This window comes from Lichenostomus cassidix, chromosome 21 (assembly GCF_008360975.1).
Source record: "Lichenostomus cassidix isolate B80296 chromosome 21, HeHo_3.0, whole genome shotgun sequence".
In the NCBI taxonomy this organism is placed as follows: Eukaryota; Metazoa; Chordata; class Aves; order Passeriformes; family Meliphagidae; genus Lichenostomus; species Lichenostomus cassidix.
In genome coordinates, this window is record NC_139501.1 from 1,964,034 (window position 1) to 2,080,145 (window position 116,112).

Consider the following 116,112-nt stretch of genomic DNA (forward strand, 5'->3'; position numbering starts at 1 on the left):
CCCTGGGGATCCTTCCCTGGGACCTGGCTGGGGTTTGGTCGGTGGGTTTGGTCCCTTCTTGAGGTGACTGTCACCCTCCAGGATGGAATTTCCCCTAATTCCTTGGGAATCCTCCCCTGGGACTTGGCTGGGGTTTGGTCCCCTCTTGAGGTGACTGTCACCCTCCAGGATGGAATTTCCCCTCATTCCTTGGGAATCCTTCCCTGAGAATTGGCTGGGGTTTGGTCTGTGGGTTTGGTCCCCTCTTGAGGTGACTGTCACCCTCCAGGATGGAATTTCCCCTAATTCCTTTGGAATCCTTCCCTGGGACTTGGCTGGGGCACTGGCTGTGGGTTTGGTCCTCTCCTGAGGTGACTGTCACCCTCCAGGATGGAATTTCCCCTAATTCCATGTATTGCTTGCCAAAGCAGCTCCACCAGCTGGTCCTGTGCCTGGAGGAGCTCCTGGTGTGCCCAGGCCTTGAGATGGGGCTGTGGGGCTGAGCCTGGAGCATCTGGGACATCCATCCTGCAGGATTTCTTCCAGCCCCACACCTGGGCATGGATTTTGGGGTGGATTCTGGGGTGGATCCATCCTGTAGGATTCCTTCAGCCCCACACCTGGGCATGGATTTTGGGGTGGATCCATCCTGCAGGATCCCTTCAGCCCCACACTTGGGCATGGATTTTGGGGTGGATTCTGGGGTGGATCCATCCTGCAGGATCCCTTCAGCCCCACACCCAGGCATGGATTTTGGGGTGGATCCATCCTGTAGGATCTTTTCCAACCCCACACCTGGGCATGGATTTTGGGGTGGATCCTTCTGCCCAGGCAGTGCCATTGCTGGTTAACAGCATTCCTTCGTGGATTTTTGGCCAGATCTGATCCTATTGAGCTGCTGAGAGCTGAAAAATGCCAAGTGGGAGGGAGGGAGGGAGTGCTGGTGTGATCCTGTGATGGAAAATAGTGTTGTTTCCCAAAAGGAAGCTCCGGGGGATCGGCGTGTCCTGGCACAAGGCACGGGTTTTCTGTCACTGTGACCTTAGCCCAGCCACCCCTGCAGCTGGGGAGGGACAGAGCTGTGCAGGGCTGAGCTGCTGCTGGGAATAACCTCTGGGGAATAATCCCTGTGCCTGTGTGTGGCAACAGGATGGCTGGGGACTGTCACCACCCCTGTGTGACACTGCAGTGCCAGCAGTGCCACCATCTCGTGTGACACAGCAGTGCTGGGGCTGGGGACTGCCACCACCCCCGTGTGACAGAGCTGTGCCAGGGCTGCCACCATCCATCCACGTGTGACACAGCAGTGCCAGGGCTGCCACACAGCCGTGCCAGCAGTGCCACCATCCCTGTGTGACACAGCAGTGCCAGCAGTGCCACCATCCCTGGGTGACACAGCCGTGCCAGCAGTGCCACCATCCCTGTGTGACACAGCAGTGCCAGCAGTGCCACCATCCCTGGGTGACACCTCAGTGCCAGCATTGCCACCATCCCCGTGTGACACCTCAGTGCCAGCATTGCCACCATCCCCGTGTGACACCGCAGTACCAGCATTGCCACCATCCCCCTGTGACACCGCAGTGCCAGCACTGCCACCATCCCGTGTGACACAGCCGTGCCACCATTCCGTGTGACACAGCAGTGCCACCATTCCGTGTGACACAGCCGTGCCACCATCCCGTGTGACACAGCAGTGCCACCATTCCGTGTGACACAGCCGTGCCAGGCCAGGCCGGGCAGCACTCCCGGGCTGTGGATCCACACCCCACTCCCCAGGAGGACAAAACCAGTGACATTTCTCAGCCCGACAAAACCACTTTCGGGGACAAGAGCCGTGAATTGCCCATGTCGCTCGAGGGCTGTGCTCTGTCCCTGCCGTGCTCTGTCCCCTCCGTGCTCTGTCCCCGCCCTGCTCTGTCCCCGCCGTGCTCTGTCCCCTCCGTGCTCTGTCCCTCCCGTGCTCTGTCCCCGCCCTGCTCTGTCCCCGCCGTGCTCTGTCCCCTCCGTGCTCTGTCCCCGCCCTGCTCTGTCCCCGCCGTGCTCTGTCCCTCCCGTGCTGTGTCCCCGCCGTGCTCTGTCCCCGCCGTGCCTCCCATTCCTGCTCCCTGCCAGCTCCTGAGCTCACGGCAAGGCTGGCAGGGCACGGGGACAGCCCTGCTGTGTCACCCCAGCCCGCCCTGGCTGCCCGAGGCTCCCGAAACCTTGAAATCCCTGCCAGCTCTCCAGGGCAGCTCCTCCCTGGCCACCCAGCAGGGCCAGCAGTGCCACAGGGACACGGAGGGGAGGACAAGGGACACTCTGAGCAGCCACTCCAGGAATTCCGCCTTGCTGGGCAGCTGGCCTGATGTTCCTTCCCAAAAAAACACACCTGTGGGTTCCTCTTTCCTCAGCCAGCTGCAAGGAGGAGAACAAAGACCTTTCCTCGGGATATTCCTGAGTTCAGGAAGATGTCTGGGAGTTCCCGGGAGGGACAGCAGTCCTTGGGGAGCATCCCTGTGCCAGCTGAGGAGCTTTTTTGGGAGTTGTCTGCAGCTGCCAGAGCGTTTTCCAGATGTGCTGTGAGCCCTGGGCAGCTGCAGCAGTGTGGGGATGGACAGGAGGGTTAATTCCTCCTGCTCACCCCAAAGTGCTGCTCTGCTCCTGTGAACAAACACTGAATAAACACTGAATAAACACCGAATAAACACTGAATAAACACTGAATATAAACACTGAATAAACACTGAATAAACTCTGAATAAACCCTGAATAAACCCTGAATAAACACCGAATAAACACTGAATAAACCCAGGGGTTGAAATTCCTCTTTTGCCAACACCTCCCGAAGCGCTGCAATGCCAATCACAGTGACAATCACAAGGTGACAATCACACTGTGACTGTTCTGCCCGTCCTGGCAGCTCACGGAGGTGACAATCACAGTGTGACTGCTCTGCCCGTCCTGGCAGCTCACGGAGGTGACAATCACAGTGTGACTGCTCTGCCCGTCCTGGCAGCTCACGGAGGTGACAATCACAGTGTGAAAGGTGACAATCACACTGTGACTGCTCTGCCTGTCCTGGCAGCTCACAAGGTGACAATCACAGTGTGACTGCTCTGCCCAGCCTGGCAGCTCAGAAAGGTGACAATCACACTGTGACTGCTCTGCCCATCCTGGCAGCTCAGGTGACAATCACAGTGTGACTGCTCTGCCTGTCCTGGCAGCTCAGGTGACAATCACAGTGTGACTGCTCTGCCGGTCCTGGCAGCTCAGGTGACAATCACACTGTGACTGCTCTGCCTGTCCTGGCAGCTCACGGAGGTGACAATCACAACTTCCCAGCCCCTGCACCTTCCTTGTCCACCTCACTAAAGGAAGAACCAGCTGGGGAATCACAGAAAGGTTTGGGTTGGAAGGAGATGTGAAAATCAGCTCATTCCAACTCCCCCGAGTGAGAAAATTTTAGCTAACAGGGTGAGAAGTGTCACACCAGTGTGGCTGTGGTGAGATTTTGGGGTTGTCTCATCAGGCCAGCAGTGGGGAACAGGGTTTGTTGAGCCCTGGGAGCTGGGAAAAGACACTTGGAGATTTCTTGGAGCACAAATGCCGCAGCAGCACAATTCCCTCATTCCCACCAGGAAGCAGCAAAGCCCATTTTGTGCTGAGCCGTTCCCCAGCAGCTGGCAGATTCCCACTCACCATGAGAACCTGGAGACCAACAATCCCCTTTTTGTCCCAGGAAAGCCTGGAAGGAGAGAGGAAAGCAACCCATGGATGATGGATTTTCCCCCCCAGATGGAGCATCTCCCCATCAGCCCTGCTGTTCAGCAAAACCCCGTGAACATTCTGGAGAGGAGGAAAATTCCCTCCAAAGCCTAGCCAAGTGTTTCTCTGGCACCAAACCTTTCCATGAGGTCACTGCTGGAGCTCCTCCCGTGTCTGGGTTGTTCACAGCTAGAAATTAAACCCCTTTTTTTTTGTGTTTTCTCACCCCCTCGTGTGTCTTACTCTGCTCCACCATGGGGCAAAAATGTCTTTGCATTCCTGCTGGCAATCCAGGAGGATTTGGGATATTCAGGATCCATGGCAAGGCTCAGACTCTAGAATTGCCACACAGGAAAGTGTTGTCAGCCCTGATTCATGCTCAGCCATAACAAAAGAGGATTCCAGGAATCCCTGCACTAAAACTGTCTGCTTTTTGATCTATAATCCTGGAAAAATGCTGATTTCTGGGTAAGGTCAGAGGTGTGACGTGTGGGGTGAAAACATTGTGGTTTTTGCTGATGAAAGCTGGAGGGTTGGCTGCTCCTCACATCCAGCCGTGGTTGAGTCTGAAGGACCAGGAGAGAAGGGTGAAAAGGGTGAAAAAAACCCCCCAGAATTTCACCACTGCTTTGGAGATTTGCAGGGAATTCCTTACAAATTCCCTTCAGGGAATTCCCTGCAAGGAGATAAGTTGGGAGCCATTCACGATGATGGAAGCAATAAATGGATAGTTGGAGGAATTACATGCAAAAACTCTATTTTTTTTTAAATTTCACAATTCCATTCTGCATCAATTTTCCTTGTTTTCCCCTCTGGCACATCTCCCCATCCCATCCCAGGTGTGACCTCCATCCCTGCCCAACTCACCAAGAGTTTTTCCATCCTGGAGTTGAGGGAAGAGAGAGAAAAAAATTGGAAGAGAGAGAAAAATCAGGAAGAGAACTCTGAGTGTCTTTTGTTGGCAAATCATCCCCACAGCAGCGTCCCTGACAGGTGCCAGGAAGCCAAGCAGAGGCAGAAAAAGCCCCCTGTGTGGGAGAAATCTCCAAAACAGGATCTGCCTGACTTCCTCTGCAGGACAATCGAGGAGACAGCAGGAGGAGGGAGCAGAGCAGCCCAATTTGGGCACAGCATCCCTGCCAGCACCACCAAAAAATTCATTTCCTCCCCGTTTTCCACCCTCTGTCCCATTTGGGTCCAAATATCTGCGGGTTTGGTTGTCCTTTGGAGAGCCAGGAGGGAAAATGAGTATGGAAGTGGTGAGTGTTCCTTCATTCCCTGATCCAGAGTGCAGCTGGGAAGGGGAGGAATGGCTGGAATTGCAGATTTTCAGTAAAAAAAGCAGGATTTGAGTGTAAGCACGCACAGGGGCAGAGCTGCTGGGGGTGCAGCTGCTCCTCTCTTGCTGTTCCCATTCCTCAGAGTTTTCAGTGACATTCCCAGGGAGGTTTTGCTGCATTCCAACTGCAGCAAGTTCCTAGAAATCCCATTTTGGGGTGGTTTTTTGGGACCATTTTCCAGGAATTTCCTGCAGTGGCAGATTCCCAGGGTTGATCTGCTCAGAACCTTCACTGGGGACCTCAACTCCTTCCCTACTCGAGTCATGCTTCTTATTGGATTTCATTTGATTTTGATTTGATTTGATTTGATTTGATTTGATTTGCTGTCCCCATTCCTCAGAGTTGTCAGTGGCATTCCCAGGGAGGTTTTGCTGCATTCCCACTGCAGCAAATTCCCAAAAATCCCATTTTGGGGTGGTTTTTTTGGGACCATTCTGCAGGAATTTGCTGCAGTGGCAGATTCCCATGAGGCTGATCTGCTCAGAACCCTCACTGGGGACCTCAACTCCTTCCCTACTCGAGTCATGCTTCTTACTGGATTTGATTTGATTTAGATTTGATTTTATTTGATTTGCTGTTCCCATTCCTCAGAGTTTTCAGTGGCATTCCCAGGGAGGTTTTGCTGCATTCCCACTGCAGCAAATTCCCAAAAATCCCATTTTGGGGTGGTTTTTTGGGACCATTCTGCAGGAATTTGCTGCAGTGGCAGATTCCCATGAGGCTGATCTGCTCAGAACCTTCACTGGGGACCTCAACTCCTTCCTTACTCGAGTCACACTACTTACTGGATTTGATTTGATTTGATTTCATTTGATTTGATTTGCTCTTCCCATTCCTCAGAGTTTTCAGTGACATTCCCAGGGAGGTTTTGCTGCATTCCCACTGCAGCAAGTTCCTAGAAATCCCATTTTGGGGTGGTTTTTTGGGACCATTTTCCAGGAATTTGCTGCAGTGGCAGATTCCCATGAGGCTGATCTGCTCAGAACCCTCACTGGGCACCTCAACTCCTTCCCTACTCAAGTCACACTACTTACTGGATTTGATTTGATTTAGATTTTATTTGATTCAGATTTGATTGGATTCCCCTTTCCTGTTAGGAAGTGGGGATTGTGAATGAGGTTTGCATTCACATCCCTCCTTTCTCAGCTGAAAAAACCAAACCCATCTTGCAGAGGGAGGGAGGAGAGCAGAGAGGACATTTGTCACCCTCCCTTGTGGAGGAACATTTGTTCTCTGGCTGTTCTTTCACCGCCCAGGAATTGCAGCACTCAGCTCGGGAACAAAAGTCTCTTATCCCCCCGGAGAGATGGGAATTGTTTGGGTGGCTTTGCTCCCATCCAGGCACCTCCTTCCCTGGAATGGCAGCTATTTCCCCAGGCTGCCGTGGGAGGAAAGGATGGATATTCCCAGAGCAGCTCCCAGCAGAGCCCTGAACTTCCCAGGGATCGTTTATCCAGCAGGATTTCTGATCTGCCTCCTCCTGGCTGTAAATAGATTTATCCCCCTTGCTGCTTTGGTGTTTCATTCAGCAAATCCATCCTCAGCATGGCCTTTCCAGTGCTGATTGCAGGTGGATAACACAGGATTGTGTCCCCAAAGGCCACCAAGAGGCTCCTGCTGCTCCTCCAGGGACAGATTTCCTCACGGAAACACTGTGGGATTGGGAGATGGGGTTGGGAATGAGGTAGGGAAAGGGTTGTGTGGTTTATCTGTGACTCTGCTGATGTCCAGGGAGGATTTTCCTGCAGGATTTGCCCTCTGGAGCAGCCTGTTGATCATCCCTGGAGGACAAAATCTGAATCCTTGAGGCACCTGCACCTCCAGAAATGAGGAATTGGTGCCTTGGAGGAGGAGCTGCCTCAGAGCTGGTCCCCCCCTGACCCCAAAGCACCACGGGGGACAATTCCCAAGTGTTCCAGGAGCAGGGAGGGAGCTGCCCGAGCTCAGCAGGAGCTTTTCCCTCCCACTCCCTCCCAGCTGGCGTCACACAAAAAGGGTGATTGTTCCTTGTGCTCCCAGCTTTGTTCTGCTCACATGTTTGTGCTTCTCACCGAGAGAGAGGGAAAAATCCTCAGAGAGCTTTCAGAAAAACCTACCTGAGAGGCAGCTCTGGGATAAACCCTGAACATGGTGCTGATCTGGCAGCCTGGAGCAGAGAAATAAATGGAAATTTCTGTCCCACGTTGGTCCAGTTTGGGATTCTGCTGCAGCCACACCAGTGCTGAAGCTGGTTTGGTTTTAGGATTTGGATTTATCCCGAAGTGAAGCTTCTCTGCTCCCTGGGAAGAGCGAGCAGGCTGCAGAGCTGGGAGTGGAGAGGCTGGAAATGTCACCTGGGTGTTGGGGCTGATGGAAAATCAGCCTCACTCGGAATTCCAGGCTGGGAGCAGCGAGAGGAGCTTGGCCAGCTCTGCTGCAGCTGCACTCCAAGAGGGCCAGGAGCCTCTCCTGGTAGGAACTGACAGCCCCACGCTGCTTCCCTGTCCTGTTGGGGCTGCTGTGGGGCTCAGGGTGGCTCATCCAGAGCTGGTCCCACATCCACCTCACCCAGAGCCTGGTAGAAGTCAGACAATCCTCTAAAAATAGAGCTCACCTCAAATAAAAAACAAATTAAAACATCTAAAATAGGAGCAGCAGCTCTCCAGTGGGGCTGCTGTGTTCCTGACCAGCCAGAGCTCCAGGGAATAATGCCCTACTGACCTCTCCTGAGGCCACCACTGTGTGAAAAATGAGCCAGAGATGGAGGGAACAGAGCTGTCCTCCAAATAAAAGCCTGGAGAGAGTTAACCCAGCCCTCCAAACCCCACCCCAAAAATCCTTCTGCCTTCTTGGCTGCCCTCGTGGTCAGTCCAGCAGTCCCCAAATGGAGTGGGAATCTGAGCAGCAGGAATTGGATGGATTTGGGTGGATTAAACCCCAGTGGGATTTGCTTTGCTGGCTGATTTCCCCCTGGAAGCTCCTGTGCCACCCTGTCAGAGCCCTGAGAGTGGCTCTAGGCAGCAAAACTGCCCCAATCACTGCTGGGATGCAAAGAAATTTGGGGACAGAAGGTGAAGTGAGCAAAACAGACGCCACAGCAGCCTCCTGGGGGTTCCAGAGAATCTGATCTGCTTGGCTCTGCTGGCTCCTCCCTGAGCCTCCCTGCAGGCAAACAAGGCTGGAGTCTCCTCTGCATCCCTGCACGATGCTCCAGACTGTTTTTCTCTCCCCCAGATGGACAAATGTGGGAGACTGCAGCTCTTGAGAAGGGCTGGGAGCTCTCAAGGCTGAGAACTTGCCGTTGGAGGGGAAGCAGCAGCTCCTTACGTCGGTGGAAATTCCTCAGGAAACCAAGTTCTAAGGAGTTTCTCTTCAATTTGGCTTTTCCCGGCCGGCTGGGCTTTCCTAACAGGATGGAGACAGGGCGAAGGAGTCAAGCAATGAGGAAAAGGATCCACTCCAAAGAATAGCCTCTGGCTAAAAATGGACACTCCATGCAGAGCTCTGCTGCTCTGCTCAGAAGTGGGTCCAATTCTCGGAGCTATTTGGGTTCCTGGCAGGAAAAACGAGGCCACAGCCCAGGTCCAGCTGGGAAAAAGGCAGTCAGACCCTGCCTCGTGGAGGAAATGAAGAATGGATTTAAAAGCTTGGAGGATCTCTGCTGGGGATTCTCAGGATAAAGATGAAAGGTTCCCCCTGTTCAGAGCCATGGAAGTTGTGCCCAGCTCAGCCCAGGGAATGATGAACTGCAGGGAAAAGTTGGTTCAGCCAGGCTGGAGGGATCTGTGAGCTCAACCAGCCACTCCTCCCAAGCCCTCTGAAGCTTTCAGCACAAGTCTTGCAGTCTCTGGGAGGAGATGTTGGTCCTCAAGACCCCGTGGGACTCTGCTGGGGACATTCCAGTGTCTGTACCCTCATTCCTGTGCAGCTCCTGGCGCTGTGGGATCAGATTTTCACACAGAACACTCACCCCTGTCCTTGTGGCAGCTCTGTCACTGCAAACAGGGATTGGGGACATGGCTCTGGTGAAGCCCCAGGTGACAGAAGGTCATCTGTGTCCTCCTCCCCTGGTGTTGGTGTTGGGGTTGCACAGGCAGGGAGGGATTTGGGGGAGTTTGGGACATTCCAGGATGGCTGGGAATGGGGACAGACAGGGCTGGGCTGTTCCTGACCTACCTGACAGCAGGAGAAATCCAGGAGGCTCTGAGAGGGAGATGATCCTCACTGTCCTTTGCTGTTTCTCCTGGTTTCCCCTGTGTGGAGAACTCTGTGAGACACCCAAAGGAATTCCAGCAGTTCCAGGCAGGAGCAAGGAGAAAATGAAACCTCTGGGCTTGAGGAACCCCAAATTCAGAGCTCAGAGCTCAGGCTATGCTGCTCCTCACCCCAAGATTTCTGGATTCTTGTGCTGCACGACTTTTTCAGGTGCTTTGGGATGAAGAGATCATCCCTAAGCTAGACCTGACCTCACTGAGGAGTCATCCCCAGGCACTGCTCATCCTCTGAGAAACATAAAACTGCCCAACGCTGCGAGTAAACACTTCTATTTTTGTAGTTTGTCTCCCAAGTCAAACAAAAATAAGAGATGACTCGAGGCTGAGCCCTAGGCTGGTAACTGAGAAGGGGCAAAGGCAGGGCCTGAGGCTGGGCTGGAAGGCAGGCTGGCATTTCTGGGGTCAGGCAGTTGAAATTGGTGCCCTGCAGCCTGTGAGGAGCACGGTGGATGAGTTTTCCTGGTTATTTTTGGGGGAAATGTTGGTATTTGTGTTGCTCTCAGCATCCTCTGCATCACAACTGGGCTGAGCAGAGCTGGGTGATTCCAGCCCAAGGTGAGTCCAGTTGGATTCCTGGCTCCTTGGGTGATTCCCCACCTGAGCTGGAGCTTTTCCAACCTTCCCTGGAGCTGCAGGGGAAGTTTTCACCCTCCTCATCCCCCCAGGGCTGCAGAGCTTTGCTGCTTCCTTTCCAAACGGGGAATTTCCAAACTGCCATATATAGATCCCCTCCAAACAAACCCGCCTATGTGGAGCTGAAAAAAAAAGAGCTGTGTTCCCAAAAGCCTGTTTGTCCCAGCTGCAGGAATTTGTCTCCGAGAAGAGGATGTTGCATCTCTTCAGAAATTGAGGATTGTTTACATCCCCGAAATGTCGCAGCAGCTGCAGGAAAACCTTCCCAGGAGCTGAGGGATCTATAAAATACCTGAGCCACAGTTATGTCACAATTAAAATGGAGTTGTTTGGGGTTTTGGGGGGTTTTTGGGGTTTTTTCTTACAATTACCCATTGTTTCTGAGCCGTTCTGGAGCTTGGCATGGGGAGAAAAGGATCATCCTGAGGGAATTTTGGCCAAATCCAAGGCAGGTGGAGAATGGGAGTTTAGAAGTGATGGGGCTGAGTGATTTACCCCTGATTTAATCTGGAGTAAATCTGGAGTGACACCTCTGGCTGGAGAGCTCAGGATGCAGCCAGGAAAGAATCAGCACAAGCACCAGGCAAACTGCAAACAGGATTTGCCAATTCCTGTAAAATTTTAAAAATAAACCCAAAACCCCTGGAAGGTCTAATTATTTTCCAAACTGCTTTTTCCTGCTTCCACCTATCCCAGCAGGACTTAGAGGGAGAGAAAGGGTGAAAGGTGTGAGGCTGAATGGCATCTACAGGGATAAACTGGCAAAAAAAATTGAATTATTCTGAGCTGAGCGACATTTCCTTGGGAAGTGAGTAATGGAAGGAAATCATCTCCTGATTGAGGGGCTGTGAATGGGGCTGGAGATGGGATGGGGTGGCAAAATGGGATGGGATAATGGGATGGGATAATGGGATGGAATAGGATGAGAGCAAGTGAATGTCTGGGTGAATTTATGAGAAACAAATGGATTTGCAACGGGGCAAAAAAAAATGGGATTAAATGGGATTAAATGGGCTGGAAATGCTCTGCCCAGGGCTCTCAGATGCAAATTCCCAGCCCTTGACCAGGAGAGATGATTTCCTTCCATGTCCTGTGTTGCGGCCCAAGCAGCTGAGATAGAGCTCAGTGCCCTTGAGAATGTGGAGGATTGGGATGAAATGGGAGAAGTGCCAGAAGAAAGTGAAGAAGAAATGGATTATCCCAACAACCTCCCAGAAAAGTATTACAGATAGTATGAGCCGTTATCTCTCCCCAACCACTCGACGCCTGCATATCTCAGTGTTAGACATTGGTAAATTTAGACTGTAAATTACTTGTATTCACTTTTCTATTTGTTCTGAAAACTTGTAAACCCACCCAGTTATGTACCCTTATAACCTGTTGCAGAGCCTTTGTTCTGGGCTCTTCAGATGTCTCTCCAAACTCTCCTATCCCCTATGTAACCCCCAATAAAGCTGAAGAGACCTCATCTCGTCCCCTCGCCTGAGTCGACTTCCAGAAACCCAAATTCATCTCCTGTGTTGCTCAAAACAGCCCTTCTCCCCACTGAAAGAACTTTCCTGTGGCATTTAAAGCACTTCTGGTCATGACTTCAGAAGTAGCCGCCACAGTCCTGCTCCAGAACCCAGCCAGGGTGAGAACAGCAAGGACAGAAACACAGCAGAGAACGAGGGTGGAGCTGGGAAATTCCTGCTCTAAGCAGGGGTTTGGAAATCCTTTTGCCCTCTTGGCTGCCCTCGTGGTCAGTCCAGGAGCCCCTGAATGGAGAGGGAATGTGAGCAGCAGGAATTGATGGATTGGGATGGATTTGGGGTGGATTGGGATGGATTTGGGATGGATTTGGATGGATCAGATCACACTGGGATTTCCTTTACTGGCTGATTTGCCCCTGGAAGCTCCTGTGCCACCTGAGCCTTTGCCACCCCAGGATGGAGGTGCCACCTTGGTGGGATCTCAGTGAGGGAGCAGGGAGATCCCATTCCCTGAAAAACCCGGAATAATGCAAATTCCAGCCTGGGTGGACCTCTGGCTGAGGCTGCAGGGATTGGATTATGGAACAGCCTGGTGCTGTCAGCTCCCTCGGGGTGCAGCTGGCTCCTGGGAGGAGAACACAAAAAAGTGCCTTCAACTCTCTGAATCCACGGTTATTAAAATCAAAATTAATTAAAATCCACATGGTTTTAATTGGATCTTCAGCCTGCTCTGATTTTCCGTTCGCTGGACGAGTTTGGACACAACTTTTTTCCACTCTGTACACTCCTTGGCCCCTAACTCCTGCTGAGTTTTTTTTACAGTTCCCAGGGGGAGAGAAAATTAAATTGGAGGAAATATTGCTCAGCAGTGTCCAAAATCCCAAAAGCTTCTAAACATCCCTTTTTGCTGCTTTCCAGCCTGGCCTGCTGGTCACTCCCCACGTCAAGGAGATGATGATGGATGGATCTCTTCAGAACTGGATGTAATTTTCCAGCTTTTCCCTCTGCTGGTAACACCTTGGACCTGTCCAGAGGCAGCACAGGGAAAAAAAATCCAGTGGAAAGGGAATTGTTGTCACCTCAGCTGGTGAGGGGGAGCTGAATGCAGGTGCAAGGAGAGCAGGAGAGCTCTGGGAATGGGAATTGGGTTTGATTTCTTTATGTTCTGGCAGAAATTCCCTGCACACAGGGGCATGGAGAGGCTGAACTTTGGGATTTTGGGGGTTTTTTCCCTTCCCCTCACCCACTGAGAGGTTTTTCCCAGGTTTATCTTCATCCCGTGAGCCCTTTAGCCTCAGGAGGATCCCAGATCTGAGCCACATTGATCACCACGCTGAGCGACACGATCCGTGGGCTGTTCCCCTGCCAGCTGCAATTCCCAAAATTTCTCCCTTTCCCAGCAGCTCCTCCCCGCAGGCTCTGCGTGTCCCACCGAGCCCAGGGGGACACAGACCCCGAGTGTCCCCAGACCCGAGGGACAGAGCCGCTGGGGAGCACTAGGACCTGTGCAATGCTCCTCCCAGAAGATTAGCCAATATTCCCAGGGCAGGGCAGCTCCCCAGCCTTTCCACTCTTCCTTTCCTTCACAAACGCGTTTTTCCTTCTCCCAGCTCATTCCAGAGCGGAGAACTTCAGATTTCTCGCAGTTTTCTCTCTTTTTTCCCCCCTTCCTAGTGCCTGGCCTGCTGCCAGCACCTCGCAGGGCCAAAGTTTTCTCTCTAGGGATATATTTTTCAAGCCCAGCTGCACGCAGACTGCCTGGCAAGTGAATCCTCGCTCCTGGGGCAAGCTTAACTCGGCCGAGGGAAGGCAGCAGGAGTGCCTGTGTGTGCCTCTCCGCCAGCTATTCCCGTCAAGATGGATTTATGGCTTTAAAAGGAGTCGGGGGGGAGGAAGGAAAATCGCCTCCAGGAGCCAGAGCTGCACCACAGCCCAGCGAAACACGGGGCGAGGAGCTGCCGGAGATCCCAAGGCATGGGATTGGGATCGCGCTGGGAGCTGGGGGATCTGGATTATGACTGATCTGGGGCTTTTCCTCTGCCTTCACAGAGCCCAGCCGGTGGATTTAGGGTGGTTTGCGGCGGACGAGGCTGTGCTATGTTGGCCAAGGCGGTGCTGTCGCTGGGGCTGTGGCTGCGCTTTGCGGCGGGACAGGACACACCTGAGCCAGGTGAGTGCTGCACGGGCAGTTCCTGCGGGTCTTTATACCTCATTTCATCCCTCCTGCTCCTCGCAGCCGCTCCTAAAGCCTTTTCAGGGTCAAAGCTGAGGCTGCAGGGCTGCTGGAGGTGTTTGGTTGTAATTCTGCGTTGCTCTGCCGGCGCAAACAAACAAAAAAACCAAACCGACCTGTTTGAAAATGCCTGTTAGAAAGTAATTTTGTCGAGTTTGTTCCCAGAAGGGAGACGTTTGTTTCAGAAATGGGCAGAGTTGAGAGTAATCCTATGGAAAAGTCCTCTCTCCTCGCTGTGGTCTGGGGAACAGGCAGTGGGAGAAGTCAAACCGGTGATTAACACCGTGTTCTCTGGCTAATCTCTGTAATCCAATCATCACAGCTCCTCTTTAAAATGCTTTTTCTCCTGGCTGCTGCTCATGGAAAGCGATGATGGGTCAGTGCTGCAGAGCTGACAGCGGGGACAGGGACCTGGGGGAGAGATGGATGTCTCATTGCTGGGCAGGGATTTGTCCTGATTGCTGCCGCAGTTCATTTTGTGACAGTTCTGAACACCTGGGAGGTGCAATCCGGTGGGAAAGGAGAGGGAACCTTGTGGACAGGAGTTACCCAGCCTGAGCCAGAGCAGCCCTGGGCTCTGATTGTGCTGCTGCTGGCACACAGAGAGGCTGGGGGTGTCACCCAGGTCCTCACAGGGTGCTCAGTTCTGTCCCTCAGGTCCCTCATGGGGTGCTGGACTCTGTCCCTCAGTGTCCCAAGTGGGTTCTGTCCCTCAGATCTGTCCCAGAGTGCTCAGTTCTGTCCCTCAGCGTCCCTCCCAGGGTGCTGGGCTCTGTCCCTCAGCATCCCAGGCTGGACTCTGTCCCTCAGATCTGTCCCAGAGTGTTTGGTTCTGTCCCTCAGATCTGTCCTAGGATGCTCAATTCTGTCCCTCAGTGTCCCAGGCTGGATTCTGTCCCTCAGATCTGTCCCTGAGTATTTGGTTCTCTCTCTCAGATCCTTCTCAGGGTGCTCGACTCTGTCCCTCAGTGTCCCAGGTGGGTTCTGTCCCTCAGATCTGTCCCCAGGATGCTCAGTTCTGTCCCTCAGATCCCTCCCAGGGTGCTCATTTCTGTCCCTCAATGTCCCAGGCTGGATTCTGTCCCTCAGATCTGTCCCCAGGTGCTCATTTCTGTCCCTCAGTGTCCCAGGCTGGGCAGGAACGGCTCTGTTGCTGCTCCTGGGACTGTCACAGCACTCCAAGCCCCACAGGCAGCTTCCATTCCCATTGTCCTGCTGTCCTGCTGCCCCGATATTCAATTCCTGTGGCATTTCCCAAGCTGCAAACAATGCTCAGCCCCTCGGGATGTGTGGAATGCCAGCCCTGCCATTCCAGAGGGATCCTGCCCTGCTCCAGAGGCACAGGCTGGGCTGGGTGAGGGATGTGCTGCTTCTCAAGCCCCCTGAGAGGAAAGGAACCCTCTGGGCAGGGTTGGGGTCTCATCCTGACACCTCCTGGGGCAGGAGATGCTGTGATGCTGTGCCACCATCACACAGGGACAGGAACCCTCTGGGACATTGGGAATCATGTCCTTAACCCATTTCCTTGGGGTTTGACTGGATGGGGGTGATTTTGGCTTCATCCTCAGCTGCAGTGGGCACAGGGGAGCTGCTGGATTCAGGGAGTCAGGGAATGGTGTTTCCACATGCTCGGGAATGATTGGATTGTTGTGGACAATGGGGATTGGCTTTGTGCACAGCCAAGGCACACCATGACCAATTCAATTCCCTCACTCCCCTCTGTGGATCCACATTCAGATCTCTGCCTCATCAGTGTAAAGTACAACCTTTTGCGAGTTTGGGTTTGGATAAATGGGATTAGATCGTTGTTTCCTGGGCTGGCAGCAGCAGAAAATGATGGGGATGTTGCTGTTGTGAGTGAAAAATAAGGGCAGAGCCCATCCACACACACTTTGTGGTGGATCCTGCACTGATCTCTGAGGCACTGGCATAATTCCATGATCCCAGAACTAAATAAACCAGCAGAGAGAGTGAAACTCGTGGAGAGATCTTGGGAGATGGCAGGCCAAACTCCTGCTGTTGGGGTTTGTTTGAAAAACTATTTCTCAGCCCAAACTCTGTGCCATGGATGATCTGGAACCTGCACAGGTTTTTAACCACTTGAGCACTTTGTGCTTGGAGGATGCCAGCCCTCAGTCCAGCACAGGCTCTGTGGTGAGGTTTGAGGTGCACAACCCCTCCTGGACAGCTTGGGGGGACAATTCCCTGCCCAGCAGAGGTGATGCTTCCCCTCCTGCCTCTCACTGCGATCCAAAGGGGCCACAGGGAAGCACATCCCGAGTTCCTCAGTTCCTCCTTTCTTCCTCTCCCAGCAGATAATTTTTTCCAATTTTTTCCTCGCATGGCCAAGCGGGGAGAGGAGAAGACAACCGTGGGCTGTCAAACATCATTAACCCAGACAGGACGGGATGTTTTTTGGCTGTAACTGTGCCCCACGAGCTCCAAACCCCCGTAAATCAGCCTGGTGGAGCGTGTTCAGCTCCCAGCCGAGAGCGTGGGGAGCTCAGCGAGCGGATGTCTCCTGTCAGCATCACGGGGAAGTCTGGCCAGCTGTTTTCCTCCTGGAGGAGCCAACAGGCAGCGTTGTGTTTCCATAGTGACATTCTGCTCCCAGGTCAGCCCTTTCCAAACACTTGTGATCCCAGTGCACCGACCTGGCGTCACGCAGGGGGTGACAGCAGTGTCCTGTGTCCTTCCCAGCCTCCAGCAGAGCTCTGCAGGTATTCCAAACAGCTCAGGAGGCAGGGAAGCACTCACGGATGTCCCTTCCTTCCAAATCCCCCCCAAAAAAAACGAGAAATCCCCACTTGGCACCTCGCCGAGCAGCCCGAAGTGAGGGAAGTGCCTGAAAGCAGCAGCTGCTTGCGTAACCAGGGATTTGCTGGTGACAAACCTCCCCAGCCCCACCTCTGGCACGGCTGGCATGTTTGTGCTGGATGCAGGACAAGGAGCAGCAGGAAGGATGAGGGAATTGGAAGGCTGGAGCTGCAGGGAGGGACGGAGCAGTGTCCGGTTGCTTTCGAAGCGTTGCCACGCTGCTGGTGGGGGGAGAGCCTTTGTCTGGGTTTTTTTTTTTTTTTTTTTTTAAATTTTATTTTTATGGATTCTTTCTGCTGGATGGGAGGGATTTGTCTCAGTCTTGTGCAGGGCTGAGTGTTCTGGATGGGATGGTGTTTGCATGAAGGGAAAGCCTCCTGCTCCACTCACAGAGGGTCTATAGCCCCAAAATCCGCCCCTGCCCACCGCTGGGCTGAGCTGCTGGTTTTGTTAACCAGCTGGTGTTAACCAAGGCAGAACCCCGTGGTGCCAAACTGCAGCTTTTCCTAATTCACACAGCTTCTCCCAGCGATGTGTGATGGGGAAAAAGGGTGTTTAATTCACACAGCTTCTCCCAGTGATGTGTGATGGGGAAAACCAGCGTTTCAGGGATATTTATGTGATGTTAAGGGCTGTGGATGTGGTGCCCTCAGAGCTGCAGGGCACAGCCAAAGGACACAGCTGTGACTCTCTGTTCTCTCTGGTTTTTCCCACCTCTGCTCACCCTGGGGGTTCCCAGCAGGTAACTCTGACAGCTCTGTGATTTCTGCTCCCCCAGGTGAATCCCCAATTCCCCTCCCAGTGCTGCTGCACATGACTCTGCTGTTTACTCCTCAAGCAACATCCTCTGGTCATTGATCCCTGCCCTGCCAGGCCAGAAGCTCTCCCAAATGTTTGCAGTGACATTTGGGAAGGGAGGGACATTCCCAAACCTGAAGAGCCGAGGGGAGGAACAACCCAGTGCTGCCAAGATCTCTTCCTGTGTCCTGCCAGCCAAATCAGTGGCTTGAACTCCTTCCAGCAGAGGGGAAAACTGTGGTTTGCCTCTCTGTGCAGCCAGCAGCATGGAAAAAAACCCTGCTGGAATGTCACTGGGAGCGCTGGGCTGCAGTGGCAGAGACCTGTGGGTCACAGTTCAGCTCCTCTGTGGGATGTGGTGATTCCTGCCCTTCCCTTTCGCTTTCTGCTGGGCTCTGGAGGCCAGGGGTGTGTCTGTGGCACAGCCTGGGCTCTGCTGGGTCACACGAACTGCCCAGGATCCAGCTGGGCTGCAGGTCTGTCAGCCTGGTCAGAGAATCAGGGAATGGTTTGGGACCTTGAAGATCATCCAGTGTCACTCCTGCCATGGCAGGGACACCTTTCAGTATCCCAGGTTGTTCCCAGCCCTGTCCAGCCTGTCCCTGGACACTGCTAGGGATCCAGGGACAGCCACAGCTTCTCTGGGCACCCTGTGCCAGGGCCTCACTGCCCCCACAGAATTTATCCCAATATCCCATTTAAGCTTCCTCCCCATCAGCTTGAAGCCACCCTCTTACCCTGTCACTCCATAACCTTGTAAATTGTCACCTCCAAGTACCTTTAAACTTCTCCATTTGGGAAGATTCCGTCTGATTTATCCTGTTGTTCCAGGAGATCCATCGTGCCTCTGCTACCCCAGCCAGCACCACTCCTTAAATCCTGATTTATCCTGTTTTTCCAGATCCATTGTGCCTCTGCCATCCCAGCCAGCACCTCTCCCTAAATCCTGATTTATCCTGTTTTTCCAGATCCATTTTGCCTCTGCCATCCCAGCCAGCACCTCTCCTTAAATCCTGATTTATCCTGTTGTTCCAGGAGATCCATTGTGCCTCTGCCATCCCAGCCAGCACCTTTCCCTAAATCCTGATTTATCCTGTTCCAGGAGATCCATTGTGCCTCTGCCACCCCAGCCAGCACCTCTCCCTGAATCCTGTTGTTCCAGGAGATCCATTGTGCCTCTGTCATCCCAGCCAGCAGCTCTCCCTAAATCCTGATTTATCCTGTTCCAGGAGATCCATTGTGCCTCTGCCATCCCAGCCAGCACCTCTCCTTAAATCCTGATTTATCCTGTTTTTCCAGATCCATTTTGCCTCTGCCACCCCAGCCAGCACCTCTCCTCAAATCCTGATTTATCCTGTTTTTCCAGATCCATTTTGCCTCTGCCATCCCAGCCAGCACCTCTCCTTAAATCCTGATTTTTCCTGTTGTTCCAGATCCATTGTGCCTCTGCCACCCCAGCCAGCACCTCTCCCCAAATCCTGGGATTTGGCACAAGATAACCAAGCAGCTTCCCGTGCAGGTTTTGGGTTCACCATTCCCTTCACTCTCCCCTCTCTCTCTCTCCCCCACCAGCTCCTCAACCATCCATTTCCAACACGGAGGGTGACCTCCTCCTCCTGCTGGACAGCTCCGCCAGCGTCTCCCGCTATGAGTTCTCCAGGGTCAAGGACTTCATGTGGGACCTTCTGCACCCCTTCACCTTCGGCCCCAGGGACGTCCAGACCAGCCTCATCCACATCAGCACCACGCCCACCATGGAGTTCCCGTTTGACCAGTACCTGAGCAGTGCCACCCTGAGGAAAGCCATCCGGGACACGCGGCAGCTCATGGGTGACACCAACACCGGCAAGGCGCTGTCCTTCGCCAAGGAAAAGCTCTTCAGCGGGGAGGCTGGCGCCCGGCCCGACGTCCCCAAGGTGCTGGTGTGGGTGACAGATGGCTTCTCCACGGATGACATCTCGGAGCCCATGAGGCTGCTGAAGGACATGGGGGTGACGGTGTTCATCGTCAGCACCAGCCGCGGAAACCTGATGGAGCTGTCGGCGGCTGCCAGCCAGCCCACCGACAGACACCTGCACTTTGTGGACGTGGATGACCTGCCCATCATCACCAGGGAGCTCAGGGATGCCATCCTAGGTAGGATGGGCTGGGGGGCACGGGGAGATTGCAGGGGGGATGAGGATGGGGTTGTGTTTGGCTCGGTGGGGTTGGGGAAAGGGAGAATTCCCCAAATCGCATGGTGATCCTGACCCCAAAGTGCTGCCCTGGCAGACTGAGGGGTTTTGTACACAGATCACCCCAAGTCCTGACCCCAAAGTGCTGTCCTGGCACACTGAGGGGTTTTGTACACAGATCACCCCAAATCCTGACCCCAAAGTGCTGCCCTGGCACACTGGGGGGGTTTGTCCACAAATCACCCCAAATCCCATGGTGATCCCAACCCCAAAGTCCTGCCCTGGCAAACTGAGGGGTTTTGTCCACAGGTCTAAGTATAAACCAAGGCTTCTAGGAGGTCTGGGATAAATATATTCATCTTGGAATCTATGACTGAGTGGGAGAAATTGCCTTCTGCAGAGCTGAACTTGTGTTTGTGAGGAATTCAGCGGGGAACGAGGAACTCGAGCAGCAAAACATCTGAATTCCTTCAAACCCCACAAGTCTTTGACATGAGTCATGCAGGTCAGGCATCTGCACAGCCCAGGCAGAGCAGGAAAACACCTCCACCTGCAAGGCTGTTAACCAAAGGCTTCCCAAACAGGCAGGGATTTCACCTCAGCAACTGTGGACACAAAATGTTTGAGCCCCTTGAGTTGATTTTCAAATTCAGGGTGATTTTTTTTTTTTGGTTTTGAGTGCTGCCTGGCTCTGTGCCAGCTGGTGGAGGTGGAGGAACACAAACGTGCTGAACACACAGCGCACAGCCAAGATGGGATGTGTGTGCCTGGCAAGGAGTAATCCTCTCAGCTCCCTCCAGCTCTTGCCTAGGATAAATCAGACTCCCCAAACCCACCACCAAGGGCTGAGATCTCCAACTCCTGCAGCTTTCCTCTCCCAAAAATATAATTAAGGAACGGTGCTTAATGCTGTCAGCATTGAGACTATAGGAAAGGAATGTTTTTGTTCCAGAAATCCCTGTTGTAACGTGTTCCACCATCCATAGCCTGCCTTGGCCAGCACAGCCCTTGGAAGAACAGCCCAGCCCTGACTCGCTGGGCTCAGCAGGCCAAGAGCTTCCCCTCTGCTCCTCGCAGGGTTGTGATGGTTGCTGGGAGAGGGAAAAGGCAGCAAATTGGGTTTTTCAGCACTTCAGGGTTTAAGAGCATCCAGGAAAGGCTCTGAGGAGGTGCAAAGCCACAGGACAGGCTTGGGAAACAAGGGCTTGCCTTGTCCCTGGAGTTTGCCTCTCAGATGGCCCTGGATTGGTTTGGAATGCTGAGGGAGTTACTGTGACTTCACAGACTTTCTGCAGATTTTCTGGAGGTTCTCTCTCCATTGGAAACCCTGATTTCATTCCCTATTTTCCTTTCGCTGTGTGAGGTGGTTTGGAGTTGGCTCCACTGTCCCAGTAACCCTTTCCACAGAATCCTCTGTGTGTAGCAATTCCTGCCTGTCCCCAATCCCAGTCATTTAACAAATCACTCCCAGGGACTGTGTTCTCCCTCAAAAATCCACTTCTCCCCCCTGTGAGAATTGGGCAGCACCACCAGTCCTCCTCCATCCCAGCCACCCCACAGCCCCCCAGATATTTTGTTTCAGTGGTTATTTCGTTTTTAGTGCACCCTGAATCTAGATTATATAAAATAATACCCCAAAAAAAGGAGAAATCTCCTGCAGCACAAGATTGTCCTGAAGATCACAAGATCTGCAAAGGTCACAATACTCTGCTGTGCCTGAGGGAAGCATTCTGTGCATCCAGCAGGTCTGGAAGCTGCTGGGCTGGGATTTTAATGGAAGGTGAGATTCCCACAGGAATCCAGGGTTGGTGCTTTAAGCAAAGTGCCAGACATTGGTGACATCACCTGATCTGACCTGAATAAAGCCACATCAACCCACTGCTCCCTGCAGCCCTCCATCAGCACCCCTCCTGGGACAGCAGGGACTGCCAGGATCCTCGGCAGGCAGGAAATTAGGCATTTCCAACTCTGGAGTGGCCCAGACTGGTTTAATTATCACTGCTATCTTATCTGCATCTCCTGCTACCTCTAAAAAACAGAGGAGGCTTTTGTGGAGATACAAACAAGCTTTGTCAGGAGCTGCTCTCCTCCTTCCATCACCTCCTTTCCAGGAATGAGGTGTTTCATGCCTGCTCCACAGATATTCCAGCCCAGGGCTTCCTGCCAAGCTGCTGCTGCTGCCTCAGGTGGGCTGAGAAACCTCTGTGGGACAGTTGAGTCTCCACAGAGAGAGATTCCTGAGATGTGGTGGAGCTGGGAAAGTTCTAGTGCTGTTGTGGCATGGAGGAGAGCAGGACAGGACTGTGGAGGGATGGCTGTGCCCATTTCCTCTTTTTCCTTGGGATGTGGAGGGGAGAAGGACAGGACTGTGGAGGGATGGCTGTGCTCATTCCCTATTTTTCCTTGGGATGTGGAGGGGAGAAGGACAGGACTGTGGAGGGATGGATGGATGGATGGATGGATGGATGGATGGATGGATGGCTGTGCTCATTCCCTGTTTTCCCTTGGGACATGGAGAGGAACAGGACAGGGACTGTGGATGGCTGGCTGTGCTCATTCCCTGTTTTTCCTTGGGAAGTGGAAGGGAGCAGGACAGGACTGTGGAGGGAGGGAGGGAGTGATGGATGGATGGATGGATGGATGGCTGGCTGGCTGGCTGTGCTCATTCCCTGTTTTTCCTTGGGATGTGGAGGGGAGAAGGACAGGGACTGTGGATGGCTGGATGGCTGGATGATGGATGGATGGATGGACGGCTGTGCCCATTCCCTCTTTTCCTTGGGACATGGAGAGGAGCAGGACAGGAGCTACGGAGGGATGACTGTGCTCATTCCTTTTCCTTGGGACATGGAGGGAGCAGGAGAGGCACTGTGGATGGCTGGCTGTGCCCATTCCCTATTTTCCCTTAGGATGTGGAAGGGAGCAGGACAGGAGCTACGGATGGCTGGCTATTCTCATTCCCTGTTTTCCCTTGGGACATGGAGGGGAGCAGAACAGGGACTGTGGATGGCTGGCTGTGCCCATTCCCTATTTTCCTTGGGATGTGGAAGGGAGCAGGAGAGGCACTGTGAATGGCTGGCTGTGCTCATTCCCTGTTTTCCCTTGGCACATGTAGGGAGCAGGACAGGACTGTGGAGGGATGGCTGGCTGTGCACATTCCCTCTTTTCCTTAGGATGTGGAGAGGAGCAGGACAGGAGCTATGGAGGGCTGGCTGTGCTCATTCCCTGTTTTCCCTTAGGATGTGGAAGGGAGCAGAACAGGGACTGTGGAGGGAGGGCTGGCTGTGCCCATCCCCTCTTTTCCTTGGCACAGGGAAGAAGCCTGCAGAACACCCTCCCAGCCAGCCTGGCTAGGGCACAGCTGGCTCCTGGCAGGGATCTCCTCCCTTCCCAGAGGGAAGGGAAAGCCTCAGGTTGTGGAGAAGCTCAGGCTCCTTCTGTTGCACCTCAGTGTACCCAAGATGTGACATTTGGTGCTCTCCTCCTGGAGAAGGACACCCCAACCTTGTGAAACCAAGGCATTCCTCCGAGGTGACATCAGCTCCTGTGCCTGCAGCCACTTGCTCTGCACTGAGCCCAGTTGAGGCTACTGACTCCTTGCAGCCTTTGGCACAACCTGCTGGGCCAAGTTCTGCAGGAGCCTGCGTGCCCAGCAGGCCCTGAGCAGCACCACTTCCCACAGAGCTCAGGGATTTCTGATCCCAAATGAGGTCCTGGGGAGCTCCTGCTGCAGGGAGGCTTTGGGGTTGGAGTGTTCTGATGTTCTCACAGCAGAGAACATCACTGAATCCCAGCAGGTGAGCAGAGGGAGTGATGTTGTTGCCTTTTGGTTGGATTTAGGATTATGAGGCAGGCACGGTTAAAGGGGTAAAAGGGTTTTATTTTGGTATTTTAATAGGATTTTAGGTGCACAGCTTTTTAAAGGTGGAACATGCCAAGATGTACATTTCATATAATGTATTCTCCAATTACACCTTCAGCTGATGATGTCAACCACCCCAAGCTTGCTCCCCCCAGTTCACTGTTGTTTGCATATTTTGGGGCTCTGAGGCAGCAAAGTGTCCTTGGATTTTCCACCTGAGAGCAATATTTAGTCTAAAATCCCGAGAACAGAGGTTTTTAGCATTTTCTATGCAGCCTAGAACTACACACCAAAGCTACAGCCACGTGAAAAACAGAAACTAAAAATCCTTAAGGCACCAGTGGCTGCAAAACTGTGTCTGGAGTCACTGAGAGGCAGGAGGTGGAGGGAAAGTGTGTCACCAGCTGTCCCTGAGTGTCACCAGGCAGGCACTGGCTGTGTCCAGGACAGGATATGAACTGGCTGCTCCCCTCTGGGAACAAGGAGGGGCTGGGAAGCACACTGTGGACATCTATTTTCTGGGGTTTATTACCCTCTTGATCTGCTGAAGGCATGCAGGGCCTGGCAGCGAGGGGCAGAGCTGTTTGCTGTGGGCTTCCTGCCCCCTGCCCTTTGCTCTGCCCCCTTTATTCACAACATCCCTCCCTCCAGGCTCACTCATTTCCATTCCCCGAGCTTTTGGCAGGATTTTTGGCAGGGCTGAGGCTTTTCCTGTGCTCCCTGTTCCTCTATGGCTTTCGTGGGGCTCACAGAGGGGTGCAGTGCCCCAGGACTGCTGATCTGCCTCCCTCCTCTGCGAGTGGGTGGAGAGCTGCTGGCTGGGATGGGATGGGAGCAGGCAGGGCACGGAGCAGGGAAATGTTCCTGCCTGCCTGGAAGAGCCAGGGAACAGCTCAGAGGAAAAACTGAGGCTGTTTTATTTGGTACAGGGAAGTTGGCAGGGCCTCGGAGCAGCTCGGAGGAGGAGAGCTGATGCTGTCCTGGTTAAAGGACACGTCTGGGAGGGCAAAGCAATCCCAAATGGCAGGTTTGGGAGGGATTTTGTGCCTCCCTTTACATCTGTTCAATGGGGAGGCAGTGAGAATTGCCTAGAGTGCTCTGTGATTATCTGGAAGGTTCCATCATAAGGATTTAGGAGCACTTCAAGGTTTGGGGTGCTCTTTAAAATCCTTTAATAAACAGAAAAGCATCTTTAAGTCCTCTGATGTCACTTCCCCAGGGCTGGAAACAAAGCCCTGTGTGTTTCTGGAAGACCAAAGACCAGTGGAATTCTGCCCACAATGGGCTTGGAGGGTCACACATGTTGGCAGGGTCAAGTGGCAGAGGGAGGATGCTGGGGGAGCTGCCCAGCATCACAAGAGGTGATTTGTGCCTGACATTTGGGGTTTGGGACCCAAAGGTAGCACAGGCCTTGAAGAGAAGCCTCTGTGCAGGGCAGGGAGAGGTGAGGTGGCACAAGAGGGCTCTGAGTGCTGAATGTCACCGAACAACAGAGCTCTGTGAAACCCTGCAGGCAGGGAGTGACCTCAGCTGGGATGGGTCCAGCTGGCTCAGCAGGGCTGGGCAGTGCTGCCCTTTCTTTCTGGCCACTGGGCACCAGCAGAGGGCGGGGAGAAATGGAGTTCTTCACATTCTGGGCTGCTTCTCATAGGGGAATTGAGGTGATTTCCACACCTTAAAACCTGTTCAGTTTGCAGATGGTAAGACAGTTTCCTGTGATTGTCATCACAGTAGGTTTGAGATATAAATACTTCAGGACAGAACATCATATAATAGTGATTCAGTATATATGATTCATATATACAGAATCATACAGAATATTCAGATTCTGATAATACTGATTCAGGTGTCAGTGGTGCTTCCAGCTGCATCTCCCGTGCAGGAGGGCTGGGACTGCAGGTGTTCCAGGTTCTGGCTGTTGATGTCAGCAGTGATTTCTGGCTGCTGTTCCTCCTCCAGATGTCATCCAAGCCAACCGGCTCCATGCCACCGATGTCACCTCCAGCAGCTTCCGCCTGGTGTGGCCCCAGCTCCTGTCCCAGGAAACTGGCTACTACACCCTGCAATATGCCCCAGCGGCTGAGCTGGCAAGGAAGAGGACACAGCAGGTGTCTGGGGCTCAAACCAGCCTCGTGCTGAGTGACCTCGCCCCAGAAACCACGTATGAGGTGGCTCTGATCCCCGAATCCAACGTGCACTACTTCCCTGCCCAGACTGCAAGGGTCACCACGCTGGCAGGTAAAGTGGGCATGGCTGGGGCATGGTCCCTCACTCTGGGGACAAGGAGGTGACCCCTGTCCTGCCTGGAGGTGCAGGTAGAGGAGGCTGGGATGAGCTAAGGGAGGGAAGGAGTTTGAGAGGGAAGGAGTGGGAAGCACTCAGAGCAGGAAGCAGCCTCTCTGTGCAGGAAATAACTCAGATTTATGCTGGATAGCAGCCTGCAAAAGGGTGGCAAACTCAACACCTGGGCAGGGGTGGCAAAATCAAGGTGGATTTGTGCACAATATTAATTTTCTGCATGCAAGGACAGTTCTGGCTGAGCTGTTCTATCCATTTCTTTGGGCCAAGCTGGGCTGTGCTGCCTCAGATGAGCATCAACAGCCACTTGCTGGGCTGATTTTAATTCCACATCCTTCAAGCCCAATGCGATGCAGGTAAATAACATTCATCCCATCCTCACTCCCATCTTTTTCCATCGCTTCCAGAGGAAATCAGCCCAGTCCAGGTTCTCATCTCAGAGTCTGGGCCACACAGCTTCCAGGTGAGCTGGGCTCCTCTGCTGGACAGCGTGCTCAGCTACCAGATCCTGTATGGACCTCTGCCAGGGAACTCGGTGGAGGTGCTGCAGGTGGATGGGAGCACCAACAGCACCCTGGTGGAGCACCTGGCACCCAACAGCACCTACCTGGTGACAGTGACTGCGACCTATAGGTCGGGCAAGGAGAGGTCGCTGTCGGCCAAAGCCTGCACGCAGCAAGGTGAGCAGGGAGTTGGCAGCACAGAGTCCCCTGGATGTCCCCAGAGGGTCACCTGCCTCAGTGAATTCGGTCACTGGGGTGGGATGCAGGGGGAAAGCTGCACAAGCAGCTCTGGATGGGCATTAGCAGCAGATTTTAAGGGCTGAAAAGGAATCAGACACACCCAGTGACAGCTGGTAATGGGGTATGGCCGAGCTGCTGGTGCTGTCACAACAAAAACGGACCTGGAGATCCATGAATCTCCCTGAAGAAGGGAAAAACCTGCCTTTCCCTCCTGTCTGCTCCTCGGTGTGGTTTGGCATCAGAGGGCAGAAGTTCAATGAGCAGAATGAAGATATTGCAGGAGGCAAAGCCTGGCTCTTACCAGGACTGAAAAAAGAGGAGCTCAGGGATGACAGAGCTGAGGTGTGGGAGGTGACAGCCAGTGCATAATAGCACGAAAAAAAAACATTTTATGCTGGTACCAGGGCAAAGGGAAAGACCAATTATGCTGAGCTGCTGGTGCAGTCACAACCAGAATGGACCTGGAGATCCACGAATCTCCCTAAAGAATGGAAAAACCTGCTTTTCCCTCTGTCTGCTCTGTGTGTGCTCCTCGGTGTGATTTGGCATCAGAGGGTAGAAGTTTAGTGAGCAGAATGAAGAAGTACCTGTGAAGATATTGCAGGAGGCAAAGCCTGGCTCTTCTCAGGACTGAAAAAAGAGGAGCTCAGGGATGACAGAGCTCAGGTGTGGGAGGTGACAGCCAGTGCATAACAGCATGGGAAAAAAACCATTTTACGCTGGTACCAGGGCAAAGTGAAAGACCAATTAGGCTGAGCTCCTTCAGTGGGGAGATGCAGACTGATTTTATCTCCCCACCAAAGAGCAGGCTGGCTGAACAGGGAGGAGCAGAGAGCAGGGAGAGCAGGGATCACCCCGCAGCAGTGTCCCGCAGTCACCCAGCCCTTCTCTCCCCAGAGAGCTCCCAAGTGCGACACCTCCGCTTTGAGGACGTGGGACCCAACAGCCTGAAAGCCTCCTGGGACTCAGCCGACGGGGCAGTCCTGGGCTACCGGGTGCGGTGCCGGCGGCAGAGCGGCCACTCCTCGGTGCTCAGCGTGTCGCCGGAGGTGCACAGCGTGCTGCTGACGGATCTGCCCGCGGGCACCGCCGGCAAGGTGTGTGTGCAGCCCGTGTACGAGGAGCAGCCCGGCAGGAGGCTCTGCCGCACCGTGCGCCGGCAGCCAGGTGAGCTGGGGGAGAGGGATGCTCAGCCAGGTGAGCTGGGGGTGAGAAATCCTCAGCCAGGTGAGCTGGGGGGGAGAAATCCTCAGCCAGGTGAGCTGGGGGTGAGAAATCCTCAGCCAGGTGAGCTGAGAGTGAGAAATCCTCAGCCAGGTGAGCTGGGGGTGAAGGGATGCTCAGCCAGGTGAACTGGGGGAGAGGAACCCTCAGCCAGGTGAGCTGGGGGCAAAAAATCCTCAACCAGGTGAGCTGGGAGTGAAGGGATGCTCAGCCAGGTGAGCTGGGGGTGAGAAATCCTCAGCCAGGTGAGCTGGGGATGAGGAATGCTCAGCCAGGTGAGCTGGGGGTGAAGCATCCTCAGCCAGGTGAGCTGGGGGTGAGAAATCCTCAGCCAGGTGAGCTGGGGGTGAGAAATCCTCAGCCAGGTGAGCTGGGGGCGAAAAATCCTCAACCAGGTGAGCTGGGGGTAAAGCATCCTCAACCAGGTGAGCAGGGGGCGAGAAATCCTTAACCAGGTGAGCTGGGGGGTGAAGGGATGCTCAGCCAGGTGAGCTGGGAGTGAGGAATCCTCAGCCAGGTGTCCTGAGAAACCCCAAGCCCCGCCAGGGCTGGGATATTCTGTGCTCATCACCTTGTCTTGCTTCGCCACGGCTTCAAATTTTACCCCCATCCCTCAAAAAATATATTGGAAATAGAAAGATATTGCTCTTGGTAAAGTCTCCGTTCCTGTAAGAATTGCTGTACAAGGAGACAAAGAGGGAAAGTCCCTGAAGTGTTAAATATTTACAGAATATTAAATATTCTGTATTTAATATTTAGTGGTAAGTGGCAGAAGTGGTAAATATTTGTGAACGACGCGCTCCTTCCCCCATTTTTAGGAGTAAGACTCCTCCTAGTGGAGTTTATTGCAGGCAGGAGGAAAAGTGCCCAGTGGAGACAGTCCTGGAGCCAATTTGGGATAGCAGGGGTGGGAATACTGCTAAAAGCTGTTTAAAAATCACCTGAACCCTTGGCTACCCTTCACTTCCCAACGTGGCAGGGAGCAGGTAATAATTAAATCCACTAATTAAGGCACAACACATCTGCTTTCTTCTTTCTGCTGCCCAGAAACCACTTTCTGTCAGGGACCATAAAGGGATTCCTGACAGGATGGAGTAAAAGCTAAACACAATTGTGTGGTTTTTGGGGTTTTTTTGCCCAGCAAGGGGCTGGAGTGAGAGTCAAAATGACCACAGGGTGAGATCTCTGACTCAGACGTGGGGAATGGGTGGAGAAATTGTATTTCTTTGTATTTACTTCTTTGTATTTATTTCTTTGTATTTATTTGTATTTATTACTTTGTATTTCTCTGTATTTGTTTGTATTATTTCTTTGTATTTGTTTGTATTATTTCTCTGTATTTCTCTGTATTTCTCTGTATTTCTCTGTATTTCTCTGTATTTCTCTGTATTTCTTTGTATTTCTTTGTATTATTTCTTTGTATTTCTTTGTATTATTTCTTTGTATTTCTTTGTATTATTTCTTTGTATTATTTCTTTTTGTATTTCTCTGTATTTCTCTGTATATTTCTCTGTGTATTTCTCTGTATCTCTCTGTATTTCTCTGTATTATTCCTATGTATTTCTCTGTATATTTCTCTGTATATTTCTCTGTATATTTCTCTGTATTTCTTTGTATTTATTTCTTTGTATTTATTTCTTTGTATTTATTTCTTTGTATTTATTTCTTTGTATTTATTTCTTTGTATTTCTTTGTGTATTTCTTCGTATTTTTTTGTATTTATTTCTTTGTATTTTTTTGCATTTCTTTGTATTTATTATTTGACATTGTATTTATCCCTCGTGTTCTTCCAGCTACAGAAGCCCAAGGATACAGGAACAGAGAGCGTGACAGAGTGGAGTGAGCTGATTCCCAGCAGAGCAAGGGATCTTGCCTGGACAAGGACTTGGACAAAAATCAGGAATCAGGGGAGGAAAACACCTCACCTCCCAGCCTGGGCTGTCCCTTGAGGTGTCCTGCTTGTCCAGCCCAAAGCCTGTCCTCAGCCAAACCTCCCAAAGCTGAAAGGTTTGGCTTGGCTGGCTGGAAAAACCAATCTGACTAATAGATCCCAAATCTGTCCCCATTTTTCCATAAATACTCCTGACAAATGACGAGCAGAAGGCAAAGGGGTGAATCCTCACTGCTGCTTGCTTGCTGCCTGTTCTCTATTTATTAAAGGTCGATGCAGTTTTATTTTTTGCAGCTTCTGAGGATATTCAGGACTGCTCACTGGCCTGGCTTTTCATCCAGGGCGCTCAGAGAAAGGTTCCAAACCCATTCCTGCTGCCAAAATCCATTGAACTTGCAGGCTGAGGGAGCAGGAAAATCAAAATCCTGCAGGATTTTGAGCCCCAGCAGGTCCCTGCAGGGCTCTCGGCACTCAGCTGAGCTCAAGGAGCAGCAGAGAGTCCAGAAAAGCCACAGAAAACCACCTGAAGCACTTATTTTTTGTCTCTCATTCAAAAACACCAGTGTGGTCCTGCCTGGATCATCACCACTGGGTTGCTCTGGCATTCCTGCAACCCCTTTGCACCAAATGGCAGTCCTGCTGTCTTTCGTGGAGATTAATTAGCCTGTTCTGTGGCTAATTACAGGCAGTAAGTCTCCAGCTCTATCATTCCTCTGCACTCTGAACACTTCCAGCTCATCTCTGGTGTTTTGTCTTGGGTTTCCACCCCGTGCTAAGCTTAAAAATCAGATTATTTTAAGAGAAAAGAGTAAATCTGGTTCTTTCCCCTTGGCCCCAGGCTTGAGCTTGCTGTCACTCTGGAAAAGGGGAGCTGGAAAAACAGAAAGGCAAATTAATTATAAATACCTAGTGACCAAGCAAATGGATCGAAAGGTTTGTAAATACACATTTCTTAGGGTTGTAAAGAAATGTATATATTTCTCTGCTAAACCCCAGCATCAGTGGGAACACCCTCCCTCAGCAACACCTGCTCTGTTTTAAATTTGTCATTTATTTTTCCTACGTGTGGAACTTGTTTTTGAGGCTTGTTTGTTGGGGAGCATCACAAACCTTCCTTAAAACAGCTCCTTCTGGAGCTGAGAGGAACTTTTCCTCCCTGATTTTGCCTGCTGAGTGCCAAATAATCCTCCATCTCCACGTTGATGGAGCATTTTTTCCCTCAGGCTGCCTTGTCCAGGAGGAAGGGATGGAAGGGAGGGGAGTCATTCATTAACTCTGTAAAGAGATTTCCCCTGATTTCGTGTCCTCCTTGGGAATGTGCCTTTGTGACTGATTAATCTCGGTGGGGAAAGGGATGATAAAGCCCCTGGGAGCTCCAAGATGATTTTGTTTGTTCTTGCTGTAGGACAGGAATTCAATTTGCACAACTCCCTGCCTGGTTTATTAATATATTAATGTGTCACCCCAGTTGTAACACACCCTTTTGAAGGCAATTAAATAGAAATACAAGAGCTGCTGAATGGTTTCCTTTGTGCTTGATGGTGATAATGTCCTGTCTGTGAATTGTGGGGTTTTGTTCCAAGGGTTGAAAAGCTGCTGTTGACAGAATCACAGATGTTGGGGAAAAGCTTCTGAGATCACCACGTGAAATCATAATTTGGAATGACTGGTCATTCAAAGTCTGGTTGACACAAAGCTTTCCCTCCATCCCTCAAAAAATGGGTTGGAAATATATAAATGGGAAAATATGCATAGTGGTAAAGCCTCAGTTCCAGTAAGACTTGTGGTAGAAGGAGACAAAAAGTCCCTGAAATGTTGGCAGAACTGGTAAATATTTGTGAACAACTCGCTGAGGCACAGGGTGGGATTTTTGGGGTGTCCTGGGCAGGGTCAGGAGCTGGACTCTGATCCTTGTGGGTCATTCCAGCTCAGGAAATGCCTTCATTCCATTAATTCTGTGGGAAGAAACATGGAAATTTAAAGGAAATGAGACCCCAGAAGGTATCTCCAGCCTGCTGCTGAGGGCTGGGCATGCTCCAGGTGTATTCTACATTTTACACCATTTCAGGCTGCAGAATTCCAGTGTTTCTGACTTCCCTAGCACTTCCCTTCCCTAAAGCCTTCCTGTCATCTTTCCCATTCCCAGCAGTTGGATAAGGAGCTGTTTTCTGAGGGAAATCCCATTCTTTATCCCAGATAACCACTGAGATGGGTTTCCCTGTGTTCTCCTTCACTTCAGTGTCATCTTTCCCTTTCCAAACAGTTGGATTTGGACCTGATTTCCAGAGAAATCCCTTTCTTTATCCCAGATCACCACACAGATGGGTTTCTCTTCACTCCCTTCCTCTAAAGGCTTTTATTTTTCCCACTCCAAGCAGTTGGACAAAGAGCTGCTCCCCATGGGAAATCCTCGATTTTATGGCAGATAAACACAGCGGTGGGTTTCTCCGCGCTCCTTTCCCTTCTCTTCGCCTCATTCCCATCCTCTCTCCCATTCCAAGGCGTTGATTCCCGAGGGAAATCAGGGATAACCCCAAGGGAAATCAATCCGGGATAACCCCGAGGGAAATCCGGGATAACCCCAAGGGAAATCAATCAGGGATAACCCCAAAGGAAATCGGGGATAACCCCGAGGGAAATCAATCAGGGATAACCCCAAGGGAAATCCGGGATAACCCCAAGGGAAATCCGGGATAACCCCGAGGGAAATCCGGGATAACCCCAAAGGAAATCAGGGATAACCCCAAGGGAAATCAATCAGGGATAACCCCAAAGGAAATCAATCCGGGATAACCCCAAGGGAAATCAATCCGGGATAACCCCAAGGGAAATCAGGGATAACCCCAAGGGAAATCAGGGATAATCCCAAGGGAAATCAATCAGGGATAACCCAAGGGAAATCAATCAGGGATAACTCCAAGGGAAATCAAAAATAACACAAGGCCGCGTCCCGCCTGCGGCCCTTAGCAACGCCGCGCTCTCCCGTTGCTATGCGGAAGCGCCGTTTGTCCTTCCCGGCGCTCCGTCCCCAGCCCGGCGGCCCCGCCCCTCCAGCCGCGCTCAGCCAATCAAACCCCACACGCCGCGCCTCCCCGCCAATCAGAGCGCCGCTCCGCGCTCCACCCCCTCCACGCGGGCCAATGGGGAGCCGCCCCGCCTTGTGGCGCATGCGCGCAGCCGCGGCGCGACCCCGCGTGCAGCCGGCGCCGCCGCCCTCATGTCGTGGCTGTTCGGGCTGAACCGCGGCGCGGCCCCGGGCGGCGGCGGCGATGCTGCAGCCGGGACGGGCTCCGGGGCGGGCGGCGGGGCAGGGCTCACCCTGCCGCCCGCCCCCGGCGGTGGAGGCGCCGCCGGGGATCGCCAGGCGCCCAAGGACAAATGGAGCAACTTCGACCCCACGGGCCTGGAGCGCGCGGCCAAGGCGGCGCGGGAGCTGGACGCGTCCCGTGCGTGAGGGGACGGGCGGAGGGCGGGAGAGCTGCGCGGGGTGGGGTGGGTGAGGAGGGGCGGCGGGGATGGAGCGGGCTGTGCCCCGCGAGGTGGGACACGAGGAACGGGCAGGAATTGGTGGTTAAATTCCTCCTGGGCGTGAGGAGAGATTTCTTTCATATGCGGTGAGCGAGCGCTGGAACTAAGACCGGAGAGGGTGTGGAGAGTCCCTCAGTGAGGATATTCCAGCGCTGTCCGGATGTCACCGAATCTGCGGGAAAAACCACAAAAACCCTCCAACAACATTTTAATGTTAGAGAGTCAAGGCATTGCTTTATTATCAGGATGTTGTTCTGGCCAGGATGTACCACAGAAATCATCTCATCCACACACAGCCCGGGTGTGCAGAGAGAATCATTCCATGATACCCAGCTTTTACTCGATTTTTCAGATATTTTATGCAGTAAAAATACATAGGAAAGCATTGGGTCAGTGTTCATTGGTCTAAAGTTGAGCAAACCCCCAGTATTCAGTTTCCCATTGGATCCAAATCTCTTCGCCTCTGATGCTAGTTAGATTCCTCATTCTTCAGTTTTTCTCATCAGTCCTTTTTCTGGGCCAGGATGTCTTTAGCTCTGCTGGAGGTGGTCTGGGGTAGATGTTTGTGATATCCATCATGTCCTGTTGGTAACCACAAGGTCCTGGTGAATGTTCTGTTAATAGTCTTTATCTTTCTGGTTATCTTGGGGGTCACTCCCAGTCTGTTGGTATGCTGAGTTCACCAGACCTCATCTGGTAGAACAATGCCCTGGAAGAAACCTAAAATTCCTTTTCTCAGGGTAAAGACAACAAAACCTTTGACTAAAGTTATACGAAATTTTTAACCTGATTTGTTTTCCAACACAAACACAATCCTGTGCTCTGGGATGAGCCTGCTGGAGGAGATGAGCCACTGTGGGCTCTTCCAGCCTGATCCATCCTGAGATACCTCGTGTCCTGTGGGGTCCCACTGACCAGGGCAGCTTTGGGCTGGTGTTGCCCCTTGCCTTGGCCACTGACCTCTGAGTGCTTCCTGCAGGGCTTGGGAAGGGACAGTGAGACACCAGAGCATCTTCCATCTTCATAAAATCACTCCCAGAATGGCTTGGGTTAGAAGGGAGCTAATCCAGTTCCATCTCTGCCATGGCAGGGACACTTTCCACCATCCCAGGTTGCTCCAAACCCCGTTCAGCCTTGGTTGGACCTTCTGCAGAGGCTAAACCTCTCCAGCCTGGCCTTGGTTGGATATTCTGCAGAGGCTAAACCTCTCCAGCCTGGCCTTGGTTGGACCTTCTGCAGAGGGTAAACCTCTCCAGCCTGGCCTTGGTTGGACCTTTTCCACAGGGTAAACCTCTCCAGCCTGGCCTTGGTTGGACCTTCTGCAGAGGGTAAACCTCTCCAGCCTGGTCTTGGTTGGACATTCTGCACAGGGTAAATCTTCCCAGCCTGGCCTTGGTTGGATATTCTGCAGAGGGTTAACCTCTCCAGCCTGGCCTTGGTTGGACTTTCTGCACAGTTTAAACCTCTCCAGCCTGGCCTTGGTTGGACCTTCTGCAGAGGGTAAATCTCTCCAGCCTGGCCTTGGTTGGACATTCTCCACAAGGTAAACCTCTCCCCAGGTGTGCTGAGAAGTTTCATGACCATTAATACCAGGGAGGGTTAAATGTGCTGTTGCAGAGCTGTGCTCCAGGCAGGCAGAGCTGGAGCCAAGTGGATTGAATAATCTGAGCATTCTCTTTCCTGAGAAAAGACCTCTCACTGTCCCCAATCTCTTCCCCTGTCCAGGCCATGCAAAAGATGCTCTGAGCCTTGCCCAGATGCAGGAGCAGACCTTGCAGCTGGAGCAGCAAACCAAACTGAAGGTATGCTGGAATTCCTCCTGTGGGAACTCCTCAGGCAGCTGGTGGGTTTGGAGGGACAGAAGTTGAAACCTCTGCAGAGGATGAGAAGTTTTTCTGGTTGCTGTTCAGCTTCAGCCAATAGTAATGATTTGCCTTTAAAAAAAAGTAATTCTGGAAGGTGAAATATGAGTTAATTTGGCCTATTCTGACACATATTTTTTTGTTTTGGTTAAAACTCGCTTGTCCTGAGTGGTTTTGTAACTCCTGGAATATCACTGCTGGTTTTGGGGAATGACAAGGGTTTTCTGCAGGGATCTGTGAGTTAGTTGGGTGAAGGACAGATTCCTGTCTCTTATAAAGGACTTCAGGGATTGTTTGGGTGTTGATTGGTTTGTTAGATGTTTGGTTTTTCAATTGTGTTTCATCCTGAAATGGCTAATTATGATATTTCTTAGAATCATATTTTATGATCATCTTTTAGCTGTACCACTCTGATTACATCCTAAATCCTAGAGTGATTTCTAGGAATATAATTTCTCTAGAAGATGATCAATTAGATTAATTACTGATAATTAAATTCTCTCTTTCCTTCACCAGGAGTACGAAGCTGCCATAGAACAACTGAAGAATGAGCAGATAAGAGTACAAGCAGAAGAGAGAAGGAAAACACTCAATGAAGAAACAAAACAGCATCAAGCAGTAAGGGAATGAGGGGGAAGCCAAGTGAGGGGAGACCTTGTTTTTCTGTTCCCTTATGGAAAAGGCAATGATGAATTAATTATCCAATTTTTGGGGCAAGGGGGTTTTGGGCAGCCAGAGATGTGGGGTTGTTCACAGGCTGAGCCCTTGTTCTGTCCTGGATTTGTAATGTTGAACTGGATTTGTAGTTCCAGCTCTGTCCTCTTGACCTTTTGCTCCCAAATTCTTGAACATCCAAAGAGCTGGTGGTAGCAGTTTTCCTCATGGTGTGCTTTTTGGGATTTTCCTGAAGGATCTTTCAGGGAAGTGTTGAGGAATAGTGGCTTAGCAAGTGTGTCTGTTAGCCTGGACAGTGAAATGGCTCTGCAGTTATTTGGATTTCAGTTTTAAGTAGCTTGAAACCCTATTTCTTCTGAGTTGGGAAAAAATAAGAGGAGAATTGCAAATCTGAGGGTCTGTTGTGAGCAGTGCTGGTGCTTCCTGGTTTGTTTTAGCATGAGTTACTGATGTGGCAATAATCCTGAAACAGCAAAAATAAAGTCTGTTTTTATGTTAACAGCTCAAATATAGTGATTTCTTACTGTGAGAGCACAGGAGATGAGGGAATTGATTAATTCTAATGGATTATCCAGCTTGGGAAGTTTTCTAGAACTGTTTATTTGGCACATGGTGCTTTTACCCTGCCAGAGTTTGGACTTTGAGCAGGGCTGGCCCAGGAAGCAGCTGCACACTCAGGGATTGGCTCTTCACCTCTTACAGCTCACAGGGCATCATTTGAAATTTGAAATCATTTGAGCAAACTCAATCCTGGTTTATTCCATGATGTTTTACACTTGCTGTGGAGGAAACTCCCAAGCTGTCCTGCTGTCCCTGTATTTGGAATAGAGAATGATGTCACCCTTGGTGGATATGGATCCTCAGCCCACTTCCAGTTCAGTGTGGATGATTTGGGTTTATTTCCCACTTACAGTGGGAAATTGGTGAGAGGAATTAATGAGGAGCAAGTAAATCTTTATCAAAACCAGAGTCCATCAGCATATCCTGACAGTTCTATTGCTTGCAGTCACCACTCCAGACAGTGTGGCTTAGAACATGAAAACCTTGTTTTTCCCAGTGAACTCTCCTTTTCTGGGCCAAAAACCACTTGCTATTTGTTTCAAAATCTATGATCCCTTCAAATGAAGTCAGACTATAAAGATCTCTCAGCACAGAGGACTTTTTGGTGCTCACTGAGGATACTTTGCCCTGTTCATATTCAATCACAGCATTATTTTTTACTTACATGGGATTTCTCGTTCTATTTTATTCTTTTCCCTCCCTGCACAATCCAAACCTGATTTCTTTCAGGACCAGGTTGTTTTTTAACTGCCTAACCTGTGCATTCTGAATTCTTTTCTCTTTTTTGAAGAGAGCCCAGTACCAGGTTGTTTTTTAACTGCCTAACCTGTGCATTCTGATTTCTTTTCTCTTTTTTGAAGAGAGCCCAGTACCAGGTTGTTTTTTAACTGCCTAACCTGTGCATTCTGATTTCTTTTCTCTTTTTTGAAGAGAGCCCAGTACCAGGTTGTTTTTTAACTGCCTAACCTGTGCATTCTGATTTCTTTTCTCTTTTTTGAAGAGAGCCCAGTACCAGGTTGTTTTTTAACTGCCTAACCTGTGCATTCTGAATTCTTTTCTCTCTTTTGAAGAGAGCCCAGTACCAGGACAAACTGGCCCGGCAGCGCTACGACGAGCAGATGCGACAGCAGGTAGGATGGATCCCTGCTCTGCTCCAGCTGGGAATGGGCTGGGAGCCTTCAAAAATCAAAGAGGTGCTCTGGAGCTGTGCCCTGTGCTGCTGGCCAGGTGGCTGATGCTGGGCACAGTCGCTTTCATCTGTGTTCTCTGCTCAGCATCAGCAGTGCTGGCTTGGCACATCAAGGGCTGGGCATTAGGACAAAGCAGCAGCATGGAGTTAGGAGGATAAATCTGAGAGATGGGGGAGAAAAATGCATTTCAACCTGAGCAGCAGATTCTTGGAAATGTTTGTAGCACTTGAGATTACATTTGGCGGACTTCTCACGACATCACCACATCTTCTGCTGTCTTCTCTCCACGTAGCAACTTGCTAATGAGGAAAACCTGAGGAAGCAGGAGGAATCTGTGCAGAAGCAGGAGGCCATGAGGCGTGGTGAGTGGGTTTTGTTCAGCTGCTGAGGGTGTGAGGGCATGTGGAGTCCTTGTGCTGATCTCTATGTCCATACTGTGTTCAGTGGCACACTGGCAAGAACAGGTAAATCCCAGTAGTGCTAAAACTACACATCCCTTCCAAGGTTAGTTTTAGAAGGAGCTGCATTCCTAAACATCTGCCCTCTGAGTCCTGGATTTCCCAATGGACTGGCAGCATTGCCTGATAGAGCAACTGAAATTCTGATTTTACACTGGAAGAATCTGAAATAGAACTAGTTTTGAGGAGGAAAGAGAAACTAAACAGCTTCTGGGAGGAATGGTTGAATCTGTGTCACTTCATCTCCATTCAGTTTTCTGTAGAAAATAAAAACAAAGTTGTAGTGTGGAACTTGCTTAGTTTTTTTTATTTTGTTGTTAGGAATTGCCAGAATTCCCGTGTTTACAGAACTCCAGTGGGGCACAAGTCTCAGAAATGTTTAGGCAATTTATATATGACTGAGTGGGATGGGAAGGCAGGTTTGCTCTGAGCACAGATGTGGACAGTTGTGCTGTCCTCTGCTGGCTGCCAGCCAGTGAGGGAAGTGTAGCCTGCATGGAACAGCCCAGTGGTGAAACCCTGCAGGATTGGGTTATTTTACCCCTGTAGGATTGGGTTATTTTACCCCTGTAGGATTGGGTTGTTTTACTCCTGTAGGATTGGGTTGTTTCACTCCTGTAGGACTGGGTTGTTTTACTCCTGTAGGATTGGGTTGTTTCACTCCTGTAGGATTGGGTTGTTTTACTCCTGTAGGATTGGGTTGTTTTACTCCTGTAGGATTGGGCTGTTTCACTCCTGTAGGACTGGGTTGTTTTACTCCTGTAGGATTGGGTTATTTTACTCCTGTAGTATCCACCTACCCATAGGTACCAAGACATCAATGTCAAGGTCACTTGTCCAGCATTCAGGCATCAAGATGGTCCAGTCAGGATTCCTGAAGATAGAGATGATGATGCTGGCTATGAAATCCTCATCCCATCTCTGGGTTGTTTCTTGATTTCTCAATAATTCTCCTTTCACACAATCCTGTGTGTCTGAAATAACAGAACTTCCAAAATCCCATTGGCACCTGTCGCTGTTGAGCCGCTAGCAGAGAAGAAAAACCGGGATTCTCAGCGTAGCATAGAAAGAGAGCTTTATTATTTTGAATCCAATCTATATAGGCTTTTCAGAGGTCACCCAGATTGGTCAGTCAGAAACCTCCCCCTAGGCCTGATTGGCCAGGCCTGAACTTGTCCAAATCTCCAGACACTGTTCTAACAACATCCAAACTTTATCTTTGTTTATAAAACACAGAAGAAGTTCTCGTGGGAAAGACCTGTGCTAGCCACAGGTACCAACACCTCCATTTGCTTCTCCACCTTACAAATGACGCACAGCAACTCCCCCAGGCTTCTCCTGCTCACCCAAAATTCTGACCTCTCTCCTGTGTTTCTTTTTGCCCAAGCCACCGTGGAGAGGGAGATGGAGCTGCGGCACAAGAACGAGATGCTGCGGGTGGAGGCGGAGGCGCGCGCCCGCGCCAAGGCCGAGCGGGAGAACGCCGACATCATCCGCGAGCAGATCCGCCTCAAGGCCGCCGAGCACCGCCAGACCGTCCTCGAGTCCCTCAAGTAGGTGCAGGGCAGGGCCTGCTGCTTCTCCAGGGCTGTCCCACCGTGGGGCAGAGCCTGGGGTTTGTTCCTCTGGGGGATGTTGGTGTTTTGAATGCTCTTGTGCTCAGAGCAATGGGGATGACATGAGGAAGAACTCTCTCACTTGTCTCGTGATGTTGTCATCTGAATGGCAACCAGAGATTTACAGTGATGCAATTTTTCTAAGCTCTCTCCTCTAATATTGAGATTCAGTAACTCTGAAAACACTCAGTTCTTTCAGTTTCTCTCAATTCTTTCTGTTTCCCTCAGTTTTTTCCATTTCCCTCAGTTCTTTCACTTTCTCTCAATTCTTTCCGTTTCCCTCAGTTCTTTCCATTTCCCTCAGTTCTTTTCAGTTTCTCTCAGTTCTTTTCAGTTTCTCTCAATTCTTTCAGATTCCCTCAGTTCTTTCCATTTCCCTCAGTTCTTTCAATTTCTCTCAATTCTTTCTGTTTCCCTCAGTTCTTTCCATTTCCCTCACTAATTTCTGTTTCCCTCGGTTCATTCCAAACTCACACCCCAAAGGTGTAAAGCAGTCTCTCTCCAAAAGGGTGACTGTTTAGATTTGGAATTGGTTCATTAGAGATCCTTTGAGATTTCAAACAAAAACTTCAGAATTAAGTACCTACAGTTCAGCATAAATAATGTATTAAAGAAATAAATTGATACCATCTTAAGGCCAAGTGTTCTTCTGGACTTAATCCCAGCTCAGGTGTAGGCAGGAGATGATTATTATAAATGTATTTTTCATGCTTGTTCATGTTTCAGTTCTGTGATGAGCCCTTAGTTAGCTTTGACCAGTAATAAAGTCATCAATCTGAAAGTCTTTTTTTTTAAAGTTTGTCAATTCAGTCCTTGAAATCTGCTTTTTTCCTCCTTGCCTTGCTTTCCACAGGACAGCTGGGATGCTCTTTGGGGAAGGATTCCGTGCTTTTGTGACAGACTGGGATAAAGTCACAGCCACGGTAAGGTTGGGACATCTGTCACTAACTTCCAGAAAAGCCTCTCTCTAAATGTGTGTTAAACTCCTGATTATGTCACAGCTTTGTATCTAATTTTGATGTAGCCTAGAGAGCACTTAGAGAACTGTTATGTGTGCTAAATAAATTGATTAAAAGCCAGACCAACACCTTTTCACAGGACAAAAGAGCATGGCAGTGGTTTCTTGGGGACATAAAGTTGTTCCTCAGTGTACTTCTTATAACAAAACTGCAGTGAAAATATATTTTTGGTTGCATGGCTGGTTGAAATAGAAATTCTGTTTTAAATCAGTCACCGCCATCTGCTCCACCCTCTAATTTTATACACACAGGCTGATATAAAACATCCTTTGCCTGAGAGCAGTGGGGAGAACAAAAAAAGCTTTGAGTGGATCCTTTTGTCATCTGTACCTGGGGTGTCTGCAGCATTCAGAGCCTTTTGTAGATCAGTGCTGGGTGCTTTTAGCTGTGTATTCACTTGACCCAGATACCAATTTCCTGCATTATGGTCATTTTTTTGCTCCTGACACGCTCTTGTCCTGTGAATTTGGGACATTTAGCTCAAAAAAAAAAAAAAAAAAAAAGGTGTATTTTTGGAAAGGGGATAGCACAGCTGGAACTCATAATTTCTGTTGCTTTGAAAAATTACTATAAGGTAAGAAACCAGTCATTTATTTTAGGGTTCCTCTAAATGAGGCCTGAATTTTCACCTCTTCCTGCCTTATTCTAAGGGCTGCTCTTTCCCTACTTCTTCCCATCCAAGCAGAACCCCAAAAGTTCTGCTTCAAGTTTTTTGGGTTTGTTGTGTTTTTGGTGGAATTCACTTTGTTTATTGATCAGAGACCCATTCCTTTGCTAGCTATTTTATGATAAAAAATATGGCACTGTAATCAGACTGAGTTGGCAGTTGGGTTCTGGTTTGATACAGAGCTGCCAGTTTTAAACTCCTTGTGATGTGAACATCAATGAAATCTAAAATTATGAGATACTTACATCACATCCCTCCAGGCAGAGGTAACTTTGTTTAGCACTTGGATGCTCTCAGAGACCATGAGCTCACAGCACTGTTTTTAGAGGGAGGCAACTAAAAAGGTGAAATCTGCTCTGTGTTCTATATCTGAGCTGAACTGGCTGTGGAGATCCCTCACTCCTTGCACCCTGGAACTCACAGTTCTGAACCCTCCACGTTTCCACCCAGGGCAGAAGTGATGTCACACATTTCAGCAGAGTGAAGGCGAGCAGATGGTGCCTCATGGTTTATTGAGCAGTGCCATCCTCGTTGTCCTTCAGGCTTCTGACCTTGCTCTGCACTTGCAGGAGAACTCAGCTTCTTTTAAAAGCAGTTGCTGCAGTTTGCTCTTTTCTCTGATATAAATTATTGGCATCAGCTTTAAGCTGACTCCGAGGTCTGGAGTCTTTCTGCTTCACTGGCAAATCAATGGGAATGTCTCATCTGGTGGGGTTTTGGACAGAACAGCCCAATGCAGGGATGGTAATTCCCATGATGGTTTTGGCTTTGTCTCTCCTCTGGAATACCTGATTCCCCGTTGTGCTGGGGCTGGCATGGCTGTCACCTTGAGCAGATGTTCCCTGGCTGCTCCTGCTTGTTCCCCACTGTGCACTGTGGTGGTGGCAGCCACAATTCAGATTTTTCATCTCGAATTCAGCAGCATTTTCTGGTGTGGTGAGGGCTATTCTGGCACACAGCACCTGGCTGATGTGGCTGGTTTATCTTCATCACTCCATTTAGCTGAAAATCTGGAAAGCCCCACACATTTTGGGCAGGATGTACTTTTGGATTCAGAACTAAATGCTTCACTTGTGCTTCCTCTGCCTTTTGGCTGTGCAAGAGCAGTCAGTGATCAGGGAGTGAGAGACCTTGACTGTCTGAGCAGGGATAAAACACCTTACCAAAAATAAACCCCTCCTGGTCAGCATTTGTCCTGAATCTTAATTCCCCACCACAGGGCATGCTGCACACAGCAGCACTGCCTTGCCAAGTGTTTTTCCTCATCTCTCCCCCTTTCCTTTGCAGGTGGCAGGCCTGACCCTGCTGGCAGTTGGGGTTTATTCTGCCAAAAATGCCACAGCAGTAGCAGGGAGATACATTGAGGCACGGCTGGGCAAACCCTCCCTGGTGAGGGAAACCTCCAGGATCACCGTGCTGGAGGCTCTCAAACATCCCATCAAGGTAAAGCTCAGCTTTCTTTGTGTGTTACACTCAGCCAGGAGCATGGAAAACTCAGGCTGGGGCTGTCAGTGGGTCTGCATAAAGATAATATTAGAGATGGCTTGGATGGGCTGAGCTCATTCTGGAAGATCTTTTAATCCAAGTGAGTTGTCAAAACGTGGTTATTTTCTGCCTGTGAGTAACTGAATTTGTCCTCTCAAGGTTGGCAAACGTCTCACCAGCAAGGCTCAGGATGCCCTTGAAGGAGTCGTTCTCAGTGTGAGTACTCTGTTTTCCTGCCTTGCTCTGTGAAGGATGACTTTAGAATCTAAATAAGAGCTGGCTGTTTTTCCTTAAACTCACTTCTAAAGCTGGAATTCCTGCAGTTTTGGAGACATAGCACCCTTGGGACACAGAGACCATCAATAAGCTCCTGTGTTCAGTGTGCCATGCATTAATCAGCCTGTTAACCTTTTTTTCCTCTGTGAAAAGCAGTTGGAAGTCTTAGTTCAGTCCTTGCTCTGGTGCAGTTTCTCTCTGTAGTCACCATGGTAAGGTTTAGTGAACCTAGACCTGCTTCAAGGCCAAAAAATCTAAATATTGTGTGCATTTTCCCACCTTGTGGTTGGTTCTTGACTTCCTAATTAGTGCTGCTTCTGCACATTTAAATTTGATTCCTGGATATCAGGCAAATTTAAGAGCTACTTGAAGCTGCTGAGAGAAAATGCTCCTGCAGGAATATCTCTCTCCCAGTCTCCCCAAATTCAGTAAAAACATAAATACAAACTTATGACTTGTGAAGGAATTAGCACTGCAAAGAGTTGCTTACATTTTGCCATATCCCTCCCAGGGCATCCAATAGCAAGTGAATATTTAGGTGTTATCTGTTCCCATAGTAGTCACTGCCCTGCTTCCTGCACTGCTGCTTTTTCTTATGAAAGAATTGTAGCCAAGTGGACAGAAAATGGAGTAAATCCTCACATAGGACAGGAAATAACCCTGGTGTGGAGTCATGAGCAGCTGAAGTTAAGACTTTAAAGCTTGAGCCTGGAGTGCTGCCTCCTTCCTGCAGGTACTGATCTGGGAACCTGGTAGGTGCAGCTCTCTTGGCATTTTCTGTTCCTTAAATTGAATTATTTTTTTTTTCTTTCAGCCCCAGTTGGAAGCACGTGTGAGAGACATTGCCATAGCGACGAGGAACACAAAAAAGAACAAAAGCCTCTACAGGAATATCCTGATGTATGGTCCTCCTGGCACTGGGAAAACCCTCTTTGCCAAGGTAAAATCCTGCCAAGATTCTGCTGACCTGCATGTTGCAAAGTGTTCTGAAAATTCCAGGGCCTGAGGAGCCTCCCTGGTCTGAAGTGTTGCATAAATGTTGTGTAATTGTTGGGAAGGGAGCAAAGGGCAGGCAGAAGAGCCTTTCCCTCTGGAAAAGGCCCTTGGCAGCTGGGATTTGTGGGAATCACAACAGCAGCCACTTCCAAAAAAAAGATTTTTTTAAGAATTTTTTTTTTCCTATCCACCTCTGTTGATTTTCTGCTCTCTAAATAGATCTTTCCTGCTGTTGCTCACAGTCCCAGAGCAGAGACAGGCATGGCTTCACGTGCAGATGCACTGCCAGGATGATTTTTGCATGGATTTGAGTCAAAATTTGATTTTTTTCCTTGCTCTCCAGTGCTTGTCCACAAGATTTGAGGTTTCATCAGCTTTTTAACAGTGGCGGAATTGACACAGTGATGCAAGTTGGATTTTTTTTTTCCCTCCATCAGTACTTTAAACCCCTATCCCAGTAGTTTTCTGGGAGGATGACACCTAAAGATTTCTATGGCACCTGCTGGATTTTTAAAGCCACATAGTTTGGATTTCTAAAGCCAACAGAGATAGACAGAAATAAAAAAAAAAAAAACAAACAATACACAAATTAAAACACACTAAATGAGTAAAGAAGATAAAGAAGACCATCCTTCCCCTCTGCAAATAACCACACTCACACCACTAAACTCCTTTCATTCCCTCTTCATTTCCCATGGCCTTGCAGTGAAGAAAAAAAGTGTTTAATTTGCTGTTTCTTTATTTCCTTGCAGAAATTAGCTGTGCACTCAGGCATGGATTATGCCATCATGACAGGAGGGGACGTTGCCCCCATGGGCAGGGAAGGAGTCACAGCCATGCACAAGCTCTTTGACTGGGCCAACACCAGCAGGAGAGGGTAAGCTGAGCTTCCTTGAGTCCTAAATTTGGGTTCTTACTCCAAAAAAAAACCTCATCAAAACAATAATTCAGCCCCACAGTCGCTGTTATTGAGTGAGGTAACACTGAGCCAGCAGCATGTCCTGAGGTGTTCCTAGAATGGGTGAATCCTTGCTAATCAGTCTTATTTTAAAATGATTTTATTTGTTTTAAAATATATATTTATTTTTATCTTTATTTTAAAATATTTTAAAATTTTAAAAATATTACTATATTAAGATATTATTATATTAGTAATATTTTAAAAGCCGGTTTGCTTTTTACATCAACTTTTCCAGATCAGTCATAACTTGATTTTCTGATCTCACCAAGCAGGAGGAGAATTCCTACCCACTTGAAAGTTGGGGACACATTTCCTTTAGGGTGATTAATGTTCTGACAGTAATTAGATTTAGCATAAATCAGGTGTTTACACTCTGATATTATGTTCCCTGTTGCTCAGATTTTAAACACCACAACAGTGTTTGGATCCAGCTTCTTGTTTGAGTCCCAAGCAGAAAGTGAATAAAATAAAATAAAATAAAAGAAGATAAGGAGGAGACAGATCCTCAATGCATTGCCATCAGGTGTAAAAATCACAAACTGTTGTGCTTTTTTTAGTCACCTTTAAAAGCAACTTTTTACCTGCAGAGAAGCCTCATGCTGAGGCTGAATCTTGGCTCCCTGATTTTGTAGGAATAGATAGTTAATTTTCTCATCCCAAAATAAATAGATTTTCACAGGGCAGAGGTAGCTGAGGAGCTGCTTGTCCAGCCAGGATGTTAAAATTCAATATTGAACTTCCAGTGGGTGTCACTTTGGGTTTGATCTCAGCTCTGGAAATGTGGCTCCCCAGTGATTTATGTGTTCTCTGATTGCTTGAGATGGACATTATCTTGCAGTGTCTCTTTTAATCCTTGCTTCATTCATCACCTCCATGTTTCTATTTCCCCTTACAAAGAAAAAAAACCCAAAAAAAAGCAGAGAAATGTCCTAAGGATTTAAATGTTTTAAGCTTCTGTCCTGAGGAGCTACAGGAGGGAAGGTGTTAGAATTTAAGTGAGCTCAGAATTTAAGAGAGAAGTTGGAAGAGATGTGAGGATACTCAGCTGGATGCTCCCGTTAAAAAATTCCTTCACAGCACTGCCTGGCTCTGAATTTCTCTCCCCTGATGAAAATTTCTGTGCATTTGAGCTTCATACACTTCCTGATCAAAGCTTACACGTGTCCATATACAGCAATATTCTCACCTCCAGTAGCACTGAAGTATTTAAACAGATTTAATTCTGAATATCCACCAGTGTTAGCTGTTAGTGTTGTATTGGCTGAAAGCTGTGATAACAGCCACTTCTCTGCAGAGAATATTTGAGGGAAGCTGGGGGTGAGTGGAAGATGTTAATAGGCCTGAAATCCCCTGGAAGAAAAGCTGAGTTTGAAGCTGGGCAAGGAGGTAATACAAGCTGTGACAGCTTTATGAGCAGCCTGGTTGTGTTATTGATAAACATCTTTACAGGCTGAGTCTCTTGGGAAGAGCACTGCCCTTGGGTTAGGAGTGAATTTATTTTGGTGAATAATTCATGGACTTTATTAATTCACTTCTCCACAGGTAGTAAAACCATTACATTAGTGCTGCTGTGGTTTGGAAAAAGGAAAACCTCACGAAACAAGAAAGCAGGCTTGAGGAGAGGATTCTGGTTTGAGCTTTTCAGTGTGGCATAAGGAAGAAAAATGGCAGAGGGGTGTCATTGTCACCACCATTTCTTGTGTGCTTGGGTACCTGTGTTGTGCCCTTGCACACGTTTCTTTAAAGAGGAGAGAATCCTAAAATAAGCACTAAAAGCTAAAATAAGCACTAAAAGCTAAAATAAACCCTAAAAGCTAAAATAAGCACTCTCAGCCTTTAGCAGGTCTAAATTCCAAGCATCTACTGCAGCTTGGCAATAACATCCCAGCACTGCCAGCCACAAACTACCACAAAAACTCCCACCCAGATTTAAAAATCCAGAGGAATTCAAGGTCCTTAGCCCCAGACTTGCTTCACTCTGCTTCTGAACAGCAGGAAACAGAACTCCAAGATGCCTGGGGGCAGATTTGTGAATCCATTTGTGACCTGAGGTGTCTGAACTGAATCCATTTCTGAGCTGCTGGGCTGGGCCAGGTGAATACCACAGCTTACATTGAGAAATGCTGCCTGGGGAAACAACTTGTGCAATGTTTTGGGTGCTGCCAGCTGGGGGTGGTGGGGCAGAAGGAGCCTGGAGCCAGCTGAGCCTCACTTACCTGTGTCCTGTTACTGGGTAGTGCTTTCCTTTTGCAGCCTCCTGCTGTTTGTGGACGAAGCTGATGCCTTCCTGAGGAAAAGGGCAACAGTAAGTGCTTGCTGGGGGTTTCTCCTGCTGCAGCTGCCAGCCTGCAGCCTTCTCCACTGATTATCTGCCTTCTCCACTGATTATCTGCCTTCTCCACTCTGATTATCTGACTTCTCCACTCTGATTATCTGCCTTCAGTGGGCAGAGGATGAAAGCTGGCAGTGCCTCGCTGCTCACCTGATGCTGAGAGAAGAAATCTGTTTTGTTTGTTTGAAGAAATCTGAAAATTTTGGAATGGAAGGAGCATCTCGAGGCTGAGAGTTCCTCCCTGTAAAAGATGGGTGGCACAGTCTTGTTGAGGGGTTTGTAGCTAAAAATTAGGAAGGAAAGAGATATCTTAACAACAAGAGAAGGTTGGTCACACTGGTACCTTTCAGGGTTTGGGGTTTCTCCCCATAGATATTTATCTTGGAAAGTTTTCAGAACAAAAATCCTTTTTGCTACATCAGCAAAGTTACAGCAGCATCTTCCCCCCTACAAATAATCCATGTTTCCAAAATCACATTGTACAGTCTGGACCTTCCACTTGAGCCCCAGTGTGTATCTAAAAACCTCTCCAGAAGTGATGAGTGAGGGAATCCTTTGCTCTGGTTTATTTTCCTGTCAGTACCACACTGGACTTGCCACCTAAACCAGTGTTCAGCAGGGAAAACCACCTAGGCCAGTGGGTTTGAAATCAAGAAAATCACTGGATGAGTGGATAAATCTGTAATCTCTCTCCTGGAAGTTTTACTTCCTAACCTTTTCTGTGGGTATATAAATTGATGCATTTTTCCCCAAGTTGTTACAGTGCTTTGGATTCTGCTGTAATGCAAGTTCTTGACAATAATTAAGCTCTTTTTGTCCATAATGCTGTTTAAAACTGCCCTGTCTGCAGCCCCCAGCAGCTGATCCTCCTTTGGGTTTCATCTTTGCAGGAGAAAATCAGTGAAGATCTCAGAGCAACTTTAAATGCATTTCTGCACAGAACAGGGCAGCACAGCAACAAGTGAGTATCCAGTCCCAGCAATATTTCCCTGGATTGAGGAAAGTCTGTAAAGCATCTCTGGTGTATAAATGGAAATTGGAATTGATCTGTTCTGCTGAGGGATTGAAAGAAATCTGCAGAAAATATCCTCTTTCCAGTTTATGAGCTGAATGTAGTTTGTCCTTTAACTTTTCCTGGCACTTGGAAATCAGAACAGTAGGAAAATTATTTCCTGAAACTGGGATGGTATTTGGACATCTTGATGTGTATATTTTTATTTTCTGTCTTGGTAAGTTCCTGTTTATACAAAATCCATGAAAATTATTGCCACAGAGGAGAGCTCAGAGTTCATCTGTTCCCTGGGAAAACACTTCAGTGGTGTTTAGTGGAGCTGCTGCTCCTCTCCAGTGACCTCTTCCCACCTTGTGCTTGTGTGGGAAGGAGCTTTGGGGCAGATGAGTTTCCATCTGACTCCACGTGGGATCCCAGAGCTGTGTGGGAATGTCACTGTCCCCCCAGCCCTGCTGGCTTTGTCATTGTCACATTGGTGGGGACTCCCTGCACAGCACTGCTTAGCTTAGCCAGAGCCATTTCCTGGCTATCATAACAGAGAGGTGACCTTTTCCTCCACCTTTCTCAAACAATATTTGATTTTTTGGTGTGAACTTTACTCAGTTGTTAAACTTCTCCTTTCACAATTGAGCCAACAAGGAAAAGTTGTCTCAATGTGGGAAGGTGAGGTTTTTTAATGATGAACTCCCCTTAGTGAGGTTGGAATGAAAGACTTGTTAGAGTCACCTCATGACATTGAAATAAATATTCTGGAAGGTCTTCAGGACAAAATCAGGGAATTCTCTGTCCTTGGGGAATCTTGAACTTGTTAGAACCAATGCAGCTCTAACTGCATTTAGAGCTGAAACTGAATTTTTCATAACTGAAATTTGTGTGTAGCTTCTCTGTCACAGGGAGGTGCCTGGGAAAATGTGCTTTTCCAAAATAAATAAATTGCTAGAAAGCAAGGTGTTGAGCCTGCAAGAGCCTTGGTTTTCCCTTTGAGAGGCGAGCAAATCTCTTCTGAAATTATCATATGGAGTTGCTCTATAAAGCTGAATTGAGTATTATTATTATTTTTTTTTAAATGATGTTTACAAGAATAACCACAATAAATATTTGTACTGCAAATCAGGGACAGGCAGGGGGTTGGTTCTTCCTTTCCCCTGATGTTAAATGGCCTCAGCAGAGCTCTGGGGTGATTTTGGGGTGTTTGGGATGCTCTTGCCTCCCCTCAGGACAGCTGAGCTCTCGTTTGGAATGAGCTCTGATTGAATTCAGCCCTGATTTCCACCGTGAGCCATTCGAGGACACTGAACATGCCCTGGTGATTCATGCACTGCTTTTTACTTCTGAGCAGCCTTACTGCTGCTCTGGGCAAGGAGGAGTTGTGCATCCATGAGTGGGATTTGCTGGAATCAGCCTAATGGGGCATGTAAATGGGGCTGCTTTGGTGAGACCCCGAGGAGAGCTGTTCCTTCAGCAGGGAATTGTCACCAGCACAGCCCAGGATTGGGAATTGCTGCTTGAAACATCCCAAAATCATCTTGTAGGATGGCTGCCTGGCTGAATATCAGGCAATCTTTAATCCAGGCTGTGTTTCTGCAGGGCTTTGGGGGAAGTTTTCCTTGTTGGTAGAAAAGCCACACTCTTGGCTTGGCAGAGTTCTCTCCAGAAATGACAGCAGAAGAGCACAGCCCCTTGTAGCCAATGATTCAAACAGACAGCAAGGACATCAATATTCCAATAGCTGTGCTTAAAAGCCCATTTCAAATTATTAGGCACTATTAAACTGGTAACATCAATTAAAGCATTAAAGTGTTGGCACGGGGAGGAAGCAGCATTACAAAGCAATAAAGAAAAAATGGGTTTCCAGCTCCAAAATGCAGCAAGACCTGGGAGAAACACATCTGTATCATTGATCTGCACCCATCAGAGTGTTCTAAACAACCCAGCACCCATTTTAGTGTGGTGCTTGAGATGCTGTCAAAGCTGTTCCTGAGGAATTCAGGATTATTTTTCCGGCGATGAAACATCTTTGATCCCAACCACAGACGTTCAGACGACTTCATCGATTTTTATCTTTACATCCTTTTTCCAGCCTTTCCTCTCTTTTTTTTTTTCTTCCCTAATTCCAGGTTTATGCTTGTTTTAGCAAGCAACCAGCCCGAGCAGTTTGACTGGGCCATCAACGACAGGATAGATGAGATGGTGAACTTCGACCTGCCGGGGCTGGAGGAGCGCGAGAGACTCGTCAGGATGTACTTCGACCGTCACGTCCTCAAGCCAGCCACGGAGGGCAAACAGTGAGTGTTCCTCACAGCCCTCCCACCCTGGGGAATTCCCTTCCTCCTGCTGCTTTTCCTCACCCCCTTTTCTGTGCGTTCTGTCTGTAAAGCCAGCCTGAACAAGCAGCACAAAAGTTGGAGAGACGCTTCTCGCCGTCTCGCTGCCATCCCAGGATTTTGTGCTGTGCTTTGTTGTGCCATTAAAATTTAGGAGGCAGTGATGCAAGCAGGGAACTGTGGGAACTCCTGGTGTGGCTCCATGTCAACCAAAAGGTCGTTGTGCTTTTCAGGAGGTTGAAGTTGGCCCAGTTTGATTATGGCAAGAAGTGCTCAGAGATTGCCAGGCTGACCGAGGGCATGTCTGGCAGGGAGATCTCCCAGCTGGCTGTGGCATGGCAGGTGAGTGGAGCTTTATCTCCCTTCCTTTGCCCTTTCTGCAAGGTTTGGGGGGTTGATTTTGGAGTCTCAGATCATCTCTCCCTGTGAAAGTTTTATATATCTATGGGGTAATACCAGAATGCTCCTGGCTCTGGGGTGAGGTTGGGTTATCAGCATAATTCTTCATCCCATAAATAGGAAATTTAAGTAAATCAGGTGAGTTTGGAGTGAATTTGGGCAACCCATGCTGGCCACATTCATGGTCCAGCTCAAAAAGCAGAAGTGGCTGATGTTTTTTCCCTCATTAGGGCACTAAACCATCCCCATTCCCTCCTTTGTCCTAAACACATTTTCAGTGCAACTTGAGTTTTTGAAGAAACAAAACTAACTGAAAATGGAGCTGGAAACAAATAGGTATTTCTATTAGAAACAGGTATTTCTTCCATGCACAGAAATAAGAAATGCAGCCACTTGGAGTGCAATTATTCCCATGCTTAGCAAGCTTTAGTGGAGTTTTTTTTTTTGTTTTTTTAAAATCAGGTTTTCACCTTGTTTTGTCACAGCTGCCAGTTTCTTACTGGGTTGTGTATTTTTCATAAAGCAACCTAGAAAAGATCAATTGAAGGAATGTGCTCCAATTTGTGTGTCATGTAACTTACTCATGTCAGCCTCCTTTCAGGGGTTGTAAAAACAAAGTGGCTTTTTGTTTAGTTTTTAAATTTTTTCGTTTCGTTTAGCAGCTCACAAACATCTTACAAAGTTTGTGCACTTCCTTCCTCCTACCACTGATTTCCCACCTTTTAAGGGACAGAAATATTTATCCTTCCCAATCTAAATCCATTTTAACTGCAGTAGTCATGAGCTGAGGTCCAATTTTGTTAGTTTTTATTTTTCTCCTTTGGGAGCACACAGCTGCTTAATCTCCCTATATAATTTCTGTGCTATCAAATCATATTTCAAAATGGGTGCTGTCACCTGCCCCACCTCTGTGAAAAGGCTTTGCTGCCAACTATTTCCTGGAATAAAAAAAAAATGGTGATAAATGATCCTTTGCTTTTTGATCACCCCTTATCACCAAGGTTGTCATTACTCCCCTGGAACGACCTCAGCTTTTATCATTTCTCCTCCAAGTGATGCTGAAGGAAGGGAAACCTTGGGGTGACTAATTCCCTGACAGCTTTTTAAAATCTACCTCTTTTCTTTTTAAAATCTGCACTGGTAACAAGGTTTGATGGGAAATTGCAGCAGGAAGTTTTGCTCCTCTCTGCTCTCACCAAACACCCAAAAGGCTTTAAAAAAACTCCCTCCAGGCAGGAATTTTTCCCTTTCCACCCCACATCTCCTGGCTGCTGTTGGTATTTCAAGCCCTGATGCCCTGTAGGTGATTTTTTGGCTGCTCCAGTGCTCTGTCAGGGTGAAAGCTGCAGCTAGCAAGCCTTTGTGGCAGAGTTCTCCTGCCTCAATTCCTGCTTTCCTGCTCTCCTTGCCGTGGTGCTGTGCTCTGAACTGGGTCAGGGAGCTGAGCAGAGTTAAAAATAGCCTGGCAAGGCGAGTTAACTGCATAGCTACAGTGTGCAGGGGAGCTAGGGGCTGGGGGAACCAGGAGCTGATTCCAAAAAAATCCCCATCAGGCTTCCCTCAGCTGGATTTTTCATATCTTGTATCAATATATTATTATCGGTCTTTTAATTCCCTTCGAATTCAAGATTCTGCCTTGCCCCTGCTGTGGGGAATAATCTGATCACAGAATATCCTGATTTGGATGATGCTTGTAGGTTTTTCCCAAGTCCAGCTGTGGGTCCTGCAGGGTTCAAACCCCATAACCCCACCCTGGTGTGAAATTTCCAAAATTTTCCTTTTGGAAAAGTCGAGCTTGAATCCTGTCCACAGGGAGGTGGTTTTGCCTGATGGAGTTTGGAGACTCTGAGATCCTCAGCAGGATCATCTTTCCTTCCCAGAGATGGTTTGGGAAAAGGGGAAATTCTGAAGCTTTAGCATCCCAGAGATGGTTTGAGAAAAGGGGAAATTCCTTTAGCATCCCAGAGATGGTTTGAGAAAAGGGGAAATTCCTTTAGCATCCCAGAGATGGTTTGAGAAAAGGGAAAATTCCTTTAGCATCCCAGAGATGGTTTGGGAAAAGGGGAAATTCCTTTAGCATCCCAGAAATGGTTTGGGAAAAGCTGAAATTCTGAAGCTTTAACATCAGAGATGGTTTAGGAAAAGGGGAAATTCTGAATTTAGGAGGTGAAACCATCCCAACCATCATCTCTCCCAGGACTAACCCAGGACAGCAGCAGTTGTCACTCTGCCCTGTGCCCTTGCAGTCACTTCCCATGAGGATGTTTTTGGATTCTTCTGCCAATATTACCTTTTAAGAAAACCATCTCAGTTCAATAGCTGCAGCTTCCAGAGGCTTCATTCCACCATGGCTTGGGATGGATTGGCTTCCATCAATTGTCATTTATATGAAGTTCTAACCCACTGTTGTCTCAGTCTGCCTCAGTCTGTCCTGAATTTACCAACAGAAAAAAAAAAATTCAGGTGCAGAAAAGCAAAGAGTTTAACCTCCAGCTCTGGGAAAAATATTGCTGTCTGGCACAGCTAATGGTGTTGGTGCTAGAAATCCATTTTAATCTCTCCTGCAGAACACTGAGCATTCCCTTTTGTCCTTGTGCTTTTCCATTCCCCCCCTTTAGGGCTCTAGCTTGGACCCAGATGCATTTTCACCTTAAAAATTCCCCTCAGCTCTGGTTTGTAGCCGTGCTCAGGCTTCCCAGCCCTGTGCTGAAACCCGCTGATGTGCTTGAGATGAAATGTCAAAACCAAAAAGCAACCTTTCGCTCCTCCAAGCTGTAATCTTGGAAAATTGTTTTGGCAGCGCTTCAGGAGAATTCCCAGGAGTTTTATGTCCCAGTGTGAGCTCCCTGTCATTTCCTTGCCTTTTATGCCACTGACATAAATGCCTTTTTTTATTTTTTTTGCTCCCTGAACCTTGTTTATGTTTTAAAAATAGCAGTTGGATTTTTGTGGTTTGGTTTTTTTTTTTTTAAATCAAGCTATTTTCATTATAAATGGGATTCAGAGGCTACAGATGAGTCTGGCCAGGTGAAAATAAACCACGAGTTGGCTGAGATAAGAAACATGAGCTCATCCAGGCTGGACTTGTCATCTGTTCCATCCCTACCAACCACTTCATTTCCAGCTCATTTCCTAATTAGATTTGAGGGATGAAACACGAATTGCTGCACTGGAGAAAATGGGTTAAAAATTTGCCCAGGCAGGAGGCAGAGGTATGAATACAAATGAAGCTTGGTACCATTTTAGTGTGTGTGCAAGCTACTCCCAGAAGGGGCAGCTGCTTCTCCCATTTGCTTTCTTGACAGCAAGGGCCTAAGGCTTTCTAAAAATAGAAAGTCATTGAGAAAATCAACAGAGCGTGAACTGCACAGCTTTGCAGGAGGTTCCACACCGGCCTGGATGGGCTGTGCGCTGGCAGGGAGGAGGGGAGGCTAAGCATCCTTCCTCTCCGAGCTCTGGAAGCACAAAAATGTTGTTTTTTTCTCCATTTTAAAACACCCCACGGGGGCTGCATTGAGAGCCATGCGAAAAAATGATAAATAAGTAAATGTAAAGGGGGTGAGTCAGGACAGGTGTGAACAAAACCTTTCCTCTGTGCCCCTTTTGCAGAGAATCCAGGTGGGGTTGGGCACAAAAATGCATCCCAAGGAAGGATTTTCTCTGTTTTAAAACACCCCAGGGGGGCTGCATTGAGAGCCATGCGAAAAAATTATAAATAAATAAATGTAAAGGGGGTGAGTCAGGACAGTTGTGAACAAAACCTTTCCTCTGTGCCCCTTTTGCTGAGAGGCCAGGTTGGGAGAGGTGCTGTTTAAATATTTGGCAGGGTGGGGAAGCTCTGCTTTCCTCCTAAAATTTGGGGAAGTGGCAGCCTGAGGATCTGCTCAGGCAGGGAGTGCAGAGCTCAGGAGCAGAATTCTCTATTTCCAGACCTCCTCCTCTGCACTCCCTCCCCGAGGCCACTGTTTACTCCTAGTTTGGAGCATCAGCCTGACTTGTCAGTGCTGCCTGGAGAAAAGGATTGCAAAGGGTTTGCACAGGGGAAAAGATCTGCTGCTGCTTGCAGGAAAAACCAGCACCTGCCAGCTCTGGGAGGTGTGCAGGGATCATCTTTGGTGATCCAAAAAGGGCTGGAAAGGTTAGAGGAGCCTGAAAACCAACCTGGGTAACCTTTTGCTGATTTCTGGAAATCATTCTTCATTCCTGGAAATAATTATTCCTCCTGCAGTGAGGTGGCACTGATCTAATAGGGCAGATAACCTACAGCACTGTGGTGATTTCAGCTCATCCTGGGCTTTGTCTTCTGCCCCACTGGGACACCACTGGGGTGGCAGAGGGTCACTCTTGAGTTTGTTTCTGTGCTGCTCTTGCTGTCAGACTCCCTCCTTGTTCGAGCTGATGTTTTTTACTATTAATAATGGATGGAGCCCTGGGTGTGATGCTTCAGAATGGCACTGCAGCCTGCCCTGGGAGCCAGAGTGAATGTCCCTGGCTGGGCTAGGAGACAGCAGGGCTGGCATGTGACAGTCCAGGGTGGCTCTGTGGATGTGGGCAGAGACCTGGGGCTCTCTGGGACAGGCAGGGTGGCAGGGTAGCTGTGGCATGTGACAGTCCAGGGTGGCTCTGTGGATGTGGGCAGAGATCTGGGGCTCTCTGGGACTGGCAGGGTGGCTGTGGGGAGCTGCAGGGTTCCCACCCCTCATCCCATATCCTGGGGAACGAGGCAGGGAGAGGCACAGAGCCTCCCAGGAGCACTGGCAGAGGGAGGAACCAGATTTAGCAATCTGCAGCCTGGGGGCTGCTCTGTTACCGTGGAGATGGGTGCAGCTGACAGCACAAGCATCCTTCCCTTGCTCACAGGGACCGGCTGTGCTGGCATCTGCAGGGTGGCCGTGGAGTGCCAGCTGTCCTGCGTGTCCCCTGCACAAGGGACAGTCCCTCTGCCGCGTGGCTCACTGTCCTGTGCCCCTGTGGGCTGTTTGGCAGGGATGACAGGAGTTCCAGCTTTCTCCAAGGAGCTGTGGCACGTTTGTGCTGCTGGAGAGGTGGGTTGGGGTGTGAGTGGAGGGGGAGAGCAGGGAAGGTCCTGTGGGCACTGGAGTGCAGGGTGGGAACTGCCACAGCTTGATGCAGGGGATCTTCCTGAGGGAATGTGTGAGGAAAACAGGATCAGAGCACATTAAACATCATTTCAGAGGCCCCACTTTGCCCATATCCCCCCAGCGCTGACGTTCGTTCTGCTGTGAAAGTGTTTAAATCATTCCCTGTTGCCTCGGATGGAGTCATTCCATCTCCATCCTGCACCCACCTCTCTTCACCTTATTGGCTTCACACGTTCAGCTCTTCTAGAGCAGAGAGGAGAGATTCAAACGAGCTGAGTGTGGCTTCATCCTGACCATATTTGCTCTTCTGGAAGCAAAGATTTTGTCTCCTAAGAAATCCAGAGCCGGGCGGGCAAAGCTTGGCGATCTCTCTGAGCGTCGTGGGGGAAATCCCACAAGAGAGGGAGCACTGTGAGACCTTCCCAGCTGGCAGGAGGTGCCAGCCCTGAGCCCTGTGTGTGTCCTTGTCCCCTCAGGCTGCAGCCTACGCCTCGGAGGACGGCGTGCTGACCGAGGCCATGCTCGATGCCCGCGTGGCTGACGCCGTGCAGCAGCACCGCCAGAAGATGGAGTGGCTGAAAACAGAAGGTGCTGAAGCAAACAGAGGGACTGACAGGAACCCCCTGCTGCCTTTCCCCAAAGGGACACCGGTGTGACATGCCTGCAGGCTTCACGTGAGGACGAGGGCCTGGGAGGGTGTTCTGGATTTGGTGGAAGCAGATGTGGAGTGTGTGACCCTCGGGGCAGGGAGGGTGTGCTGCCTCGGGTCTCATGTTTTTAAAGAATGGTTTAAATAAGGCAGAAGCAACTGAATTAAAGGATCCTTTGCTGAAACACCACTGGCTGTGTTGGTCTCTGTGGCTCTCCTGATAGCCACAAGGCTATCTCAAGTTGGAGAGGCACAAACCCCAAATTTTCTGAGCCATTTCACGTTTCTGCAGTGTCCCAGCAACAAAGGCCTGCAGGAACCCAGGGCTTGTCCTAGCCTGACACTCCCTTACATTTATATTTGTGCTCCAGCAGAGGCATTTCTCACCTTTTTTCCCCAAATCCTGCCCATGACATCCCTCCTTGCTCACATCTCTGAATGGCATCACTCTTCAGTTGCCCCTCACAGGCTTAGATTTTTATAAAGTGGGTTTGGTGTGATTTACTGCTTGACTTGGAGTCAACAGAGGCCATCTCAGAGCAGCCCCACCTATTTTTCCCCCAAGCAAACCACTTTTCTCCTTGAGGAGATGCCTTTGGGGCACACAGCCCCAGCATGGTGTGTAGAGAGAGGTGAGTGGGGTTGGTTTGCTCCCACTGCTGCCATCAGGCTGCTCTGGCAGCGCAGATTTTCTGCTGCATTTCTGGAGCAGCTGAGCAAATGTGCCATTGTCAAGCCCTGAGCACGAGCCTGCCCTGATGACATTTGTTCTTCTTCTGTGAGTATGAGAGACAAGTTAGAAAATCTGATTTTTTTTTTTTTTTGTGTGTGTGTTTGAACTGGATTTGAACTCTGTGCTCTGCTCTGAGGCCTCTCCTGTAGCTCCACAGCACACACTGGCCTGACCTAAATCTGTGCCCTTGAGTAGCTTGCTGAGCTGTTCTCCTCACACTGGAAGTGACACCAGCCTGGCTTGGTCCATTCCAAGGCTGGCTGAGCTCTGAGATGTTCCTGACAGGAGCAGAACTCTGTCCTCAGACAGAACCTTGAGGGGACCAGGCAGGGGACAGTTCCTGCAAACCTCCCCTGCCTGGGGCTGCATCATCTCCCTGATATTTTCCTTTTTCAGGACATGAAGAAGCATTTTAGAAACCTCTCCTCTGCTGGGGTTCCCACTTGTGTGTCCCTCTGACCCTCACCTGGTGCTTGGCCTCGGTGACACTTTATTTCCACAGGAAGTAAATTGTCACACTTTATTTCCACAGGAAATAAATTCCCACACTTCCCCCTCCACACCAGTGAGCTCTGGGCTGTTGGGCAGATGTTGGGCAGTTGGTTCTGTTGCTCCCAAATCTCCTAATCCTGCTTTCCAAAGCCATTCATTGTCCTTCTCCCTGTCCTGTCCCTTCTGGCCACCAGTGAGGTGATTCTGTGCCCTGCTGCCTGCTGGCCACCTTGGCTTTGCTGTCACTGCTGCTGCTCCTGTGGGATGTGGCAGGAGAAGGAAGGGAAGGAAAGGGAAAGGAAAAAGGGAAAGGGAAAGGAAAGGGGAAAGGAAAAGAAAAAGGGAAAGGAAAAAGGGAAGGGAAGGGAAGGGAAGGGAAGGGAAGGGAAGGGAAGGGAAGGGAAGGGAAGGGAAGGGAAGGGAAGGGAAGGTAAGGGAAGGGAAGGAAAGGAAAGGAAAGGAAAGGAAAGGAAAGGAAAGGAAAGGAAAGGAAAGGAAAGGAAAGGAAAGGAAAGGAAAGGAAAGGAAAGGAAAGGAAAGGAAAGGAAAGGAAAGGAAAGGAAAGGAAAGGAAAGGAAAGGAAAGGAAAGGAAAGGAAAGGAAAGGAAAGGAAAGGAAAGGAGGAAAGAAAGGAAAAGGGAAAGGAAAGGAAAGGAAAAAGGGAAAGAAAGGAAAAGGGAAAGGAGAAAGGAAAGGAGAAAGGAAAGGGAAAGGAAAAGTGTAATCCCTAATTCCTGCCCCATCCAAGATTTAAACCCAGGATCTGTCCCTGCATTGCTGTCAGGGTGACTGATGTCCCTGTGGAGGTGACACCCAGCTATTCAACACTCCAGGCACGCCCTGAGGATGGCAACCCCAGGCTGAGGTTATCTCCTCTGCTGACACTGAGTTATGAGCCAACAGCACTTTATTAAAATGGTATTTTGCTCTGGAGAGCAAACCCCAGAGCAGATGGATCCGTGGGCAATCCATCACTCCCCTCCTGGCTGCTGCCACTGAAATGTGCTCCTGGTGCCTCAGCCCTGCAGCACCAGACAGATTTACAGCCTGGCCAGCTCTGGCTACTCCCAGCTGCCATCCATGGCAGGATTTCTTTTGGAAGGGGAGATTCCTGGAGGAGATCCCTGCTGTGGAGGCACAGGGATGTGAGCATCGCTCTCTCCCCTCCCAGGAAATCTCCCCTGTCCACCTGGGTTTGTGTTTGGAGTGGAGAAGAAACACTCAGGATCTTTAAAAACCCTTTGCCTTGGGTGCTGGGGTTGATTTTTCTGCTCTGCTTTGGCTGCACCAAGCCTGGGCCATGCCCAGATGTGCCCAGATGTGCCCAGAGTGGTGGAACAAGTCCTGCATGAACACCTCAGTGCAGGACTGGAGTCCCAGGCAGGGCCAGACCTGCTCTGAGTGTTCTGAGCCAGCCAGGAGCAGCCTGGAGGATGCTGAAGATCTGGTTCAGGCAGCTTTCAGTCCTGCTGGGATGGGAAATGATCCCACTTGTCCTTCTCTGTGCCACAGGCCTGAGATTCCTCTGCTTTTCCTGCTTTTCCTGCCTTTCCTGCCCTTGCAGGCAATGGGAGAGAGAGACTCCTCTCTGGAGGGAGTTTGCACTCAGAATTTAACAGAATTTTGACTTTGCACCCAGAATTTAACAGAATTTTGGCTTTGCACCCAGAATTTAACAGAATTCTGAGTTTGCACCCAGAATTTATCAGAATTCTGACTTTGCACCCAGAATTTAACAGAATTTTGAGTTAGCACCCAGAATTTAACAGAATTTTGAGTTTGCACCCAGAATTTAACAGAATTCTGAATTTGCACCCCAAATTTAACAGAATTTTGACTTTGCACCCAGAATTTAACAGAATTTTGAATTTTTGCACCCAGAATTTAACAGAATTTTGAGTTAGCACCCAGAATTTAACAGAATTCTGGGTTTGGGCCCAGAATTTAACAGAATTTTGAGTTTGCACCCAGAATTTAACAGAATTCTGAGTTTGCACCCAGAATTTAACAGAATTTGGAGTTTGGGCCCAGAATTTAACAGAATTTTGAGTTTGCACCCAGAATTTAACAGAATTCTGAGTTTGCACCCAGAATTTAACAGAATTTGGAGTTTGCACCCAGAATTTAACAGAATTCCAAGTTTGCACCCAGAATTTAACAGAATTTTGACTTTGCACCCCGAATTCAACAGTGAAATCTTTCCTCTTCCTTTAAAATCAGGTTCAGACCTCAGAGCTTCCCTGTTATCCCAGCGAGCCAAGCAGGTGGAAATCTGGGACAGAGTGATGTCACCTAACCTGGGGGGAATCACACAGCTTTCCTCCATCCATCAGGACAGCTCTGCCCACACCTTCCCAGCCCTGTTTGTACCTCCTGTCACCCTCCCTGCCCAAACCTGGTGACCTGCTGTGCCCCAGCCCTGCCCCGGGGGTGGCACTGAGTCCAAAGGGTTGGGGAAAAAAAAACCACTCAGATGCAAAACATGCAAAAAACTATTTTACTGACAAACAGCAAAGGACGGGCTTTAGTTCCAGGAGCTGAACTGGTTCTCTATTATACAAACATCTGATTGAAAGGGAAGGAATGGCTGAAATACACTCGACTCGTTGACCCAAATAAAATCACAGTGTGCTTTTTTTGCTATTGCCTCCCCCACCCCGAGCTCTCTGCACCTTCAGCTGCTCCCCTCAGCACAGGTTGTCACCCTTCCAGCCACTTGTCACCCTGGGTGACATCTGCCTGGGCAAGTGTGGTGAGTAAAAAAATTAGCCATTATTGCTTTTCAACCACGGTAGAGATGATTCTGTGATTAGACTCGGAGCAGAGTTTAATCTCTTTCTCTCTCCCTCTGGTCTGTGCTGTGCCTCTCCCTGCCTGCTGCATGCCAAACCGGTTTGGGTGCAGGAAAAAAAAAAGGAAAGGAGGATTAACAAAGGGGGAAAACAGCGCTCTGAGCTCTGTCCTGGTGTTTCACAAGTGGGAAAAACTCCCAAAAATCAGCTCAGGGCTCCCCTGTGCCTCGGTGTGAGATGAGGACTGAGCCACCCTGCTGGGAATCCCCAGAGGGGACAAAACCCCTTTGGGAAAGAAAGGAGTGCAGGTGGCACAGGAGGGACATGCAGGGGACACGTGGTGACACACAGGGACACTCAGGATCCCCACAGCCCAGACCCACACCTTCCCTCTGCTCTGCCCCACCTGCAGGGAGCCCACCTGGCTCTTTGAGTTTGAGTTCTTTATTTTCTTCAGGAATTTTATTTGCTGCTTCATGGCCTCCTGGACACCCCAGGGAGCTGGGCTGAGGGAATTCCCATCATCACTCCACCCTGGGGAGTCCTGTTTGCCTGCCCAACAGAAATTCCCTGCTCCCCATCCCACTGCTGCTCACTGGAACCCAAATCTGTCCCACCAGGCTGGAAAATAATGGATCCAAATGGTTCTATTTGCACCACATGCTCTAATTATGGAAGAATTTCTGCTCTCTCACATCCAGAGCTGCTCTGGGAGGTTCTCATGGCTGATTTTACCTTCCAAGCCCCCTGAATGCAGAAATTTCATCACCTCGGTGGTGATCCAACCTCTCCACCCTGCCAGGCTGTTCAGCAGGGCTGGGAGGTGAGATCTGAGGTCAGCCTGAGCTCTCTGTGCCTCTCAGCTCCTCCAGCCTCTCCCTCCACCCCAGCTGAGCATCAACCTCCCTCTGCACCACCAGCATGACCAGCAGAACCCCCCTGGTCCATTCTGTGCCTCTGGCCATCACTGCACACCCCTAAAAATCCCATTTCTTTGCACCATCCCTGCAGGGATTTCTGTGCCCTGGTCCTTTCCCAGGATGAACAATCCCAGCTCTCCCAGTTCCCCCACAGCAGAGATGTTCCAGTGACAGCTTTTCGTCAGGAATTCCCTTCTCCCAGCTGGAAATGCAACCAGAAAATGAGGTAGAATAGCAGGGAGAGTAACCAAACCCACCGTGCTGGGAGCAGCCAGGGCAGCATTCCAGGCTCTCTCCTGGTGTTTGGATTTTTATGGAGATTTTTTGTGAGATGGGAGAGCTGAGGTGTCCCTGGCTGAGCAGGGAGAGGACACAGCCATGGATGGATGGATGGAATCACAACAGACTCCTTCCCAAACTTCCCAAATCTCTCCCAAACTTCCCAAATCTCTCCTGGTATTTGAATTTTTATGGGGATTTTTGTCCCTGGCTGGGCAGGGAGGGGACACATCCATGGATGGATGGATGGAATCACAGCAGAGTCCTTCCCAAACTTCCCAAATTTCCCAAATCTCTCTTGGTGTTTGGATTTTTATGGAGATTTTTGTGAGACAGGCCAGCTGAGCAGGGAGGGGACACAGCCATGGATGGATGGATGGATGGAATCACAGCAGACTCCTTCCCAAACTTCCCAAATCTCTCCTGGTATTTGAAATTTTATGGGAATTTTGATGAGTTGGGCCAGCTGAGGTGTGCCTAGCTGAGCAGGGAGAGGACACAGCCATGGATGGATGGATGGAATCACAGCAGACTCCTTCCCAAACTTCCCAAACCTCTCCCAGACTTCCCAAATCTCTCCCAAACTTCCCAGATCTCTCCTGGTATTTGAATTTTTATGGAGATTTTTGTGAGACAGGCCAGCTGAGCAGGGAGGGGACACATCCATGGATGGATGGATGGAATCATGGCAGACTCCTTCTCAAACTCCCCAAATCTCTCCCAAACTTCCCAAATCTCTCCTGGTATTTGAAATTTTATGGGGATTTTTGTCCCTGGCTGAGCAGGGAGGGGACACAGCCATGGATGGATGGATGGAATCACGGCAGACTCCTTCCCAAACTTCCCAAATCTCTCCTGGTATTTGAATTTTTATGGAGATTTTTGTGAGATGGGCCAGCTGAGGTGTCCCTGGCTGAGCAGGGAGAGGACACATCCACGGATGGATGGATGGAATCACAGCAGACTCCTTCCCAAACTCCCCAAATCTCTCCCAAACTTCCCAAATCTCTCCTGGTATTTGAAATTTTATGGGAATTTTTATGAGATGGGCCAGCTGAGGTGTCCCTGGCTGAGCAGGGGGAGGACACATCCATGGATGGATGGATGGAATCACAGCAGACTCCTTCCAAAACTTCCCAAATCTCTCCCAAATTTCCCAAATCTCTCCTGGTATTTGAATTTTTATGGGGATTTTTGTCCCTGGCTGAGCAGGGGGAGGACACATCCATGGATGGATGGATGGAATCACAGCAGACTCCTCCCCAAACTGCTCCTCAAAAAGGACCTTTCTTGCTGTTTAATGTTTCTGTTGACCAGGTTTTATTCAGAGCCAGAGCTGCGGATGGGATTTGGGTTTCTGGAGGAGCTGCTGGGTGATGCAATGGATTTCTCAAGCCCTGCTGTTCCACACCTCTCCTCCCCGAGCAGGCAGCCAGGTCGGGGCTCCTGACACCAAAAACCCCAGGAGAACACTCCCAGCACCAACCCCAGCTCTGCAGAAGAGGCACACGGAGCTTCAAGCTGCCTCTGCCCTAAAAATATCCCCCAAAATCCCCCTGCAGCCTCCCCCAGAGCATCTGGCAGGCGAGTGCTGAGGCAGATCCCACACCTCCCACTCCCCTGTCCTGCACTTCCCACTCCTCCCATCCCTGTTTTCCCTTCCCCAGGCTCTGACCAGCTCCCTGCCCTCGCTGTGGCCACTCCCTGCTGCCAAATTCCCTCCCAAACCTCCCAAATTTCCTCTTGGCCTGGGCTTGTTGCTGGTTTGGGTGTTGCTGTTGTTGTTGTTTCCATCTGGGGTTGGGGTTTTTATTTTGATTTTTGTTGGATTTGTTATTTTTTTGTGTGTGTGTGGAGAGGGGATGAGAGAACAACAAACAAGTCAAGGCTGGGAGGAGAAAACATTCCCCAGGAGGAGAGAGAAACCAAACCAACCCACGGGAGGGACAGCAGAGCAGGGACAGCGGAGCTGGCAGGGACAGCAGGGACATTGGGACATGGGGACAGGGACACCTGGGCTGGCAGGGACAGCAGGGACACTGGGACATGGGGACATGGGGACAGGGACACCTGAGCTGGTGGTGACAGCAGGGACATTGGGACATGGGGACAAGGGAACATGGAGCCAGACAGAGCTGGGGAGGCTCAGCCCAGGGCAGGATGGGCTCAGGAGGTGGGACAGGGACAGGGACAGGGACAGGGACAGGGACAGGGACAGGGACAGGGACAGGGACAGGGAGAGGGGCAGGGACAGGGACAGGAGGGGTGGTGGCAGCAGGGGAGAAGGGGATGTTGGGTGATGGTGGCTCTGCAACACCCCAAAACCAGCTGCAAGACCCCAAAACCAGCTGAAATATCCCAAAACCAACTGAAATATCCCAAAACCAGCTGCAACACCCCAAAACCACCTGCAATACCTTAAAAACAGCTGAAATACCCTGAAACCAGCTGAAATATCCCAAAAACAGCTGAAATACCCTAAAACAGGCTGAAATATCCCAAAAACAGCTGCAAAACCAGCTGCAACACCCCAAAACCAGCTGCACTACACCAAAACCAGCTGAAATACCCCCAAACCAGCTGCAAAACCATCTGAAACACCCCAAAACCAGCTGAAACACCCCAAAACCAGCTGAAACACCCCAAAACCATCTGAAACACCCCAAAACCAGCCGAAATTTCATCAGGATTAAAGACCAGTGGATTGCTCCCAGGCTGTTCAGGACCCTCAGACTGCACTGGCAGGATTTTGGGGTGCAGGCTGAGGCTGTTCAGGACCTTTCTGGCTGCACTCTGAGGATTTTGGGGTGTTTGAATCAGGATTTGGGGCTCACCCTGCAAAACCAGGGGCAGATAGGATGAGGCTGTTCAGGACCTTTCTGGCTGCACAGTCAGGATTTTGGGGTGTTTGGATCAGGATGAGGCTGTTCAGAACCCTCAGGCTGCACTCTAAGGATTTTGGGGTGTTTGGTGAGGCTGTTCAGGACCCCTCTGTCTGCATTCTCAGGATTTTGGGGTGTTTGATGTGCAGGAGTGAGGTTTTTCAGAACCCCTTGAGCTGAAGTGTCAAGATTTTGGGGTGTTTGGATCAGGACGATGAGGCTGTTCAGGACCTTTCTGGCTGCATTCTCCGGATTTTGGGGTGTTTGATGTGCAGGAGTCAGAATTTTGGAGTTTTTGATGTGCAGGATGAGGCTGTTCAGGACCCCTCAGGCTGCATTCTTGGGGTTTTGGGGTGTTTGGTGAGGCTGTTCAGGACCCCTCTGACTGCATTCTCAGAATTTTGGGGTGTTTGATGTGCAGGGTGACACTTTTCAGGATCTCTCAGGCTGCACAGTCAGAGTTTTGGGGTGTTTAGATGTGCAAGAGTGAGGTTTTTCAGAACCCCTCGAGCTGAACTGTCAAGATTTTAGGGTGTTTGGATCAGGATGAGGCTGTTCAGGACCTTTCTGGCTGCATTCTCAGGATTTTGGGGTGTTAGATGTGCAAGAGTCAGAGTTTTGGGGTGTTTGGACCAGGATGAGGCTGTTCAGAACCCCTCTGACTCAGGATTTTGGGGTGTTTGATGTGCAGGAGTCAGAATTTTGGAGCTTTTGATGTGCAGGATGAGGCTGTTCAGGACCCTCAGACTTCACAGTCAGGATTTTGGGGTGTTTGATGTGCAGGATGAGGCTGTTCTGACTGCACAGTCAGGATTTTGGGGTGTTTGGATCAGGATGAGGCTGTTCAGAACCCCTCAGGCTGCACTCTAAGGATTTTGGGGTGTTTGCTGTGCAGGATGAGGCTGTTCTGACTGCATAGTGAGGATTTTGGGGTGTTTGATGTGCAGGAGTCAGAGTTTTGGGGTGTTTGGATCAGGATGAGGCTGTTCTGACTGCACAGTCAGAGTTTTGGGGAGTTTGATGTGCAGGATGAGGCTATTCAAGACCCTTCAGGCTGCACAGTCAGGATTTTGGGGTGTTTGGTGAGGCTGTTCAGGACCTTTCTGGCTGCATTCTCAGAATTTTGGGGTGTTTGATGTGCAGGATGAGGCTGTTAAGGACCCCTCAGGCTGCATTCTTGGGGTTTTGGGGTGTTTGATGAGGCTGTTCAGGACCCTCAGACTTCACAGTCAGGATTTTGGGGTGTTTGGATCAGGATGAGGCTGTTCTGACTGCATAGTGAGGATTTTGGGGTGTTTGATGTGCAGGAGTCAGCGTTTTGGGGTGTTTGATGTGCAGGATGAGGCTGTTCTGACTGCACAGTCAGGATTTTGGGGTGTTTGGATCAGGATGAGGCTGTTCAAGACCCTTCAGGCTGCACTCTGAGGATTTTGGGGTGTTTGGCTCAGGATCTGAGGCTCACCCTACAAATCCAGGGGCACAGCAGCTCCTTTCCTGCCAGCTGGGGCTGTTTGTCATCAGTCAGATGTCACACAACTCTGTGTCCCACAGTGAGGGGACACCAGCCCTGCCACCTGCCAGGTGCCACCTGAGCCCTCCCAGCCCCATTCCCCCAAAATCTGGGTTGCTTTAAGGCAGCTTTCAGTGGGCAGCAACACAAAAACCAAATCCATTCCCCATTCCCAGCTCTTCCTTCCCCCACAGGATGGGAAATAAAGCAAAAAATCAGGGAAAAAATCAGGGAAAAAATCAGGATTTCGATGGTTTCCCAGTCCCCAGGCAAACCTGTGACCATTCTAGGGACAGAGCAGAGCAAACCAACTCCTGCTTGAGCTCCTGGATGAGACACTCTGCATCCTCTTCTTCTTGTCCCACCTCCATCCCAGCAGGAAAAAAAAGGGGGAATTTGAAAGTATAATGCAAATCTCTTTTTTTCTCTCTTTCTCTCTTTTTTTTTTTGCTTTTTTGGTCAGTTTTCTCCCTTTTCTTGGGTTTTTTTTTTTACATATATACACAAATCCAACCACAAAACGTGGACCACAGTGCAACGTCTTGGCCGAGGAGCATCCAGCACTGGCTTAAATTGTGCAGCTTCTCTCCAACCCCAGGGGATAAACCAACAAATCCATAAAATCCTCTCCTCTGCCAGCTTCGGGAGGAGCAAACAGAGGAATTTTTTTTTTTTTTCCCCCCTCTCGAGGAGGAAGAGCCCCAAAAAAAGGTCCGGTTGGGTCCCTGGAGGGGAGGTGTCGCTCAGAGGTGCCGTGGGCTGGGGTGGCCGTTGTGGTAGAGCTTCTGTTTGATGTGCACCATGTTGCCGGTGGCTTCCTCGTACTGCCGGTGGTGACGTTTCCGCAGCTCCTTCAAGTTACAAAATTTCGGGAGCCAAGACCAGGAGTTGTCTGCGAGGAAGGGAGGAGAAGGGGAGAGGTGAGTCCCCTGGTTTTAATCCATTTTTAATCCATTTTTTACCCATTTTAACCTATTTTTTACCCATTTTTAATACATTCTTTACCCATTTTTTACCTTTATTTAACCTATTTTTACCCAATTTTTACCTATTTTTTACCAATTTTTTACCTATTTTTACCTATTTTTTACCCATTTTTCACCCATTTTTAATTCATTTTTACCCATTTTTACCCTTTTTTACCCATTTTTACCTATTTTTTACCTATTTTAACCCTTTTTTTACCTATTTTTACCCATTTTTAATTCATTTTTACCCATTTTTAACCAATTTTTTACCCATTTTTACCCATTTTTAACCCATTTTTAACCCATTTTTAACCCATTTTTATCCATTTTTACCAATTTTTTACCTATTTTTTGTCCATTTTTTACCTATTTTTACCCATTTTTTACCCATTTTTAATTCATTTTTACCCATTTTTTACCCATTTTTAACCCATATTTTAACCCATTTTTACCTATTTTTTACCCATTTTTAACTCATTTTTTTACCCATTTTTAATTCATTTTTTACCCATTTTTTACCCATTTTTACCCTTTTTTACTTATTTTTACCCTTTTTTTACCCATTTTTAATTCCTTTTTTACCCATTTTTAATCCATTTTTTACCCATTCTTTACCCATTTTTAACTCATTTTTTTACCCATTTTTTACCCATTTTTTACCCATTTTTACCTATTTTTTTACCCATTTCTACCCATTTTTAACCCATTTTTTACCCATTAATTCATCCCTCAGCCCGGAAATCTTTCCCTGCAGCAACATATCAACTGCCAACCATTTCCCTGAACATTTTCCATTTTTTCCACCCCAAGGTGATGTCTGAGCTCCTCTGGAATATTTTCTATTTTTTATAAAAAATCTCTTCCATCACCAGGAAGGAGTTCCAGGTCGTTGGAACCAACCCTGAGTTGTGACATTGAGTCACTGCTGAGTGACTCTTCCAGCACAAAATTTGGATTTTTTCAGCCCCTGTCTCCCTTTTCTTACCCCAGAAGGGGAAATTACTCAAATTTTAGATTTGTTCCACAAAAAACCAAATTTTTCCCTGCTTGTTGCCCTTCAAATCTCTCGTTTGCGTCGTTGGTTTGAATAAAAAAATATCTTTTTTGATATTTCATTGATATTTCATTGATGTCTTTTTTGATATTTCATTGGCCAAGCTCTTCTTAAAATAAGTAAATTTTATACCTGAAATAGGCAAAACTATTTAAGGTGTTTATTAAATATTATTATTAAAATAATATTTATTAAGTAAATACCTTAAATAGACATTTATTATCTAAAATAAATTATATGTATTTATTATATTATATTATATTATATTATATTATATTAATTTATAATATATATTATATTATAATATTATTATATTATTATTTATTTTATATTATATTATATTATATTATATTATATTATGTTATGTTATATTATTTATTTATATTACATATTATATATTTATTATAATATATATTATATCATATATTTTATGATATAATATTATATATATATTTCATATAAGGTATTTATTATATAAAATAAATTATATATATTTATTATATTATATTATATATTTATAATATTGTAGATTATATTATATTATTATATTATTATTTATATATTATATATTTATAATATTATAGATTATATATTTATTATAATATTTTTATAATATATATTCTATATTTATTATATATTTATTATATAAAATAAATACCTTAAAATGGGCAAACATGAGGAGTAAAAAAAGAAATGAACCAAAAGAGATCAATTAGCCAAAATCCTAAATTAATTACTAAAAACAAAAGGGTGTGAATTACTAAAATTCACAAGTGATAATTCCACTCCTTGCCCAGCTCTGGAGAATTATCTCCCCCCAAAATCTGCTGGAAATCAGGAGCCCCAAAATTGGCTGAAATCTCCCTGGAAAATTTGGATAATTTCAGCCTCGGGAGAGTCCTGACTCAGAAACTGCTGCTGGGGACTGGAGAAGAATAATGGGAAATTAATAAAAGAGTAATGGGAAATTAATAAAAAAATAATGGGAAATTAATTAATAAAAGAATAATGGGAAATTAATTAAAAAAATGGGAAATTAATAAAAGAATAATGGGAAATTAATAAAAAAATAATGGGAAATTAATAAAAGAATAATGGAATAAGAAAAGAATAATGGGAAATTAATAAAAGAATAATGGGAAATTAATAAAAGAATAATGGGAAATTAATAAAAAATAATGGGAAATTAATAAAAGAATAATGGGAAATAATTAATAAAAGAATAATGGGAAATAATTAATAAAAGAATAATGGGAAATAATTAATAAAAGAATAATGGGAAATTAATAAAAGAATAATGGGAAATTAATAAAAGAATAATGGAAAATTAATTAATAAAAATAATGGGAAATTAATAAAAGAATAATGGGAAATTAATAAAAGAATAATGGGAAATTAATAAAATAATAATGGGAAATTAATAAAAGAATAATGGGAAAAATTAATTAAAAATAATGGGAAAATTAATAAAAGAATAATGGGAAATTAATAAAAGAATAATGGGAAATTAATAAAAGAATAATGGGAAATTAGTAAAAGAATAATGGGAAATTAATAAAAGAATAATGGGAAATTAATAAAAAATAATGGGAAATTAATAAAAGAATAATGGGAAATTAATAAAAGAATAATGGGAAATAATTAATAAAAGAATAATGGGAAATTAATAAAAGAATAATGGGAAATTAATAAAAGAATAATGGGAAATTAATTAATAAAAGAATAATGGGAAATTAATAAAAGAATAATGGGAAATAATTAATAAAAGAATAATGGGAAATTAATATCATTTTTTTTATCGGAGTTTTTTACAAAGTCCACTTCCCTAATTGGGATTTTTTCTGAGATAAATCTTTTTCCTGCTTTTTTCTCCTTTTGCTCTGAGTTGTGGATTTAACAGGAGATTGTAGGGAATTTGAGGGAATTTCAAGTCATTCCCTAATTTAATATTTTTTCTATCATTTTTTTTTTTCCTCCTCCAAATATTCAAATCCACAGGAAGTCTGTGCTGAGGGAGGAAAATGAGGCAGAAAATGGGGCAGAAAGGAACAATTTGGTCCTTCTCAGGGTGGGAATTTGGGATTTTAATTTCCCCCAAGCTTGGCAGTTCTGCCCAACCCTTTTCCCCGTGGGGCTGAACGAAACTTCTCCACATCTGGCCAGCTGTGAGGCTGGGGAACCTCAGCTGGCACCGGTGATGTCTGTCATTGTCACCGCAGTGTCACAGGGTTACACAGCCAGGCTGCTCTGCATCTGCCCGCTAAGAAAAAATCCTGATTTTTCTGGGAAATCCAGATTTTTCTGGGAAATCCAGATTTTTCTGGGGAATTCTGGTCTTGCCTGAAGAGAAAAAATTCAGATTTTTCTGGGAAATCCAGATTTTTCTGGGGAGTTCTGGTCCTGCCTGGAGAAAAAAAAATCCAGATTTTTCCAGGAAATCCAGATTTTTCTGGGAAATCCAGATTTTTCTGGGAAATTCTGGTCTGGCCTGAAGAAAAAATCCAGATTTTTCCAGGAAATCCAGATTTTTCTGAGGAATTCTGGTCCTGCCTGAAGAGAAAAAATCCAGATTTTTCTTGGAAATCCAGATTTTTCTGGGAAATCCAGATTTTTCTGGGGAAATTCAGATTTTTCTGGGGAATTCTGGTCCTGCCTGAAGAAAAAAATCCAGATTTTTCTGGGAAATCCAGATTTTTCTGGGAAATCCAGAATTTTCTGGGGAATCCTGGTCTGGCTTGGAGAAAAAAAATCCAGATTTTTCTGGGAAATCCAGATTTTCCTGGGGAATTCTGGTCCTGCCTGAAGAGAAAAAATTCAGATTTTTCTGGGAAATCCAGATTTTTTCTGGGAAATCCAGATTTTTCTGGGGAATCCAGATCTTTCTGGGGAATTCTGGTCCTTTTTGGAGAAAAAATCCAGATTTTTCCAGGAAATCCAGATTTTTCTGGGGAATTCTGGTCCAGCCTGAAGAGAAAAAATCCAGATTTTTCTGGGAAATTCAGATTTTTCTGGGAAATCCAGATTTTTCTGGGGAATTCTGGTCCTGCCTGCAGAGAAAAAAAATCCAGATTTTTCTGGGAAATCCAGATTTTTCTGAGGAATTCTGGTCCTGCCTGAAGAGAAAAAATTCAGATTTTTATGGGGAATTCAGATTTTTATGGGAAATTCTGGTCCGGTCTGAAGAAAAAAATCCAGATTTTTCTGGGAAATTCAGATTTTTCTGGGAAATCCAGATTTTTCTGGGAAATCCAGATTTTTCTGGGGAATTCTGGTCCAGCCTGAAGACATTCTGCCCACAGAATTCCCACACCAATGGGATATTTTCCACTTGGAGAAATCTCTTCCATCAGGAAGGAGCTCCAGGTTATTCTTCAATCACAGAATCGTGGAATATCCTGAGTTAGGAACAACCCACGAGGATCACAGAGCCCAACTCCTGGGATAAAGAGAATTAGGATATTCCTGGCCAAATTCAGTTATTCCTGAGTCACAGAGTCATGGAATATCCTGAGCTGGGACTGATCTATGAGGGTCATCGAGTTCAACTCTTAGGATGAAGAAAATTAGGATTTTCCTGGCTAGATTCTGTTGGTTTTGCATCACAGGATCACAGAATATCCTGAGCTGGGAGTGACCCACGAGGATCACAGAGTCCAACTCTTAGGGTAAAGAAAATTAGGATATTCCTGGCCAGATTCTGTTATTCTTGAATCACAGAATATCCTAAACTGGGAATGACCCACGAGGATCACTGAGTCCAACTCTTAGGATAAAGAAAATTAGGATATTTCTGGCTAGCTTGTTATTGTTGAATCACAGAATATCCTGAGCTGGGAGTGACCCACGAGGATCACTGAGTCCAACTTTTAGGGTAAAGAAAATCAGGATATTTCTGGCCAGATTTTGTTGTTTTTGCACACTTCAGTCACCCACACTGAACTGGGAGTCACCCTCAGGATCACTGAGTGCAACTCTTGGGATAAAGAGAATTAGGATATTCCTGGCTAGAGTCTGTTATTCTTGAATCACAGAATATCCTAAGCCAGGAGTGATTTATGAGGATCACCAAGTCCAACTTTTAGGATAAGGAGAGCTGGGATAACCCTGGCCAGATTCTGTTGGTTTTTTCATCACAGAATCACAGAATATCCTGAGCTGGGAACAGCCCATGAGGGTCACTGAGTCCAACTCCTGTGATAAAGAGAGCTGGGATATCCCTGGTCAGATTTTGTTATTCCTGAATCACAGAATCACAGAATATCCTGGGCCAGGAGTGACCTATGAGAATCACCAAGCCTAAATCTTAGGATAAAGAGAGCTGGGATATTCCTGGCTAGATTCTGTTGTTCTTGAATCACAGAATATCCTAAGCCAGGAGTGACCTATGAGGATCACCAAGTCCAACTTTTAGGAAAAGGAGAGCTGGGATAACCCTGGCCAGATTCTGTTGGTTTTTTCATCACAGAATCATGGAATATCCTGAGCTGGGAGTGACCCACGAGGATCAGAGTCCAACTTTTAGGATAAAGAGAGCTGGCATATTCCTGGTCAGATTCTCTTATTCCTGATTCACAGAATCACAGAATATCCTGGGCCAGGAATGACCCAAAATGATCACAGAGTCCAGCTCCTGAGATGAAGAGAGCTGGGATATTCCTGGTCAAATTCTGTTTTTCTTAAATCACAGAATATTCTGAGCTGGGAGTGACCCATGAGGATCACCAAGCCCAACTCTTAGGATAAAGAGAGCTGGGATATCCCTGACCAGATTTTGTTCTTGAATCAGAGAATTACAGAATATCCTGAGCCAAGAGTGACCCATGATGATCACAGAGTCCAACTCCTGGGATAAAGAGAGCTGGGATATCCCTGACCAGATTTTGTTATTCCTGATTCAGAGAATCACAGAATATCCTAAGCCAGGAGTGACCCACAAGGATCACAGAGTCCAACTTTTAGGATAAAGAGAGCTAGGATAACCCTGGCCAGATTCTGTTATTCTTGAATCACAGAATATCCTGAGCCAGGAGTGACCCACGATAATCACCAAGTCCAACTCTTAAGCTAAAGAGAACTAGGATATTCCTGGTCAAATTCTGTTATTCTTAAATCACAGAATCACAGAACATCCTGAACTGGGAGTGACCCATGATGATCACCAAGCCCAGCTCTTTAAGATAAAGAGAGCTGGGATATTCCTGGCCAGACTTTGTTATTCCTGATTCAGAGAATCACAGAATATCCTGAGCCAGGAGTGACCCACGAGGATCACAGAGTCCAACTCCTTAGATAAAGAGAGCTGGGATATCCCTGGTCAAATTCTGTAATTCTTAAATCACAGAATCACAGAACATCCTGAGCCAGCAGTTACCTATGAGGATCACCAAGCCCAGCTCTTTAAGATAAAGAGAACTAGGATATTCCTGGTCAAATTCTGTTATTCTTACATCACAGAATCACAGAATATCCTGGGCCAGGAGTGACCCACAATAATCACCAAGTCCAACTCCTGGGATAAAGAGAGCTGGGATATCCCTGGCTAGATTTTGTCATTCTTGCATCACAAAATCACAGAATATCCTGAGCCAGGAGTGACCCACCAAGCCTAACTCTTAGGATAAGGAGAACTAGGATATCCCTGACCAGAATTATGCCAAATCCCCATGGAACAAAGCCCCAGGCTGACCTTTCCCAGCTCCCAGTGATGCCTGATGGGTTTTTTGCCCTTTTCCATTATACTTTTATACTCTTTTTATATCCTTTTTACCCTTTCCCATTCCTGTACTTTCACTCCCTGTATCTTAGCCCCACATTTTTATAAACCTTGTACTCCAGCCTTGCTCAGAATTCTTTGGAGAGGACAAAACAATCTCCACAATCTCAAGAACATGAGGCACCAACCTTGAACAGATTCTCATCACTGGGACATGTTTTTGTAAACAAAAAGTTGTAACCTTTTTGGGGAGAGATAATTAGAATAAGGGAAAAATGACTTCATTTGTTAAGCTTCTTATTGGGGAATTTTACATAAGTATGCTAATTGGTGAGGTCCATAAATTAATTAAATTATTATTCATTATTAATTTATTCATTTAAATTAATTAAATTAATAAAACAAGTGATCTCATCGCTCTCCTTTCATCGTGGCGCACCTGAGATCCTATCAAACCAAACCAATACCCTTTTCCTATACTGCCTATCTGCATCTCAAAATTTTTTTTTTTACCAGCATTTTAGGCATCACCAGGGCTGGAGGGGAGAGCAGGAGGAGGAACAACACTCACCATACCGTCGGCTGGTCCTCCAAGCCCGCACGGCGTAGTGCAGAACTCCATCCATCCACACCAGGAACCAGCTTATACAAAAGCCCAGCAAAAGTCCCAGCATCAGATCAATCTCCTGCTTGGTTACATTGTCAGTCACAAAGTAGTTCTCCGAGGAGTCCACCACCGACTGGTCCCCGTCGTAAGGGATGACATAGTGGACGTGATGCCTGGGGCAGGGGACAGAAATGTGGGGGGAAAAAAATCAGTGGGGAGGTGATGCCTTGAGGGGTTGAACTCAAACAGGCTGGGGAAAAATTAAGAGATTTAAAAATAAAATAAAATAAATAAATTAAAAGCTGTTAAATTTATTGAAGGGACTGCATTTAGGGCAGACAGAGCCCAGCCAGAGCTACACCCAAAATGGTCAGCAGGTCATGGGTTTTTCATACTTTATCAGTTTTTATGAGGTCACAGGTTTTTCATACTTTATGAGTTTTTTATAAGGTCACAGGTTTTTTTATACTTTATAAGTTTTTTATAAGTTCACAGGTTTTTCATATTTTATAAGTTCTGCCCATTTCCATATTGAGGTTTAATCCTCCAATTACACCTTCAGTCAATTACTCCAGGTTTGCTCCCCCAATTAATTCACTGTTGTTTACATATCTCAGGGCCTGAGACAGTGAGGTGTCCTTGAGTTTTGGGCTTGGAGAGGAATTGTTTTGTCAAAAAACGAGAGAAATTAGCTTAGCACTCTATATGGAGCCCAGAGTTACACAGTAGAGAATCACAGGATTACAAATACATGGAAAATACAGAAGCCAAAATCCTAAAGCATCAGAGGAGCAGATCATGTTGTCCACCCTCCCAGGATGGCCAGAGCTACTCCAACACCTTTCCTCCCTCTTCCCACCTCCATCCCTGGGAGCTGCAGAGCTGCAGGGCTGTCCTGGCTTTCTGTGCTGCACAAAAAGGAGGAAAGCACAAAAATCCTGGAGCTGCTGTCACATCCCTGCCACAGCTCATCATCAGAAGACAAGACTGAGGACAGCACGAGGTCACCCCGAGGTGCAGAGGGGACAGGCTGGGGGCAGAAGCCACCAGAGCCATGCTGCTGTGTGGCCCTGGAAGTGCCACCACTGCCATCCCCCTGGAGGAGGGACAACCGTCCTGTCCCTGCCCTGTGGATGTCCCCAAGTGCTGCTCCATGTCCCTCTCCCTCAGGGAAATGAGGCTGCTGTCCCTCCCGCAGCAGAATTTACAGATTTTTGCGTGTTTAATGGATGAAAACCTGCCTGGGTTGCTCCTCCAGCACCACAGCGAGGAATTCCTGCTGCAGCTCTCAGGATTTTCCTCTCCCCCCCTGGGAAAGTCCCACCAGCTCCAAAACCACCTCAGCTTCTCCTGCTCCCTGACCAGGGCGATTTGGGGTTTTTCTCCAGCAACTCCTGCCTGGAGCAAACAGCAAAAATCCCTCCCAGCATGGGAAAAGCTGGGAAAACTCCTGCAGGGGGGAAGGAGCAGCTCTGTCAGCTCCAAAACTTCCCAAAACTCCCACTTTTGGAGATGCTGTGCCAGGAGGGGGATTGGGCTCGTTTGTGCTGTGAGGTGATGGAGAGCAAGCTTGGGATGGAGCTGAAAAACTTTGGGCAAAGCAGGGAAATGGCAGGGCTGGAGTGAGGGAGGTGTGGAGCTGGAAAAACCAGGCTGGGGGGGATGAGCAGGGAAAGGGTTTGGGGGCTCTGTGGGGTGGGAGGAGCTGGGAATGGGGGATAAAAGGGGCACAGATCTTCTCTGGAGGCTCTGAACCTCCTTAGAACAGCTCTGCACCTTCCTAGGAGCAGGAATGGGGATAAAAGGGTCACAGCCGCTCTCCAGAACCTCTGAACTCCCTTGGAACAGCTTTGTACCTTCCCAGGAGAAGGAATGGGGAATAAACGGGGCACAGCTCCCCTCCAGAGCAGCTCTGAACCTTCCTGGGAGAAGAAATGGGGGATAAAAGGGTCACAACTCCTTTCTGGAGCTTCAGAACCTCCTTGGAACAGCTCTGCACCTTCCCAGGAGCAGGAATGGGGATAAAAGGGGCACAGCTCCCCTCCAGAGCAGCTCTGAACCTTCCCAGGAGAAGAAATGGGGGATAAAAGAGGCACAACTTCTTTCTGGAGCCTCTGAACCTGCTTGGAACAGCTCTACACCTTCCAAAGAGCAGGAATGGGGGATAAAAGGGGCACAGCTCCTCTTCAGAACCTCTGAACCTGCTTGGAACAGCTCTGCACCTTCCTAGGAGCAGGAATGGGGATAAATGCGGCACAACTCCTTCCCGGAGCCTCTGCAGCTGCTCTGAACAGCTCTGCACCTTCCCAAGAGCAGGAATGGGGATAAAAGGGTCACAACTCCCCTCCAGAGCCTCTGAACCTTCCCAAGAGCAGAAATGGGGAAAACAGGGGCACAGCTCCTCTCTGGAGCTTCCGAACCTGCTTGGGACAGCCCTGCACCTTCCAAAGAGCAGGAATGGGGCATAAATGGGTCACAACTCCTTCTGACCAGCTCTGCACCTCCCCAGGAGCCCCAGGCTGCCCAGCCTCACCCAGAGTGGACAGCGGCGGTGCTGTCCCTGCCCCAGGAGTGACCACAGAGCCACCCAGGCGATGCACAGCCCCACACACCCTCCAGCACCACCATCCTGGCACTGGCTGCTCTCCAGTGCTCCCAGTCCGGGGGGCAGGGGGTGTCCCAGCGCTGCCCAGTGTCCCCAGCACGCTGTCCTGTCCCTCCCCCAGGCACAGCCCAGCTCCCACTCGGCGAGGAGAGGAGGCAAGGCATGAATATTCATGAGGTGCAGGTTGCTGGATAATCACGCCTGAGAAACGTCCAAATATTTACACAAACAAACCTCCACTCAAAGGAACCTTCTGAAAACAGCCCTAATCTCAGCCAGGGCTTAATGGGGACACCTGCACGGCAGGCAGCGCTCGGGGTGAGCTGGGGTGGGGCTGGGAAAGGTTTTGGGGTGGGCAGAGCTCTCCAGCCCCTCCGGACCCCAATGGCACCCTGCAGGAGGGACAGGACTGGGAAGGGATGGGAGATGGCAGCTCTGGTGGCTCAGGGCAGCTCTGATCCCGAATGGTCGTGCTGGAGGGTTTGGGAGCAGAGAATTGCCTCTGGGAAAGTCCAGGGGGTGAGGATGTGCGAGGGAGAGCAGCCCAAAAGGGGATGGGAGAGTGCTGTGAGTGCAGAGCTGCCAGTGCTCATCATTCCCAAATCCCTGCACACACATCCCAAATTCCATCATTCCCAAATCCCTGTGCACACATCTCCAATATTCCACACTTCCCAAATCCCTGCACACAGACCTTCCATATTCCATGTATCCCAAATCCCTGCACACACACCTTCCATGTTCATCTTTCCCAAATCCTTGAACACACATCTTCCATATTTCATCATTCCCAAATCCCTACACACAGACCTTCCATGTTCCATATATCCCATATCCCTGCATACACACCTCCCATGTTCATCATTCCCAAATCCCTGCACACACATATCCCATATTCCATGTATCCCAAATCCCTACACACAGACCTTCCATATTCCATATATCCCAAATCCCTGCGCACACATCTCCCATGTTCATCATTCCCAAATCTCTGCACACACATCTCCCATATTCCATCATTCCCAAATCCCTGCACACACATCTCCCATATTCCATCATTCCCAAATCCCTGCACGCACATATTCCACACTTCCCAAATCCCTGCACACAGACCTTCCATATTCCATATATCCCAAATCCCTGCACACACACCTTCCATGTTCATCATTCCCAAATCCTTGAACACACATCTTCCATATTCTATCATTCCCAAATCCCTGCACACACTTCCCATATTCCATCATTCCCAAATCCCTGTGCACACATATTCCACACTTCCCTAATCCCTGCACACACATCTCCCATGTTCATCTTTCCCAAATCCTTGTGCACACATCTCCCATATTCCATACATCCCAAATCTCTGCACACACATCTCCCATATTCCATCATTCCCAAATCCCTGCACACACACCTTCCATGTTCATCTTTCCCAAATCCTTGAACACACATCTCCCATATTCTATCATTCCCAAATCCCTGCACACACACCTCTCATATTCCATACATCCCAAATCCCTGCACACATCTCCCATATTCCATCATTCCCAAATCCCTGTGCACACATATTCCACACTTCCCAAATCTCTGCACACAAATCTCCCATATATCCCAAATTCCTGCACACACACCTCCCATGTTCGTCTTTCCCAAATCCCTGAACACACATCCCATATTCCATCATTCCCAAATCCCTGCACACATATTCCACACTTCCCAAATCCCTGCACACATATTCCACACTTCCCAAATCCCTGCACACACCCCTCCCACATTCCATGCATCCCAAATCCCTGCACACACACCTCCATGACACAGGGACACCTGGCAGGTCCCCAACTCCCTCCCTCTTGCCCTGGCAGCACAGCCACAGCCCAAAGATCCCCAAAGCCCTCCCAAAACCTGGGCTCCTTGGAGAGATCCAGAATGGAATTTCCTTGGCAGGGCTGTGCTGTGTGTCCTCTGCATGGCTGTGTGTCACCTGTGCAGTGTCACCTGTGCAGTGTCACCTGTGCAGTGTCACCTGTGCAGTGTCACCTGTGCAGTGTCACCTGAACCCCCCAGGGCAGAGCAGCACAAATCCAACACAGAGTGAAACCTTTGACCAGTCTGGGTGAGGAAACTCAATTAGCCAAGTACCAGAAATCAAAGTTTGGATCCCAGGAGCAAATTCCCTCAAAAGAAAAGCCTCCTGACACTAAAGCTCCCCAGGAAAGCACCTGAGGCTCTGCAGCCTTCCAGATTTTGGGAACTTTGAGTCACCAGAACAATCCCACACAGAGCAAATCCCAGAGCTGCATTTCCACTCTGTGGAGTTTTCTGGAAGGAGTTTAGCAGATTCCAGAGAAGATGATTTTTTCCTGCTGTTGCAACAGTTGGGAGAGCTGGGCTGCAGGGAATTTCATCCTCTCCTTGCCTTAACAGGACTGAAATGTGAGCAGGGACAGAACCCCACGAGTTTCTGTTTCTGCTGAAGCCCCCTGGGGATGTTCCAGGAGGAAATCAGACCTTGCCACATCAGCACAGCGAGTTATTCATAGTGACAAAGGAGCAGGGTCCCCACCAGCTCCCTGGGGATTTGGGAACTGGAACGTGCCCTGGGTGGCTCTGGGGACCAAACCCAGCGAGGGAATGTGTCACCTCTGAGCTGAGCAGGGTGTGGGGACAGGAAAGCCCTGGCAGCTCCTGCAGGGCACTGCCAGGGAGGGCAGGCAGGGCTGGGCAGCAGTTTGGGGCTCATCAGGACATAACCCTGTGGGCAGGGCTCATTGCACCAACCAAAGCCCTTTGGGGAAGAGAAAAAATCCTCCTTCAGAGACCAAAAATCTCCTTCAGAGACCAAAAACCTCCTTCAGAGACCAAAAATCTCCTTCAGAGACCAAAAATCTCCTTCAGAAACAAAAAACCTCATTCTGAGGCCAAAAATCTCCTTCAGAAACCAAAACCCTCCTTCAGAGACCAAAAATCTCCTTCAGAGACCAAAAACTTCCTTCAGAGACCAAAAACCTTCTTCAGAGACAAACCTCCTTCAGCCTGGCATCACCTCAGCCCCTGGCCAGAGTGGGTGTGACACAACTCTCTGGGGTCTCTGTGACACTTGTGTCACACGAGGTCCTCAACAGCTAAACCATGTCCTGTGTTTGTTTATTTACAAAAAAAGGATGTACCAAATAACCTGAGGGTTAATTCCTGGGCAGCTCCAGCTGGTGGCAGGTTAACCCTGTGCCACCTCCCCTCCCGTGCCCATCCAGCTGTGCCCATCCAGCTGTGCCCATCCAGCTGTGCCACCCTCGCAGACCATCCTGAGCTCTCCCCACCCTGGCAGCGCTGGAGCTTCCGCAGGAAGCAAGGATGGGGACAGAAACGCCACCACAGCTCAGGCCACAAACTCCTGGCAGCAGGAGGGACTGGCGAGAGGCTGATCTGCTGTCACCCGGCTCAGGTGACAAAGCGACGCTGCCCGACGAAGGGAGCGCGGGGTGTGTCTGTGTGTGTCTGTGCCCGAGCTGTGACATCCCTGTCCCCATCCCCAGCCTGTGACAAAGGGGAAAACCTCCTCTCCTGCTCCGAGCGGCTCCGCCGGGCTGCCCCCAGCGCTATTGTCCCTTGCGGTGACCTTGTGTGAGCGCCGGCGGCTGCTGCAGCCACAGCCCGGCTCGGAGCCTCGGGAAACCCACGGGGGTGGCTGGAAAGGGGCAGAGCTCAGAGCTGCCTGCGCTTCCCACAGCGCCCGGTGCCCTGGGAATGGGGACGGGATGGGGACGGGATGGGGATGGGATGGGTACAGGGATGGGGACAGGATGGGGACAGGATGGGGATGGGATGGGGACAGGATGGGGACAGGGATGGGGATGGGGACAGGATGGGGGCGGGATGGGGATGGATGGGGACAGGATGGGGACAGGATGGGGACAGGATGGGGACAGGATGGGGACAGGATGGGGTTGGGGACAGGATGGGGACAGGATGGGGACAGGATGGGGACAGGATGGGGACAGGGATGGGGACGAGATGGGGAGAGGGATGGTGACAGGATGGGGATGGGATGGGGATTGGGATGGGGACAGGATGGGGACAGGATGGGGACGAGATGGGGACAGGATGGGGACAGGGATGGGGACAGGGATGGGGACAGGATGGGGACAGGGATGGGGGCGGGATAGGGACGGGGATGGGGACAGGGATGGCTCAGCCCGGCTGTGACAGTGTCACACACACGTCACATCTCCCGGCCTCACGCTGCAGCTGCCACATCCCGGCTGGACCAAACCCTTCCCCAGCCGCAGCAGGATTTGGGGAAACAGAGGCTGATCCGTTTGGGGAAACAGACCCTCCCTGTCCTGCAGCCCGGCCTGACCTTGCAGCCCTTTTCCGGCACCCCGAGCATGGCAGAGCCCTTCCCAGCTGCACGCCAGGGTGGTGGCACCGCGACACAGGTGACAACATCATCTCCCTGGTGCCCATCCGGGTGGGAACATCCCCTGCCAGGAGCCCGGGAAGTCCTGCTGCTCCCCGAACCAGGCAAAGAGAGCTCTCAGCACATCCTCGGAGGGGCTGGGGATGGAGAGCTTTGATCACCTTCCCGGAGTGGCTGAGAAAGGAGGAAACAGAGGGGAAATGTCCCTCGTGTCCCTCCTGCCAGCAGTGCCACCCTCCCCAGCGATCCCAGCACACATCCCAGTGCAGGATCTGCTTGCTCAGGACAGCTCCAGCCCTTCTCCCCGCCTGGATCAGCCCCTGGAGCATCCCTCGGGCAGGAGGAGCCGCCCGGGGCTGGCTGAGCCCCCAGCCCTGCCGCAGGCTGCCGCTGCTCCCAGCCCTTCCCACAGACCATTCCTGCGAGGGAAAAGCTCAGCCAAGGTCACTGCGAAGGTCAGTGGCGAGGAGGATCCACGCCTGAGCTCCGGAGGTCCCTGCGCTGCCCAGACGGGAGCTCGTGAGCCCCCCGGGCTGTTCTGGCGGCTCCTTGCCCCGCTCAGGTGTCATCTGTCCCCTCCGGCTCACCCTGCCGCCTGCACGGACGCCCTTTGGTGTTTTTCCTTTGCATGACATCACCCAGCTCCTGATCCGCCGCCAGCTCTGCTTCCAGAGAGGACCCTTTGCTGGCTGGGAGGGAGAAATTCGGACCAGGGCAGCGCTGCACCCTGCAGTCCCGCACTGTCCCCTCCCTGGGGACACCCTGGGGACAGCCACGTTCCCAGGGAGGCTGCCTGAGCTCAGGCACGGCGATTTGGACAGGCTGGTTGCCTCCACATGCTGAGGGTGGAGAGTGCCAAGCTCCCCCAGGGATCTGCTCCAGCAGCCACATTCCTGCTCAACAGGAGCCAAGGCGTGGCTGTCACCCCTCGCTGTCACCCCTCGGCTGTCACCCCTCGGCTGTCACCTCTCCCTGCAGCAGCCCGGAGGCAGATGTGAGGAGAGGAGCTGTCCCTGTCACAGCCAGCCCCACAGCAGGCTCAGCTCCAGGTGGCAGGGCCAGCTCTGTCTCTGCTGACGTTCTCACTCCATCCCCACTTCCCAACGGTGGCAGGAGAGTTTTCCCAGCTGTGGATTCATCCCAAGGCCCGGGGGTGCTGGCAGCTCTGCCCTCCTCGGCTCTGTTGGTGACAGCTGAGTGGAAAAGCCCAGCCCAGCCCCAGGGTGACACCTCACCTGCCCAGGGGAGGACATCAGCCACCCCTCAGAGGCCAGGGGACACTCGGTGACAAAGGCACTGCCAGCCCAGGGTCACTCAGACTGGGAACAGCAGCTCAGTGGCACTCAGAGGATGCAAATGTGGAGCAGCAGGAGCAGCTCCAGGCAGCCCCAGGTCCCTCTTGGAGGAAACTGGGAAAACACTCTGGGAAAACACTCTGGGAAAAACCCCCAAGGGCTCCAGCCCTGCACAACACAGGTGGCACCAGCTCCCTCCTGGTCCTCCCAGTCACAGCTCCCAGCTGATGTCACAGACTCAAAAACACCTCCCAGCCCTTCTTGTCTCAGCAAATTGCTCCCTTGCTCCTGGCGTGAAGTGACAAACTGCAGCCCTGGTGGCCCTGGTGCCACAGGGAAGGGTGAGGTGGGGATCAGCCTCCAGCAGCACCTGGAGGTGGGGCTGGTGTTCTTCCCCAGGGTCTGGACTGTCCCCAGTCACTGCAAACACACTGAATGCTTAGAAACACGACCAAAAATTAAAAAAAAAAAAAATATATATATATATATATATATATACAGAACTGCTTGAACTTGTCCTGGGACCTTCTGGGTCAGTGTCCCATGGAGGGGAGGACAGGCAGAAAGGCACATCCCTGACACAGGGACAGAGCCAGCCACTCCTCCGAGGGTCTGAAGAGCTCTTTGAGGTGGCAGCTGGAGCAGCCAGCCCTGCTGGCCATGCCCCTGGGTGGCTCCAGTGACCCCAGAGTCCCCAGAACGTGGCCAGAGCTTGGGGCACCTCTGGCTGTGGCTCCTGCTGCTGCCTGCCAGCCTCCCCCAGGACCAACCCGGGGTGCCAGCCACCCCTGGATGGAGCAGAAATGGGACAGGAGCAAGGGACTCCTCAGGTGGGGCTGGAAACACAGCCAGACCTCACCCCAGGGCCAGGGCAGGCTGGGGATGCACTGAGGACAGCCTGGCAGAGCTCAGAGCCCCACGGCCACCAGCACACCTGGGCTGTGACACAGAGCCAGCCCTCCCTGCCCACAGCCACCACCCTGGGGACAGTCCCAGCCCCTCCGAGGGACACGAGCTCAGGGCACATTGCAGCTCCTCCCGGGGAGCACATCCTGCTGTGCCCAAAGCTGGAGAATTCCCGGGGAGGAGACCCACTCTGCCGGCCTGAGGAAGGAGAATCCAGGCTGGCAGAGTGGGAAGGAAAACATTTCTGAATGAATTATTGGGTCTGACTGACATTGCGACCGCGGCTGGGGCAGGAGGGAAATCATTAATTGCAGCAGCTCAGCCCACTGCACATCAATCTTCATTCATTCCAATCCCTCCTTCCTTCCCATTTCTGCAACATTTACTTTTTCTCCCCATTCCTCCCCGCAACACCCTGAACTGCAGCCAGCTCCCTCCTCCAAGGACTCCCTTTGCTTCTTGGCAAATTAAGTTCTTCATCAAGCCCTGCTAGCAGTGCTGACAAGAAGCTCCAGGCCACAGCCCTGCCTGCTCAGAGCTCTTGGACAGCCAGCAGAGAGGACAAAGGCATCCTTTAAATGCCTTTAAAGCGTTTTTAAAAATGCCCCAAGCTGGTGCTGGGGCAGCAGGGCAGAGCTCAGAGCTCAGAGCTCAGCACAGGAGGATTCAGCAGGAAGTTCCTCCATCGAGGCAGGAGAATTTTGGAGCCAAACTCAGGAGCAGAGGCTCGAGTGCTGCTTCTGCTGGCAAGAGCCATTGCTTCCACATACCTGAGGCAAGAGATAAACTTTGCTTTTTTGCCTCCTCTCCCAGCCAGGCTGGGTTTGGAAGCTGGTTTGTGCACTTTCGAAGAAATGACCCAGAGATGTCTGCAGAGAGTGCCATGGCTGATTTATCTGCCTCAGCAGCATCTCTGCACACACAGAGAGAGCAGAGAGGGGTGGCACTGCCACCTTCTCAGCCCCGGGCAGGAGGGACACTCTGCCAAGCCACCAGCGAGACCTGACCCTCCTCAACCACTCCAAACACCAAAGTCCATTACCAGCAGCTCGTTTTCACCACCACTGTGACGAGAAAAAAGAGAAACTGCTGGAAGAAGCAAAGGAAAACTCCTAAACTAGTGCAAAACATCAGAAGGGCTGAAAAAAAATTTGCTAAGGAAATGCAAATCCTTGCCAAAACCAAGTTGAAGGCGCTGTGGGTGTTTTTTACCCACAGTCTCTCGAATTGACCTCAGCAGGGAGCTGCCCGAGGTGCTGAGGCTGCTGCCACATCCCCGGGCCTGGAGGTGTCCTGGTCCCTTCCCTGCCGCTCTGTCACACGAGGCTGAGGAGGAGCCGAGGGGAGGAAGGCCCTGCTCACCTTCGGGGCGGCAGGCAGGGTGGCAGGAAGGGCAAAGCAGCTTCTCTTCACCAGGCGAAGCACATCGCAGCTCCAGGGCCACCGGGGGGACGTGCCGCCCGGGTGACAGGATGCAGCTGGCTCCAGAGGAGCTCCAGGAGGAGTGGAGCTCACATCTGAGCGCTGGATGTGACAAGGGAGGGCTCTCCCAGCGTGTCCTTTGGCTGGCACAGCCTCACGCTGCTCGCCTCCCCCACAGGCAAGAAAGTCTCCCGCAGGCAGTGAGTAACCAGGCACAGGAGGGATGAGGATCACCAGCAGCAGTCCCACTGAGAAAGGGGGAAATTCACCTCCCCAGAGCTCAGCTCCAGGCCTGAGCAGAGATTCCAGAGCAGCAGCTTCAAGCTGAGCACTTCGGGGATTACACCCAAGAGCGATGTTGTTTGGGAGGATGGAGAGTTCCCAAGAGCCGTGGGGAGAGGCAGGGATTTGTCCAGTCATAAACTTGTGCACAGCAAAGGCAGCTCTCCCGGCCCAGCAGCCATCCCAGCGCTCCTGGCTCACCCAAAAACACAGCCCAGCCTCCTCCATCTGTGTCCAGCAGCATCACAACTCCCAGCGGGGGAAAAGCCACGGAAAATTCAAATCTGATCAAAGGTTGCACAGCCTCAAAGTGACTCTGTCCTAGGCGGCCACATCCCGGCCTGGACGTGGTTCCTCTCATTCCTCCAAACCCCATTCCATTTCTAAACCACACAACCACCGACTGCAACACCCAGACCACGAACGGGCTGGGAAAACATCACCGCCCAGCCCAACAACAAAGGCATTTCGAAACGACAACCGTTCCAATCCAAGTTGCTCACTTTCGCAGGGCTCCGGAATGCCTCTGCACAAACACGCACACAAAGGAAAAATGGACTTCCAAACCCACGGAAAACTCTTCTTCCGGGAAAAAAAAAAAAACCAGCACCCCCCACCCCCCCACCCCGGCTCCTCTTCATGCAGGAGGGAAGGTGAGACACAGCCAGAATGCAAAAATGGTAGCCCAGCCAGCTCTGCCTGTCGCTGGCCACCAGCTCCCCGGGGAGGCAAGGTGGGAAGGGGCTGGGGGAGGGAAGATGCTCTGCGGGGAACTCACCTTCCACAGTTGCAGTGACAAACTCGGTCTTCCCCTCTCAGATGCGGTAGGATGTAATTGTGAAATCTGTCCAACAACGCATTCATGTCCATCAAGCAAGCTATTGCCTGTAAGAGCCCACAACCAAGGCATCTGGTCAACTCTGGATGATGGAATAAAACATTGACTCTAGTTTGATTGCCAGAGACTGAAGCAGTCATCAAGAAAAGAATCTCGGGTGGTCGGTGGGGCACACGGGCATGCAGACACACACACAGAGGTGCTCAGGCGGAGGGACGGTGCGGGGGGAAGGTGGCGGGTGTGTGTGCGGGGAGGGGGGGGGTGACGATGGAGGGGAGGGAGAGAAGCAAAAATCTCTTACCATAACGATAGAGGCGCCCAGGATCATGAAAATCATGGTGTTTGCATTCATGGACATCAATAGGCAATGGGCAGCGGTCGGGTCCCGGCGCCCCCAGCCCGCGGAGGGCGAGCGGCGGCCGCGCTATTCCGCAGAGCCGAGCGCGGGGCGCATCGCGCTCGCTGCCCGCACGCTGCGGTGCGGCGGGGGGCGGCGGGGCGGCGGGGCGCCCCCCGCGCACACACACGCACTCCCCCGTGCCGGGGATGCCGCGGGCTCCCGAGCCCCCTGCCCGCTTTATTTTTTTATTTTTCTAGGACGAAGGTGACAGGTAAAAAAAAAAAAAAAAAATTAATTAAAAAAAATTTAAAAATTGAAAATGAAAAAAAAAATTAAAATGGAAAGATATTGTAAAAAATGGTAATTCCACCTCCGCCGCTGGCCCCGGGCTCCCCCCGGCCGCGGTGGCGGAGGGTGCGCGGCTCCGGGAGCGGGCACCCGCCGCTACAAGCACAGCCTTCATGCAGCAACTGGGAAGCGAGGCAGCCAAACCCGGGCTGGGGGGGGAGGCTGGGGGAGGAGGAGGCAGGCTGCAAAAAAATCACCCACGCCGGGGGAGCCTCATCGCATCCTCTCCCCCGACCCTCCCCAAAATCATCCCCGCTGCCGAGCGCTGAAAATAAAAATCGCCAAAAAAAAAAAAATTTAAAAAAAAATATTACCCCAGCCCCCAAATCACCGCGCCCACCTTCACCCCCCCCAAAAATCAGCCCCACAAACCCTCCCGGCTCGGGGCTGCGGTGTCCCCGCCGCTCGCTCGGCTCGGCAGCCCCCAGCCCAGCCCCTCCCGGGCGCGGGTGGCTCCGCGCCGCCGGCCGGCCCCGCTCGGGGGAGGGATGCGGGATGCAGGGGAGGGATGCGGGATGCAGCGGGGGGGAAGATGCGCCCAGGCAGCGCCGGCCGCCCCCTCCCCACCCCGGGCATTTACCTACGTGGGGAGGCGCTGCTCCGGGAGCGGCTCATGGCGAGCGGCGGCGGCGGCAGCTCTGCGGGCCGGCCCTGCGGGGCTCCCCCCGCCCCGCAGCCGCACGCGGAGCCCCGGCAGAGGCGCTTGGCCGCGTTTCGAGTGCCACACGCCATCCTCACCCCGCCCTTCCTCCGCCCGGGGTCGGCCCCGGCCCCTCTGGCCGCCCGCGGGTTTGGCCCCGCCGGGACCCCTGACCTCGCTCGGGCCGGGCTGCGGGCAGTGCCGGGGTGCGGGCAGTGCGGGGTGCGGGCAGTCAGGGGTGCGGGCAGTCAGGGGGTGCGGGCAGTGCCGGGGTGCGGGCAGTGCGGGGTGCGGGCAGTGCCGGGGTGCGGGCAGTCAGGGGGTGCGGGCAGTCAGGGGTGCGGGCAGTGCGGGCAGTCAGGGGGTGCGGGCAGTGCGGGGTGCGGGCAGTGCCGGGGTGCGGGCAGTGCGGGGTGCGGGCAGTACTGGGGTGCGGGCAGTGCCGGGGTGCGGGCAGTGCGGGGTGCGGGCAGTGCTAGGGGTGTGGGCAGTCAGGGGTGCGGACAGTACTGGGTGTGGGCAGTGCCGAGGTGCGGGCATTCCGGGGGTGCGGGCAGTGCCGGGGTGCAGACATTGTCGGGGGTGCGGGCAGTGCTGGACTGTGGGCAGTCCGGGGTGTGGGCAGTGCGGGCAGTACCGGGGTGAGAATCCCTCACTCCAAACCCTCGGCACAGTCTCCCTTCTCTCTGCTCCGCTCCATCCCTGCCCCGCACCCCGCGGCACCCAAAGGACACCCCAGGGAGGCAGCAGGTGCCTGGCTCTCCTCGGAGCATGGAGCAAATCCCACCTCTCCTGCAAACCCTCCCTGCTCTTGGCCCCCGGGAGAAGCTGGGATGGTGCAGAAGAACTTCGTCCCATCGACCAAACCCTCAGGTGAAGGACAGCACTGTGCTTCAGGATCTCCACGGCTTTGTCTCACCGTGCTGTTGGTCACTCCAACAAGAGCCACGTTTCGGAGCTTCTGGGAAAATGAAAAGAAGTGCCCAGCCAGGAATTTTTGATTTGTTTGGTTGTTGTTGCTTTTCCAGTGAGCCAGTGGAGGAACGAAGCAATTCCAGCCACCACGTGGGAAATGCATGGCAGCTTTGCTTGATGTCCTGCAGTGCCTTCAGCTCGCAGCCCTCAGCCTTCCTCGCGGCGAGCTTCTCCTCGCTAGAACCAAAGTCTTTCATTTTTCATCCTTCTCAGGGTCACCAAAGCAGAGTTTGCCGGTGTTGGGTTTTGCATTTTTGCATATTTGTTTTCCTTCAGCTCCTCAGGCCACAATCAGCCTCCTTATGTAATGACTTGTGTTATATAAACTCCATTCTTCAAGGAACAGTCATTAACCTACTACTGGGTATTGAAAATACCAAAATACTGTCACACAATTAAAATCACTAAATGGTGTCCTCAAAGTAGAGCACAGATTGCGTTGCAGATTTTTTTTTAATTTTTTTTTTTTTTTTTTTAATTAAACCACACACATGAAACATTTGACAAGCCAGGCTCTTCATGCAAAAGAGCAGCAAGAATGGGAAGGCACCTCTTGCTGCATCCTGCCCAACCCTCTGCCCTGAGCTGCTTCCACTTCTTATCGAGCCCAGAAGTGGATTTTGCCATCGATATGCAGAGCTCGGAGAGGATGCAGCTGCTTACTCTGCCGGCTGTGGAAAACAAAAGCGTTTCTAAAGCCACAGGCAAATAAAATCACAGCAGGGAACAGTCTGAAGAAACTCTCGGGGAGTTTTGTGGGACTGAAGTTTCTCCTGTTCCCCAGTCAATGTTCTTGAGCAATCCCAGCAGATTGCATTGTCTGCATTCCTCAACAGGAACACAACCTCAGGAATAAGACACCAGCAGTACAGAGGGAGAAAATCACCAGAATCCTTAGCTTTTATGTACATAAACCCCTTGGAAAGATGTGCTGATGTTGTTGAGAGAAAGAAGGATGTTCAGGATGTTCTGAAGGTCTCCAGAACCACAAGCAAAGACACAAACCCAAGGGACACTCAGGTGACAGAGACTCCAAAGGAGGAGTGCTCAGGGCTGTGCTAATAGTTGGGATTTGCAGAGGGATGGAAACCCCAAAAAACCCTTGGCAAAATCTGCCCCCAACAGGAGCAGCATCGACATCCCAGAGCAAGAGAGCAGAACTTCACACTTCCATAGATGCCATTCTTTAATCTATCCAGCTTTCCACAGAAAGTCAAAAAAGCCAGAGAAGTGCTGACAAAACCCAATCGCTGTGTTTGGAGAAGAATCTGCATTTTAAAGCCACCTCTGCCCGCCCTATGGAAGTTGGGGGAATAGCCCAGATAGCTGGGAATTCTCCCCGAGAGCAGAAATTCTCATTATTCAGTCTGTGTTCACAGGGTGGGAAGCCTTCCCTGCTTCTCTCCACTAAAGAGGGAGAAAGCAACTCCAGACTTTGAAAAGAAATCTTTCAGCACTGATTCTCATCAATCTGATCCATCAGTCTCCAGGGCGGGGAAGAGCACACAAACATTTATATCCCACCCTGCTCTTGAAGGAAAAAACACATTCTTTGTCCCATTTAACTTTAAAGTTTCTCTTGAAATTTCTTTTGACACAGAAGGTTTTTTTATCCCTAAACATCTATATTTTTGTATGTGTAAATGTGTGTATCTCAAAGACAAGAACCCCATAAATTTCCTGTATAAGCTGAGCTTCAGGGGGGATTTCAATGCTAATGAAGCATATGGAGGAAAAGTATTTCTATAAATCATAAATTTTTCAGTGACCTTCCAGTTAAATGAAGAGTGACGTGACAAGAGTTTTAATTAACCCATGAAAAGAACTGCTGTAAATCTCCATACACACAAAACACAAGTTAAAACATCCTGCGTGGGTTTTTTTCTGCAAAAAAAATGAAATGACAACCAAAAACTCTGGATAGGATGAATGAAGTTGAAAGCAGAAAACATTTCCGAACAAGTTTCACCTTGCCACAGAAAAACTTCGGTGCTGGGGAAGGAAAACTCTGCTCCAAGCACTCAGCACTGTTTGGAATATCTTTCTAAAGGGATCAACTCCAGAACCATCTCCTTCCTTTGGCTGTAAATATCCCCATGGAAACAAGAGATGCTATCAGACAGACAAATGAGGAGGAGCAGAAATCCTTCAAACACAGAGGGAATAAAACAGGACAGGACAAAGTGACTGGAAATCAAACACTGCAAACCTCATCACAACTGCTGCTCCAGCTCCTCATCCCGTTTGTTCTGATCGTCATCCTCCGCAGAATTTCTGCTTTAAGTGCTTTTAACAGACCAAAAAAACCCCCCAGCACAGGTGATTCCAGGTTATTAAACATTCCCAGGACCCAAGGCTGATGCACTGACCCATTTGGCCACTGTCCAGCACAGGGATTGAGCTGGCAGAGGGCTAAGCTTCACCACTAGCACAGCCAACCCCCAGATCCCAGGGGTGGAGAGGTGTAAGGTTTCTTGGAGGGCTTGACTCAGACCTCAGCATCTGCAGCTGCCAAAAAAAATGCATTTTCCAACGTGGCTTTGCAGTTTCCAGGTGTGGAACACGAAATGATGCTCTTTAATGTGGTTTTTTTTTGTGTTCCCTGACAGAGGTCGAGCAGCATCACCACCAACTGCACAGAGGGGGAACATTGGATTGAATATCCTGGCAGCAAATTCCTGCACGTGCAAAACAATTAAAGTTAGGGAAAATTAGGTAGTTCCTGTCAGTTGCCAGAGGCCAGGGACAGAATGAGAGAAGCCAGAAGCACCAACACTTCCAACAGGATGTTTACAAAGCTGTCCTCAGGTATCCCAGCTGTAAAGAGCCTGCTTTGCTCCAAATCGTTCACAGGTGCTTTTTAAAAAAACAACTTTTAAGGTTTTTGTTTTTCCCTTGCCTGAAAGCAACACCACTTTAGCAGTCACACTCTGAACGGGGAATGATTTGGTTTGTTTTCCCTTTGATCAGTTTGAGCAGACAGAACTCAGAGCTTTTGCTCTGTTTGTACACAAATCCCCATTCTCTGGGGTTTGAGTTGTGTTTATTTTCACTGTAAGAGAGGAAAATGCTTCCATTCAAAAGTACTTTGGTTAAAAAAAGCCTAAATTTGAATTATTTCTGTTGACAGTGGAGTTTGCCCCCATTTTCCTGTAAAAGACACATCCAGTGGGGCTTGACTGCTGCAGTTACAGCCTGGCAGTCTCATTCACCTCACACAAATATTCCATGGTTTACCTCAAAAAGAACAGCCACACTTCCTCAGCTTCTATTTTGAAAACAGACAGACTCACAGGTTTCTTTATTTTTATTGGATGCTTCCAACTTTATAGCTAATAATATACAGATATTCAATTTTTTCATCGTTCCATTCACATCCTCACAGAGTTCAGCCATTCTGTCACATTAAAATTTAAAAAAAAAAAAAAAAAGCACAACTGAAATAAAATAAATTCAAAAGCTGGAAAAAATACATTATAAACTTATATTTAAGAAACATTCTCTTTATAATTAAAGACCTACTTGCAATAATTAAAGTAGGATTTAAAGAAAAACTTGATTTTTTAAATTTTTAAATAGGTGGCCTTTGTGTATACTTTTTAATCATTTCATATGTACAAGCCCAACCAGTATCTCTGCCTACCTGTGACAGAATACCTGAAAAAAAAAAAAAGACACTGAAAAGGAGTTTTTAAACAAACAAACAAAAAAAAGATCAATATTCATTTTCCAGGAAAATACAGTATAATCAGAACTTTAAACACATGCTTCCCTCATCTGTATTAAGGCCTAAGAGACAGATGTGCTTTAATAAAAGCAGACAGTATGAAGAAAAGTCCTTCCACTTTTCTCTTCAAATTCCTGTAACAGCTCATCTATTTCGTTTTCCATGTCTTCTGTGTGTTGTATCTGGAAGAGGAAAAGAGACTGAGCAACCAGGCAGAAAACTGAAATAATCCCAGGATTTTTGGGTTACTGGGAAATCTAACTCAGCAGGCCAAGGGGATTTTATTGCACTTTGTACCCAATTTTGTACCTTTGTATTGCACTGCTGTCTCCAAGTACTTTATTGCATTTCACTGAGATTCCCAGAGGTCCCAAAAGCACAGATTTGGCACAAAAAGCACAAAAGATATTCTGCTTTCTGTGGATCTGCAGATCCCAACCCACCCAAGTGGCACTTGAGGAGTTTTGTTGAGGAGGAACCATCCCTCCTCCCTGCCCAGACAACAAATCGAGCTCCAGAATAGCTGCAGCCACACGGAACAGATGGCTGGAATTTCAACTCCTTGAACCCTCTTTAGGTTCCTTGGATCTGGAAAGGACTTCAGACCAGAATAGATCCCACAGGAGGAGTTCACCATCCCACAGTCAAAGCAGCCTGGGAGGGTGAACTCCTCAGCCTGGGCACTGGGAAAGGACACAACTCCTTCCTCTGCTCTCATCACGTCGAGTTTTAATTTTAGTTTTTAGTTTAGTACAACAAAATACACCTGTTCAGGATGGTTTTTAGGGATAGGAGGATTCAGAATGCCACTCTCATGTTTAAATCCCACCTAATTACAGCTGCTTTAGAAGGAGTTCACTCTGGAAACCACGAGTTCAGTTAAATCCATCCATTTGCCCAACAGCACCGAAAATAACCAGAATGTGGAAATGTCCATCCTGACATGGATTTTACTGAAGAACTGCAACGTTCAGGATCTTTCTGGAGCACTAAGCAAAGCCCTGAGGATTGCTCTACTTACACACTGGCAGAGCTCACAGATGAGGAAAGCACCCAGCGTTGCCTCCTCGTGGTTATCCTGGATGTCCACGTTGATCACATGCACTGGCTGACATGTCTCCTGCTCTCTGGAATTTAAATCTATTTAAAACAAAACAAAACACAACAGCAAAACTTGGGGTGGAATGATGTCATATTTTACACAAAGTAGAAACAAGGTTTTTAAAAATACAGAGATGTTGTCACATTCATCTTTTCCAAACTGGTTTTTAGAATTTTTTTTTAATGTTGTCTTAAACAATAATCCCTTTTATTTCAAAAACAAGAGGTGGATTTTGGAAGCAAAATAACTCTGACTTGTGAAAGGGTTATGGCAGTTTATTTGCCCTGCTCAGGAGAAGTTACTGCTTCTCTTAACTCTGACCATCTTTAAAGATTAAGAGTCTCAAAAGTCAAGAAGGATTTTGCGCTTGGGAGGATTTTAGTTGCTAATTTTTTTTGAAAAAGCACTGTACACCCAACAGGCTGAACTGCAAGATGAACTCCTACAAACTAAACACTGATAGCCACATTAGAAAATTCTATTTTAACATGTTCCACTCACTAACAAGGGTGAAAAGGGGGGGAAAAAATACTTTTTCCTACAAGTGCAGCCATGCATTAGTGTTGTGCCTCCCTAGCATATCCTTCCTTTTACACCCAGTTTTTAACCTGAAAATTGCTCTCTCCGACTTCCACTCTGCACCTTCATCTTGGCAAAGCTGTTTAAAAATATCAGCTTTCACATCCAGAGGTGGAAATTATCAAGCAGTTGCTCTTCACCTCCTTCCCCTCTAAAAAGCAGAGTTTTCAGCTGTTTTCCAGCTGAACCTGCTGGAGATGCCCTCAAGGAGCAGAGCAGCTGCTCTCAGAAGTCACCAACACATTTCTAACCTCCACCTGAGCACTGAGATCACTGGCAAACCCCAAATTTTCCTGCTGTTGTGGCATGACCACCGCAGAGGCCAAGGAACAACTTCTAAATTCTAGGGATGACACCAATTCAGCTGGTTGGTCTTTCAGTGAGGAGGAAACTCCTTCAGCCTCCCACAAACATGTGCCCAGAGATTGCAGAGACACAAAGCTCTGAGCTCATGAATGAACTGAGTTCCTGCTAAAACCCCCTGGTTTTGAGGGAGTTCACACCAACCCTCTGTGCTGGGTTCATGTGGAAGTGGATCCTTAGCTGAGATCCTTCTGGAACATCCCTGACTCATTTCAGGCAGAGCTGCAGCACTTTTGCAGTGTTAACCACCCTCAGGAAGTTTCTCCACCTGCACAGGAGGTATTGAATGGGATAAACTGCTTGGGAAGCCACAGGAAACCTTCTGAAGAGAAGGGAGAGGAGCTGCATAAGGAACACAGTCTTGTTTTCCCATCAGCTCACCCCAAGTTGTCCAGCTTTTGAGATCCATGAGTATTTCCAACCCAAACATGGAATTTCTACAGATTTCCTTGTGTCAGCCCTTGCTATGCACACACTCTCTGTGGGGCTGCCAGCACCTTTTAGGGACAAGTGCTCAGCCATCCCTTCTCTGGGGTATAAATCTGCAAAAATGACTGCAAACTCTTCTCCTCACAGGTGTTCCAGTAGTTGGAGGAGGCAGAGATGATTCCAGGTTGGTGAAGGACTTCAGGGAGGAGGGAAAAAAAAAAAGCACTCAAAATTAACTTGGTTGATCAGTTCAAGCTCCTTACCTTCTACTACTTGATCATAGACTCTTTCTTCACACGTTAGGATCAAATCAAAAACATCTTTGCAGTTCTGGAATCTTTCTGGCCGTGGCTTGATTCTCTTATTTCTGTCCAACATGTGTAAAATTCCGTTCTGTGTGTATCTGAAGTCGCTTGAGTTAAGTATCTTTACTTGGAGAGAAGTCATGGTTTTGAGCAAATGACCAAAGTTAAATAATAACTGCATCTTTCAAATGTAAAACAAAATCCTGTTGGCAAATTTAAAGATCAGTGAGCACTAAAGGTGGCAGTGTGAGCTCCTTCTCAGAGCCCTGGCACTGCCACCACAGCTTTAAAAAGCCCCCAGAAGATCAACTTTCCTCGGGCAACTATTTTTGTGCCCCTAAATGCTCAGAACCCCCAGGCTGAGCTGTTTTCTGTGAGCAGGATGTCCTACATTCCCTTCAGCCCCTCATCTTCAAAGGCAACTCTGTGCTTTTTCAGGTGCCACCAAGTCCTGCCTGCAACGTGGGTTTATGCAACTGAACCTCCAGAGGAAGGCAAAGAAACCCCAGCAGCACATCCCATAAAAATATCCCGAGATGCACAAATGGGAATGGAGAAAAACACTGACTTTCTGCCTGTCAGAGCTTCAGCACGGTGTGAAAGGAATCTGTGATGCTGCTGGGGAGCTATATTTATGAAGTGCTGTAACCTTGAGGCTTTGATTTTACATCCTGGAGTTTTTTTTTCCAGGCAGGATTCTCTAATCCCACTGTTTTCCCAGCTTTCTGGGATGGGCAGTTTTATTAGGAGCTCTCCAGGCTTGACTGTCACATCAACCTGCTGGCTTGAGTGAAACCAAACTCCATCTGAAGGTAAAGTTTTAGGGATAAATTAGGAATAGCAGGAAAGGTTTGAATTGGGAAAGCCTCAAAGTGGATGCATCTCTTCCTTACTTTAACACAGCTGTATTTTTAGCCACCTAAATATATATTTTTTACAATAGAACAGCAAGGATAAAAGCCTGTAATTTCCTGAGATAACAGAATTCTGAGAAAAAGGAATTCCCATCATTTGCAGCAGTATCTAAGAGGTCATCTGGGCTTATTTCCTTGCTGAGAAGGCGACATACAGATATTTCTTTTCAGAAAACAGACCTAATATTTTTGTAACTAAACACCAACAACTTCCTGCCTACCTTTTTGCAGGAGCTCAAGGTCCACCTCAAGGTGCTCCTGTTCAAGCAAAAAGCCTCCAAAGCTTTTAAATCTTTCAAGTGGTTAAGTTATATTAAAAATTAAGCCCAGCTTTCTACCTACAAGTCTACTTCACATTGAAAATATTTTCGGTTCTGTGTGTCTGCATCACTGCACTTCAACTATTGTAATTTCAATTTTGCACCACAAACTGAGTGATAGGTTGTTTATCACAATTAAATGTTGTCAATTAGCCAACTGACTTCTATCTTCTTTTCTCCGTGTCACTCCCAAGCTTTTTTCACTCTTCCTTCCCTACAGGTTTCTCCTTATATTATTAAAGAATTGTCCTTTACAGCCCAGAGCTCTCACCAGCACCCCTGTAAACTCTGCTTGGGTTTGTCATGCTTGGGGAAAAAAAAAAAAAAGAAAAAAAGAAAATTGGATAGAGCCATCTCAGACCTCTGGTTATTTGCAGAGCAGGGAAATGACAGCATTTTTAAAATACCATTTCCAAAATATCTGCCATTTCCCAAATGTGCCAACATCTGCCTGTGCTGCTTTGCTCAGTTGGAAGGGGAGCCCTTCCTGGGCACTGCACTCCTCACTTCTACATCATGCAGTTCAAGAGGGAAAAAAAAAAAAAATAAAATAAATCCACAACATCCCACACGCTTTTTTTGGGTTCTCTTTTTTCCCTTTCTAGGATAAAATGTTGCTGGCATCTGTCCCCTCGCTTTCCTGCCTGAGCCTGGAGACAGAATTACGCAGATTCCCAAACCCACACAAGCTTTCTGCTTCCCAGCCCAGCTCTCTGCTGCCAACTTACAGCTATTTTTTTTTTTTTAATTTCCAAGGGTCCGTCTGCCTATAAAAGGAGACTGAGAGAAGGAGTTCAGATTCATGGTGCTTTCCTATTTGGTTGCCTGAAATCTTTTTTTTCACCTGGAAAAAGCCAGTGGGGGATGAGCTCTGCAAAAATTGCTTCCAAGGCATAATAACAACCCAGCTCCTTGCTCTTGGGGAGCTCAGGTGAATGCAGATACTACCACTTATTCATGGTTTCCACCACCCTGGCAGGTGTTGAATCATTTCAAGCAGGTTTTGCTTTCCTTTCCAACACGTTTCAACTCCATGCTCCCTGTCCTGTGCATCCCTGCTGTGTTTTCAGGACAAATTTTTCCCTGATTTTCTGTGCTGTCACCCTTTCACAGCTCTGCCATGCTCAGCAGGACACCAGGATATTTCTCTTCCCCTACTGCAAACTCTTGGCAGAGTAAATCCATCACGTTTTTAGATTAAATCCAATCCAGATTTCACCTTTATTGGAATTACTAATGCTAATTTAATGCTGAACAGATCCACAGCGCGATGAAATTTAGGCATGAAGGCTCAGCAATGGAAAGGCTTGATATAAAAAGGAGATGTTGCAATGCAAAAGCTGAATTTTTCCAACGCAAAAGCTGAATTTTTCCAACAGGCACAGCACTGTTGCTCAATCTCATGGAGAATTTCTAGTACAGACTGTGCATTCTCTCCTTTTAGCTAAGGATATCCCATACTAGTGATGAAGATTGATTTTAGAAAAAGAAGAGTTATGTGTTTAGCTAAACCCCTAAAGCTTCCACAGCTTTTGCTACCCAAATTTAAAATTCCTGTCACAGACACCAGAAATGCCTTTTGCCATCTAGTTGATGGGTCTCTGCTCCAGACATCTGGGTAACCATCCCTCCCAACATCCCTCAGCCCTCCAACCACTCTGTCAGTAATTTGTCACTGAAAGGACCCAAAAAACACAAGCCAAGACAGTCAAGTCTCTATCCTGCCTGATAAAAGCAAAATGATCTTACTGATTCGAGTATTCAGGAAGTTTCATTTTAACTCCCATGTGAAGTTGAAGCTCTCAAGTGATTTGAGCTGGAAGTGCTGGGGTATAGAAATTCATTATATAAATTTAAAATTCCTATCCCTGGAAGTGTCCAAGGCCAGGCTGGATGGAGCTCTGAGCAACCTGGTCTAGCACAAGGTGTTCTGCCCATGAAGGGAGATGGAATGAGATGAGATTTAAGGGCCCTTCCAGCCCAGGCCATTCTCAAAAATATACAAGAGGCCAAATTATTAAACCTAACTGAGCAAACATTTGCTAAAATGTACACATCCTTCTTAGGAAAAAAAAAATCTTTAAAGTAGTAGCTGGCACCCAAAGCTTTTACATCTTCAAATAAATCTGATTATTCCCTTTGGTGCAGCTGACACCATCCTCAAATACTGCATTTCTTCTCTGGGAGAACCAGGAGCAGAGCAGAACGCTTCTCACCCGAGCATGAATGGCAGCTGCAGGTCTCTTTTCCATATCATCCTAATTTATTTATTAGTATCTGCATTTGAAACAGAACACATCGTGTTCAACCTGCCTGGCAGTTTGTCTAGGAATTGGACGTTTCCTAAAATGAAGTGTGTGAGGAGGGGTGAGGCTGCTCGAGCTTCCACCTTCAGAATTAGTGGAATTCCCTTCCTTTTACAGGGAGTGAAAGACTGGAAGTGGCTCAGGCACCACAAATTCTACTTTCCAAGCACAGTGGTTATGGCTGCAGTCACTGCTGTCACTCCACACCCACAGAACACAATGCTTTTTCTTCCTTTGGAACTGAAACTGTGCAGTTTGGGACAAACAAAAGATTGTTCACAAGTCTTTTGTTGCTTTTAACTTAATCAAGGCTTAACGCTGAACCATTCTGTGGTTCTGTTGGATTCAAACGGAAACAGAGCAGGGTTAGATGAGATAGGAGGAAAAAATTCCTCCCTGGGAGGGTGGGGAGGCCCTGGCACAGAGTGCCCAGAGAAGCTGTGGATGCCTGGAAGTGTCCAAAACCAGGCTGGATGGGATTTGGAGCAACCTGGGACAGTGGAAGGTGTCCCTGCCCACGGCAGGGGTGGCACTGGATGGGCTTTAAGGTCCCTTCCAACCCAACCAGTCTGGGATTCTAAAATATGCCACCCAAAATTATCAGGAAGATGCTAAGCTGGGCTCCATGGCATTTCTGCAACATTTGTGCCCGTGTGAATGACCTGCAAAAACCTGGTTTTTCCTAGTGAACAAGCACCCAGCACTTGTAAGCCACGAGCTGCATGGATAAATCCAACTGAGCACATTCATGGGAAATAGTGCAAATAAAAATAAACCCATACCAGCCCTGCTCACTGCCTGAAGCCTGGCTGAGCCCCAAAGCCGAGGGGTTTGAGGGCAGGAAACACCTTGAGTTCAGCCCTGAGCTCAAGTTCCAAGAATTCGCTAATGTTGAGTAGCTGAAACTGTATTTGGGGTGAAACCGGACAGATCCAAGCTGTCAGAGAGGGATGAATGACAAAGTCCAGTGCCACAGAGGTGGAGAAGGGATGTCACACAAGCTGAAGGGACCTCCAGGAAGCCAAGATGACCTGAAGATGGGTCATGTCTGACTGTGCCATCACACAGCTGATTCTGCACTTCATCCTAGCATGAACTTCAAGAGGATCTTGGTTTGGATTGCTGGAATGTCCAGACTTTGATCACTGGGCAGAAAGTGACAGGGAGATGTCACTTCTGAAGAGCAGCAGCAAGAGGGCTCTGGAGAGTTCCATGTGGCTTCAGGAGGCTCTCCTCAGCTTTGGGAAGCAGTGCAAGATTCCAAAGATGAGCAGCAAATGTAGGACTGGGTGGGGGGGAAGTGCTTTTGGAGGAAGCTCTGAGCTCTGTGGGAAAGGATGAATCAGTTCTTTCCCAGCTCAGGGAAACAGGGAACATTCCCAACAGCCATTCCCAAACTCCACTGCTCTCCCTGCCTTGTGCTGGGAAACTCAGAATTCAGCTGGAAAAGGTACCTCAGACAAAGCAAAGCCTTGCAAACCCTAAATCAATTAAACCATTTCATTTAGGACATTTGGGAAACCTGAGAATATAATCCTAGAGACAGCAGGGCCACTTTGCACCAGGAGCCTGCAGAGAAAGCACCACGCTGGGTGAGGTCTGCAGGAAACATTCCTGCCTTTGTAATTAATGCCAGTTTAAGGAATTACAGTTGCTACCATGAAAATGGGAATTGGTTTGGAATAAAGAAAAAAGCATAAGCATCCCTGAGGCTGCCAAGTTTTGTGTTAATGGGAGGTAACTTCAAGGAAAGAAGCATGGACTCTCACTTCACTGCCTTCCTTCAAACTGGGATGGAACTGCCAAACTAAGTAATAAATGAAATCACTCTGACTTTGAGTGGATTTTACAAGAGTCAGACAGGATCCTTCAGTCAAGAATTCCTCAGAGCATCTCTTTGGGACTCACCTTGGGTAAGGAAAGAAACCTTTCAGACTCCCCAGAAGGGACAGGATGGCAGAGGATGTTTTATGTTGTTGAAAAGCATTTGCTGTTAGATTGGAGTCTGTAATTTCTACCATGTCCCAAAGCTCAAACACAGGGGAAATGGCATTTAAATAATATATATCCAGCTTATATATTTTTAACAATTCGATGTATTTCCTTTTTAGTGTGAATGAAGGCAAGATTAAAGGCAGTGTGATCTGAAGGCAGACTAAGAAGTACTGAAAAATTGCTGCCTTTGAAAGGCCTGAGATTTTGTGAAGCGTTTTGGTCTTAGGATCCTTCACGGAGAAAAAGGGATTGCAATTCAGCCTATGGCTGGAAGTTATGTTGATTTGCAGAAATGTGCCTCTTAGAAGTCTTCAAATGCAGTTTAAACACTTCTTTCCATCCTCAATCCCTTTCCTCTATCCCTAGGAGCACTGAAGTGCTTTGAAAGACACGGCAAGAAAGAAAATGAGACTTGCACTGCACTGCTTTTGGAAGAAGTTTTGCCACTGACACAAAGGCCATGATTTCAACTGCTTTTAGCTCTTGCAAGGTTAGGCTTCAAAAAAATGGAGAATACCCAAACTCAACTAAAAAAAACCATAAAACCCCCCCTAAACATATCTAAATTAAACATTCCAAAGTGGCTTGCAGAGACACAGCTCTCCTGCTGAACACTGGAATGACAGCTCAGGAGAGAAGCTGACAACAGCTAACCAGTTCAAAATCCATGAAGAAAACCAGATGAAAATGTAAGATAAATACATGCATGAAGAGCTTACCTGAGGTAGAATTTAAGTCAGTTACTCCTCAAGACTGAGCTACCTGGAAATGTCATATGGGCATCCAACTTCAGGATGGAGTTCACAGAGTTTTTAAAACTACATCCCATCACCAAGATTATCACTACCTTTGTTTTGGTTTTTTTTGGACAGAAAAGAATCAGTGTCTTCAAAGGAGATGCACCGAGTCAGTTTTTCTTCTTCATTTCTGGAATTTTCCTTCTAACTGAAGCAGCTTTAGGAATTTCTTGAGGATATGTTTTCCACCCTCCCCTCGATTTTATAACCTCATGTAACTAAGGAGCTAAAACTGGAATCCTATCTAACGTTAGGGAGGTCAAATAAAAAGAGGTAAAAAATGTCAGGAAGAGAGCAGGAAACCAAGCTTGCAGGGGAGGTGCAGGCTGGCTAGAAATCCTAATTAAAAATACCCCCCTTATCTGTGAAAATCATCTTTTTAATGTGAGGGTCAAAGACACATCAGTATTGAGGAAAGGAAATAATCAGCCATGGAGTTACTCACACTGGTAAGAACCCAGGAGCAATTCCTGCAGATTTTTGGCCAAATTTCCATTTGAACAGCTCCTATCCCTGGGCATAACAGCAACTGCTGATGCAGATTTAAACTGTATTTAAATTTAAACTGTTAAGCAAGTTTCACCCTTGACTAGTTTTTGCCTTGAAGAAGTCAAGGCTCACCAGCAGTTCTGCTCTATTTTTGTTTCAGCTTTAAAGTCTCCACCACAGAATTAGAATTAAATCCTCAAACCCCTTCACAGAGTTGTAAGGGGCAAGTAAGTAACCACAAGGACAAGTAATCCAAATATTGGACAGGTGGGTTACAGATGCAAATATAAGGTGGTGGATTTGTACTACAGACCATGGCTGTGTCCTCCTCAAATCAGTAGAATTCTTTACTGTTGTCCTAGAAATAACCGAGGAATGTTTTAAAAAACATTCAGAGCAGTGTTAAACGGTTCTGGGGCAGTCCTGGGGCTCAGGGAATTTAAATGCTACATTCTAAAAATACAATGGGAGATGCTGATACTTATTTTAAACTCTTAAGTTTTAACTGCCACATTTAAAGCTTTGAAGTACTTCCATTTTAGATTTACTGTAACCACCTACTCAACCAGATCTGTATTCCTGGCTCCATTAATTCCCTATTCCTGGGCTTCTGAAATTCAACATATGCCTTCAAGGTATGAGAGCCTGTGCTCTAAATTTCACTAATTAACTGCAAGGAAGGTGCTTTTAGTCTCTGCAGAGTGGGTTTTTAATAGTTGTCCCCCCCTTTTCACAAGTGAACAGGAGAGGTTCAGTGCAGCTGTTCTAGCAGAGGTTTAACCAGTTTTGCTCTGAGTGAGGTCCAACAGTGCAGCAGCAGCTCATGTTTGAGATCACTGCTTTCTGAGCCTGGGTCATTTATCTGGGCAGAGGATTGTTTCCTTACAGCCACAATTTCTCTGGGTAGTTGGTGTCCAGAGGGGCTGCAAGGAGAGCACTCAGACCTCAGGAGTCTCCTCGCTGGAATATGGGAATGAGCAGGGTGTTGGCAGCAAGACTCAAAAATTTCAGAGCACGTGGAAAGGCTACAGGTGATGGAAGCAAGGCTGGGAAACAGAACAAGCAGCTCAATCATATGGAACCACATCTCCTGCTGTTCCCCCATCCCAACCCCACTCCAAGCCCGTGAGGACAGCAGGCCCTCCCACCCCACAGGTAATTCCATCCCCTCTCTGCAGCATTGCTCACCCAACAGAACTCAGAGCCCCTGGGACACAAATAAAACCCCCAAACTATTCCACAACTCGCTGATGAGAGCAGCTCTGGCTTTGGTTAAAGGCTTTACCCTCAAAACCCACTTCTGGAAATGGAGTTGCTTTCTGTGCTGAGAGTCTTCAGTCTGAAAACCTTGAATTATCTGAGAATCAAAAAAGCAAAGTCACAGAGGCACTTGCTGTCGCCCTATTTCCCTTGCAGTGGCTGCTGTTTAAACCTCCTTTATCTTGAGAAAAGGTTTAACTGTAACACTGCAAATACATTTGGGGAACACAGCAAAGCATGGAGCAGAATCACAATGGTGACTCCAAAACATGCTGAGTGGGGGAGAACAGGTTGGCTTGCTGTTGTTTTGGGGTTTTTTTAAGTGCTGCCATATTCAGCACAGCAGTAATGAAGAATTCAAAAAGGAAATTGCAAGTCGTTCGTGCTTATTAAAATTAATTCTCAGTTCGAGGAATTTTCTTTTAAGCAGTTCTTTTAATCAGGATATGGATATGGCATACCTCATTAAGATGGGTTTGCAAGATTTTCCTTTTCTCTTTTGGCAGAGGGATAAAAAAAAAACCTCAAATAAACCAGCACATCACATGTGATGCATTAAGACTATATCCTACATTTTGATCTTTTTTTAAAAAAGGATCTTTGTTTGAAAAAAACCATCTAGAATGAGTGCCCCAATTTTTGTTTGTGGGCTTTCTTTAAAAAAATTAAATATAGATATTTTAAAATAATGCAGTTTTGATATTAGTCATGGTTTTAGTAGTGTGCCTACCCCTGATCACCTTTGCTCTCCAGGATTACATGTTACTGGGCTCTCCTCTGTCCATTCCTTATAACAGACTACAGGGTTATTTTCTCCTCGGTGCACAGAGCAAATCACATATCACAAAATCCTCAGTGAGAAGGGTGAGCTCTTTAATGAAAGGCATCCTCTCTCCCAGAGAAAGTATTCTGTAAGCCTTACCTGGCAGTTTGTCTGAGCTAAATACAACATTAATGTCGAGGTGGTCGCTCTTCCCAAATCCATAACCAGGACAGTCTTTGCACTGAGAAGGATCCACAGTGCAGGGGAGGCAATGGACAATCTGTGAGGCTATTGATGTGCTTTCACTCAAGAGCTAAACATGGTAACAAACTACAAAAGAGCATTTGGGATGTGTGCATTGCAACTGGGTAACAATTTACAAGGGAGAATTAGAGGCCCCATTGTTAAAAAAACCTCCTAGAAACTTAAAATCGTTTAAAGTTCGCCAGCCAAGCAACTCTAAATTCTTAATGCCAAATAATGAATTACACCTTTCAAGGATGAACCACAGTGGATTTTTTAAAGAGGCCATGCCACAGGGATACAGTTCTTTGTCTTTCCTAAGCAGATCATTGTACATCTGATCATATGTTGTTTTGAAGTCATAAACATTTGGCTTGTCCGGGGCTGGTCCTGGCAGTTTCACGTGAGTTCCTGTGCCAAAGGAGCGGACGCTGAATCCTCGTTTGCTGAAAGACACAAGGGAAGGGGGGAGAAGAAAATCAGACCAGATTGACTTTAAAAATTAAAGTGCTGAAGGACACAGTGAATTTTAAAAACACCTCTAAGCCAGCAGCCAAATCACAGTTGGGCAAACAAATTGCCAAGAGTACCCAATGTGTATTTTCCTCGCAGTTATAATACAAATTCACACCATTCCTAAAGAAGCACCTCTATTTGACAGGAATTTTCTTACAATTATGGTACACAGCTATTTGGAAATGCCTTTTGTGGTTTCCTTTTGTGCTTTCAGACACCCTGGCTTTGCAAAAAGCATGTGTTGTGTATTCACTCACGGGCAACACAGTGGAGGCAGAGATGTTTTTCTCTTGAAACAAATAAATAACAGTTCTGACTGATCAGTACTTAAGTGTCCCCCTAAGGTTGTTGGCCTAACTGCATTATTCTTCTCCCTCTGTTGCCCAAAGTGCCTCTGGTGTGATTTAATTAGCCCAGGACAAACATTTGTGTGCCTGCCACTGAAATCCATCCAGTGCAATTACCTTCACACAACAGGGGCAGATGTTCTGCTGGCTGCTCTCTAAAGCTCTTGGCAAAACCAGGGATTACTTCATTCCATTCTTATGAACAGCTACTTGTTTCATAGTAATCATTAACAAAAATAAATAAATAAAGAGGAGGCAGGAACCTGCTTGTCTTTAGGAATAATGCCAAAATGTTCTTGTTGGTTAACTGCAATACATGTACTGAACCTCACTGGATCCTTCAGTAATATTACAAAACATGGCAATCTCTTGAATAATGGGACAAAAAAGAGATTTTCTGGTGGTCTAATGGACAAAGTTACACAGTAACATTTGGGTTCACAATGACAATCTGACTTGAAACAGCTCAAGACCGCAACTCCATCTATTTTTTAAGGACTCACACTTTCAGCTTCAATGATTTTGGAGAGAATGAATGAAGTAAACAAGGCTAAAACAAAAAGCAAGCAAACAACCCAATGCCTGTGCCCCCCACCCCCCGAAATAACCCCAAATTTGTAGTGCTTTTCTCTGAGGTGAGTGAGCAGAACTGGGAGCCAGTGCAAGAGTCACCCCCAGACTCCCTGGCCTCTGTAATAGAAGGAATATTCTAAAACAAGGAAATTCAGCAGAAGACACCAACTCCAACTGTCTGTTTGCCTTCACAGGGTGTCTTCAAAGTGATCCCAAACGCTTCTGGGCAGAGACTGTGATCACCTTCTGCCCCAAACTCAAACACTGCTCTGCAACTATCAACACTTCTTTCCTTCAGTTCCTCCTACTGGAACACAACCCCTCCTTTTTTCTTTTCTTGCTTCCCCACACTTTTTTCCTCCAGCAACTATTTATAGGTCCCTATTTCTGTAAACAGACAGGATACACGATGATTTTGTGCTCCTTTCTGCAGGATTCATGGCTGAAAATGGATACAAGTGGAAAAAAGTGCAATTCTTTGCCCCTCCCAGTCCTCCATCACATGGAACTGGTGCAGTTATGAGTCACACTGTTGGTTTATTTTCCCTGCAATACTTGCAGACCCAAGTTTTTATTCTGCTGCTTCTACTGGACATGAAGAGAGACATGATGTGTGCAGAAGAAATTGCAGTGATGAAAAATTAATGTTTCAATTGCATCTTTTCTTCTGTGGTTTCTTACTAACTTTTGCTTTTTTTCCTTTAATATTATTCTTTGAAACAGGTCTGTTTGTATCACACACACACATTAAAACCACCGCCTCCGATGACTGGAGATGTCCCTGAAGTTTGCATGATCTCATATAAAATCAATCTGAAATCTTTTAACATCCAACACATCAAAAATCTGTGCCTCCAAGGCCCATGACCCATTCAAAATTACTACCTTGAATAGCTGGAATATGAGCTCCTCAGATGGAATTTCATACTTTGTATTTTTTCCAAGTGGTAGTGTCAATTTTTACACTATTTATGCCCCAGGTATAATGAAAAACTATTAGTATATTAATATTCTAAATATTCTAAATATCATAAAAACATTTCAACACATTTCCTGGGCACAGGAGAGGGAAAAATGCCTGCAAAGAGCCATTAGTCAGGAGTCTCCTTTTATTGAACAGCTGGACACAAGCAGTGTAGTGAATCATCAGGTGTCTGTGGGAATGTGGAACATTTTTTAAAATGAACATTTCCTACAAGACAATGGATATCTAGGATTTGGTTTTGGTCTAGTAAAACTATCCATAAAATGGAAAATAATGAGCTTTGTCATGAACAATAAAGGGTAAGACAGACTAATAGACCATCCTAGCACTGATTTCTGAAAATGCAGAGCTTAAACTTCAACAGAATAATAATAATTCAGGAATTTGTGTCAATTAATTAAAGATGATGTACATAAACCCCCAAAACATTAAGGACAAAGTGAGTCACCACACAGATCTCATTCCCAGCAGCTTTGCTCACCTCTCAGTCCAAAGCTCACTACGAGCATTTCCTTCCAAAGTATCTCAGAGCTCACTGCAAAATCCACTTTTTAAAGCAGAAACCAACCTGGACTGCACTAACACACCACACACTGCTACACCTTGGTTTCAGGCACTGGGAGGAGAAATAATATTAATCTGTGCACCTTGAGATGTGAAATTTTCTCCACACTTTTATTCTGCTGGTATTTTGGGATCTCACACATTCTTACGAAATTAATGTGTTTTTTCTGTTTATTGTACACTCCTAACAGCACAGCCCCTCTTCTCAATGGCAGCAGGAAATATTAGTAAATATTAAAACAAATGCAGTAAATCCTGCAGTGCTACTGCAGCTGAGAGTGGTGAAGATGTTCAGGGAAAAAATCATCGATTTTAACGCTTCCCCTTCCATGGGAGGTAGCAGGAAAATAACCAGGAACCCTTGCAGGCTACTTAGAAAATATCTTCTGCCTCTCAATCAATACAAAAAAAAGAAGTCCACACTGTTGAACAGCAGGACAAAAGCACTGTTAACTAATTCTGAATATTAACAACTTGTTGTAATTTGCATTGTCACTACTCAGCCATCAAATGAAAGTGTGCTTTAATATAAAAATGTGAAAATATCTCCTTCCTGGGGGTTTATTAATTTAGGATTTCTGAAATTAAGCAACACAAATGTCAATATCTCATTGCATTTTGGTGCTGACAGATGAAGCCAGGAGAGAAGCTGTGAGTAACAACTTATGGAAACAGCACTGGTGCAATTTAAGTTCTCTTACACCTCAGTGTTGAACTACAAGTCTTAACATCAATATGAAATTCAAGTCTCACCTGCTGGGGTTGCAATATTTGAATTCCTCTGCTGCCACTAAGATCTCATGTTCATGCCCCTAATTTCCTAACAGTTAGCTTTCTAAAACAAGGAATATGTGGCTGAAGTGTGAATCAGCATTCTACAAGTTTTTCATTTCCAGTAGAGACACAGAGACCTTGAACTCAGTAACTTCCTTTTGAGGGCGCTACCAAGTAAATACACAGAAATGGGAATGTGGAAGTTGCTGCACAAAATGTAAGAGATTTATCCTTCTGCTTCCTCCTCTGTTTGAGGGAGAACCACAGCCTAAGTCTGCATACTCTTGGCAAAATAATAAAATTAAAAATTATAAAACCACCTATAGAACATGCTGGTTTTGGCTGGTTTAGAGTTAATTTCTGTCCCAGCAGCTGGTGTGAGGCCGTGCTGTGGATCTGTTGGTAACACAGGGATGTTTTTGTTAATGCTGAGCAGAGCTCACACAGCACCAAGGCTCCTCACCACACCCCAGCCCAGCCGAGCAGAGCCTGCACGTCACATCTGGAACAGCAAACAAGGCAGGCTGAGTCAGAGCTGACCCAGGGGTGGGTGACACACAGCCAGTCTGACAGCTTCTAAGGAGGGATCGTGTCTTTCTGCACTGCTCTTCCTGTTCCCCCTGTGCTTCCTGGGCTCAACACACCCCTGTGGTGATGGCTCTGATTCTATCAAACAGACCTGGTATCAGTCTGACTTCTGCTGGGAAATGAGAACAAAGCGTTTCAGACTTGGTTAATTACAAAATACACAAGCACACAGTGAATGCTGGATTCCAGGCTTTGTTTTCCAACAGCACACAGAATTTGTGGCTTTTAGAGTCTTGACATTTGCTAACAAAATACCTTAAAGTTTCATAACTCCTCAGTTTCTTCCTAACTCTTCTTCCTCTTCTAATCATGTGTTCTTTCCAGCTGCAGTGCAACACAGAGCAAGACTCTGCCCTGGGTAAGGCAGGCTGGCTTGGAGCCAACAGACATTTTCCTGAAGTTCACTGGCAAATGGCAATAATTCTTTAGAGCAGCACCAGCAATTTATCTCTGTTTTGCCATTTATGTTACTGCTGCCATAATTATAAAGGATGTTAATAAAATTAAACGTTTTCCAAAAACAGTGTTGTTACTTTTAAATTAAAATCTCAAGGGAAACTTTAAAAAAACACCCCCAAACATCTTCCTGCCACATTTACCAAACATCAGTCACACCGGAAGTGATTTATTTCTGCAAAAACACAGGGGAAGGAAAAGGCCGGATATTAGAAGTAAATTTAACTTTATCCTTAACATTCAGGTTTTAATTAAAACTCAGTTTCAGCATTATTAGAGGAGAAACAATATCGTGTTTTCACAGAACTGCCACAGGTAACATCCGAAGCCAAGTGTGAGCGTGAGGTGCATGAAATGCTGTCACTGTAAGATGGCTGCCAGACCAGATATTTCTCTTATTTATTCCTTCCAAAGCTTTTATTTTTATTTACACGTAGCACACACCTTACACACAACTGTTTTGCTCGCTGTGCCATCGATGTGTGTTTCTAATGTGAGTGTTTCTTCGGGTAACTTTAATAAAATAAACCCAACCACCTTTATCGTGTTCCTGCAGTGCAAAGGGGAGATTTAGGGATATGATTTCAGGCAGATCAGGTCTCTCCTGTCCGTCAGTCTGTCCCCAGTCTCCCATCTCACCTTTCCAGCCAAACTGAGAACACTTAAGAGTGCTAAACAGATTAACACTTATAATCTCAAAGACGTTGAACATTCTGAACCGAATGTTCTGGTTCTCCTGCCAGAGGGAAAGGCTCGTTCAGGGGACAGAGTGGCTCCAATTTTCACAGAATTACAGGATGTTTAGGGGTTCGGAGGACCTTAAAACCCAACCCATGGTCAGGGACACCTTCCCCTATCTCAGATTGCTCATCCAGCCTGGTTTTGGACATTTCCAGGGATGGGACAGCCACAACCTCCCTTTGCCAGCGTCTCACCACCCTTTTTACCACTCTAAAAAAAATTTCTTCCTAACATCTAACCTAAATTTCCCCTCTTTCCCTCTACACCCATTACTCCTTGTCCTATCAACCTGAGAAAGAGTCCCTCTGCGGCTTCCCTGGGGGGCCCCTTCTGATGCAATTTAAAAAAAAAATTTTAAAAAAGGGGTGGGGGGAAGGAAACAAGGGAATATTTGAGTTTCCACACGCCAAGCCACGGGCCGTGCTCTGGGGAACTGCCCAGCCCGTGATCTCAGCTCCGGGCCGCAGGTCCCTCAGGGAGGCCCGAGACCCCCGACCGCGGCCTGAAAACGGGCTGAAGCGGGGCAAAGCGGGGTGAAAGGGGATACAAACGGGGTATAAGCGAAGGGAAAGGGGGTACAAGCGGGGGAAAAGCGGGGTGGAAGCGGGATGAAGGCGGCGGTGCTGCCCCACAACCGCGGGCCTGCCGGGCCGGCTACGGGCCCCGAAGGCGGCCCAGCCAGCGGAGCGCCGCCTGCACCGGGGAGAACCGGACATCAGCGGTTACCTGAGGATGTTGTGCGCCTCCATGCTGCGGTTCTGGTTGCTGGAGCACACCACGGCCACGCGGAGCGGCGCGGACGGCATGGCGGGCACGGCGCTGGGGCTGCCCGCGCCTCCCGGCCGCCGCTCCACAAAATGGCGGCGCGGCGCGGCGGGCGGGGACGGGACGTGTCAGCAGGGCTGAGCCGCGGCCAACCGCGGCACGGCATGGCGGGGAGGCGGAGCGGCCGCGGGGCCGTGAGGGGAGTGCCGCGAGAAGGGAGCGGCGGGTGCTGGGCGAGGGCGGGCCGCCCGTTAAACCACCCATTAAACCACCCATTAAGCCACCCATTAAACCAATGCATTTAAATGGGTCGCCGCTTAGCGGCCGCGGCGCCGTGAGGGCAGTGCCGGGAGAAGGGACCGCCGGGTGGGCCACCCATTCAACCACCCATTAAACCACCCTTTAAACCACCTTTTAAACCAATGCATTTAAATGGGTCGCCACTTAGCGGCCTCGGCCCGTGAGGGGAGTGCCGGGAGAAGGGACCGCCGGGTGTTTGGACCCATTAAACCACCACATTTAAGCGGGATTTGGGAAAGATCAAGCGCAGCGTGGAGGGAGGGGGTTGTGCCGCCTCACCTCGAGTTTTGGAGCAGATTTGGGCAATAAATGATGTTAAAAACACTTTTAATTTGAGGTATTGAGTGTTGAGGTGTTGGCGTTCAAAGGAGGGTGGTGAAGGGTGTGGAGGGGAAGCTTTCTGAGGGCGTGAGGGCTTGTTGAGCCTGGAGGAGACTGAGGGGAGACATTGCGATGTACAACCTGATCGTGAGGGGAAGAGGAGGGACAGGGCCCAGGGAACGGCTGGAGCTGTGTCAGGGCAGGTTTAGGTTGGATTTTAGGGAAAGATTCTTCCCCCAGAGGGTGGTGGAGCACTGCCCAGGCTCCCCAGGGAATGGTGACATTCCCAAACCTGCCAGAGCTCCAGGAGCGTTTGGACAATGCTCTGAGGGATGCACAGGGTGGGATGGTTGGGTGTCTGTGCAGGGCCAGGGCTTGGACTGGATGATCCTGTTGGAAAACAGATCAGGTTAAAAACTTTGTATAACTTTAGTCAAAGGTTTTATTTGTCTTTACCGTGAGAAAAGGAATTTTAGGTTTCTTTCAGGGCATTGTTCTGCCAGATGAGGTCTGGTGAACTCAGCATACCAACAGACTGGGAGTGACCCCGAAGATAACCAGAAAGATAAAGACTATTAACAGAACATTCACCAGGACCTTGTGGTTACCAACAGGACATGATGGATATCACAAACATCTACCCCAGACCACCTCCAGCAGAGCTAAAGACATCCTGGCCCAGAAAAAGGTCTGATGAGAAAAACTGAAGAATGAAGAATCTAATTAGCATCAGAGGCGAAGAGATTTGGATCCAATGGGAAACTGAATACTGGGGGTTTGCTCAACTTTAGACCAATGAACACTGAGCCAATGCTTTCCTATGTATTTTTACTGTATAAAATATCTTAAAAACGGAGTAAAAGCTGGGTATCATGGAATGCTTCTCTCTGCACAGCTGGGCTATGTGTGGATGAGATGATTTCTGTGGTACATCCTGGCCAGATAATAAAGTAACGCCTTGACTCTCTAACATTAAAATGTTATTAGAGGGTTTTTGTATTTTTTTCCCCGCAGATTTGATGACAATCCCTTCCAGCTTAGGATATTCTATGGTTTTAATGCTTCATTCACCTCATGCAGGGAAGGGAACAGAGCTGGGGAAGGGTTTGTAGCACCAGGAGAGGCTGAGGGAGCTGGGAAAGGAGCTCAGCCTGGAGAAAAGGGGATCAGGGGCACCTTGTGGCTCTGCACGACTCCTGACAGGAGGGACAGCCGGGGGGAATCAGGATTTTCCCCAGGGAACAGGGACACGACAAGGGGAAATGACCTCCATGACACCGGGGAAGGTTCAGGTTGAGCATTAGGAAGATTTCACCCCATAAAGAGTGATGAGATCTCAAGTGTTTCTAACACAAAACATCCATTCAGCCAATCCCGGCATCTCACTACCTCCTCGGGCTGTGGCATTAAAACCACCACTCGTCAGAAAAGCAGGTTTTTGGGACAATTCTCCCTCTCTTTCGCACTAGATGGCAGCCGAGCACCGGACTGGGAGACGGGAAGATCCCAAGGGGAAGCATTTGGATGCAGGATTGAGTCATCCCAAGGAAGAAAATTGGGCTCGACACCCTGGATAATCCCACCGCCCTGGCTGCGCCCAGAGCGATCTGCAGCGAACAGAATACTGCCAGATGGTTGCTGTTGGGATTAATCACGGAATTCTGCCTTTCAGGAGTAAACGCTCTCGCTTTTACTGAAAACTGCACAAATGAGAGTGGCCAAAGCTAGGAGGTTATTTATGTAGCCACCGACTGGTTTCAGAATTGTTTTCTTGCACACAGGTCAAAATGACCACTGACTCTTTTCTCAATCCCATTTTTCTCTGAGGTTTTTGTAATCTTTTCCCTCTTCCCTCTCATAATGCTTTTCACACTTTGGTTCACTTGCACTATTTCAATGGCAGAAGCAGGTAATGAAGCAAGAGAAATACAGTAGATAAACCAAAATCTATTCCCCAGCCCATCTGAACATCACTAGCAAGGCAGGACTCTCTCTCCTCAGTCCTTCCTAAAGATGTTTTCTGCCCTCCCATTGATATTTTTTTCCCTTTATGCTTTCTGAGGATTTTTTCTCCCCATTATCACCACAGCACTTCCAGCAGTCGTTTCCTGACATTTGGCATCTGCTCCCACAACTGCTGCTTTCCTCCATGTAAAACCTCTCCCTTTCTCTTGGATTTTCCATTTAAAAAAACTTTTCTCACTATCCCCTCGACTTCCACAAAGAAATCTTTGCGCCCTTTCCTCAGGCAGCCCTTTTGTCACCCAGCATTTCCCACCTTAATGTCCCCTCAGTGCTTCCTCAGCCCTTCCTACAAAAACCTCTTCCCTTGGTTCTCCTTTCCCATTCCTAACCTTGTAATCTTCTTAATTCTTATCCTGCAAAGGCTCCCTGCAGATCACCTGGTGCTTTTGGTAAGTGAATTATCAGAGATGCAGTGACCAGTTCTGTAATGAAACAGTGAATTATCAGAGATGCAGTGACCAGTTCTGTCACGAAACATCAGTCTCAGGGTGGTTTTGCTCAGGCTAAAGCTGCCCAAACCCCCATCCAGGCATCACTGCTGTATTTCTGAAGCTTTTACCAGGAATGTGACCCTGTTACCTTGTCCCTCCCTTCAGCCCACCTTTTGGAACATGCTGGTGAAATACAGCAGCAGTTTGCAGCCTTGTGAGACTGAAATCCAGGTCTCCATGGAAGCAAAACACCAGCTTTTCTCCTGCACCTCCAAATAAAGCCAGGCAGCCTTTCCACAAAAAAAAAAAAAAATCAAATATCGTAATGCAATTAAGAGAGATTCTTTGCCTGAGGCACAGACTGTTTCTTCCAGAAGTCTCAGAACTGGGGTCAAGCTGGGCTTTGAGCTGCTCACATTGAAGCAGTTGTTTTCCTCACACTGAGCACGAGGCAAGGAAAAAGCAGCTTGAAAATGAGCATTTCATTCTCCATTTTAACTCCTGGATGTGGCCTGATATTTGTCCTGGAAATGACTGGATAAATGCAGGATAATAAAACACCTCAGAAGGCACCACATGGATTTTTAATAGCAGGTACTTGTAGAGTAACATGCAGAATGTGTAGCTGCCTTAAGAACTATTTCTGCTTTTCCCCAAAGCAGCTCCTTGGCAGCTATAAATCAGCATTCTGCCACTTCTTTATTGCTGCCTGGACAGGCCAGGATGGATTATCACTCCACAAGCCACTCTGCATGTTTTGGGAATTGCTGCAAAGACTGGATAAAGCTTTAGCTGTGCATTCTCACTGAGGCTTTTGGGAGCTGAATGAGTATCAAGCCTGTGTGCTTTGTAATTTTCCCTGTTACTGTCAGAAAGAAATGTCTGCACTCATGGTGGAGGAAATTTCTATACTCATGATAGAAGGAAAAACCCCAGTTATCAATGGGTCAGCAGATGTTTTGCATAATGTCACATAAAATGAAATAGGGAATACTCTGATTTACTTTTCCACATACTGTGTTCAATTAAAGCCTAACCATTGAAAATGAATGAGAAACTGTGATATTGTTTCCCACACCCCATTTATAATTCATGGAAAGGGGGAAAATATGAAAATAATCCTTTAGAGAACTACAGATTTTCTTCTATCAGGATTTACATTCTTATTTAACATATTTTTCTCTTCTCTACCCTCTGCCCAGGATGCTGTTGCAATGCAATCCCCAGAGACTGATGAACAAAAACGTGAAATGACTGCAAAAACACCTCTTTAGTGTCCTCCAGGTGCTGTTTTAGCAGGTCACTGTACCCATCAATACTCCTAGAGGTGTCTTATTGAAGACAGTCACATTCAAAACTGTAAATTAAATTTCCATTTCATCAGACCTACATCAGTGTTACCACCTAAATTACCCAGCTAGCCATAGTCTAAACCCCTAGTAAATAAAAAGCGAGTGTTCAGAGAATAAATATCTTATTTTCCCATTAATGTTGTCATAATTTTAAAGCAGACAATGGAATATTATCACGACCAGTTTGGGCAGACTCCCTTTGAGTCCAGCAAGATCTTGAACCTTTAAATATTTATCAAGTTTTCATTTCTTTTCCTTATTCTCTTAATTTATTAAGTTCAACGCCGAGGTGGTACAAGGCTCGTTGTTTATACACAAGTTGGTTTTCACATCTGGCAGTTCGTGACAAGATGAGGAACAAAACAGTGACATTGGCTGACAGAAGCTGACAGAGATGTACAAAATCAGTGGCACCCCTATGGTCCTACTTGCTACAGCAAAGGCTGACTTGAAACCTTTAAAACTTATCTCAATGTCCTCAAAAATTGCCTTTTCTTCCAGCAGTCGATCTCCTTGGGGATAAAATCCCCACAATGATGGCATCAATGAGTGGCTTAAATCAAGAACACAGGCAAGGTAATAAACACAGAACACTTAAATCGAGTCAGCTGCGTGTGAGAATGGCAACACAGCAGGAATAACAAACAAATAAAAGGTATTTCTGCCTGATGAAATGCAGACTTTCGGTTTCTCAGCCACTCCCACGCTGCTGAAGGGATTATGATCGCTGCAAATACTGTGGATTATTAAGGATTCCATTACTATATTTCCTATATTTCCTATATTTCCATTTCCTATATTTACCCTCTACCACCAAGTTTATACTTCACAAACTACTCTCACAAGGAAAAGCAAACAGGTCGTTCACCGGTGCTAAACATTTACACAAACAGATCACAGGTGAACCTCGTGTTTTAACAGCAACATCCCTTTACAGCAGAGCCGTTCCCCGACTTTTTTTTTTTTTTTGCTTTAGGTGCACAGTTTCTAAGTGATAATAAATTAATTTTGTGTTACAGCAGTCAACTACACACAAACAACACTCACTAAAATCTACCTCGCTAAATACCTCTCCCAAGGTAACTACTTTGTGTACATATTAAATTTCAAGTAATGCTCAGCCCGAGTTAGTTTGTTCGTTTGTTTTTTTTAAAGAAAACGAACAATCAGACAAACCAACAACCACCAATTCCAG

The 116,112-nt window shown here is 48.2% G+C and overlaps 4 protein-coding genes and 3 long non-coding RNA genes across 12 annotated transcripts; 3 read left to right on the top strand and 4 right to left on the bottom strand.

The window, feature by feature from the left end:
• Nucleotides 1-13,105: 13,105 nt before the first annotated feature.
• Nucleotides 13,106-30,972, top strand: VWA1 (von Willebrand factor A domain containing 1). 3 transcript variants are annotated; one of them, XM_085079779.1, is made up of 7 exons: nucleotides 13,106-13,181; nucleotides 13,470-13,590; nucleotides 18,841-19,404; nucleotides 25,261-25,539; nucleotides 26,007-26,279; nucleotides 27,240-27,509; nucleotides 29,360-30,972. In XM_085079779.1, the coding sequence occupies exons 2-7, from the start codon at nucleotides 13,518-13,520 to the stop codon at nucleotides 29,407-29,409; spliced, it is 1,509 nt and encodes a 502-aa protein (XP_084935905.1). In that variant the 5' UTR covers nucleotides 13,106-13,181; nucleotides 13,470-13,517; the 3' UTR covers nucleotides 29,410-30,972. The 3 variants fall into 3 exon arrangements, with proteins under 3 accessions (XP_084935905.1, XP_084935904.1, XP_084935903.1); XM_085079778.1 differs by having other exon boundaries at nucleotides 13,114-13,244; XM_085079777.1 differs by lacking the exon at nucleotides 13,106-13,181 and adding an exon at nucleotides 13,311-13,392.
• Nucleotides 30,973-32,634: 1,662 nt separating this feature from the next.
• On the top strand, nucleotides 32,635-56,759 carry LOC146428232 (ATPase family AAA domain-containing protein 3A-like). The gene is made up of 16 exons (XM_085079801.1): nucleotides 32,635-32,903; nucleotides 34,711-34,787; nucleotides 35,364-35,465; nucleotides 37,154-37,213; nucleotides 37,566-37,635; nucleotides 39,119-39,284; nucleotides 40,201-40,270; nucleotides 42,321-42,476; nucleotides 42,678-42,734; nucleotides 43,609-43,734; nucleotides 44,543-44,667; nucleotides 47,005-47,056; nucleotides 47,974-48,044; nucleotides 50,213-50,380; nucleotides 50,653-50,761; nucleotides 56,397-56,759. Exons 1-16 carry the CDS (start codon nucleotides 32,675-32,677, stop codon nucleotides 56,574-56,576), a joined length of 1,818 nt encoding a protein of 605 aa, XP_084935927.1. The 5' UTR covers nucleotides 32,635-32,674; the 3' UTR covers nucleotides 56,577-56,759.
• Nucleotides 56,760-60,277: 3,518 nt separating this feature from the next.
• LOC146428233 (uncharacterized) lies at nucleotides 60,278-63,200 on the bottom strand. The gene is made up of 3 exons (XR_014856143.1): nucleotides 62,627-63,200; nucleotides 62,120-62,478; nucleotides 60,278-61,996 (listed from the first exon to the last, which is right to left on the bottom strand). It is a non-coding gene; the product is annotated as an uncharacterized LOC146428233 (long non-coding RNA).
• A 1,501-nt stretch (nucleotides 63,201-64,701) lies between these two features.
• Nucleotides 64,702-65,413, top strand: LOC146428234 (uncharacterized). Its single transcript, XR_014856126.1, has 3 exons — nucleotides 64,702-64,823; nucleotides 64,950-65,089; nucleotides 65,276-65,413. It is a non-coding gene; the product is annotated as an uncharacterized LOC146428234 (long non-coding RNA).
• Nucleotides 65,414-66,432: 1,019 nt separating this feature from the next.
• Nucleotides 66,433-87,603, bottom strand: TMEM240 (transmembrane protein 240). 4 transcript variants are annotated; one of them, XM_085080123.1, is made up of 4 exons: nucleotides 87,553-87,603; nucleotides 86,225-86,331; nucleotides 74,484-74,692; nucleotides 66,433-67,069 (listed from the first exon to the last, which is right to left on the bottom strand). In XM_085080123.1, exons 2-4 carry the CDS (start codon nucleotides 86,314-86,316, stop codon nucleotides 66,921-66,923), a joined length of 450 nt encoding a protein of 149 aa, XP_084936249.1. In that variant the 5' UTR covers nucleotides 86,317-86,331; nucleotides 87,553-87,603; the 3' UTR covers nucleotides 66,433-66,920. The 4 variants fall into 4 exon arrangements, with proteins under 4 accessions (XP_084936249.1, XP_084936247.1, XP_084936248.1 ...); XM_085080121.1 differs by lacking the exon at nucleotides 87,553-87,603 and adding an exon at nucleotides 86,586-87,242; XM_085080122.1 differs by lacking the exon at nucleotides 87,553-87,603 and adding an exon at nucleotides 86,586-87,242 and having other exon boundaries at nucleotides 86,225-86,366.
• A 4,250-nt stretch (nucleotides 87,604-91,853) lies between these two features.
• Nucleotides 91,854-110,636, bottom strand: SSU72 (SSU72 homolog, RNA polymerase II CTD phosphatase). Its single transcript, XM_085080338.1, has 5 exons — nucleotides 110,450-110,636; nucleotides 104,482-104,625; nucleotides 95,051-95,190; nucleotides 93,336-93,454; nucleotides 91,854-92,496 (listed from the first exon to the last, which is right to left on the bottom strand). Exons 1-5 carry the CDS (start codon nucleotides 110,527-110,529, stop codon nucleotides 92,395-92,397), a joined length of 585 nt encoding a protein of 194 aa, XP_084936464.1. The 5' UTR covers nucleotides 110,530-110,636; the 3' UTR covers nucleotides 91,854-92,394.
• LOC146428237 (uncharacterized) lies at nucleotides 98,571-104,475 on the bottom strand. Its single transcript, XR_014856181.1, has 2 exons — nucleotides 104,096-104,475; nucleotides 98,571-102,959 (listed from the first exon to the last, which is right to left on the bottom strand). It is a non-coding gene; the product is annotated as an uncharacterized LOC146428237 (long non-coding RNA).
• Nucleotides 110,637-116,112: the final 5,476 nt, after the last annotated feature.

Bases quoted from the DNA above. Each gene is read 5' to 3' on its own strand.
- VWA1 (XM_085079779.1), top strand. From the start codon at position 13,518: ATGTTGGCCAAGGCGGTGCTGTCGCTGGGGCTGTGGCTGCGCTTTGCG. The intron at 19,405-25,260 runs GTAGGATGGGCT...TTCCTCCTCCAG, and splicing joins GCTCAGGGATGCCATCCTAG to ATGTCATCCAAGCCAACCGG. The intron at 27,510-29,359 runs GTGAGCTGGGGG...GTGTTCTTCCAG, and splicing joins CACCGTGCGCCGGCAGCCAG to CTACAGAAGCCCAAGGATAC.
- TMEM240 (XM_085080120.1), bottom strand. From the start codon at position 86,424: ATGACTGCTTCAGTCTCTGGCAATCAAACTAGAGTCAATGTTTTATTC. The intron at 74,693-86,224 runs GTGAGTTCCCCG...CCCCTGCCCCAG, and splicing joins TGTCACTGCAACTGTGGAAG to GCATCACGTCCACTATGTCA. The intron at 67,070-74,483 runs GTGAGTGTTGTT...CCTTCCTCGCAG, and splicing joins GAGGACCAGCCGACGGTATG to ACAACTCCTGGTCTTGGCTC.
- LOC146428232 (XM_085079801.1), top strand. From the start codon at position 32,675: ATGTCGTGGCTGTTCGGGCTGAACCGCGGCGCGGCCCCGGGCGGCGGC. The intron at 50,381-50,652 runs GTGAGTGTTCCT...TGTGCTTTTCAG, and splicing joins CCAGCCACGGAGGGCAAACA to GAGGTTGAAGTTGGCCCAGT. The intron at 50,762-56,396 runs GTGAGTGGAGCT...TTGTCCCCTCAG, and splicing joins AGCTGGCTGTGGCATGGCAG to GCTGCAGCCTACGCCTCGGA.
- SSU72 (XM_085080338.1), bottom strand. From the start codon at position 110,529: ATGCCGTCCGCGCCGCTCCGCGTGGCCGTGGTGTGCTCCAGCAACCAG. The intron at 95,191-104,481 runs GTATCCCTGTGG...AAGCGACTTCAG, and splicing joins CTTAGGAAAGACAAAGAACT to ATACACACAGAACGGAATTT. The intron at 92,497-93,335 runs GTAAGTAGAGCA...TTCCTCTTCCAG, and splicing joins TCTGTGAGCTCTGCCAGTGT to ATACAACACACAGAAGACAT.